We start from the raw sequence: 144,179 nt of genomic DNA, 5'->3' as shown, positions 1-144,179 counted from the left end.
AAAACAAAATCATGGCTTTGAAATCGTGCACATCGGATCCAACATAAATAATGATACGTTCAGTGAATGGCTGTTCATGTTATGAAACGATCCCAAAGAACTAACTGAGATACGACAAATCAGCACATGATTGATCATGATGGAAGCTATACAATGTAGTTCTGTGTCTTTTCAGTTTAAAGATAATTTAGCAGTGGTTCAACAGTTAGTCGAACTAATGGATTTAATTAGTAGTAACTTAAAGCAACTAAAATATTAATCAATAATTTATGACTTAATAAATAATATCGATAATTTATCTCTATATGTCATACTAGACTAAAATCTTAGCCAATCTACAAGTTCACAAAGCATACAGGCATACAGACTACTTTAACATTTGGTACTTTAACTTCATCTTATTGCCAATACCTTTGTAGTTTTACACAAGTAGCCTACATTTAGAATTTGCAGTATTGATACTTTTACTTATTATTATTTTTTCCACCACTGTCCTCCACACAGGAGGAGCAGAGAACACCTAGTATTATCATCCATGCTTTGCTTGTGATTGCATCACTTTAGTTTTTTTGGATTTTGCAACACTTGGTATTCCCGGCACGTACCGTACCATCCAAAAGCGACATTCCTAACCTCATCCTGACTGGGTTTTTTTCCTTCCCCACCTGTCAGCTCCATGCGGGGAGAATGTCCAATGGCTCTGTATGTATTCCCACATGGCTTAGAACACGAGTCAAGTTCAGAACCTTAAAGGGCTGCAGTGTCGAGAAAAGAGTGCATTGCTTGTTGTAGCGCTCGGGGAAAGTGCTCTGTTGCATGACCGAGTTGTCCCTCCCTTTATCTAGCCACACCAAGGCGCATTTAAGCAACATCGGGCCTACAAATGTACAGATACCCACACGATAATGAAAGATGTAGCCTAGAAGATAAATAATGCACGCAAAAACTGTAACCTCTGGCCTTAAAAGAACACATAGGCCTAGGGGTTGGGACCCGGAACCCGTTCTTTTTCAGATGCGGTTCCAAGATTGAAGAACCGGAATCATATTTTGAACCGTTTCTGGAACCAGTTTTGATCACACTGTCAGAGCTGGTATGTGGACTTGACGTCTGCTATACACTTACAATAAAAGTGGTTCACTTAAGTTTTAACTTCACCCTGAGAGACAAATGTACATGTGTACTCTCTCAGAGTTAGTCATGTAAGAGTCTACTGTATTTACAAACCCCTATAGGAATGGTTAAAGGGAACCGTCAGAGCGTCGCATCCCTTCAGGCGATGGGACGTGCATGGAGTGCGTTTGATTACAAGTCAGATAGTCGGCCAGCTATACCAGTTTACTGCTATGTGGCTTATTTCTACCCTATAATGTACCAGTTTACTGCTATGTGGCTTATTTCTACCCTATAATGTACCAGTTTACTGCTATGTGGCTTATTTCTACCCTATAATGTTTTATAAATATTTTAGCGTGATGATTAAGTTGAAACTGATTTCTGTAATCAGTAGCAGCTGTGTTGGACAGTGTTGGACGGACGCGCAGATATGGGGAATCAAACGGGTGAGCTTCATTTTATTGGCTTTTATCGATGTGGGCCTCGACACATCATCATGCAGTACGTTTTCGTTTTCAGGAAGTAATTAAAATTCTATTTTATGGACTTTTGATATAAAAATACACAAAAATGTTAGGTATGCTCATGATGACCACGGATGTGGTCTAAAATATTTTTCATTTCACTACACCTTTAAGAGGAAATCGTTAAGAAGAAAGGTTCCCAACCCTACATAGGCCTAAACTCAATTTTATACAAAAATAAATCTATTAAAGCCTTGTGAACTTGTAGATCGGCTAATTTCACAGCCTAACATTGTCTATAATGTTCGCCTATAATGACATGCTCAAGACATAGACGACAGGTTGAAAGTGGTTCTCAAAGTGGGGTCTGGGGGACCACCAGGGATCCAAATGGACCCTTACGCATGTTACAGTGGAGATTAGGGTCCCAGATTACATGTTACAGTGGAGATTAGGGTCCCAGATTACATGTTACAGTGGAGATTAGGGTCCCAGATCACAGGTGTGATCCCAAAATCACACCTGTGTAAAGTGAAAGGCGTTCTTACCATTGTACATCATCATGATGTAACATGTCTATTTGCTCAGACACTATGATGTAAAATTGTCCATTCAATGTCAGTGGGAATTTAATTCCCATTGAGGGGTTAGCACCGCTCAAAATAAATCACAAAAAAAACCATGAAAAATCCCATAGACTTGGCTGCCATAACGTAATATTCAAAAGACATGCATTGGTGGGGCCAGTGCCCCTCAAAAATATATCAAATGGTGGGGGGTCTTTCAAATTCAAAAGGCTCAGAATCACTGTTTTTGAGCACCCCCCCCCCCCTGCCCCCCCCCCCCCCCCACCACCACCTCTGTCTCTCTCTGCGAAAGTGAATAATTCGGGTCACATCAGCAAGGTGACAGGCTCGGACTGACGGACTTGAGCTGGCAGAAACGGAGAGCTGACAGGTTTGTCCCCGTAGCTGTGACACATATTGCCGGTGACAGAGGTCGCGGGGTCAGACAGGAAGGTCTGTTGTTATGAAGAGGAAAGGAGCTGCATTGTCCCCTCTCAGACCTCGCTCTCTCTCTCTCTGTCTCTCTCTCTCTCTCTCTCTCCGTCTCTGTCTCTCCCTCCATGTCTTGACTGTCTGCAGCCTAATCAGCCTTTGTTGCAGCCTCACAACGCAGACACAGAAAAGAGGAAGCTCCATTCATGTCCTTCTCTCGGGGTTCTTCCTTGGGGCCATTGTGCGCGTCTCTGTCCGTCTCCTGTCCCCTCTGCTCGGCTAAGCCTAATTTATTACCTTGTGAATTGTGACGCAACGCATTGAGAATCGGTTCCCCCACCCCGTAATCTTTTCTTCTGTCCAAATCTTTTTGTCGTACGCGACGTGACATCTCACTCACTCTCACTTCCAGTCGCTTTCCTTTTTCCACCCTCCTGTTCCCTCTTCCGCCGTCTATTCTCTTGGCTTATAGGCCGTCGGTGCTCAAAGTGGGGTGCGCAGACCCCCAGGGGTCCTTGGAGGGCCCCAGGGGTCCTTGGAGGAGCTTCCAGGTCAAGTGTTTTAAACTGTATATCGTTCAAACACTTGAGCGTAGCTTTTTCCCCCCCTGGCTAGTCGGCGGAAAAAATCAACGAGCTCGATGTGCAAATTGTCTCCCTGCCCTGGCACAAAATATTTTCAAACGGGAGTCTGTGGCCAACTACATACTGAATCAACCTGGGGGTCCTTGACGTGAAAATGTTTGAGAGACACTGGCTTAAGAGACAGCACCCCTGACTTAGCAGCACGTGTGTGTGTGTGTGTGTGTGTGTGTGTGTGTGTGTGCGCGCGCACACACGTGTGTAATGTGTATGTGTGCCTCCGGCGGTCCCTTGGGAGCCTTCAGAGGCTTTAGAGGCCAAATGAGGTGGAAGTCTATTAAAAAAGGCAGATTCCCGGCCCAGCGGGGGAGGGGATGGGGGGTGGTTGGTTGGGGGTCCTGGCTGGTCATTCAGGTGCACTTCATTCTCTCAACCAGGGTGAGAGGCACACAGAACCAGGATGAGAGGCGGACAGAACCAGGGTGAGAGAGGCAGACAGAACCAGGGTGAGAGGCAGACAGAACCAGGGTGAGAGGCGGACAGAACCAGGGTGAGAGGCAGACAGAACCAGGGTGAGAGGCAGACAGAACCAGGGTGAGAGGCGGACAGAACCAGGGTGAGAGTCAGACAGAACCAGGATGAGAGGCAGACAGAACCAGGGTGAGAGGGGCGGACAGAACCAGGGTGAGAGGCAGACAGAACCAGGGTGAGAGGCGGACAGAACCAGGGTGAGAGGCAGACAGAACCAGGGTGAGAGGGGCGGACAGAACCAGGGTGAGAGTCAGACAGAACCAGGATGAGAGGCAGACAGAACCAGGGTGAGAGGGGCGGACAGAACCAGGGTGAGAGGCAGACAGAACCAGGGTGAGAGGTGGACAGAACCAGGGTGAGAGGCAGACAGAACCAGGGTGAGAGGCAGACAGAAGCAGGGTGAGAGTCAGACAGAAGCAGGGTGAGAGGCAGACAGAACCAGGGTGAGAGGCGGACAGAACCAGGGTGAGAGGCAGACAGAAGCAGGGTGAGAGGCAGACAGAACCAGGGTGAGAGAGGCAGACAGAACCAGGGTGAGAGGCGGACAGAACCAGGGTGAGAGGCAGACAGAACCAGGGTGAGAGAGGCACATAAAAGTGCGTAAATAAAACTGAGTGCGATTCTGATTCTGATAGCCTATACAAGTTTGAGGTCGATCGGTCGGACTGTTCTGGACAAGCAGAGATTTTCTGCTTTTATAGATGTCGTCACGACATCCAGCCTCACAAAGCGTGTGCGCATGCGAACGCACACACACACACACACACACACACAGGCTCCCGATAATTCATTAAACCCTGTCAGCGTTTCTGTATGAACTCACAACCTGACGGATGGTGGTCGCATGCGTTCCCGGCCGCGCAGGTCATTTGCAATGGAGATTCTGCTGATAACCATTCAATGGAAAAAAGAGGACAAAAAAAAAACAAGCATGTTTGTAGGCTATGTTTATCCCACTGGTAGCATATGTATGTATGCCTCCTAAACGCAAGGAGGGACAGATAGACTAAATAGGCCCGTTTATTCATATGAACATGATAAATGAAGCAGGGCCGGCAAAGCAAAAGGTTTGGAGGACAGACAGAATGCTATTCATTATAGAGGCGTTGATGCCCGTGGGTCATCATGTCTTTTTCTTTAATCTAAATCAGGTCCCTAGCTCACTGCCAGGCTGAGGCCGTGTGCTTCTGTTTAACCTACTTGGGCGAACAACATCTTGGAGACCTGAGAGTTTGTCTCTGCATGTACTTGGCCTTGATGACGAGGATGCGGCCGGGGGAAAAACACAAGAATCACAACCAACATCACAGGTTTGGGACGGTGGGTGAAAGCCGTTTTTGTGCAAACTCCATTGTCTTGTTAGAGAAGAAGGGGTGGGGGGGGGGGCAATGGGAAGAGAGAGAGAGAGAGAGTTCAACCAAAAAAGAACACTGTAACTACAATGTAGTGTCAAACTCCTATAGCCTATACTTTACTGTATTGGTTGCCGACGGCCAAGGATTAAAGTTCAGTCGTGTGCTCAATACAAACTGCCGTCCAAAAAATGTGTCCGTTGAGTTCAACATAAGATATATTCATCATCTGTCACTTGTCTGTCATGTCAGCATACAAATAAATAGATAAGGCGAAACTGGCAACACCAACAAGGATTGTTGAGATTTCGGGGGTTTAATAAAACCTACAGAGAGTCACATTCGGGTAAGAAAAGCAACACATCAAGTCTATTCATTACTCCATCTTTTTTCCCATTTATTCAGGTTCAGTTTTGTTAACGAGGTACTCGGCAGCCCTGAGACCCGTAACAAGTACTGCACTTATATACTTTGCACCACTACAAACTAGGGTGGCCAGTGAAGTCGTTTTTTGATAATTGATGATAATTGAAATATTACAATTTAATTAAAACTCAATCAAAGCTTTTTTATTGAGACAATGAGCTGCAGGGGTGCGGGAGCGGAGAGCGGAGCGGAGAGCGGAGCGGGCCCGGTGCGTACGTACAGGTGACAGGAGGCTAATGCAGGCAGATTCTGTCAAGGCTGATTACAGGTGATCGTGAGTGGGGCTAGCGCTGCTGAAAAATCTAATTTGCTATTGATTTGCTACTTAAATGGGCCACGTCCGTTCCTATCATTATTACATGGATGCAGGCCTGCCAATACACAGGGAGCACTGACTCCTCTGCACTCACCGACAGGCCTGCTCCAGGTCTGCTCATCATGAGGGCCACGGGATGCGTATAGCATGAAAATAAAAAAGCTCACCACGATCCATGTCTAGTCGCCCCCCGCAGGCGGCGTGTGCAGGAAACGACTATGCCGTGCGACAATTTCACGGGACCGCGCCCATGAAAATAGACTTGCGTAAATCGCCCCCTCAACCTCTACGCGCACGTCCAAAATAAACGCATGCCTCTCATTGAAAATGAGGCACGTCAGGCACTCCCCATTTGAAAATTAAGGCCTTAATAATCGTGTAAACGTGACGATACACGCGATTCTAAGAAAGAGAAGAATGACACAGCAGAGAAGGAGGAGGCATGCTGAGAGAACAAGGACACACACACAGAAACAGACTATTTCACCATGTCTGTCTGTCTGCCTGCCTGTCTGTCTGTCTGTCTGTCTGTCTGTCTGTCTGCCTGCCTGCCTGCCTGCCTGCCTGCCTGCCTGTCTGCCTGCGGTGGTGGTGGTAGCTGAAGGGTGGGGGGACTGAGGTCACACACCCAGGCTCTGACCTCTCCGGGCCCATTTCTCTGACAGACATTTGTCACTCCGCGGAGGGCCGTGTGCGGTAATAGATTATTGACCACCTCCATGGTCCCATCACTCCAGCCATTCTACCTCCACTACCACCTTTATATCAACGGAGAGAGAAAGAGAGATTCTACCTCCACTGCCACCTTTATCAACAGCCGAGAGAGAGAGAGAGAGATTCTACCTCCACTACCAGCTTTATCAACAGAGAGAGAGAGAGAGAGAGAGAGAGAGAGAGAGACGGGACCAATTTGTGGGTCACGGACACATTTTTTATGGCTCACGAGACTCACGAGTAAATAAATACCCTCTGCCTTTATGTTTTGTTTCCTACGTTTTGTTAATTGTTACGGACCTTACGGGTCAATTTGGTTCCATTTGTACACTCTCAGAGTTATGGGGGTCCTTCATTTTTAATCACACAATTCCAGATGGCAGATTCGTCGCACCATGGGAGCCAAACTACACCCGGAAGTTGGGTGGAATGCATTTGAGTCAAAGAGAGCTCAGTGACCAGCTCATGAACCAACAATATTTCTGAATGACTGAGACCACTTTGTAAAGTAATCACTTCTGGAAAATAACAGAAGTCATGTAACACATTATTGTCTGTTGCTTTTCGATGTGTACACCGTGTAATTTTATAGAGGTATCTAAAGAGCACAAAGTATGTTTCTGAACGTGCCGATTATCACAAGGCTGTCCACCATTTCCTGTCTGGCATCCAAATCTCACGAGAACTCCCGAGACAGAAACGATGCCTGCCGCTGTTTAGATGCCTCAATGTAGTGAGCACATCGAAAAAGCAAGTGATTTAGAAAACAACCTGTGATATGTCTTCTTTTATATTCCTCAACCAATTATATGACAAAGGTCGCATTTAATTGTTCCGAAATTCAGTTTGTTCACGAGCTGGTCCAGCCGGCTCCATCCACTGCCATGCATGTCGTGGGACTTCCAGTGCGAGGTTTGCCACCCATGAAAGCGTCCATGAAAGTGTCATGGCGCATCCATGACGTCAACAGCGACTCTTCCTTCTGTAAATAAATTCATATTCACTTTGCATAATTTTGGGTAGAACCCGGAGGAAGCAGGCGGGTCACCGTCCCCTCCGGCCTGTTTTCCTCGAGGACGACTTGAATGTAAACGGCGCTGCTGGATTAGACGTCCCTGATGAATTAGGGGGGAAAGTAGGGCGATTTCTTCCATATTGTGTGTTTTGGGTTTTTTGGCACAGTCTGGGGGTTTTAATTGTATGATAATTCATCTCGGAGCGCTAATTTACCTCCTGCTGGCCGCTTTAAGTGTTGGAACATTTTGTGAACCAGCCCTCGGAATTCTAAATGAGTCCATCGGTTAAAAAAGTGTGTCTTCCTGCTAAGGAGCACATTCATTCATGTCCATAGTTCTTCCTGATAATTAATAGGCTGTTTTTTATTTTGTTAAAATCTTTCACACACACACACACAAAATGTTTTTTTATGTTATATTTTTATGTTTATGTTAAAAATGTAAAGATTGTTTTTTTTTAAAGATTAGTTTTAGGCTTTTCTGCCTTTATTGATAGATACAATTGAAGATTGACAGTAAAGATATGCAGCAAAGGTCGACATGAACGGGACTCGAACACGTGACACGCTGTCGGGCCAGAGCCTATATGTGGCATGTGCCTGGACCACTAGGCACCCCATGTAAAGATTTAAATACATATATATATTTTTTAAATAGTACAAGCACAACACATTGCAACATGTTGTGAGCTTGTAGATCTGCCTTTTGCTATTCGTCTTAAAACTAATCTATGTGTAGGGCTAAAGTGGCCAAGGCTTAACACTTTGACCTCTATTAAAACAATCAGTGCCGGGATTTCTTTCAAAATAGCAGCTCGGGGTGCTGCGCAGATATGGCAGCTTTTACTCTGAAAGCCCCGCCTCTTTCCGTTCCGTACAAAAACCGGGAGAAATGATGTTGCTTGCTTACATCGCTATATGATTATGATAAAGTCGCTCGATAATCCCTCGTGTTCATATTTTAAACGAGAAGCATGTTGTCAGAAATGAAGAGCTTAGTATATCCATCTGGTCAAAACCACGGAGAGCTCCCTAGATTAGGAGCCTTTCTTTCTGAGGGGAAAACAGGGAAGTGAACGGCTGCACGCATGCGCCAACAGCAAGGAGTATGGTGCACTGCAGAACACTTTCCCTGCAATTCGCGAGTTTCCTGAGTTATGTTTTCATTGATTAATCCACGTTTTTAATCAGTTTGAAGTCATACGGGCAATCTACCGGACAGAATGGGATATGAGACGAGTTTTGATGACATCATCGCAAAAAGGTCTGTCGCGCCGGCGTGAAAAGGATTCTGGGAAATTGAGTCCCATTGTTTACAATTTGCCGGAGGAACAAGCCGTGTGCTGTGCGGGCTGTTGTGATCGCCGCTATGGAATATTTTTCAACACTACAACAAGCGATTACACTGTTTTAACGTGGAGTTTCATGACAAGCAATTCATCGGTCTGTGCAGTGGCTGTTCAAAGGTAACTCTATACTTAGGTAGTCTAGACTATTAGACCGCCGTACATGTCCGGCATTGATCCTGTTCATGAACACACTACAGTGTTGTTTCACATCACTATGCCACTACAGCAGTGGTTTTCAATTATATTTATACCAAGGTCGATTATTTATTCAGCATTTGAGCTACGGACCACTATTTGATTAGATTTAGCCTCTCAGACCCAAACCTAAAGGATATTTTGTTATCGTTGGATAATAATTTGTCCACATTTCTATGCTGTATTGATGTGGTACCATTAGGAGAGATAACAGGTAAACGTTGATCAAAATAACAATTATTCTACATTATCCAATTGTGTAGACTTCTTGTAAATTAAGTATTGCGGACGTTTAACAATAATTTAACTCTTGAAAGTGTAAAATGAAACCAAATGGACCTGTGTTTAAAGATCTATTTGGTTACCAAGTACCAACTCTCTGTCATTTAACTGTGGGGACCACCTGGATCCCCCTCAAGGACCATTGTTGGTCCCCGGACCACTGCTTGAAAACCCCCTGGCTCGGGGCTACAAGTAATAAATACACCAAAACATGAGACGGCAAATGAGAGAAAGCATATCTTCTGGTGGGAACAGCGCACGCACGCACGCGCGCACACGCGCACACGCACACACAAATGATCTAAACCCACCACAGTGTGATGTGTTCTGATTTGGCATGTCGGGCCTGCAATATGTCCCTTTCCGGCAATTCATATAATAACTACCTGCTGTTGGGATTCTTGGGCCCTGTCTGTCAGACGATCGGGGGGACATTTAGGCTTATTTTACCATTGCTTATTTAGCCACAGGAGGCCTATTAATTTCAGCAGGGCCTGTCCCTCTCCAGGGGCCATCCACTACCAGCCACACACACATACACGCAGCGTCCCATTGTTTAGAGCCATTTACATCTGTGGTCAATGAATGATGACAGCACTGCAGCCCTGACTCCGACACAACAGTAACGCGTGTGCGGCATGCGCGCACACACACACGCACACACACACGCACGCACACACACACGCACGCACGGAGACATAAGAGCTGGAAAATAAAGCAAATCAACCTAACAATGAATCACAAGAAAATAAGTCTACTGAGATTTTTTGCACAGTAAAACCCTCTGTGTTAATTTTAACGCAGAGAGTGTAAATAATATTGACCCAAATGTGTTCGTGAGGTTAAACTGACACCGAGGACTTTGCGGCATTGACGTAGTTTATCTGACAAGCGGCTCAAAAGGTGTTAAAATGCCACACGGCCCCAGAGCAGCGTTCCTTTCCGTCGATCCGCGGCAGCTCGACTAAAAAGCCCCATTTCTGCTGGGACGGCTGTTATTTTGGCAACTTCCCAATCGTACTTGACCCATTAAATTAGCCTACGTTGGGTTGATATGGTGCCATGCTAATGTTTGAGGGTTTATTCTCCAATCGGGTGCACAGACTCCTGGCACCCGGTTGATTCACTTTGGCGATGAAAAAAAAAAAGGGAAAAAAAGGCTTCCACCGCTACCTCACATCATAGAATATTAACCAACCTAGACCCGAGTACTGATTCTACAAATGTCTTCTAAATCATGACGGTTTTCCGAAAAACCTATGATTCTATATCAGTGACTCTCAAACTATTTCATGTCAAGGACCCCCAGAATGATATATATTAGAGACCTCCATATAGACGCTCCATTTCTAAATATGTTGTTCCAGAGACCCCTCCGGAAGCAAAGATTTGAGTTAAAAGCGTCCACTGGGAAAGAATATATATATTCAAATAATTCAAAGATTTGGACACATTTTCAAGATTCTTCAAAAATAGCAGATCTACAAGCTCGTAGCGCTTGGTGCCACACTATGAGCTTGTAGGATCTGCTATTTTGTTTTCAACTGCAAGTTGAAAATGATAGTTGAAAGTGATTAAAACGCAAAAAAGCGACACAGATATGTCCCCGTCCTAGATGGGTTAACCCTTTTCCCGTTCCCTGGCAGAGGCAGCAGATGGCACGGCACGGCGGCAGCACCACAACAGCTGTCAATTTCAAGGCAGTGCCTCCGTCGGTGGATTACTCCTCTTCCCCTTTCGCTCCCTGGGACAGTACTGGGAGGGCTTTTTTCTTAACCCATTTCGACCGGGACCGATTCTACAAATGTCTTCTGAATCGTGACAGTGTTCTGAAAAACCTATTCTATGTCAGTGCTTCTCAAACTATTTCACGTCAAGGACCCCCAGAATGATATGTAATTGGCCACAGACCCCCATCTGAAAATATGTTGTTCCAGGGACAACCCCCCCCCAGAAGCTAAGATTTGAGTTAAAAGCTGAAAGAATACATATTCAAAGATTTGTGCCACATTTTCACAATTTTTCAAAAATAGCAGACCTACAAGTTCAGAGCTTGTAGATCTGCTATTTTTCATTAGCTAAAGTATAACATCATGCTTCGAACACCAAAAGGGGTTCCCGCCCAGAACGGGTTAAGTCATAATAAGTGAACTGATGTGCTGCTTCAGATCTTAATGAATCAGACGTTTTACGGCCGAGCAAAGAAGCGTGTTTCCTCGGCGGGGAAAAGCCGCGGCAGCTTTCGCGCGGTGTCACGGAGCATGGGAACAGCACTGCTGTTGGATGTAAATGTACAGTATATGCATGTACGCATTTTACAACTATATACTTGTGAGGACGTCAACGTTTTAGGACTGCGATTCTTTTATGAAGGACTTTTTTTTTGTTGCTTTTTGGTGGATCGGCTATTTTTGGTTCACGACGACACCGGCTCCAAGTAAATAAAGTATAACTCCAACCTAAAACTTACTGACTGCAGGGGACAATAAGGCCCTATTTAGACTGCAGTCACATCAAGTCAAATCTGATTCAAATCTGATCTTAGTTATTTCTCAAATCTGATCTTTTGGCCCGACCGCTCAGTGCATTTGCAAGTGACCAGATCAGATCTGTCACAGATCTGTGTGTTCAGACTGGCAGCGAAATCCATGCCTGAATCAGATCTGTGTAACATCCAGATTGGAATTTGATTTGTTTAAATAAGTCTAAACGCAAACAAGTCACATGGAATCTGATTTAGATCAGGTTGTTGCATTCAGACTGAGACAGATCTCCTGAAATCAGATTTGAAACTACCTCTGAATGTGACTCAAGTCACATTTGAAAACAAATCTGATTCAATGTGACCCGTCTGCATTTAGACTTATTTAAACCAATCAGATTTCAATCTGGATGTGGCACAGATCTGATTCAGGTTCGATTTGGCTGCCAGTGTAAATGGGGCTTAATTGGCCCTCACAAGTGACACACACACACACACACACACACACACACACACACACGTGGAAGTGACGCTGCGGTGGCGGTGGGTTGACGGTTCCCCTCCCTCCAGCCAAGCGAGTGTGGCAGCCATGAGACCCGAGTCCCCCCCGGTGCCACCACCACCACCACTTTGCTGCCACTCCGGTTCAATTAAAACTGAGTGAGGACGACTCCAAATACATTCCTCATTGTGTGTGTGGTGAAAAAAGTTAAGTTGCATGTGGCCAAGAGGTGGCCGGGGAATTGTCCCCCCACCACTGCCATTCCTCCTTATTTACATGAGAAAAGCCACAGTCAGAGAGAGAGAGAGAGAGAGAGAGAGAGAGAGAGAGAGACAGACACACACACAGGCCCAGAGCCCCCCCTTCATTTATTCATTTCTTTACAAACATAACTTATCTTCTATCTATATCAGAGGCACGGTTGAGGAAATCATATAGGAGCAATTTAAATGCAGTTTAACATGCTGCCGGGGAGAGGACAGGGAATTGCCTCTGTGTCTGAGTCGTCTGACTCCACATTTCCACCGCTCCTCTCCTCGCTCGGCGCAGACAGCATATATAGAGCGACTGTCACTGCCAGAGAGCGGCAGAAAGCTGCTTTACATCCTTCTAGCTTGTTGACCGGAGTCCCACAGGGCTCTATACTAGGCCCCCAGCAGTTTTGGCTCCTCACTAACTATCTTCGTCGTAAATAGCCTATGTAAAAAGCCAGTGTTGATTTTGACAGACATTTATTTATTTTAGTGCATTGTGAGCTTGTAGATCTATTTTCAAAATACTTTTTATACATTTGAAAACTTGAAATGGCACATTCTGCATGTGAGGTACTTTTTACTTTTGGTTTGATTTCCGGACTTTCTACGTACAGTATCATATACTGTCTTAGGGTTGACGAGTACAGCATCTTGCAATGGGTCTGGTCCACAAGATTCGATACACCACCAAGACCCATGTACCTGTCTAAATACTTCCTCAATGTCAACGAAGACCACACCCACAACACCAGAAGGAGTTCAACAAACCTTGTACAACCCAGATTCGGCACAAACAAGGGGCAAAATTAATTTAGCTATATACAACGCCCTCCCAACAGCCATTAAGACCTGTGAATCCCTTGACTCCTTCAAAACCACTCTCAAAGGGCATGTGCACCTACGGACGGCTGCAATTCGAAACTGGCCCCGTAAAATCTGTTCAATCAATCAATCAATACGTAAGTAAAGCAGGCGAGTACTTTTTTCGGATACCGGAGAACTCGCCAGTTTACCGACTTGCCGTGATTTTGTGCATTTTTGTTTTACTTCACCTTCATTTAAATTGCATTGAATTGAGAGAGAGAGAGAGAGAGAGAGGATAGTTGTTTAGAGTTTACACTAGATGAAGTGGGAATGCTAAAGTTTAAACACCAAAGTACCGAAACAATGTAATTCATTGTTAAACAATATCCTGAATTGGTGGGCCTATACTATCATTGGTATTCACATACTCAACCACGTTATTTGATCACTTTGGAAATGAACTATAACATCTGTGGGTTTGACATACCATACTACACTGATGAAGACAGCATGTTAGCATAACGATGAAGACATTGATGAAGGATGTTCGCTGCATGCGGGGAGTTGGTAAACTGGCGAGTTCTCCAGATACCCTTTCTTCCACCACTGCACACACGGCGGGTGCTTCTTTGTGCTGCAACTCAATTTCCCCACCTGAGACTTCAGCTGAGTGTGACAACACAGAAGTCAATTCCAACGGCAGCCTCTCCTCAAAGTGCAGCAGCGCCCAATCCAGAACCCTGCACTTTAACCCATTTAGGACGAGGACGGATCTGTGTCACTTTGGCTTTCAACTACTTTTAACTATCATTTTAAACTTTAGCTGTTGAAAATTAGCAGATCTACAAGCTCATAGCGCGGCACCGAGTGCCGCGCTACGAGCTTGTAGGTCTGCTATTTTTGAAAAATCGTGAAAACGTGGCGCAAATCTTTGAATATATATTCTTTCCCAGTGAACGCTTTTAACTCAAATCTTTGCTTCTGGAGGGATCTCTGGAACAACATATTTAGAAATGGGGGTCTGAGGCCATCATTCTGGGGGTCCTTGACTTGAAACACACTGTAGGTTTTTCTGAAAACTGTCATGATTTAGAAGACATTAGAATCAGTTCTCAGGTCTACATGGGTTAACCTGAATGGACATCATCAATCGGTCGAGCTGCAGGCAAATCAATTCCACATTGACCCGCGCTCCGCCCGCCATCGCAGGTGACACTTCATTGTCTATAAGATCCACCAGCCGTCTGCCTCACACCCCTAAACTAATGTGACTTAAAGACACTGCATAGCACCTCAGCTCACTATACTGTAGCAGCAGCACATATAGACCACTGCTTCCCAAACAATGGGTCGGGACCATAGACTGTAAAAGATATGGACAAAGCGTTCCCCGGGTCTAACATGAACGTAAAATGAAGCCTGAAATTCCTTGCACTCTAATGCACTGTAAGTCGCCATCTTTCTTGATCCGTTCTGGTCCAGCTGGCCATTGGCTGGCCCAGACAACGAGGCGGGACTTCCCCCCTTCTTCTCCGTTGGTTTTTATTTTGACTCGAGTGGGTGGGGGATCCCGATCATAGACTGTAACGGTAGCCACGCCCCTCAGAATATACGCGACTTTATGGTCATTTATTTTATAAATGGGACCATAATTTTCCAAAAAGAATATTATGACATTAGAAATGAGACTTTAAACTAGTGACTGGAAGCAGAAAGTATTCATGACCATGTTTATTAAGGTAATACAGTCTAGGTGAAGTTGGGCCCAAATACATGGGCCTCTATGGAGCTATGGGGCTTTTTGGGTCCAGTCCAGCGCCACAACAGGCCATTATATGAACTTTCAGGAAGTCCCGATTTCAAAAGAGGCTTCACGAAATATCTGGCTGACTGCCACCCTGGTCGGGACCCTTGTGTGGGTCGCAGACACATTTTTGTGGGGTCCCTTCATTCTTTTGTTCCCCACATTTTTTGTTTGAATTATTATGATTTTCAAAAAACTTTTCATTCATTGAAAACAAATCCAATGATTTCAGTCAAAAGAAAGTTTAAAGAAATCAAAGAAAAACCTAAGAAATTCCATGAATTATTAGTCTGGAACTTCGGTGTGGAAGATTTATTTCCAAAGGGGCGGGGTTACAAACAGATTCCAATAAGCACAGCAAAAAAAAGTCTTACTTTGGTCACCCACAACTCTGGGTTGAGCTAAACTGAGGCAGATTTGTCTGGTTTCCAGGCTAACATATGTACAGTAGGCTACTAAAAGCAATACTTATAATACACATATGCACCAGTCAATGTCCTAGTATACATGTACTGTCAATGTCCTAGTATACTAGGACATTGACAGTACAAATTTAGGCATTTAGCAGACGCTCAAATCCAGAGCGATTTACAGGACATTGACAGTACGTACAAAGTATAGGAGCATGTAGCGTATGACTACGATCTGTATAAGAGAATTGTTACACTGCGGGTCTGTGGCCTGAGGTAAAGAGACAAGTGTCCATATGTCCTAGGCTAGTATGTACTGTCAATGTCCTGGTATACATATTAAGGACACTGACCGTTTTTTTGGACGACATTGACAGTACGTACTGTACACACAGTGAGTACAGGAGCATGTAGCATATACAATCTCTCTAACAGAGCCGTTACGCTACAGGTCTGTGGCCCGAGGCAAGAGACAAGAGACAAGTGCAGTCAGCAAGAGGTCAAATCCATACACATCTCCCGAGATCTCATCACACTCGTCAATGCAAGAACTCATAGAATGCTGCTAATGTGTGCGCACACAACGTGCATGTGCATGTGCGTGCACGTGTGTGTGTGTGTGTGTGTGTGAGAGAGTGTGAGAGAGAGAGAGAGATAGGCCATAAGAAAGATAATGCCATGATAGAGTCGTAGTTAGAAGAAAGGAACAATAGAGCGCTTACACATCATTGCATTTGCATGAGTAGATAGTCTATCTATTTGTAATTTTCATAATTAGCAGTATGCCTTTCATATCCACCACTAACGCCTTCTTCATATCCCCCCCCCCCCCCCCCCCTGCCATTTCTACTGAATGGTATCCTCCCCCTTAAAGATTAATTGAAGTTGGGATAAAACAAAATGGCTCCCAGGGGGGTGGCCCGCTGTTTGTTATTCATGTGAGTCTGAAAACGGCAACAGTAAATCCTCTAAGTTGTTGTTAAGCCGGCGCTATTACCATATGTGTGCCATTTCCATAGACTGACAGCTCCCCCTGGATCAACTGGGGACTATTGATCTCGCAGCACTCCATTTCAAGTTAATTGTGCTTGAAATGAGGTCCACACACTCCCAGGCATACCTTTGTTCTGAAAGGTGGATATTCATTTTTTATCAGGATGGCAGGCTGTTGATATCAAAGACAACGGGATACGTTCCATATTTAGTTCATGTTTATCCTGCGAGAAGCACTTTCTCTTTGCTGTGATTTGGTTCAAACGTCTCGCCGATAATAATCGGTAAAACGTACTGGTTTTAGATGGTCAATTTCCTCTATTTTGATTGGACGAAAAGGATCGAAAAAGAATTATCATGTTACAGCCAGTTTGAAAGAAATTGCAGATTGAGGCTTTTATGGAATATCCGAGATCGTCAGGGTTTCTGGAAGATTGAACATGTATTCTATTCCTAGACAGTACAGGCACTCCCCTGAGCAGCCCACTGCCGCCCGTTTGGGTCATGGTATGGCATGTCATGTGTGTGACTGTGCGTGCACGACGTGTGTGTGTGGACGAATGTGTATGTTTGCAAGTAATGCTGCATTTTTATTAATGGAGTTTTCATGCAGGAATATAGGCTGTGTAATCTGCTGTGTAATGTCGTGTTGCCCTGTCCTGTGCTGTGCTGTGCTGCAGTCCTGTGTTTAGTCGAGGGATATTAATAAAATCTTACCAATACGTTTCCTCACCAGTGTGTTTGTAAAGGTGTCTAGTAACACATCTCAATGCGTTTGTAAAGGTGTCTAGTAGTAGTAATGTCTCACATTGGTTGAAATTCAGTTTCCCTAGGAGAATCTGACGGCTGCTGAAGATTGGGGTACCATTAAAACAAGGCGCTTTTACATTCACCCATTCACACACACACACACACACACACACACGTTCATACACTGATTGCGGCGGAAGCCATGCAAGGTACCAACCAGCACATCGGGAGCAATTTGGGGTTCAGTGTCTTGCCCAAGGACACTTCGACACAATATGTCGAAGTGTCTATATTATAGACAGGAGGAGCCGGGATTCGAATTCATTGGACAACCTGCTCTACCTCATGAGCCACAGTCGCTCCCGCTTAACAACATACGTATACTGTATGTACTGTACTTAACATAGGTATACTGTATGTACTTAACAACATACGTATACTTTATGCAGGCTAAATGTACAAAATGTCATGATGACCTCATCACATGTGTGATGACGGCTATGGTCGCTTTCAGCCCAAGGAGTGTTTCTCAGGAAAAACAAATGCTTCCATTGGATTCAGAATCATGATGAAAACCCCCTAGTTTGACCCATGCTACTTAAAGCAAAATGAAAGCTTCTACATTTCCGAGCTTGGACATAGTTCTGATAATATTCCTTGACTAGTTGTGCTGTGTTCTCATCTGTAACTCAGCTGGTATAGGTACAGTAGGTACAACAAATGCTGGACTCAATGGAAGTGTAAATGAGCTAATACAGAAATCAGAGTTTCCCACCACTGGCCTGAATTCACTTCCCACACACACAAACAAACATAAAGCTCAAATGGTGTTTCGATCCACTCATTTGTGGCGATTATAAACTAAAAGCCTATAATCCGGGCACTTTGAAAGTTAGTGTTATGTAAGTGTTCTGGGGAATTTTTCCTTTCTAGCCTCATTTAGCTTCAATTCCTCATCAATAAGAAACCCCCCAACCCCAGCCCCCCCCCCCCCCACACCCAAAGAACAAGAGTCAGAGTTGTTGCTACTGTACGTATAACATAATCCTCGTCATGATTAGCTGCAAATCGGATTAGCATGTGTGACATGTGTGTGTTTGTGTCTGTGTCTGTGTCTGTGTCTGACCTGTGTGTGTGCATGTGTGCGTGTGTGTGCGTGCGTGTGTGCGTGCATGCATGTGTGCGTGCGTGCGTGCGCAGCTGCTTTTGACAGCCAGACACTTTGAGACACACATTTCCCAAGGAACAAATCAAAGTACGACCTCGTTAAGGACGAAAGGAAAAAAAGGCGATGTAAGCTCTGTTACAGCCCAAATACTGCCACTCTCTTGGGATTAAAACTCAAAACACACTAATAGTCCCCACGTGAAATCCTGACAGATTGTTGGAGGTGTGTGTGTGTGTGGTGGGGGCGTAGGGGGGGCAAAAAGGAAACAAAAATGAGTGTCACTCGCAATCTCACGTCTTATCTCGGCGATATTCCTCGGGTGGCCCGGGGGGCATTTTGCAGGGATGAGCTGGGACACACAAAAAAAAACCTCTCCGCGCAAAACAAATTCCATCTCCGCCGTGCAGTAATCAGTCCCCCACCATTACGTGGTGCTTGACTGTTGGCGACCCATATCTTTGACAATATCAAATCGTGACAAATAAAAGGTGTGTAATGGGGGACATCAGCAGGAGCGGCACACGCAGAGAGAGAGAGAGAGAGGCAGGATTTAATTTGCATGGCAGATTAGCCTATACTGGTGTTGCAGACGCCTCCGCCACAGCCTCGGGGACGAAGCCGCGGCCGCCTTTCTCCTCTGCCTTTCCTTTTCCTATTTGGCTCCTTTATTAATAGGATCTTCCAGTCGCTTCAAATCCATTAGGTCAATTGAGCACGCACACCACCCGTACATAATCAGATTTTCAAATCCAGCATGAAAATGCTTCAGCAATGGCCCAGGCTCCATTCTTCTCCCCCCCCCCCCCCCCATGCAAGCTGGGAGGGTGAGAGAACGAGGGTGTGTGTGTGTGTGTGTGTGTGTGTGGGGGGGGGGGGTAATAGTAGTATGAATTAGTCATAGAACTAGACATTGAGGACCATTTTCCTCCAGGACCTCCCTCACGAGAGAAATGTTTTAAGGTAAGGTCCAGCTTCATGGGGTCGGAGCTGCCTGGGATTAGACGTTAAGGGGCTAATAAAATGGTAAATATATATACAATTGTATATATAATTATATATATACATACACAGTATATACTCATTTATATAGCGCCTTTATCCAAGGCGCTTTACAAATTATTGTGCATTACATTCACCCACACATTCATACACCAATGGCGGCGGAAACCATGCAAGGCACCAACCTGCACATCAGGAGCAATTCGGGGTTCAGTGTCTTGCTCAAAGACACTTGGACACCAACTCTGGGGAAGCCCGGGTTTGACCCATGCTACTTAAAGCAGAATTAAATCTTCTACATTTCTGAGCTTGGACATGGTTCTGATAATATTCCTTGACTAGTTGTGCTGTGTTCTCATCTGTAACTCAGCTGGTATAGGTAGGTACAACAAATGATAATATTCCTTGACTAGTTGTGCTGTGTTCTCATCTGTAACTCAGCTGGTATAGGGTACAGTAGGTACAACAAATGCTGGACTCAATGGAAGTGTAAATGAGCCAATACAGAAATCAGAGTTTCCCACCACTGGCCTAATTCACTTCCCACACACAGACAAACAAACATAAAGCTCAAATGGGGAAGCCCGGGTTCGAGCTGGCAACCTTGCGGTTACCATCCAGCCACTCATATACGCTCACAAGGCGTTGCAGTGCGGCACGTACAGTAGCCTATAGTGAGATTGTGGATGTCGATAGGCTGGTTTCAGGGTCAGGGCTAAACAAAAACTGCTTTATAAATGTTGACGTCCTCACAAGTATATATTAATTATTAATACATTAGAAACGTGTGTATTTTGGGTGGTGTGTGTGTGTGGTGGGGGACGCAGTGAGAACATACGGACGGATGTTGCCCTGGTATCTGCCCCGGGGCAATGCGATGCGAGGGGAGAACATCAAATAAAAGACACCTCCCGAGACGCTTAGGAAGGTTTGTTAAGGGGCAACTTCACTCCTTTTGCAACCAGATCTTATTGATGTTTGGGAGACAAGAAACACTTCCCTGGGGTTTGTATGTTACGTGTTTTTTAGGTATTTTTGTATTTCAAAGTACCAGTGATGTCATGGACACCACTTCCTTCCTGGACTACAAGTTGTCTCAGTAAGACAGCCCTCTACCTCTCCCCAAGGTGGGGTGAGTGCAGCAAAGCACTATGGTCATTGTAGTAAATCCAGCAGTGAGACCAGTCACCAGTGTCCATGACATCACAGAAACTTTGAAATACAAAAAAAATATCTCAAAACACAAATTACCCGCACATAAAAACCCCAGGAAAGTGTTTCTTGTCTCCCAAACATCGTTAAAAAAAGGCAAAAAGGGTGAAGTGGCCCTTTAAGGTGAGGAGGGTAATGTGGAACCCCCAGAGAGGATGTTGACTCTCACATCCTCCACCATACGGAGTATACGGACACATTCACAGCATGTGTGCCTGCATGGTGTAACATGAAGGGGCCAAAGAGGCAAGCGTATGTGTAGTATACAAAATAAATACATGTTACACGTCTCAGCTACCTATTTCAAATCCCTGTGGAAGAGATGGAGAGAGAGAGAGAGAGAGACGGAGAGAGAGAGAACACTGCTGGAGGCTTTTTGGTTTCTGCCCTCTGTGCACTGGCTCGACTGGGGCCAAGTTACGCCTCAGTGCTCTGACTAGCCTAAGCTTTACACACACACATGCACGCGCACACACACATGCGCGCGCACACACACACACACACACACACACACACACACACACACACACACACACACACACACACACACACACACACACACACACACACACACACACAGTTAGGGTGACCAGTTATTAGACAGCAAGAGAGATCCTGGTAGTACACACTCGCTACAAAAATCATGCATTCATAAATACATTTCCCCAGCCTGAACATTGGCCGTCTGTCTGTCTGTCTGTCTGACACACACATACAGTTATAAGTGACATGGATGCGTATGTGCATGGCTTGATGTCTGCCAAAGCTGCACGGAAGCTTCCTTCATTACAAAAACGGAGAGCTTGCAATGTACTGTATGACCCCAATTGTTTTTTTCAGTATTGGCTGTATTGAAACACACGTGTACATTTTTTATTGCATTCAAATTTAAAGGAGAATTAGCCGGATCAGCAGTTTTCTTTCCTTAATCTGATGTTATTAATATCCAATATTAACGAGTGGTACAGGTGGATAAATTACATAATACAGCCGTAGCGCAAACGCAGCTCAGAGCATAGGCTCGTTCGCCTTCTTATGGAAGCCCATTTGGTACAAAACACTGCGTACAGTATGTAGGGAAAAAAGGGTAGAGTGATCAAAATAAGCGATTTAGCTGAGCATATTAACCGCGCGTGCTCGGTCAGAGCTGCAGTTAAATTATTGTTAAACATCTGAATTACTTAATTTACAAAAAGTCTACACAGTACACAACTATAGACTGCTATCTCTCTCTCCTATGGTACCAACATCAATACAGCATGGAATTGTGGACAAAATCTTATCCAAGGACAACATGATAATATTCAACGTTTTGTGTCCGAGAGGAAAAACCTCATCAAATGGTGGTCCGTGGCTCAAATGCTGAATAAATGGAGCTTGATATGAAAAGGGTTGAAAACCACTGCTTTAAACATGTACATTACATGTTGTGAACATCTCCAGTCTGATTTTGAAATGCCTCGTCATCGCACGGCTGTAGTGAGATACTCATCAGACACTGTCCTGAGTGTTAAAAAAACTATTTTGGTTGTCTGTATGCTAAATGTATAGGCAATTTGACCAAATTGTTCCGTTGTAAGCTTGTAGATCAGCTATTTTCGAGATAAAAAGTTAAGTCCTACACTGTGCAATAACAAGAAGACTTTAAGAATACTTTGTGGCAACGCCTCTGGTGATGTCATTTCACCAAGTCTCCAGAACCGGGAAGGGAAATTGAAGCGCCTCCCTCCTCGCGTTGTGGTAGACTGTGGTAGTGCAGCTTACCACAGCTGGGGCCAATTACATGAACGAGTGAAAACGGTTGCGACCAATTGACTCGACTCACAAGCTTATACTGTACGCACATGCTTGCACACGGAGGTGGACACTGCTCCTAAGAGAAGGGGCCTGTGGACACCACTGCCCATGCGACGGGGCCTGTGGACACTACTGCCCATGCGACGGGGCCTGTGGACACTACTGCCCATGCGACTGGGCCTGTGGACACTACTGCCCATGCGACTGGGCCTGTGGACACCACTGCCCATGCGACTGGGCCTGTGGACACTACTGCCCATGCGACGGGGCCTGTGGACACCACTGCCCATGCGACTGGGCCTGTGGACACTACTGCCCATGCGACAGGGCCTGTGGACACTACTGCCCATGCGACAGGGCCTGTGGACAGTACTGCCCATGCGACTGGGCCTGTGGACACTACTGCCCATGCGACAGGGCCTGTGGACAGTACTGCCCATGCGACTGGGCCTGTGGACACTACTGCCCATGCGACGGGGCCTGTGGACACTACTGCCCATGCGACAGGGCCTGTGGACACCACTGCCCATGCGACTGGGCCTGTGGACACTACTGCCCATGCGACTGGGCCTGTGGACAGTACTGCCCATGCGACTGGGCCTGTGGACAGTACTGCCCATGCGACGGGGCCTGTGGACAGTACTGCCCATGCGACGGGGCCTGTGGACACCACTGCAAGGTCCAAGCAGCACCTCACAATATTTTGGAATGGTGTTCATAATTAACCGGAAAAACATGAATAAATATATATTTCCGTGCGTAGGTTAGTACGTGAATTTGGTGCCATCTCATAATTGACACTCCTGTTTAATGATGTTGAGATGGTTATAGTGCAAAAAAAAGCCACTGAAAGATTATATCAGAACACTTTGTTTAACTGAAAACATTACACAGGTATGGCTTCAAGAAACAATGAACACAGAGGATTATATTATTGCACATTTAGTTAGATACGCAGGCCGTTTGTTACTGACCTGGATGGCATAATGCAACGTGTTTGTCGCCAGTCCGCCAAACGCGCCGCAACGCAGCAGCCCATTCTGTAGGCGGCCGGGTATTATTATTATTATGAAACGTGTGTGTTGTCAACCCTGAATTACATCTGTGTCTCCCCCCCAATTCCCTTCGCTTTACACATCTTATTAACATAGAAGGTAACAACGGCAAGCACAATGTTTTCCTAACACTTCATGCATTACTACTCCGGGGAGGGTTACAGCACCATGCATCCCTGCTTTTCAAACACACAGACACACACACACACACACACACACACACATACACACACACACACGTGCGCGCAGTGCCGCGCACACATACATACACGCACACACACACACACACTTGCTCCCCAGTGTGGCTGGAAGGAGGGGGTGGGGTGGGTGTAGAACGTTGCCGATCAGAGCTGTTCATCCCGGCCGCTCTGCACTTGCGCAGCCCCTGACAGGCGCGGTGCAGTTTAAGAAGAGAGAGAGAGAGGCAGACAGAGAGAGAGAGAGAGAGAGCCCAGAGTTTGTCCATCACTGATTAGTAAAAACTCCTCGGCGCTCTCCCTGCCCGGGCCGCCACAACTGATATGCTTGTCTGTGGGATCTTGACAACATCAGCGCCAGAGCATTTAGGGAGCGCGAGTTGAAGTGCTGGAGCTTGAATATACAAGCAGAGACATAGGGGTTGTACACACGCACACGCGCACTCACATGGACAAACACGCGCACGTGCACGCATACGTTTTCCACACCGTGCTCTGCAGCAGCGGTGGTGGCAGTGTTGTTTAATTTGTAAAACAGCGCTTAAAAAAAAAAAAGCATGCGTGAAGCAGGCAATTAGAGCCTCTTCTTTCCTGACTACTTGACTGTTTTCCTCTAACCTTTTTTTTACACAATGATTTCTGTCAAAGGGATTTGTCACACCTGCGCAGAAGGGCCTTTTTTAAAAGAAGAGAAAAGAAAAGAAAAAAAAACATATACAATAGGGGGAAAAGCACAAGGAACAAAAACAAACCTTCAATCCTCCTGTGAGGATTGGGGAGAACTTATATAACTCCCCAATTATCAAAACTTCTCCTTGCAGAGCCTTTTCTTGCTAGCTAGGGCTCTCGAATGTCTCCCCTTCTGTTTGTGTGAGACCGCTGCACACACAAATATCTACAGTGGCACACTGAACAGTGCATAATGCCTCTGTGTGTGTGTGTGTGTGTGTGTGTGTGTGCGTGTGTGTGTGCCCACATGACTGGCCAAAACACTCCTTGCTCTTTCTGCCCCGTTGAGTCCTGCTGCATAATGGGGGTCTTGAAGGCTCCGGGCTCAGCGCTGGGCCCGCCTAACCCGTCAGCACCGGGAAGGCATCCGTGTTCATTGTATACATTTAAAATTTAATTAACATTATTATACTTAGGTTACGTCAAATCTTTGGTGCTGGGGGGGGGGGGGGGGGGGGGTTAGTCTAGTTTTAGTCGACTAAATAACCTAAGATTTTAGTCTTAGTACAAAATGTATTTTGGTGGGCCTTGATGCCGTCGTAATGACTGATTTTTCACTTGCTGAAAATAGCTGATCTACAAGCTCACAACGTGTCGCGCTGCGACTAATTGTAAAATGACTTACAGTGGATGTCTTGTCCACTATAGTCCCTGACTAACATTTTTGTCTAGTTTTAATTTGTTGACGAAGTTGTCAGTATATTATAGGCCTACTATATATTTAGTCTTAGTTTTAGTCATCATAGCTTAGTTTTTATTTAGTTTCCATTTAGTTTTAGTAAGTGAAAAAAGGTAGTCGACGAAAACCACACTGGTTGTGGGCCTCCTCAGGTCTGAAGGGGCTAACAAAGCCTCGGCGGCTTGCTAGCAGACAGGAGAGTGCATTTGTGAGCCACTTGCCAAAAACTAATTTTCAGGAGTTTTTTTCCACTCTTTTCTGAGGGATGCGATGGAAGCAGCAGCAGCATGACAGCCTTATATACGGTTTAGACATCATCCGCCCGCTGTCGTGGGTGGAAACCTTGTATGTCCAAAAACAACAACAAACGGTTATAAGGAAAATATAGGGAGGAGGGGGAAGAACCTTCCCAAACAGCTCCAATGTAGTCGTTTAGTAAAAAACTCAGCTTAATTATTTTTATTGGTTAAAGATGGAGTGCCAATTTTGTGTCTATGAGGTGACAGTACTTCATTAGACACCCTGGAGTCGTTTTTATGTGCAATGATGCATTCCCTTTGTATTTAGGGTTTCTTCCTGGAGGCTGAACCCTTGACAGTCAAACGGGCCAATGAAATAAACAGTAATATAGTGACATCACACTATCAGCCCCTCCTCTAACCCCTCCCCCTTTATCATACAACTACAGCTGTGGGTGTGGCTTCAGTTCAGGTGGATCACCACCCATCACCACCCACCAGGCAAACCAGGCATACTTAATGAACTTGTGGGCGTGTCCACATAAAAGCATGATTTTAACAAATACTGTACACTTTTTGGAAAAGGTTCTTCCTCCTTATATTATAATAATACCTGATGATTATGTTTTAGGATGGGAAAAAATCATGGCACTCCATCTTTAAATGTTCAGAAAACTCAGACACGCTTAACCGCTTTCACTATAATACTTAGAACATTTTCAAAAAGTGAAAACAGGCTTAGCTCACAATGTGTCGCGATGCAATGCGTTGTGAGATTAAAGATTGGCTATTTTTTTGCTATACTTTCAGGTGACACTGTTGTATATACGGCAAAGTGGGGCATTAATTTATGAAAAGGTTGAAATGTGAAGATGCAAGGTTTCTGACATGCAGACAATATGTTGACAAGTGAGTGTGTGGGAGGTGGGGTGGGTGGGGTGCTTGGGATGGGGTGAGTGCAAGCCCCCAGCAAGGCTATCCAACATTGAACCTACTGGCGAAATGTGGAATTGCAGCACTTTCATGGAGGTGGACGGACGTTCATGACGTCACGTGCGTAAGCCCGGCCCTCAAATTTGAGGTCCGGGCGAGGCTAAACTTCCGCTCGCTTGAGCCATTGAGTTATAATTGTACTATTGAAATGAATGGGGGGGGGGGGTCTAACGCTCCGGTTCGGTCTCTATCCTTTTATTACTCTATGGGTGGGTGAGGTGCTTGGGATGGGGTGGGTGGAGGGTAAGGCTGTACCCTACCCCTGTATTTAGGACTCGACCTTCGGCAGGAATTTTCGAGCTATTTGTTTCTAATGAATTCATTACTCTGAGTGCTTTTAAACAGGCTGCAATTCAACACAAGATATCCGCCTTGAACATGATTAGCGCAGCGCTGAAGAGAGCGCAGCACCCTCTCTTTATCAATCTCTCTCGTCTCTCCGCACGCACGCGCACACACACACACACACACACACACACACACACACACACACACACACACACACACACACACAGTGTCAAGTGGCTCTGACATGTGATCCGTGAAAACAGTTGAAACAGCTGATCTGCGAGCTCATCATTCCATAAAAATTTGCCATGAGTTCTCAAGCAGCCCCCAAAACATGGTAATTGTGAGTACCTGTACGACTGTACATATCTTTTACTCTCAGAAGCGCATTGAGAGTGTGTGTGTGTGTGTGTGTGTGTGTGTGTGTGTGTGTGTGTGTGTGTGTGTGTCACTGTGTTTGTCTCTTCTGCTGTCATGCAGGACTTTCAAATGATTGTAAACACAACATAACATAGTACTCTTATTATGCATATCGCATATTTTCGGAGGGAGGGCAGAATCCATTTGTACCGTTTCGTTACATATCGTTTGATATGTCGGCCGGTCCGTGGATAGGTTGGCCGGCTGGTGCGATAGGTCGGCCGGTCCGTGGGTAGGTCGGCCGGTCGTTTGATATGTCGGCCGGTCCGTGGATATGTCGGCCATTCGGCCATTTCTCAACCGTTTTGGATGGGGGTGGGCTCGTTGGAATCGTGTCGCCCCCCGGGGGCGTCTTTGGGGGTCTCAAGGTTCGGGGACCCCCAGGGACCCCTAAATGGTAACTGTCATTTCTCGTCTTTGGGGGTCTCAAGATTTGGGGACCCTCAAGGACCTCCAGGGACCCCCAAATGGTAACTCTGTCATTCCTCTACCGTTTTGGACGGGGGTGGGCTCATTTGAATCGTGTGAATCGGGAAATAGCTTGGTTAAATCTCCATATCAAGTGATATCTGAAAAGTGTGTGTGAGAGAGAGCTATAGTAAGAAGAATATGCAGATCAATATAAATGGTTCTCTGTCTCCCTCCCATCAATAAAGATCTATCATGTCAAGAGTTACCATGTGGGGGTCCCCGAACCTCCTAAACCCCGATAATGCGCCCAGAGAGGCAACACGATTCCAACCAACCCCTGTCCAAAACGGTTGAGAATTGATAGTTACCATGGGGGGGTCCCTGGGGGTCCCCGAACCTTGAGACCCCCAAAGACGCCCCCAGGTGGGCAACACGATTTAAATGAGCCCACCCCCGTCCAAAACGGTAGAGAGATGACAGAGTTACCATTTGGGGGTCCCTGGAGGTCCTTGAGGGTCCCTGAATCTTGAGACCCCCAAAGACACCCCCAGGGGGGCGACACGATTCAAATGAGCCCACCCCCGTCCAAAACGGTAGAGGAATGACAGAGTTACCATTTGGGGGTCCCTGGAGGTCCTTGAGTGTCCCTGAATCTTGAGACCCCCAAAGACGCCCCCAGGGGGGCGACACGATTCAAATGAGCCCACCCCCGTCCAAAACGGTAGAGGAATGACAGAGTTACCATTTGGGGGTCCCTGGAGGTCCTTGAGGGTCCCTGAATCTTGAGCCCCCAAAGACGCCCCCAGGGGGGCGACACGATTCAAATGAGCCCACCCCCGTCCAAAATGGTAGAGAAATGACAGTTACCATTTGGGGGTCCCTGGGGGTCCCCGAACCTTGAGACCCCAAAGACGCCCCCGGGGGGGCGACACGATTCCAACGAGCCCACCCCCATCCAAAACGGTTGAGAAATGGCCGAATGGCCGACATATCCACGGACCGGCCAACATATCAAACGACCGGCCGACCTATCCACGGACAAATGGATTCTGCCCTTGCTGGATTTTCGAGTAAAATTATAATAATACATTATTTAATATAAAAAAAAAAAAAAAAAAACGAATGGTTCAAACCCATTAATTAAGATTTGAGTGCCAACCCTAACGAGCGAACCCCGAATGTTCTGGGACAGCCTTAGTGGAGGAAGGGTGGGCGTGATGGGGGACATTTTGTCAATGTCCCCCGTCAGAGTTGAAGGAGGAGGATGTTCCGATGCTGGCAAATAGGAATTTAAAATGTTGTTGTTCTCGCACGCACGCACGCGCACACACACACACACACACACACACACACACACACACACACACACACACATTTTGATTGTATGCTTTTTTTTATTCATTTTTGCATCATCATGCTTTTTTTTTTTTTTTTTTTGAATGTATGTTGAGCACATGGTCACACTGTAAGACATATACAGTATACCGTTACCACCAGTCTTGCTTTTGTATATTTCTCCCAATGGCTTTTTTCCCCCTCCTCCTCCTCCTCCTCCCCTCCTCCTCCTCCAGCTCCTCCTCCCCTCCTCCTCCTCCAGCTCCTCCTCCCCTCCTCCTCCTCCTCCTCCAGCTCCTCCTCCCCTCCTCCTCCTCCAGCTCCTCCTCCCCTCCTCCTCCTCCTCCTCCTCCTCCTCCAGCTCCTCCTCCCCCCCCCCCCCCTATCCTTGGCAAAGCACATGCTCTCCATCCCTCGTCCCCTCACCATTCACTGTGCTCCTGCTCGCTCCCCTGGCTGTAATATACCTGTGTACCTGTTGGGTGGTCTTGAGCCAGGCTAAACTTAAGCCCCAGTCCCTGCAATCTAAGTGTAGAGTAGCTGCTAATCCGATTTCAGGAAACAGCCAACCCCTACAGTACATCCATCCACCCAACCACCCACCCTCCCCAAGTCTTCCCAGTCTCTCCCCCTGTTGTTCACCCCGGTAACTCCACACAGAGAGAGAGAGAGAAAGGGAAAAGCGGGAGAGACGCCGTATAGCAGAAGTTTAAAGGATTTTCCGGGGAGGAATTAATCTGGAGGTTTTGGGGTTGGTTTAGACGACCAGAGGCGGGCATGCAACTCCGTATACTGTATATATATATATCCACCCAGGTGCTCTACTCTGGTGACGGGACTTCGGGACCAACGTAACCCGGGACCCCTCATACATATCTGGCCCTTTAATGAGGCATATATACAAAGTGGGAAACAGGGAGAGGGGGAGGATATATTACCTGCGTCCCAGTGACTGCACTCTTTTCTCTGAGTCCACTCTGCCCTCTCCGGGACGTTACGGGGTCCAAAGACATAAAGCGGTGTTTCATGGCACCGGGGCTTATCTGGCCTCTGAAAGTATGTGAGACATGCCGGCGAACAAAGGAACGTCTCTGAGCCCACTAGCAGGGGTTGAGCGTATCCCTTTCACATGGAGGCCACACATCAGCCTAGTGGCTTTACTTATTTGACAGACTTGGGGTTGTTTTCAACGAAGGTGGGCGTCTACACCTGCGCGAGAGAGAGAGACGGACGGGGCTGACCGTTGTGGAACACATGGCGACCGCTATACAGAAGTGGGTTTTCAACCTTTTTCATATCAAGGCCTACTACTACTGCATGTATGCTGCATTTAAGCCACGGACCACCATTTGAGAACCAAAACGTTGAGCTATATATTTAGTTGTCTTTGTATTTTTCTATAACTCCATGCTGCATTCAGGCAAACGTTATTAAAATAACAATTCTTCTTCTACATTCTCAAATTGTGTAGACTTCTTGTAAATGTAATAATGCAGGCGTTTTACTCTTGAGAACGTAAAGTTCATTTTACGCTCTCAAGAGGGTCCATTTGGTTACCACCTCTCCATCATTTAGCTGGGGACCACCTGGAATACCTTCAAGGGCGACCGGTGATCCCCGGGCCACTGGTTGAAAACCACTGTGCTATAGGATTATGCTCTACCATGTGTTATTCTTGATTACTGTAAATCTGCTAAATGCCTAAATTGTAAATTGTACAAAATGTTTAAACTCTGTGTAAAAAAAAAAATGGTTTTTCCACATGAACCCTATAGCTTTTCTATTCTGGGCATGTCATAGGAGAACATTTTGGCTAATATATTGGTGAAAATAGACAAAGGATTGGCAGAAATAGCATACTTTTGTCCAGACACAACATGCAACGATACAGCTACCCTCTTCTAGTTTTTTACTCCACCAAATATCAAGGATTTTTTAATTTTGCATAATGTCTATGATGTGTGTGAGTGCATGCATGCATGCGTGCGCACCAGATTGCCTTGCATTTGTATGGAAGTCACTGTACATTTCATTTACTGCACATAAAAAAGCAGTTTAAGACCTAAATATTTAATCGTACAGATGACCGTGATGACTGTGAACTGTGAAGTGACAATTTAAGGAATTTTAAGACCCTTTTAATACCTCAAAGAAAGCAATACCTATACTTCAAATGTAATAAACAAAACACTGGTCAAACCTAAAACAGAGTCAAACTAAATTGAATGCCTCAACTCCTATACATTCCAAGTCAGGGTGCATGGGGGTGGCGTTCCCCAGTTCAAATATGATTATTTGGGGGGGGGGGGGGGGGGGTCCCCAGGGGGTCCCCAGCTAAATGATAGTTTGTAACCAAATGGACCCTTATGGGTCTAACTCTTAGAGTGTACAAATGGAAGTTCCATTTGTACACTCGAGTTAAATTAACATTGATTTTACAATGGGCGGCTGTGGCTCAGGAGGTAGAGCAGGTCGTCCAATGATCCCTGGGTCAGCGGTTCGAATCCCGGCTCCTCCTGTCCACATGTCGAAGTGTCCTTGGGCAAGACACTGAACCCTACGTTAGCTCCAATGAGTCGGTCGGTGTGAGCCATTGGTGTATGAATGTGGGAAGTGAGGACTCTGGCGTCGACTGTTCGCCGCTTCACCTCCCAACGTACAGTATTAATGAATGAATGAACCATTGTAAAGCGCTTTGAGCACTTGGAAAAGCGCATTTTTTTAAATAAAATGCAATTCATTACAATATAAATTGAGGGTCCCAGAGATAGAAATTAAATGGGGTGTCCGTAGACTAATGCATGTCAAACTGGGGGTCCTTGAAATTAAAACGGCTTGAGAATCACTGCTAGAGCCGTAAAAATCTTCTCTTATGGGGGTTACTGGCATATCTTTTTAAATGGGGGTCCGCAGGGCTAATTAGTTAGTCAATTTGGGGGTCCTTGACATGAGAAAGTTTGAGAACCAGTGTAATAAAGAATACACTGTGACTGCTGACTGCTGTATAGGAGAGAGCATGTCTGCCCACCCTGAGGAAAGCATGGCCTCCACTGGACAAAGCAGAGCAGTACAACACAGTTAACAACATGCAGCTCCAACCAGTGTTGTTTTTGGCAGCAAATGTTCATTTTAGTTTTAGTCGTATAGTCTCTTCGATAGTTTTCATTTAGTTTCAGTCACATTCTTTGTCACCTGGAATGTTTAGTGAGTTTTAGTCGACTAAATATCATAACATTTTAGTCGACTAAATCTTCAGTTGATTTAGTCGAACAAAATGTATTTTGGCGGAGCCTTGATGCCGTCGTAATGACAGATCTTTTCACTTGCTAAAAATAGCTGATCTACAAGCCCACAATGCGTCACAGCGCGACGTGTCGTGAGCTTGTAGATCAGCTATTTACCCATATGACCCAAAAGAAGAAATGTGATGTCTGCCCGCGGGACACAAACTAGTGACAAACAGCAGATCAAGCGATGAGTTTGTAGATCGTCTATTTATTTATTTTTACTACAACTACTACTATTTGTTACTAATCTTACTATGATATTTCGTAGATCTTTTCTGTTGTTTCTTCATGGAATGTTTTGAAACAACAATAATAATTAACAACAAAACATATAAAAGGGACCCAGGGAACCAGTACCCCAGACAGAAGCCTGTTAACCCATTTTGGGCGGGAACCCCTTTGTGTTTTAAGCATTATGTTATACTTTAGCTATTGAAAAATAGCAGATCTAGATGCTACGAGCTTGTAGGTCTGCTATTTCTGAAAAATCGTAAAAATGTGCCTCAAATCTTTGAATATTGTTATTCTAGTAGAGTCAACGTTTTTAACTAAAATCTTTGCTTCTGGGGGGTCCCTGACTCCCTGGAACAACATATTTTCAGATGGGGGTCGGCGGCCAATTACATATATGTTTGGGGTCCTTGACATGAAATATTGAGCACCACTGATGTAAAAACATTATATTTAGAAAACTGTCATGATTTAGAAGACAGTTTTTAAATTTCGATGTCAAGCCTAAATGGGTGAGATGCACAACCACGTTCAACCTGGACTGCCTATTTTGGGCATCTCCATTACAGGTGAAAGAAATGCATAACAAAAATGTAAGCAGAGCCTTGTCAAAAATAGCAAAAACTACCCAATCCATACATGCTCACAAGTTGTTAATATGCAAGCTTGGGAGATCTGCCATTTTGTCACGCCACGAAATATACAGAGTGTAATCGGTTAAAACCGATTACGGTTTACTTTACCATTTTCACTGTACGTTCGGCTATTAATACACGCCCAGTCTGTAGCGTCCATGTGGTTAAACTAAAGCAAAGACATTCTATTCACCTTGTGATTTTTGAGCAACGATAAAACTGAAGACATGTAGAGACAGAGACACACACAGAGAGAGATAAAGAGAGAGAGTAATATTGCGTGACATATTTTTGTCATGTCGTACACAGGTGTAGGGCACAAGAAAAGGCACAGCGATTACATGCCATGAATAAATACGTATACCATAGCATGTGTGACATGATCGCACTCCATACACGCGCAGTCGCACACACACACACACACACACACACACACACACCCTCACACACACACACACACACACACACACACACACACACACACACACACACACAGGACAGCAGTGAGTGTGACATAGGGGACGGGTGTCACGGGGAGTCCCAGCTGATCCCTGGTGTACTGTCAGACAGCAGAAACCCTGAGGGCTGCCTTTACTGCGGGGAATACAAGCGCCCATACGGCATCTGTCCTACTCACTGAGACATGAGTGCACACGTCTGTGTGTCTCTGCGTGTGTCTCTGTGTGTCTCTGTGTATCTCTGTGTGTGTGCGTGCGTGCGTGCGTGCGTGTGTTGCTTGCTGTACTGTAAATGTATGAGTGTGCCACCATGTGCCTAGATCATCTTCTTGCCGGTGGTGGAATAAGTACTCAGATTTATTTCACTAAAAGTAAAAGTAGCAATGCCACTGTGTAGAAATGTTCTGTTTCAAGGCCTGTATTAAAAAATATACTTACAGTATCAAAGTAAAAGTACTACAATGTTGTAGCCTATATCATTTGTCTCTTTGAAAATTGCATGTCAAGTTAATGTTCACTCTGAAAGAATATATATTCAAAGATTTGCGCCACATTTTCACGATTTTTCAAAAATAGCAGACCTACAAGCTCGCGCTATGAACGCTATGCTCCGTCGTGCACTGGAAACGCCTGATCTACAAGTTCACAACACAGCCAACAACGCAGTGATACTCAAGAACAATTTTGTATATATTAGTTATTTGCGAGAACGATAATATTACAATAGTATTTTGTTTTTAATTGTCTTATATCTGTAATTACGTTACCATTACATGAATAATCATCCAGGACAAACTGCCATGTGTGTATTCAATTCAATGCAACTTTTTAGAGTCCAAATGGACCCTTAAAGGTCCATGGTCTCATGTTACACTCTCAGGAGGAATTTACAAGAAGTCTACATAATTAGAGAATGTAATTGTGGACAAAATCCTATCCAACGATGTAGTAAAGTATTCAGTTTTGGGTCGGCAAGTCTAAATCTCATCAAATGGTGGTCCGTGGCTCAGATGATGCTGGGCCTTGATAAGATATGAAAAGGGTTGAAAAGCACTGATGTAGCAGAACGTCAAGTCACCTGGGACTCAGCCACCTGACCCCGTTCAGAGCTACAGCAAAGACCAACCTCAGCACGCGCAAGGATGATGCAGAGAACCCTCACTAGAACGCAAAATGAACGGATCATGTTTTCGCTTTCATTTTACCATCTCATGCAAATTCAATACCACTATTTTTCCATTTGCCAGAAAACTGTGTCAGTTGTTAATATATACGGGTGCCAGTGAAAGACAAAAGTTAGCAAATTATTTTGTCATTTTATCAACTGGCCCCTGGCCCCTTGACATTTTTGTCTCCACCAGGCCGAAGGCATGGGGAGAGAGTATGTTTTGTACTCCGCCCGTCCGTCCTTCCGTTCGTCCGTTACCAGCTAATCTCCGGCACCGATCCATGCCAAACTTTGCACACACACTCCCTGGATGCCAACGACGAACCTCTGCCACTAGGCCGAGGACGACATGCCACTTTTTCCAAATCAGCCTCATGGTAGTGCTATAACGGGGCAATTCCTGTTTTTACCTATAACTGCATCGATATGTATACAACTCATGCACAGTATGCGCACTCCTTAGAGGCCATGGAAAAACATTGGAACCAAAATTTGTTCACTCTCAAGAGTTAAATTAACAGTGGTTTTACAATATAAATTGGGGTACCAGAGGTAGAAATGCCATTAAATCGGAGGTCCGTAGCCTAATGCGTGTGAAAATCACTGCTATAGAGCCGTAAAAATCCTCCCTTATCGGGGTCACTGGCACATGTTTTCAAATGGGGGGTCCGTCGCCTAATAAATGTTGATTTGGGGGTCCTTGACAAGAAAAGGTTTGGGAACCACTGGCATAGAGCACTCGCCTTTGGGTTTTGTGGGTGCATCAAGTCGTGCGGCAAGCATTGGGAAACGATGAAATATCTCCCATGGGGTTTAGCCAATTGAAAACGGGGACAGACGTTCTCACGTTCTCAGGCCGATACCAACAATATTAAGCCTCTCCGACCACACTTACTTACGTACAAGCTCACGACGCGTCGGCGACGTGTTGTGAGCTTAGTAGCTGATGTGCGACAAAGCATAAAATAAACAAGACTTAATTGACTACGGCGGGAGCCCCATCATCCTGTCTGCACAACCGGCATAAAAATATAAAGCGCCTCGTCCCTGAAGTCGACCGCCAGTGCCTTCCATCCCCAAACCCACTTCCACCGAACCCACCCACCCACCCCAACCCCCAGACTCGGCTACCTGCAATTGAGTCAGTCTATAGTATACCTATACCTGATTATCATCCCCCATTCTCTTAAAAGCTCCACTTGAGTTTATCATCAGGTCCCTGTCTTTAACAACAGGTCAGACACCGTTGACCTTGCCCTGCCACTCCTGCCACAGTGGGATGGCTCCATAAACGCTCCGTAAAGAATGGGTGTCTGGGGGGGGGGGGGGGGGGGGGGGTTAAAAGCCCACCAATGCCGCTAACAAAGGTAAATAAAGCTGACTGGGTTGGGGAATGGGGGGAGGGCTGTGGTTTGTGTGTGTGTGTGTGTGTGTGTGTGTGTGTGTGTGTGTGTGTGTGTGTGTGTGTGTGTGTGTGTGTGTGTGTGTGTGTGTGTGTGTGTGTGTGTGTGTGTGTGTGTGTGTGTGTGTGTGGATTGTGGTGGTCTTTCTGGAACAACAATGTTGTCAGGTTCCTTCCAGGGAGAGAGAGTGAGGGGTTTATTGCACGAGTCTGAGAATTAACTGGAGAAAATTGGCATCAGCTGTGCATTGGATCAATAATTATCCATCTTGAGTAAGGGTTGAACACTGTGGTGGTGCGGGGGGGTGGGGGCGAATTTGTTTGGTTTTCCACAGAGTTTGTTCTGTGACAACCTGGCATTTTGTTAAAGAAGTTGCTTTAATGATTAAGTTATTTGAAGCAGACTGGATTTGGACCACCAGATGTGCCTTCTGCATCGTTGTTCGAGTGTGGACATTATTGCAATTAGCTCCCTCAGCTGGTACAGACATAACATTAACCCATTTAGACCTGAGGACGATTGTAAAAAAATTCTTCTGAATCATAAAAGTTTCTATGTCAGTGGTACTCAGCCCACAAGTACCCCCAGAATTATACTGTTTTTGGCCCCCTCTTATCTGAAATTATGTAGTTCCAGGGACCTCCCAGAAGCAAAGATTTGAGTTAAAAACGTTCACTCTGATATATTCAAAGATTTGCGCCACATTTTCACGATTTTTCAAAAATAGCAGACCTATAAGTTCATAGTGAGGCACTCGTGCCACGCTATGAGCTTGTAGATCTGCTATTTTTCAACAGCTAAAGCATAACATGATGCTTAAAACACCAAAAGGGGTGTCTAAAAATAAATGTGTAACTTTAGAGTATATGCTTTGTTTCATTAAAGTAGAAAAATAAATACATGAAACTATTCACATCAGAAATACACGGTGTCATGCAGTACATTGACTATTGTATAGGACAGGGGTCCTCAACTAGAAATGATGAAGGTCCACAAATATTTTTTTGAATAAGACCGAGGTCCGGTCCCATGCGCGGCATCCATCGGAGAGCGGGGCTCTATGCCCGTTTAGTATGGTCAAGCCAAGCTTATACAAATCAGATCGCCTTCCACCCAACCAATAATGGGGTGCAGAGTACATTCCCGGAGTGGAACTCCAAATCAGGCCGGGAGTTATACGCCCTGGCAGGCCGCATAGCGCGCGCCAGAATTTTGGGGGCCCTTGGGGGACATTTTGGGGGCCTTTGCAGCAATTTCACATGAGAAATGTACCATCTGATGTTATTTCTATAATTAACAAAATTTTTTTTTTTTTTTTTTTGGGTGGTCCGCAAAGAGGTGGTCCGCGGTCCGGTCGCGGACCGCGGTCCGCCAGTTGAGTACCCCTGGTATAGGATATGCTTTCTTACACTAGACTACTTACACTAGACTTTCTTACACTAGACTATTCTCAAGTGGGAGCTGAACATCATGGCCCTCCTGAAGAAGGCCCAGCAGAGGCTGTACTTCCTCCGACAGCTGAAAAAATTCAGGCTGCCGAGGCTCATGATGGCATTGTGGAGTCCATCCTCACTCACTCCATCCTCACCTGGTTCCCCGCTGCAGCTGCTAAAGACCTCACCAAGCTGCAGCGGGTGATTCGCTCTGCAGAGAGGGTGATTGGCCACCCTCTGCCCTCCCTCAAGTCCCTGCACGACTCCAGGGCGCTGAAGAGAGCAAGGAAAATGATGGCCGACCCCTCCCACCCTGGCCACGGCCTCCTCACCATGCTCCCCTCTGGGAGAAGACTGCGGCTGCCGAAGGCTACGAAAGCCCGCCACAGACAAAGTTTTTTCCCCTCAGCTGCCAGGCTGCTCAATGACTCTGGCTTCCCTTCCACCCCTGCCTCCTAGTGACACCGGCACTTTAATCACCGGCAACATTTGATGCACTATGTACTACTACTGTATAAACCTGCACTTTATATTTATTTCCCTGCACGGTGTTGTCTTATGTTGTCTCTATTTGTGAAAAAAGAATTGAATGCACTCATGTTATGTCAAAACAAATTCCTATGTGTGTATACACAAATGGCTAATAAAGGTATCTGAATCTGAATCTGAATCTGAATGTAATCAGTTGAAGGAAAAGAAAAGCCTTTCAACTGATGACAAAAGGCCAATCACAGAAACATATCATATGTAGAGAGAATTACTGTAACAAAACCATTTACAATTTACACATTTATAGCAGACACTCATAATAATCCAGAGCGAAAAGCATAGAGACCATGAGTAGGATCATGAGTGAACCAAGACCCCATCATCAGTCTAACAGTAGAATGTCCAAAGAAAATCAGTTATCTGTACATTGAAACACTATAGGATGACAGGGAAATAAACTATAATAATGACCTCCTCATCTGTCTACATAACATGCTGTAGATCTACATTTTTAGCCTTTGCCTAAGCCTGCAAGGTCGTCGAGGCTAGGGCAAGTGCTATACGGCAAGTGCTACGTGCTAAGGTGGTGTCTGAAGAGGTGGTAAATGGTAAAATAAATGGTGTATTCATATAGCGCCTTTTTATCCAAGGCGCTTTACATAGATTGTGCATTACATTCACCCATTCACGCACACATTCACACACCGATGGCGGAAGAAACCATGCAAGGCACCAACCAGCACATCGGGAGCAATTAGGGGTTCAGTGTCTTGATCAAGGACACTTTGACGCCAACTCTGGGGGAGCCCGGGTTCGAAATGGCAACCTAGCGGTTACCAAAACTTACCATCCAGCCACACTACCCCTGAGCCACCGCCACCACCTCTTCGTAGTCTGAAGAGGTGAGTCTTCAGCCATCAAGCTCCATAAACACTGAACAAAAACAAAAAAAAGAAGGCTAACTGGTTAACCATTATTATTAGAAAAGTCCTGATTCAGGATGTTGTGTAAGAGAAACCTCTTGACACACACACACACACACACACACACACACACACACACACACACACACACACACACACACACACACACACACACACACACACACACACACACACACACACACACACACACACACACACACACACACACACACACACACACACACACACACACACACACACACACACACAGGTTTTCTTAGCATCTCCTCTCCTGGCTAAATGTCTTTCAGGGCTCTTGAGAGGCCCAACATGCCTACTGAGAGACTCACTCCCCATTAGTGGAGCTGAGTGGCTCTTCTGTGAGCAGCCGGTTAAATCGGACCGGGATGAAGAGACCTCTCCACCGTCTCCACCGTCTCAGATCAGAGTGGTGACTCTCGTCTCGAGGACATCCAATGTTTAGCCCATTCTGACCTGAGATCAGATTCTAAAAATGTTTGTTTGAAAATGACAGTTTTCTGAAAAAGCTATGTTTCTATGTCAGTCGTTCTTCGATTTTTCAAAAATAGCAGACCTGCTACAAGCTCGTAGCTCGCTATGAGCTTGTAGATCTGCTATTTTTAAATAGCTAAAGAATAACGTAATGCTAACACTAAAACGGATCCCCGCCTAAGAATGGGTTAGACGACACACAGACGAGACCAGGAGCATTTCTACCAGAAGAACGTCATCAAACATGCAGGAATTTGGCAGCAACAAGACTTCAGCAGCTCCTCCTGCACGAGTCTCTCTAGAAGTCTGTTGTGAAGCGTTCATATTTTACATTTCATTAAAAAAAACATTACATGGAGACGAAAAAGGGTGAACATGGACCAAATCTCTTTGCCGACACACTGTGTGATCTGCCATTTCCATCCAAATGTACATACTACATATTTTCACTGAATGTTTGCCGACTGTTATGACATAGGGATGTAGGAAAGTACAATTTTCAGGTATTTGTACTTGAGTATTTGCAATTTCCAATACCTTTACTTCTACTCCACTACATCTCGGATCCAAATATTTTAATATTTGAAAAATGTAGTTACTTTGTAGATTTTGATTATTATTAGCCTACAAAACATACACACTAACCACTACATTTTGGCCATTCGAAAATCTATACAAGCTCACAATGCGTCGCTTTTTCCGACGCATTGTGAGCTTTTACTTTTGGTACATTAAGTAAATTTGGATTCCGGACTTTAACTTTAAAGTATTTCTATATTGCAGTATTGATCCTTTTACTTAAGTAAAGCATGCGAGTACTTTTACCACCACTGATTTCCGACCTGCATTGTCCCCGAGTAGGTCGGTAAAAATATGAACTTCCAAAAAAGTCTATAGACTTGGCTGCCATATGATATGGAAAACCGTCATACAACCAACATGCGAACATTCGAAGACACAAAAATAATCCCAACCTGAAATATTTTATCCAAGAACCACGGAGAGACCACGGTTATCGGAAATATTATCGGAATATTGAGCTATTTAACACAATATGACATATGGCACCTTTTTAGGTAGGTTCTTCTCAAACCAATCGTATGCTCTCACCCACCCCACTTCTTCAACTCTAGGGGGGGGTGGGGGGGTGAAGGGGGGTAAGGAGGGGCGGGGGTATCGCGCCGTCCACCTAATCGCAGGCTCATTGCTTCCTAGCCAGCCAGCAGCCCCTGATTGTATTTCAAGCGTGAAGTAAATAGTACATGCTCAGTTACCAGGTGAAACCAAGCAGGCAGATGTGTCTTCAGCCCCAGTAGACACTCCGTTGGAGCCTGCTGTTCTAGAGGCAGGCTGGCTGGCTGGCTGCTGCCGAGTAAGGTTCTGTACCGGTGTGTCACACAACAACTGCTCTAATAGCTCAGTCAGCTCCCGTTGATACATTCTGCTGACTGCGTGCGGACGTGAGGAGGCACTTTTTTTTTCCTTTTTAGCTCGGTGCCACCATGCGCTGTACAGTATGTGTCCCGAATGTGGAATAATAATAATACAGCCGGCACTCTGAAATGAGAAAAAATATAAAATAAATACAAAATGAAGGGTTCATCCAAGTTATGTCATTTTAATGAAGGATAAAATAACGTCAAGCCATGCCATTCTGCTATACGTTCGCTGTGTTCTTCCACGCGTGCGTGCGTGCGTGCGTGCGTGAGTGCGTTAGTGCGTGAGTGTGTGAGTGCGTACGTGCGTGCGTGTCCCCACAAGTATACTGTACAGTCGAATTGTGAGGCCAATTTTCCTGGACCTCGCCAGAGCAATGTTGTATGCTTCGGTGTCGTCATTGAACATTTAAAAATGGCATTCATAAAACCATGTTCTCATGTATGTATAGCAGCAATAAAAAAAATACCAACCGAAAAAATACAAAACACAAGTGTGTGTAACTGTGTATGCGTTGCTCGCGCATGCAAAACAGCACGCATGTGCGTGAGTGCGTGCGTCTGGCCTGTTTGTGTGAATTGCGTATACAAAAGGCAGGGACCGGAGGAGGTTTGTTTGCCAGTGGAGGGGTGAGAATACAATGGGCCTCCTTCCAAAGCTTCTGTAACCGTAGACTCTAATAAAGTCACCGCCTGAAAATAAAGAGCCGCACTGCTCAGCTCCGGTTACAAACAACAACAAGGGCAGCATTATACACCACCACAGGTTGATACCGCCGTGATGCTATAGCACAGGCTGAACAACACCCATGACATCACCACAACAACGCAGGTCCATACCGCCATAGACATCAAAAAGGTAGACGCCTCTTCCGGCTCTGGGGCGCGTGTCAAAATTGAAGGCACGGTCCAGGCACCTTGGCTGGTAATCCAGTCTGGCGGTGTGCCGTGGGTTCGACTCCCGATCCCGACGGCCTTTACTGCATGTCTTCCCCCCCATCTCTCTCCCCATGTTCCTGTACTATCTGTCCCTCCATAAAAAATATAAAATAAAAAGGTGAAAGCCACAAAAAAACATGAAAAAAAAGAAGATTGAAGGCACAATTTTACCGAAGCGTGAGCGGAAGCTTGTCAAGCTTCCGAGTGCGTAACAGAAGTCCCGGAAAAGACACGCTGTGATTGGCCAGTGGTCGGCCGGTCACATGAGTGACATCACTTGGGCAGTAGCCTGGGGTCCAACTATACTTTCTATGGCATTATAGGCAGCTCCCGGCAGGATCGTGTGCGCGCGTGTGTGAGTCAATTTAACAAAGGTGCAGACGATCAGAAATCAGCACAGAGTGATCGACGTTTGCGCTACTCTATGCCGAATTGAAGTGGACTCGATCCCAGACATTTTCTTTCTCCCTGGAAATAAAGACGTCTGTGTTTCCGAGGCTACAATGCGTCACGATGTGAAGCATTGTGTTCTTGTATATGTAGATCGACTACTTTTACTTACGTGAAACCGTTTTGAGTACTTTTTCCACCACTGCCTGCCAGGAACACCTGTCCACCAGTCCCTCCCAGAGCTACAGAAATGCGTCCAGGTCAAAGTTGGAGGCCGGGAGCTTCTCTGCGCAAACCGCACGGACGGGGGGGCCTCCTTCCCCATTGCTATAAGGTCGCGACCCCGCTCTTTATTTTTCCTGGGGCTGTTGGGTTAATGAAGTAACAACAAACTGGCCCTTGCGGCTAATTTGGAGTGGCACTTCCTCCTCCCGGCCCCTCCTGTCTCCACGGAGACGTATTTCATTTTGTCTTATCTCTGGCCTCGGTCATGTGGCTTTCCGCATGAACGCCCATGTCTCCCCCCATCGCACGACTAATGGAAACTTCGTTAATGTCATTAATCTGCAGACCAGAGGCATGGACGACGTGGACTAAATACACACACACACTCATTTTAACCTGTTTGGGCCAGGCCGCATGCCGCTAAAAGGTGTAAGGAATCAGGAATGTCCACCACACGTTTAAAAAAAAAAAAAAAACAGTCCGCCACTCTGACAGAGCTCAATTCCAGAATAACATACTTCTGATAAATTAGTCCTCTGATGCACACACACACACACACACACACACACACACACACAGTACCTGTATAGATCAAGAACAAGAGACATGACAATATGAGTTATCCGTGTTGCCACATAATTACGTTTGTTTGTGAACAAAACTAATTAATTACGTGTACTCATGTACACATATACTGATACTGTATATTGTATGCACACTCAAAATAATTATATATATATATATATATATATATATATATGGCCTGCTTTTCCAAGAAACACCAAATCCACCAAAGTCTTTGCCGTGCGCATGAAGTTTAAAATCAGTGTCAGGGAACTGAATGAGAGGTCGAGGACAAAAGGGATTCCCCGGGCGGGGCTAAGGCCCACCACCACCACCACTTCCACCCAGCACGTCAAACACACTGCTTAATGACTCCTCATCAGGTGACTGCGATTCCTGCCCTAATTAAAGGCCCTTCTATTCACACATTCCCCGTCCCGGGCTCCATGAATGGCCACTCTCAGAAGAACCCCCCCCCCAAAAGAAAACACACACACGCACACACAGACACACACACACAAACACACACACACACACACGCGCACTTCCATTCATAAAGACAGCAACGCTGAGGAGAAAGGGAGCCATGTTTTGGAGAAGGGGAAAAAAAGACGCTCTGGTAGGATGGGCAAAGCCCCCTCCCCCTATTTACACTTCGTCGTAAGATGGTGTCACTCGGCCCCGAAAAATAGCCGATCCACAACCTCACGAAGCATCGCGGGCGCGATGCGTTGTGAGCTTGTGGGTCGGCTATTTTTGGGCGGCTAGTGACACCGCCGTACGGCGAAGTATAAATCGTGCTTATCCCAGGGGACATTTTCCCTTTGTGTGGCGCTCAGCTTATGGGGCCAAATGCCAGCAGGCTTACATCCACTGTCTGTCTGGGCGTGCATGCATATGTGTGTGCGTATGTCTGTGTGTGTGTGTGTGTATGTGTGCGTGCGTGCGCATGTCCTTTTCCTTTGCACACAGTAATTAGGAGGATCTTAATGGTGAGGGGGCTTTATTAGTGTCTGAGGGAAGCTTTAAACGTCACTTTAATTAAGGGGGATTCGGCAGACAGCTTGTGTGGCGATGTCACCCGTTTTATAAAATCCTTGTTTGGACACAACGGGAAAATAGAAGTGGCTCTTTAAAGGGGGCAGCGCAGAGGAAGGAGCGGCTAGACCTCCGGTCAGAGGCTGACCCCCATGGCTCAGCTAGGATGACATGTCATTCCATGTGTGCATGCAGAGAGAGAGAGAGAGAGAGAGAGAGAGAGAGAGAGAGAGATTGGAAGAAAAAAAGCACTTATTTTCTGTGATTGTTGTGAGTAGGACTTGATGTGCAAGAGATGATGTTCAAAACTATACCATACATAACTTAATATCTAAAGCAACTTTAGGGATGCACCGAAAGGGAAATTCTTGGCCGAAACTGAATATCGAATATAATAATAATAATAATAAATAATATTTATAAATAAATATTTATTATTTTTTCCTACAATTGCTGTCATGGCATGGCTTAAAGCTACCTGATTTATGGCAAAATAAATGGTTATGGCAAAACTTAACTTATATAATAATCACTATTATGGGTCCATAAAACATTTATTCAGCTCTTTTGAATACTTCTTACTTGCATACACTATTCGGTGATATATTTTCTTGCAAAAATGCATTTTTTGCCATTTTCTGCCAAATATTTTCTGCGGCCGAATATTCGGTGCATCACTAAAAGCAACCCATTACTGTATGGTTAGACCAGTCAGACCATACTGTCGCCTTATCATTCATCTGATCCTGTATGGTTAGACCAGTCAAACCATACAGGATCAGATGAATTATAAGACGACAAGAACAGATAAACCTACAGTAGGATTGTCACTATACACCGAGATCAAATATATACGAGGATATACGAACACAAGAGATTAGAGTAAGCCAAACAAAGTGTGTGTGTATATTTTTTACTGCTGCTATAGAGTGAGGGGACAGACAGACAGACAGACAGACAGACAGACAGACAGACAGACAGACAGACAGACAGACAGTATATCAGCCAAAGAAGCTCAGCCCTACAAGAAATTGGCCCATTCAAAAAGAACCGACCTCTCCTCAAAAAAATTGGGGAGGATTAATTTATTCCGGGCCATATCCGATGGCCACTCATGCAGGATATAAAATCCTAGATTATTTCCTGCTTGGTTAACCAGCATCCGGCCAGGCTCTACTCACACAAAGCCATTCTAATGTTGCCATTAGTTATGCTCCCGCGGTGGTCAAAGGATTGATCCTGGAGACTTGGGGATCCAATAAGTGTAGACATGAATGGTGGCAGGAGATAACATGTTCCTCACAGATTGGGACTGATCAGTGCAGAAACGTGATTTGGGGGGAAGGGGGGGATATTTTTTTAATCTGAATATATATATGAAAATGACGCACGCTTGCATTTTATCCAGCAGCTCTGCTAGATGGGCTTTGTCAGCCTTTTTGACCATTTGCATATGAACATTTTGGAATTATTGTACTTAAAACCCATCTCTTCTCCCTGGCTTTCAATGACGTTTGACCTAATTAACCTGTGTAATATTTGTGTTGCTTTGATGTTGTTTTACAATGCTATTTGTGTTGATTGCATGCTTGTTTTAGGATCTTGTACAGCACTTTGGTTGACCTTCTGGTCTTTGTAAATGTGCTCTAGAAATAAAGTTTGATTTGATGTATGTATGTATCTATGTATGCACACACACACACACACACACACACACACACACACACACACACACACACACACACACACACACACACACACACACACACACACACACACACACACACACACACACACACACACACACACACACACACACACACACACACACACACACACTTGTTTTTATATATTCATAATTATGTGCAATTGTATGGGCAATGTCAATGTGAAAAAGACATAATACTAATTTCGAATAAAGACTTTGTATTTGTAAAATAAAAGCTTTGATATATTCCATGTGCTACTTAATTTTTTTTTTTTTTTTTTAAATACATTTGTATAAGCTTAAGATTTTGTAATGGACCGTGTTCACTAGATGTTCATACTGTAGCTTTTTGAAGCAGTAGAAAGAACAAGGAAAAAAGGAACCCCGGGCCAGAAGATGCCAATGACCGCAACACGTGTTTGTCAGCATCGTTGTCGTCTTTTAGACCCATGTATACAACGTTTTCTTCCCTTTTTTTTCTCCACGTGCAGACCGCCTATTTCTGGCGTGCGGCACCTCCATACAACTAAGCATACATCCGGCGTTTAAGAGAGTAGCTGCAGCTGCCGACGAGAGGCTACATAACAGAGAGGGGATCTGATAATGGACCTGGAGAGGGTTGAATGACAATGAGCTCGCTCAGGGTGACCTGGGATTGTCCGCGAGGCAGATAAGACACAGGAACAGGTTATCAGGCCAGTTTATGAGGTCACTGTGCTGCTGCCTACCTGTTCTTTACAGGAGGATCACACACATCCTCTTTACTGCACCCTGGGATCCTGTTGTAACCACTGACCGTGTTTACACTGGACAATTGGATTCTTTTGTAGTGCCATTAGAAGTATAGCTCCAGTGGTGGAGAAAGTTTTTTTTTGTTTTTTTTACTTAAGTGAATTATCAATACTGCGATGTACTGTAGGAACACTCTGTTACAAGAAAAAGTCCGGTGTTCAAAATGATTTACTCGAGTAAAAAAGTACAAAATTGAAATACAATACTTCAAGTAGCAAAAGTAAATGTACTTAATATGCAGAATGTCCAATTTCAAGTTTTCAAATGTATAAAAAATAAAAATTTAAATAGCGATGATGCATTGTGAGCTTGCTTGCTATTTTCAAATGGCAGAAGAATGCGAGTACTTTTTCCACCACTGACTGGGGAATTGAACCTTTTTTTCTTTATTTATTTTTGTTAATATAGAAGTGTGAACGATACAGTAGCTTGGTGTGTGTGCGCGCGTGCGTGCTAACCTTTCCTGTGTACACAACTCACACAACATGGATGCCAGGCCCACTTTGAACCGGGTATCAGCTGGTATCAGTGTTTCTTTGAAACACTTATTAGGCTATACCGTACATCGTTCTCTCTGCTGCCCTCTACGTGTGTGACCGTACATTGTTCTCTCTGCTGACCTCTACTTGTCGTTTGTTGCCCAGGGTTCGTGCCATGATTAAACTATGCTTTCACACTCTTAAGTCACTCTGGATAAGACTCGTATGCTAAATGCTCTGCACTATTCCCTTAGTACAAGCTCACAGTGGGTCGGGAAGCGACGCATTCTGAGCTTGTAGATCTGCTATTTTCAAAAACTTTGAACACTTGAAATGGGACATTCTGCACAACGAGCACTTTTACTTTTGTAAGTACATTTTGATGCCAATACTACAATACAATACAATACTTTTACTCAAAGTACATTTTGAATTCCGGACTTTTTACTTGTAACAGAGCATTTATATATATATATATATATATATATATATATATATATATATATGACCAGTATTGGTATTCTTTCCACTTCCTCTGTGGAATTAAGAAGCCGTTTGACTAAGACAAATGGCAGATGACCCGGTGGACACTGTAGCTGTGGAGACAGCAGGCCCTGCGGGCTGGGCTGAGAGGTATACCATCAGAACACTTCCTGTGCTGCTGTGTGTGTGTGTGTGTGTGTGTGTGTGTGTGTGTGTGTGTGTGTGTGTGTGTGTGTGTGTGTGTGTGTGTGTGTGTGTGTGTGTGTGTGTGTGTGTGTGTGCACGCTATATGCTGGGAGGGCAGGCATCAGCGCACCTTGGGCACTTATATAACAAACACACCCGTCCAGTGTTGTTTTTGGCATCAACTTTCTATTTTAGTTTTAGTCAAATTTTAGTCACCTGGAATGTTTTAGTGTTAGTCTAGTTTTTAGTGTTAGTCTAGTTTTAGTCGACTAAATATCATTACATTTTAGTCGACTAAATCTACAGTTGAGTGTAAAATGACTTATTTTTTATCAATTCCACAATGTAGAAAGTGAAAGTCCGGAATTAATGATGTACTTGAGTAAGAGTACAATTTTTTTTATTGGTGTAAAAAAAACATATTTAAAGTGCCAAAAGCAGAATGTACTCATTATGCAGAATGTCCCATTTCATAATTTTCAAATCTATACTATAAATTGTATAAACATGAGCAGATGCACAACCTCACAATGTGTCGCATTAAGGCGCATTGTGAGCTTGTAGATTGGCTATTTTCGAGTAAAAGCATTTGCCTATGAGATGTAGTGGAGTAGAAGTAAAAGTACTGAAAATTGGAAATACTCAAAAATGTACTTAACTACAGTACTTGAGTAATAAATGTACACCACCACCAAGATGTTCCTCTGTTGTACTTACATACTCATACAAAATACAATAAAAAGATGTGGACTCAAACATTTAGCCTAATGACAGGCTCAAAATAAGGGCAGCGGGTTGAGAGTGCTTAAAGGGAAGGTGTTTTAACAAAACACGGGCTGCGTCACTCACTCGTCAAAACATGCTTTGAGTAGCCAGCATGAAAAACTAGAGGAAACACAAACCAGTATTCTTGTATATGTTCACAATTCTCTTGCAACGTATTCACCAAAGAAACAACGTAATGCAACGCTAAATCATCTTTCCCACTGAATCACAAAAGATGAAATAACAATGATCTGGTTATGGAATATGACACCACCCGTCCATTAAGTCAAGTCAGTCAACATACAGTGACATGCTACTTCACACTTGTGTTGAATAACATACGGTTAACAGTAACTTTTATGCTCGAGTAAGATACAACAATAAACAGATATATGCCTCAATAAATATGCTGAGCACGGTGGCCCCTAAATCACTGCAGAAATCGTTCCTTTCTCTAAAACCCCCCCCCCTATAACTATATCTGAGCCACAGACTACTCGACTGGATGGGTGATGCGTTCTCTCTATAGAAATGTTCATCATTATTCTTTCACCCACATAAAATGATCAACAACGCAGATGACAATCTCTGTGCAAAGAGACGGCAGAGAGCCCAACAAAAAGGGGAAGTCTGACAGCCATTTCCACAACAGATGTTTTTACCGAGGGGTGTCTTCTCTCCACTGAGCAGTCTCACACATGAGAGACCCCCAAAAGCTTCAGAGAAACGTCCACAGAAAAAAACACAAACATGTAAATTTATAACTGCCACGATGTCTCAGACGGATAGGCCTGCACCTTTTGTTTCCCCATCTTCTCATGTCTTCTTTACCTTTTAATAAAGACGCAAAATAAAATATATATATATATATATATTAATTTTTTTGTCTAAAAATATATATATATCAGCACATATGCTGCTTCATTTTTAAACGCGTGGCAGGATTCAATTAGAGTTGCAATTTTCGGGGTGTAAAGAGGAAAGGAGGGGGGGCAACATCGTTACATGTTATCATAAAAACATAAGTCCATATCGATCCGGGTTGTGGGGTAAAGGCTCTGCTATTGACAGGAAGACTGAATATGTCGGGAGGGGAAATATTTCACATATTTGGCCTGTTCACTCCATCACTGTGAGGGGGGTGTTTTCCTGGGCTGTATATAATAAACACGTGTGTTCTTTATTTCCCCCTCAGATCAATGGTAATGCATGGGGGGGGGCACACAAGATGGATGCCATGGGCAGGTTATCCTATCCACTGCTGAACACAGACACACAGAGTAGAGTTCAGTAGACCCACCGTACCAATATGAACCTATGGGTCAGTTGTGTTGTGTTCATATTAGAGCTGGGTATAGGGATGAAATCAAATATGCCTATATGTGTTTTACCAAAAACCTCAATATTTATATATTTTTCTGGCTTCAGATCGGCTATTTACTATTTTTTGAAAACAATATTTGATATCTACACTCATATTACAATATTAATAAATATATAACATCCATATTCCATATATTGCCCGGTCCTACGTCTCCCTACTTACTTACAGTATTGATTGTTTCTTTGTATCCCATAAAAACTTTATGCGATTTAAATGTCTAACATCTAAAGTGATTAATTCACTTCAGCCGTACTCAGGTATACTCAAGGCACGACTCACCAGAGGTTATAAATGAATTGATTATGTTGTACTGCCAATATAACAATTAACGATGATCTTTCTTTTCCTTCTATTTATCCAATTGTTCCCCTTCTTCAGTATTGCTTGTCTAGGGGGGAAATGGGGCCAAAATGTTAAAGTAGTGGTACGGCCGGAGGGTCTGTGTATCCCGTCTGGCCCTGTCATCTCACGTGAGGGAAGGGGAGGGGGTGAGTAGCAGTGGGGCAGCCTGTTGTCCACTTCCTGGGGACTGGTCTGGGACAGGAGGCAGACGGGAGGGCAGGCTCGCCCCCCACACAGGTGGCCCGGATCCGGATCAGATCAGCCTCGCCCTCCAAAACAAGAAGCCAGCTCGCTCCAGCTCAAGTTCCAAGTTCCCCCACAATTCACTATAACCCCTTTCCCCTTTTTCCTCCCTAAAAAAGAAAATCCACGCTTGCATGTGGAATTAAACTATAGCGCCACGACTCTAGACAATTTACTATTAGTGAATTAACACAAATTAAATGTATATTTAATCAATGCGTGTCAGCCTTAACTGGATGAGTAACAGTATCAGGCATTTTTTAAACCTACACAAAAAGGCAGAGAATTACAAAGGCTCCAAAACCAAATGTACGAGTTGAGAGACAGAAAAATGATTACTTGAAAATCTTACCTCCACTTAAAACCTGCCGCACTGTATGATTGTTAGGGAGACTTAGTATTATGAAAAAGTTTCAATTAATTAAACTCTACTGTGCATGATTTCACTCTCTAAATGCACCTTTTGTAATGCTTTGGAGCAGATGTGTAAAGTATTTAAAGATTTTAACGAATTCTCTCTTTGGTGTTGAGAAACCAAATAATGCACTGATTCCATCTTTGCTGCACAGGTAATTTAATTGAAAAATGTCTAATGATTCCCCGCCTTTCTATTGTGGATGCAATGCTACACATTCACTAAGAAAATATAATAAAGAAAATAATCAAAATATGAAGTCACTCTGGCTGAACTGCAAATCGAACATTAATAGAATAATTACAGAACTGTTCCGTTAGACGGCTCATTATTGTCTAAAGTTGGGTAAAGGGTAATTAATCTGGTAGTAAATCATTCAAACAGTGTTTGGTAACTCTGATGAGAATGTTGGAATTATAATTTCCTTCTCTTCTTTTTTTTTGCCTTTTTTTGCTTCGACAGTCACCCCTGCACCTCCGCCCCCACCCCCCCCACACACACACCTCCCCATCCCCATTGTCTGTGTGAAAATGGAAATGTTTGCCTGCAGTACAATATCCACATTATGTACCCAGAATCCACATTGTTGCTTATTCTACTGCAGTACAAGTAAGGAAATATATTTACACACTGCATAATGTGCATATTATATATATATATATATACACATCTAATAAAGATATACATGAGACTTAACCCTAACATCGCAATTTTGCGGCATGTTCATAGGCGAAACATTTACGAATTTCACCATGTTGTCGCAATACATTGTTACTACTTTCAGTAAATGAAGTTCAGTGTTTTTGACTTTATAATATAATAGATAGCCCAAATCCATTCCAAAGCAACATATGGTGCGTTCAATTATGTCTTGAATTAGGATTTATTGTTCAGAAAACATTTTTTATTCCCCTTTAGTATTTCATTTTCATTTGAATTGCCTTGATTTACACCGTAAACTTTGTTTACTAACATATTTCTGAAATACCTTTTCTGCATCTAACAATATGTTTACTGAAATGCAGAAGTTGTCAGGCACATACATACAACAGCAGCCTTTCCCAGGTCTATGCCACAAACTGTACTATATTATAGACATGCGTCCACGCATACTGTAGTGTATGTACACTACAGCACAATATCACACACACACACACACACACACACACACACACACACACACACACACACACACACCACCCCCCCCCCCCATCTGATGGAAAATATATAACTTGTGGCAAACCAAAATGCCAAACCAGACAAGCTGAATGGCTTATGGAAGACTATAGGACACAAGGTACTAACTAATGTCCTTCAGATATTTAAGTTAAAGAAAATCTAATTTAAGAAAGCCCATCTTTTTCTATACTCAAATTTGCTCTGTCCAAAGTAAAGTAAGTAAAGCACAAGTTTATTTTGAAAGAAACTTGATGGTAAGTTTTTTAGTGAAGTACGGTATACGGTTTGTTAACAACTCAAAACAACTTTCATAAAAGGCCTTATGCGGCAAAAATATGAACAGAATGTATTATAATAACAACAAAATAGGAGTTCACAAAGACACACAAAGCTATGTGGGGTCCTGAGGTCCTTGGAAGGCGGCCCACAGGGGGGTCCCCAGCAGTGTTTTTTTCGTCGACTAAAACTATGACGAAAAATGTTCGTCAGTTAGATGTTAGACAAGAGATCCAGTATAAGTCATTTTACACTTGGTTGCATGTTGAAAATAGCCGATATACAAGCTCACAACGCGTCGTGACTGTGAGCTTGTAGATCGGCTATTTTCAGCAAGTGTAAAAACAGTCATTACGACGGCATCAAGGCCCGCCAAAATACTAAATTTAGACTAACACTAAAGCATTCCAGGTGACTAAAATGTGACTGAAACTAAATGAAAACTATTGATGAGACTAGGACTAAAACTAAAATCCAACAACACTGGTCCCCAGCTAAACGATGGATGGTGGTGAACCAAGTGGACCCTTACAAGTCTGTAACTAGTGTACAAATGGGACTTCTGGTTCCATTTATACACTCTCTGAGTTATGGCGGTCTGTGGCCTTAATGCCATATCAAACTGGGGCTCCTTGAAATTAAAAAAAATTGAGAAGCGAATGGGTAAAGTGTTTAGGATGTGATTCTGTGTATTTAGGCTGTCAATCCACTCTGTCATTCACTGGCAGTTCCCAAGAGGAAAACAGCCTCTCTCTGAGAGGAACTAGTGGGAGCAGTGGATTAGACTGATGTCACCCGTGACTCAATGCTGCCATCTAGTGTTTGAATGCTTTTCTATGGAAACAAAAAGTGAGGGACAAAAGAAGAATTTCAACTTTAAACTAGAATCCCTACATATATATACGGTATGTGTAGAGACAAATATTAAAAGCACAAGAGACCAGTTCATGTCTCAGGGTTAATGGAGCAGTTTGAAGCTCCTTAGATTCTTTGGAGAATAAAAAAGGATATTTGCCTTGACAGATGTGGATTTGATAGTTTGAAGCCACCACAACAAACCAAGGATGTTAAGCCACTCTCTTAACATCCTTGCAGACTGCTGCCATTTTTTTCATGATTTGATTAAATTATTAATAATCACAACACGCAAAGTAACTAACAGCAAGGAATTGACCAAAGTGCTGTATAAGGTGAAACAAAATCATCAACAAGAAAATAATGCAACTTTAGTCAATTAGTGGTGTAAAGAAGTACAACATTCGCCTCTGAGATGTCGTGGAGTAGAAGTAGAAAGTATACTTCACTCAAGTAAATTGTACTTTATATTGAAATTGTAGGCCTACTTTAAGTACAGTACTTGAGGAAATGTACTTTTAACACCCCTGCTGTTCACCTGTGTCTAGCCATGACAGCAGAAAGTTGAAACAGAGTTCATCCAGCCAGCAACTGTTCTCTTACTCATGTTATCAGTAGCATAGCATCATTCTGTCCTGATGAAATATTACAGCTAGACAGGATAAATACGGCCAAGTTGAGCCAACTGAGCCGAGCGGGGCAGCCAGGAACACCATAGAGTTGGGCATTCATTATTTATAGTCACATATTTTCTTTAATACCAAAACACAGACAGAGGAGGTAACAGAGAGCAGGATCTGATGACATCACTGATGTTGCCTCAGATAACACCTCGATCATCAACTATGTATGTCTCTCTGACAAAACATAAGAGCTCGTGTTCAATGGGGGCGACAGTGGCTCAGGGGTAGAGTAGGCCGGTAGAGCGGCCGGATGGGAAACGTCCGCAAGGTTCCTGGTTTGAACCCGGGCTATACCCCAGAGTTAATGTCGAAGTGTCTTTGAGCAAGACGCTGAACCCCCTAATTGTTCACGAGGTTGGCGGTGCCTTGCATGGTTTCCTCCGCCATCGGTGTGTGTGTGTGTTGCACAGACCATGTAAAGCCCTTTGGATAAAAGCACTAAATGCACCACTTCAATGCAGGTCGACGTTAAATGAGTCTAACAACAGTTAAGACGCGTATATACCTCAATCATCACCGCCATATAGTTCAAAGTGAACAGTTTATTTCATTTTGTTTATTTAAATTCAAAGTTTAAGAAATCACTTAAAGCGAACCACACAGTTGCAATGGTGGATAATTATCTCATCATCAGTTTGAAGTCCGCTTTCCAGGCACCACCAGTGGGTTGGACGGGATTCTCGCTATGGCTTTCTTCCACCGGGAACGCCAGTCCACGGTCGATGCCGAGTCCTTTCAGGTCAGCCAACATGTACTGTCCTCTGCCAGGTCTTTTTTTTTACTTCGGCCAGTGGGGTTAATCGACATTACTTTCTTCACCCAATCCTTCTATTCCTTCCTTACTACGCGTCACCGCAGTCTGCCTCTCATCGCCACATCCACTATGGCCTCCACTCGCATCTTCTGTCTCAGCTCTGCACTGGTCTTTCTCTCCCTCAGTGACACACAGCAAATCCATTTTTTTCCTTACATTATACTGTAACGGTTTGGTCTTTTGTACTTGTTTTGAATTGATAGTAATTATAGACCACAGATTTAAACGACCTGCTCAGGGACTACTGATTAAAATGAGCTTCTTTCTAGCTAACTCTGGCACATTTATGACCTGCATGTGTAAACTGAAATGTTGATTGTTTCTGGTAAAAAAAATAAAAACGTATATTCCAAACGACTAACGAGGAAACTGAAGATGAAGCTCATGAAGATTAATATCAACCCTAAAACGATTGGCATACAAATGTACGGTCTGTTCTTGCAAGAGCTATAACAAACGATGTAAACAAGGACAGATTTTGGAATAGACTGGCAACTGGGCTTCTACACGCACGCACGCATGCATGCACGCAGCACACTGCAGTGCTCATTGCTATAATCAATACAGTATCATATGGATGTTAAAATTTAATCGAAAATGTATAATCATTAATCACAGAAAGAAAACGTAAACTTAACAGTTAACAAGTTAACGAATTGAAAGTTCTACAGTTCTATCATAGGTAGAAAACTTAAAAAAAGTCCCCCCCCCATGGTACTATAGCCACAGAAACGTCTCTCTTTTGCATGTGATACTGATGTGACAGACAGGACAAGTGCACTTTTCATTTAATATTAGGCTATTCCTCATAAAAGATGCCATTGCCTGGCCCTGTATCTCAAAAGGTCAAATACATAATGTATTAAGGAATATAATATTCCTTTTGTATTCTTTCTGTATATCATCAAAAAGTAGATTTTTATAGACATTATTGAGAGAAATTAATACTCTCAGATTCAAACTCCGCTTATCAACTAACCGGTTAATCGCCATCCATCCATAAGTATATTAATTATCAAGTAATGCATGAATCAATAATTTGCTTACTATACTATACTATACTATACTATACTATACTATACTATACTATACTATACTATACTATAATGATAATGCATTACTTGATAATCTGACATATGATGATATGATTCATATCATGTGAGATCTAAAAAAAACTCCAGCTTGAACAGCATGTACGTGTCAGAAAATAGCAAGTAACCATGATTCATGAAGGAGTTCATCAAAAGTAGATATATCTTGAGAGAGAGGAACATTGACAAGCCACCCAGAACCAGTATAGCACCTAGCCCTCCAAGCAGAACCCAATGGTGACATTTTTGACGACCCAGACCATGGGGTCCTGTTCCAGCAGTACCCTGCCACCTGGTACGCGGACATAAATAAAACAAACACCGTGGATAACACCTGTCTGCGCTCTTTGACGACTTTTTTTCCTTTGAGGGCTTCTGAAACTGTGAACTATAATTACCTATACATGCCGCTGCGAATATCTCCTATGGCGCGGAAGCCGTTAAGTATTTTTAATCTTTGTTTGACCGATTTGGTCGCTTTGATTCTTCTCTTCCTTCCTTGTTTATTGACACCTCATTGTACCGCCTATCTGGCTAGCTAGTGGCGCAATAGCTATGACAGAGCAGATCAGAGGCAGGGGCATAGCCGCACAAGCTAACCGCACACCGGGAGGCGGTACAATAAACGGTAAACAAACAAGAAGAAATAAAGCGACCAAATCGGTCAAACAAAGATTAAAAATACTTAACGGCTTCCGCGCCACAGGAGATATTCGCAGCGGTATGTATAGGTACTTATAGTTCACAAATTCAAAATAACTCAAACTAAAAAAGGCCGTCAAACACTGCAGATACGATGTTAGCGAACTTAGCGAGCATATTTATGTCCGCGTTCCAAAATCCCCATGCGAAAATATAGATATGGACAGGGACCCTACACAAAGCGACATCCAAATTTCAGAAAAGCTTTATGGAGGGTTCCGAGAGGGGCTATATAGCACCATACCATATAGCCCCTTTCGGGACCCTACATAAAGCTTTTCTGAAATTTTGATGAGTTTTATGTTGGGTCCCTGGTCATGACTATATTTTCGTATGGGAATTCCGGAACGCGGAAGTAAACATGCTCTCTAAGATCCTATCTGCGGCGTGTGACGGGCTTTTTTTGCTTGAGTTATTCTGAATTCGGGAACTTTAAGTACCTATACATCCCGCTGCGAATATCTCCTGTGGCGCGGAAGCCGTTAAGTATTTTTAATCTTTGTTTGACCGATTTGGTCGCTTTATTTCTTCTTGTTTGTTTACCGTTTATTGTACCGCCTCCCGGTGTGTGGTTGGCTTGTGCGGCTACGTCCCTGCCTCTGATCTGCTCTGTCATAGCTATAGCGCCACTAGCTAGCCAGATAGGCGGTACAATGAGGTGTCAATAAACAAGGAAGGAAGAGAAGAATCAAAGCGACCAAATTGGTCAAACAAAGATTAAAAATACTTAACGGCTTCCGCGCCACAGGAGATATTCGCAGCGGCATGTATGGGTACTTATACTTCACATATTCAGAAACGCTCACACGAAAAAATGTCGTCAAAGAGCGCAGACAGGCGCTAAACATGTTGTTTATGTTTTATGAATGGCGCGTACCAGGTGGCATGGTAGTGATGCAACAGGACCCAATGCAATTCAATTCAATTCAAAGGGCTTTATTGGCATGAGAAAACATACGTTTACATTGCCAAAGCAGAAAGAACAGTACAACAATACAGCAATACAATCAAAACAAAAACAAAAATTATGTACTTTGTCAGATTCTTCAATAGATCAACTTCTATGTTCAAGATCACTCGATGCAGGTATAGTGCAGGCATATACACAATGATTAGTCTTTACGGTGGTTGTGTTCCATTTGATATCCTTCTCCTATCACAGCAACTCACAAATCTTGCTGCTGTGTTTGCACATTGTTGTACTTCGCCCAGCAGATATGGGAGTTTTTTGTCATTGGTCATGTTTTCAAAATCTCCGTGTGTGGTTGTAATCTGTGGGAAGTATGTGTCTCTGATGTCTTGGTACAATGGACAGATGGTTAGGAAGTGTAGCTTGGTTTCCACTTCATTTAGTGTGCAGTGGGTGCATAGTCTGTCTTCTCTCGGGATACAGGTCTGCCTATGACGGCCTTTCTCGATCGCGAGACTGTGCTCACTGAGTCTGTACCTAGTTAAGATTTTTCTTTGTTTTGGGTCGGTCACAGTGCTCAGGTATTCTGCCACTGTGTATTCTCTGTTTAGGGCCAGATAGCATTCTAGTTTACTCTGCTTTTGTGTTGCCACTTTCCAGTGTGTCAGATAGTTTTCCTTTTGCTGTTTTATAATTTGGTTTAGTCCAATGGGTTTTCTATCTCGTGGCTCTGTTTGTGTTTGTGCCCGGAGTTCCAGGGCCAGCTGGCTGAGGGGGCATCTCTCTAGAGTTTCACTGTGTGTGAGTGCCTTGTTATGGAGTGCATCTAGGTCACTTTCTTTTAGGTGGTTGTAGAACTTAAGTGCTCTCTTTTTTATTTTGATGCACTGGGTCGAACAAATGTCCGAAACTTCAGTAGCATTGGGTTCTGCTTGGAGGGCTACATACCATAGTAACCACAAGGTTCTCAAGTATACCTTCATGTCAATGAACTATAGGCCTATTGGCCATGGGTGGGTCAGGGTAAAACCAGGGGGGCAGTCAGCCAGATATTTCGTGAAGCCTCATTTGAAATCGGTAGTTCATAATAATGGCCTGTTGTGGCGCTGGACTGGACCCAAAAAGCCCCATAGCTCCATAGAGGCCCATGTATTTTGGCCCAACTTCACCTAGACTGTATTACCTTAATAAACATGGTCATGAATACTTTCTTCTTCCAGTCACTAGTTTAAAGTCTCATTTCTAATGTCATAATATTCTTTTTGGAAAATGATGGTCCCATTAATTAAAAAAATGACCATAAAGAAAAAAAAACATCGCGTATGTTCTGAGGGGCGTGGCTACCGTTACAGTCTATGATCGGGATTCCCCTCCCACTCGAGTCAAAATAAAAACCAACGGAGAAGAAGGGGGGAAGTCCCGCCTCGTTGTCTGGGCAGCCAATGGCCAGCTGGTCCAAAACGGAGCCAGCCAATGGCCAGCTGGTACCAAACGGATCTAGAAAGATGGCGACTTACAGTGCAGGAATAACAGGCTTCATTTTACGTCCATGTTAGACCCGGCGAACGCTTTGTCCATATTTTTTACAGTCTATGGGTAAAACACATGTAATACCGGTAATTTAGATACAAATAACACACAAATGATCTTCTCCTATGGGGGCCACGACCACAAAATATTTTCAAATGGGCGTCTGCCGGCAAAATACATATTTTGGGGACATTTTAATAACACAAAGGGTCATTCAAATGCTATAGGCCTATAGCCTACATGAATTTGGGGGTGTTCACAATTCACATCAAATTGTTTGAGAACGACTGCATTAGAGATAGGGAATGCATGCTAAACACACACACACACACACACACACACACACACACACACCTGACTTGACAGTTAAAATGTAGCCTACTGACTTTTGCTGGTTTCTTCTCTCCGGGGTCCATAAGGGGTTTATGGCATCATCTGAACAGCCGTCTTCATCCAAGTCGCCCCCCATTCCAGGATAACCTCGCGTCACCATGGCTTATTTCCACCTGAATTCCAGGATAAAGTTCCACAGTTGCATTGTTTTTGCAGAAGGTTGTTCGGTGTGTTTACAGTACAGTCAGATGAATGTCTGCTTCTTTATACGTCTTTAACACGCTGGAGAAAAGTCACCACATTCCATTTCAGTCCCGTTTTTTCATAATAAAATAATGGCGCCTAATTGGCTTGCGTAAGGAGTCGGGACATAGTAGCCGTCAAATATGAGTTTATTAGACAGGAAGTCGTCTTAATGTTGGCGCTGTTTGTAGCCTAGCCTGCTAGTGGTCCAGCCTTTGGCCTAGGCCCTATAGTTATTTTCCAGGTTGTTTTCATGCAGCATACAACTTTATCACAAATCGCTGTCTTCACGTTCATCAACATTGCATCATGTAGCCTACATACATACACACATTCTCCGTTTTGGTGATTTACCAAGTGCCCACAATATTCAGCTGCCCGGTCACTCCACTTTTCATTTATCCTCCACTTACAGGTCACAGGTGTAGTATTGTTGGTTGTAATAATTAACTGCAATTGCACATTCTGACCACAAGATGGAAACCAAAACACTTCTCAGGTGCACTGCCCACACTTAATTCTTGTTACTTTTTACACTGAAGTGCTTCTCCTGTTTGTTTGTTTTTATGTTCAGTATAAATTAACTTTAATTACGTATCATCATTAAAAGGAAAACATTAACCGTCACATCGAATGAAGCTATGACACCATCGTGTTTTTCATAAAAAAAAAAAAGAAAAGTACACATGCTTCTCTTTTCTTTTTTTGTACATACAATTACATACAGACATAAAACAAACAAAAAAAAGACGGTTTTGCTAGTATATCGACAAAGTTAGGTAAATGAGTTGAATTAATGCAGACAAAACAAAACACCCTCCCACCTGGAACTTTGACACCTTCTCATTTCACCATACAGGTATAAAAATTAATAAAAATGAAAATAGCAATAGCCACTTTGGTAATAAAGATTTAAGAAAGGGGAAGAAAGGTATGAAAAAGAGAAAAGAATAGACAAGAGCAATGATGACATAAGGCTATGACACCATCCTGCCTCGGTCGTATACACCGGCCCATTAGTGTGTAGTAATGCCACAGAGCTGGGTCTATAAGCAGAGAGTGTTGGAGAGGCAGGGGCTGAAATCCCATAAGAGGTCACTTTTGGACAAAAATAGCGAAAATAGCAGATTTCGCACTGCGACGTGTTGAGAGCTTGTAGTTCAGCTATTTTCGGGGCTCAACCCTGCACTCTTTAGATTTCTAAACAAATTAGTTCAACGCAAAATGCTGCGTTCAAGTTCAGGAGACTTCAGAAAAAAAGCAATTCTCCTGAATGCTGCTTTCCAGTATGCCATGGAAAGGGGAGGATGGCATTTGCATTTCTTCTTTCACCATAGTAAATGCTGCATTCATGGTCTGGAGAGGGCAGTTGTTTTACAGACGGGTAAAAAGGGCAGGGGCTGATGCCCCCTTTGACATCTATGAGTGCACGTCCCTGATTTGTGGGCAGTAATGGTATCACTACTAAAAGTAGTGATACCTTGATGTAGTTTAGTTTTAGTTTAGTTTAGTTTATTTCTATCATATAGTCAACAGTGTAACATAAATCATTACATTTCATATTACATCCAACATTTCTTTTAGGTTGATCGAAAAGGCATAGGCCGAAGCTCAAAGCTTTAATGCCTATCCTTTGTACATGTCAGTTTATTCTCTAACATTTTTAAATGATGATAATCAATATAATTATATATAATATAATATAACTATATAATTATGAAATGTATATATTCAACACTCCTAACACTCTGTTACAAGTAACAGGGCTAATTGGTTAATATACCGTATGTTTTCTAGTAGTAATCTAAATCTACAAAGTAACTTGCAACTGAAGTTTTCAAATAATTGCAGTTTAGTAAAAAATCTTAATAGTCAAGTGAAGTAAAAGTACCTCAAAGTTGCATTTGAGGTAGTACAGTACAGTACAGCTGCAGTACACAGTATTTGAGTATAAAGGTACTCAGTTCCTTTCCGCCACGGGGCATGGCAGAGTGGAACCACCTTGGGAGGAGGGGTCTCTCTCTCTCACACACATAGTCACACACACACAGTCACACACAGTCACTGTCTCTCACACACACACACACACACACACACACACACACACACACACACACACACACACACACACACAAGGCCCCTTTGAGCAGCTTCAGAGGGGCATGAGGCCACGCTGTGTTCCACCCCAACCCAACCACAGCAGTTATTTACCTTACCCTGCCTGCAGCCAGTCAGGAGAGAGGGGGGGGGGGGGGTAGAAAGAGAGCAAGAGAGCAAGGGGGAATGGAGAGAGAGAAATAGGGGGTGGAGAGAGTATGAGAGAAACAAGGTGGGGGAGATGGATGGAGAGGCATGACGAAGATGTAGTGCGTGCGTGCGTGCGTGCGTGCGTGCGTGCGTGCGTGTGTGTGTGCGAGAGAGGGAGAGAAAGGAGAGATAGGGAGAGAGATGGAGAGAGTGTGTGAGATGGCAAAAGAGAGAGAGAGAGAGAGAGAGAGAGACAGAGACTTGAAACAGATGGATACTCTAAACATTGGGGACAGTTTTTTCTTTCTTCTTTTTTTCTTCTTTTTTTCATGACACCCATGTGCAGGCCATTAAGTCACACAGCAGCAAAACAAATAAACGCACAGTAGTACACAACGTATAGATAACCGCCCGTGCCATTCATGAAACGTAGCTTGGTTTTGTTGATCTTTCCAAAAACGACAAAACACCAGTGGACTGGAAACCTCCCACTGCAGGGAGTCAGGGTGGCACTGGTTCCCAAACACTGGATCGGGGGCCATTTGTGGGTCACAGACCAATTTTTATGGGTCACGATTATAGAGTAAAAATCCCATTTTTCTTTTCCTATACATTTAAACATACTAGACCTGTGCCCGTCAGCCACCGGCCTACTTAAGAACGATGCCAAGTTGGGAACCAAGTTTAATACCCGTTGTCATAGCACCCGTTGTAACTGTCTGTCTGTGTCCCTTTGTGCCCATTATATGGAGATCGATCTGTCCGTATGCCTGTGTCTGAAGAGTGCAACTGACTGTGAAAAGTGGACTGGTTATGGCTGACTAACAGCTGGACCTAACTTAAACTTAATGCACTGAAGCTAAACCTCAGTGCATTGCTAAGCAGGATACATCCTAACCTATCTTCTGTTTCAGGTGTCACAGTCCATCTAATTTGTAAATGTATGTTTCTTTTTCTTTTATCTCTACTATTACTTGAAATTATTGTGCATTGAATGCTGTATCCTTTTACTATTGCATACCCCCCTGATGTGTGTTATGTACCCATTGTTTCTTGTGTAAGCCTACACATACATATATAGGCACATGCACACATTCGCACTCACACGTAAAACACACACAATAATAATAACATAATCATTATTAATTTATTATATAACAAATCCCTAAAACACTCACATGGACACGCTCACTCATACACTATACACATTCATTGTTGTGTTTTTAATAACGGACTGCAATGGAAATAAGCCGTTGGCTTTCTTGCATTAATCCTTTTGATGGTGATGTATAACTATGTGCATTTTTCTGTACATGTAAACATTGTCAATAAACATATCAATCAATCAATAAGAAAGTAATCAAATGGCAGGTGTGGGGTTGCTATGGCAATCAATGGGCTGAGGCAGAGGCTAGGAGCCTAGGAATTATTTTCACTATAGTTTGGGTCCCGGGCAAACGTCTAATCTCTCTTTTGGGTCTCTTAACGGAAAGGTTTGGGAAGCACTGGCATAAAGGATGTTTTAGAGAGGCGAGGGCAGGGGGCCATGCAGGGAGGAGGACAGATAAGGGAGGGGTTGGTTTCCTGTTTCCCCTGTGGCACCCCTCCCTCCCTCCCCTCCCCCTCGCAGGGCACACAGCGGGGCCATTCAACACCCCTGTGCACACGCACATGGCTGTAGTGTTGTAGTGGTGGGAAAAGTACTCACATTTCTTATCTACAAGCTCACAATGTGTCGCTTCACGACGGATTGTGAGCTTGTAGATCTGTTATTTTCAAATGGCCAAAATGTATATAAGTTTAGTTGTTACCGGTATAATAATCCAAATCTACAAAGTAACTAAAGTTTTCAAATGTAGTGGAGTAAAAGTACAATATTTGGATCCGAGTAGTAGTGGAGTGGAGTAGAAGTAAAAGTATTGGAAATACCTCAAAATTTACAGTACTTAGGTAAATGTACTTAGTTACTTTCCACCACTGGTACAGTGTGTATGACTCAATTTAAAAAGATACTCCGTGAATCAGCTCCTTGCTCGAAGAAAACAAAAAACAAATGTCCATCCATTGTGTCTGTGGCAGACACAGAATGTCCTTCAATCCCCGATAGAGGGTATGTGCGTGACATCATCATCATACCAGGAAGTTATGCAGGAAAGCATACTACTTTCTGGCCTTGACAGCCCATACATCCAAACAGAAAAGTCCAATTTAATTTGATTGGATGGAATACATTAAATTCCCTTTGTCACTCACTTTGCCACTCGATCTGCCATTTACTTTATGCATGCGCATAACCTCTATAGAGCCTGCTTCATGTCCCTAGAATCAGAACTAAACGTGCAGAAGCAGTGTTCAGCTATTTTTATGTATGCCCTACATTTCTGGAACAAACCAAAACACTGCATCTGTGCTACAACTCAGTTCTTAAAATAAAATAAATCACAGCTAAACGTTTGTTATTCTTCTATAATATTACTCTTATTTGTTTGTTTTATTTCTACTTTTGTCGTTATTGTTGTCAATATCAGTCAGTTGTTTTGTTCTGTCCTACTAACTTTTTCTCATTTTCTCCTTCGTTTTCCCATAATTCATTAAAATGTTCTCTTATAATGGGTTTTCCTTTGCCGAATGTTTTATGTAAAGCACACTGAATTGCCTTGTGCTTGAAATGTACTATTCAAGTAAACTTGCCTTGCTTTTAGATACATAGACATTTTCATGTACCCTGATAATCATAGCATTTTCTCTGGGTGTGTTTTGACCGAAGGGAAAGAGGATGCCAGGACTTACTGTAAAGTCTGCCAATCTATGCATCTGACCCCAGGGGGAAAAGTATTAAACTATATAATAACAATGCGTCTAGTCATCTTCATGCTGTATGCGTACATCATAATATGTCTTACTGCATAGCCACCATATATCTTTGTTTTGATAGTTTACTTTATTAGTTAAGCATACAGTACTTGGCTTGAGCTCCATCTCTGTTTGTACATCAGTGTGTGTGTGTAGGTACTGTACACTATGTTAATCCACACATGTTTATTTTACTTTATTGCCGTTCACTACATAAAGAAATACTGGTCGGTACTCAGTATAAATGATTTCTTCATCATTCCGTACCGTCTGTTTAAGAAGCTGAATCAGAGTGAGAGAGGGTTGACGCCATGTTGCTCCATGGTGCTCGATCCATGGAAGGAAATAAACATGCGCAGTTGAGAGCAGGAAGTTGTACATGCACAAATTTGGGCATGTACAACTTCCTGCTCTCAACTGCGCATGTTTCTTTCCTTCCATGGATCGAGCACCATGGAGCAACATGGCGTCGCCCATACGGTCTTCGCGTCTCATCCTCTTTAGACAGTCCTTGGGGGCATAAAGGAAATGTGTTTGGTGTGTGGCAGGAAGACAGCGGAGACTGGACTACTTTAGTGTGATTGAATTTGTCATTGGGTGTGTATAGTGATCCATAGTTTCCATTCAAGGCTAAATGGTGAGGGTCAGTGAGACCAGACAGGTATTAGGGCATGGACAAGCTGCCATCTGGCACGCCTAACCTAATGAGCTCCATGTAGGCCTACACATGCCATTTTGGAAAGAACTTGGGCCCCTTCCCTACTTCCTTCACAGGTGTTACCGATGATACCAATGAAGGCTCTGTTCCATTCTGGTCCAACAGAATCAGGGTGCTGCTATTGTGCGTGTTGGCTGACTGTAGGGCCTCGGAGAGTGTACAAATGGAACCAAATGGACCAGTAAGAGTAAAGGTTTGAGAACACTGCACACTAAATGCAACAGAGCCTTAATTAGTATCATCGGTAACACTTGTGAAGGAAGTAGGGAAGCAGACCAGAAGTAGGAATAGTTTTTCTGTGTGCATAAAGCCTATTAACTCCAGTTTCCATGTATGCAATCTGGGAACCCATCAGCAAAAAAAAGGATAAACAGTGCCCTCTGCTGTTTGTTTCTTTGGATTTGCCTCTTGAGGACAGGCCCCAATAGAATGTGTATAACAGGATGTTGGCCCGTTTGACCCGCCCGAGCTCAGCCCTCCACTTCCTGTGGTGCGCCTATGTTTTCATTCCCACTAATAGGCCACTATCAACAATGTATATATACACGTTCTGAATGGCTCTGCTTTGCAGCTACAGTAGAATCATTCAGTAGTGCTGTACGCGGCCGAGACACGCTCACAGACTTACAGCAGGAAAAGACCCTGTATGGATGGCATCTATTCAAGAATGCTGCGAACTACACTTATTGCACATGATGGGAGGACCACATGAGAAACCTGGACCTCTACGGGGGGCCTCTCACAGGAAGAGTACTTGAATCATTGATGATTTGTGGCAGCAGCAGTGATACTGGAGACAAATAAAAGTAGAAAATGAAGGAAAAATGTGTGGATGAATGAGTAAATAATAGAAATGAAAAGACATTTTGATAAAGCATTATAATATTTGACAGTAACATAATGGTGATGACAATAGAAGCTATTTCTTTTTGCAGTGCGTGTGCGCATGCGTGCGTGCATGTGCGCGTGCGTGTGCACGCTTCTATTTGCTTATGTAGTGAATGTGAATGAATGTTATGCTTCCGTTTGTTGTTGTGGCACTAGCTCCCCAGCAAGTTTTGTTCTAGTGTTAATTAGTACCTGTTCTGTTAAAAAATAATGTATCCACTGTGAGCTGTTTGGTGTGGGATTACTTCACTGCGTGAACACTATTTTAATGATGTAGTACGCGCTCACGCACAGCAGTACTGCGTCGCAGTCCCTTTTTAAGCAGTAGTTTTTTTAAGTTGTTTTTAAGTGATGCAACCACTTCATTAAGGAGCTTTGTGTGTCTGTGGGTGGGTGGCTTGCTGGGTCTGTCCGAGCACGTTAATAGCGTTTGGTTGGTTTTCACAACCAAGTGTCACTGTTGCGCACTGTTGAGCCTCGAACAAAGCCAACTCGGATCGTGACAATTCATGACAACAAATTAAAAAAAATAATAATAATAATTTAGAAAAAACTAAAAATATTGTGTTTGTTGTCATGATTTGTCACAATCCGAGTTGGCTGTGTCCGCGGCGTAAACGTCTTTAAATAAATACTTTTTGAAAGGTCTATGAGAAATAGAATGGGGAATTATTTCCTGGGCCTGTCGTCATGAAAGGGGGCGACGCTCTATACATCCTGATTTCTGACTATCTGGGAAGGAAACAACAATATAGGACTTTTAAAATACTGATGATATCACGTAACCCTGTTTCATATAGCCTGGCTAAAGACGAAAATGTGGCTACTTGGTTTAGATTACTGAAGCAAGAAGACGGTTTAGTTATCAAGATGTTTGACAACATGACAACAGAATCAATATATTAACTGATAACACACACACACACACACACACACACACACACACACACACACACACACACACACACACACACACACACACACACACACACACACACACACACACACACACACACACACACACACACACACACACACACACACACACACACACACACACACACACACACAGATGGCGTTCATTCTCTGGTCCTTGGTTAATCACAAGTCTGTGTGATTCATGCTTTTGTTGGATAGCATGAATGGTTCTTTTTGAGGTTTTAAGTGGGGAAACGCACACCTCCACATGTGTCTGCATGTGTGGGGAAGTTTCCCCCAGTGGAACTGCTGCCTCTGAGATCGATGTAGTGATGTAAAAAGTATTGGAAAAAGTAACTGTTTGAGGTGTACTTAAGTACAGTAGTGATTAAAGTACTTAGTTACTTTCCACCACTGCAGGAGACATTCTCATTTAAACGTTGCCATGGTGATATGCAGCATCCCTAAAAAAAAAAGAAAAGAAAAATGAAACTCGTCTTGCGGGGGGACGGGCGAGTCATTTTGCCCCAACAGCTGTGAACTTTGAACCACTTTCCCTGCACTGGGGCGTTGTTGCTCCATAGGGGGAAAAGAATTCCGGCCGTGAATGGGCTCCCTGTTATACCGCCTGCCTCTGCTCTGCTCTGCTCATTCCCGGAGCAGCTTTTGGGGATTCCTAGCAACAGGATGCATCGGAACATGTCTGGAGGAGGGAGCCACAGTCACTCCTCTAGTCCAGTGGTTTTCAACCGGTGGTCCGGGGACCACCAGTGGTCCCTGAGGGGGTTCCAGGTGGTCCCCAGCTAAAATGGTACATTTATATAGCGCCTTTATCCAAGGCGCTTTACATAGATTGTGCATTACATTCACCCATTCATAGACCGATGGCGGCGGAAACCATGCAAGGCACCAACCAGCACATCAGGAGCAATAAGGTGTTCAGTGTCTTGCTCATGGACACTTCGTCACTAACTCTGGGATCGAACTGGCAACCTTGCAGTTACCATCAGCCACTCTACCCCTGAGCCAACGCCGCCTAGCAAAATGATGGAGAGTTGGTAACCAAATGGACCCTCATAGATCTTTAACTCTTGAGTATCAAATTAAACCAAATGGACGCTTGGTTTAATTGTACGTTCTCAAGAGTTAAATTATTGTTCAACATCTGCATTACTAAATTTACAAGAAGTCTACACAATTAGAGAATGTAGAAGAATTGTTATTTTGATCAACCTTTGCCTGTCCTATCTAACACAATAGAGCATGGGAATTGTGGACAAAAGCTTATCAAATAACAACAAAATATTCTAAGTTCTGTGGCTAAATCTCACCAAATGGTGGTCCAAACGGTGAATATATAATGGGCCTTGATATGAACATATGAACTGCTCGAGTCTGGTCGAAAGCAGTGCTTCTCCACCGCTCTGGGCGATTAGCATATTTCAATCATTATTCCTCACACGGACCACAGACCCCCCCCACCAACAATATGTACAGTACATAAGAAGGCATAACAGAGTAATTTCTATGACTACGGCATCTCATATCTATATGACTACATGCAATTTAAGTAAGTATAGTACTATATAAGTATACAGTTCAGATATTGTTTTACTTTTACTTTATTATGACAAAAAATACACATGATGTATCTGCAAGCTTGCAATTTGTCGCGATGCGACGCATTGAGAGCTTGTAGATCAGCTATTTTCAAAAGATTTCAATACATTTTTAACTTTAATCTCTGTACTTTAAATATATGTTGACGCCAATACTTTTGTACTATACATTTTTAATACTGGAGTATTTCTGCTTTGCAGTGTTGAGCCTATAAGTAGGCAGTAGCCTAAGTCATTTTGCACTTTGTTGCATGCTGAAAATAGCAGATCTACAAGCGCACAACTGTGAGTTGTAGATCGGCTAAGTGTAAATCAGCCATTAAGGCCCGCCAAAATACACTTTAGTTGACTAAATCAACTGTAGATTTAGTAGACATTTAGTCGACTAAAACTAGACTAACACTAAAACATTCCAGGTGACTAAAATGTGACAAACTAAATGAAGTTTCATTCCAAAGACTATGACTAAGCTAAAATAGAAATTTGCTGCCAAAAACAACACTGATCACATCTCTCTGGTCTCTCTGTGCCCCATGGTTTCCCATTTCTCTGCACTGACCTGATCTGAAAATGAAGCATTTAAACGAAATGCCCCACAAAAAAGGACAGTGTTTGAACAAGAAGCAGAGAGGAGGTGGAAGGGAGGAAGGGATACTGTAATTGCTCACTTCCAGAGATAACAGCTTTATACTTCTGCTCGGAATCACACAGGGAGATAGATAGGGCTTACTGTTGACATGAGACATGACTGCCTTAGGCTTGAAACTTAGACAGACATCCACATCCAACACATTACACACACACACACACACACACACACACACACACACACACACACACACACACACACACACACACACACTTACAAAGGTAAAAATCATACAAACAAAATAATATAACTTCAACATGAAAAACAGAAATGCTGATGCTGAAGTGTAGCAGGGCTGTGTGTCCGAACATGCTGATTAAGAGTTGCCGTTTCCACTGCACTATGTCTTTCTGTTCTCTGAACTTGTAGATCTGCTTTTAGCTTCTGTGGCCCTAATACATGGAATGACCTGCAAACAACATTCAAATTGACCACATTGGTACCCTTGAGTCGTTTTAAAACCCCCCACAATAATGATGTAACAAGTTTTAGATCGTTTTGAAATGTGTCTTAGCTTTTTATTGGTAAACCTATGTAATTCACATTTAAAATTTTGTCCTCATCTTTTGATGTGATTTTTTTTCTGATATTGTATTACTCGACGACACTGAAAATGAGTTTAATTACTCAGTGTAATTCCAAGAATAAACAAAACTTGAATGAATGTTGCCTTGTTTTATGTATTGTTGTTTTTTCCCTTGGTATTTTACTATCGTTTGTGTACAGCACTTTGTTTCAACTCCGTTGTTTTAAATGTGCTTCTGATTCTGTGCAGGTGAATATTTTTCTTATAGTGTTGGGAGTTTGGAAGAGCTCATTGAAGTCACTGAACGGCCCTGCATACCACCATCGAATTTGCACCAAATGTAGGAGGCAGCAGCTCGACCCGTTTATGTCCTTCCAAACTCCAACACTATTACGGCACAGAATTTCTTAGCAGAAAGTAGCTCATAACATGTGTACATCGGATTTTTATGAAACGAACGCTTTGCAGATTGAAAGGGGTAGGCTAATTCAAGCCATTATTGATTTTTTTCTTGGATTTTAAATGTTTTATCTTTTTGTTTTTCTTTATTCGTTCTGTAAAGCACTTTCGCTGCATTTTTACGTCATGAAAGGTGCTATATAAATAAAATGTATTATTATTAATAATACAAATTCATTACATTATACAAAAATGAAGTGACATGGCCACGTGACAGTGCTGCGCCATGACACTTTCATGGGAGCCAAATCAAGCTGGATCAGTTCATAACAAACATTATTTATGAACCATTGAGTTCCTGTGTCCACCATTGACCTGTGTCATATAATCGGTTCAGGCATATAAAAAAAGACATATCACATGCAGGTTGTTTTCTAATCACTTGCTTTTCGATGTGCACAGAGTGCACAGTACATCATTTTATTTGAGGATTTAAACAGCAGCAGGTATCGTTTAGACTAAATACGGTTGTATCGCGAGATTTGGCTGCCAGACAGGAAACAGTGGACAGTCTCGCAACACTTGACACGTTCAGAAACGTACTTTTTGCTCTTTAGATACCTCTATAAAATTACACAGTGTACACATCGAAACGCAACACAGGAGACAATAATGTGTTACATGTCTTCTGTTATTTGCCAGGAGCGATTGCTTTACAAAAGATAATTCAGGAAATAGTGTTCATGAGCTGGTCACTGAGCTCTCACTAACTAAGCTCTCATTGACTCCAGTGCATTCTGCCGAACTTCCGGGTGCAGTTTGGCTCCCATGGTGTGACGAATCTGCCGTCTGGAATTGCGTGATAGCGAAAATGATGTTGGTTACTTTACCTCCATTTAATATACCTTGGGTTAACCCAGGAAAGGACCTGGAAGCTCTGGAAGTACAGAGGATACAGTACATTAGGCTAACAGTTGACTAACATTGTCCCCCAAAATCAAAAACCCTATTAAAACCCATTCCCCTACCCTTTACTGACTCTGGCAGTGTCCCAGCTCCCCCTCACAACTATAAGAATATAAAATTTCACAAATTAAATATCCCCATATAATGAATTATCAAAGCATCAACATTTGTTTGAGGTTTTCTTAGCAAGTACTATAGGCTGTACACCTCATGCCTCCATGCATGGTCCCCAACAAACACTCAAATCAGGCTTCTGGCCAAACATGAGGCCTCAAACCTGGTCACCCCTTTTATGCACTACCCTTAAAGGGGCACTGCTGCTAGCCTGCTACACAAGTTTAGCATGATGTATTGCAATGGCAGAATGTGTGTGTGTGTGTGTGTGTGTGTGTGTGTGTGTGTGTGTGTGTGTGTGTGTGTGTGTGTGTGTGTGTGCTCTTTTCACTTTTAACCATGTCCCAAAATTTGGACGCCAATTTGAAATTGGTCAAACTATTGACAATACTTGCAATCTAATTACCAGCTTAGTGGCCTTGTGGTTAGAGTGTCCGCCCTGGGACTGGGAGGTCGGGGTTTGATCCCCGGCCGGGTCATACCAAAGACTCTGAAAAAGACGACCCAATGTCTCACTCAGCATCAAGGGTTGTGAGTGTGACATAATAGCGTCATGTATAGGGGGTGTACTTGTACATCATGCTGCCTCAAGCTAAGGAAACAGGAGATAGGCTCCAGCCCCTCTGGGCCTCATGGCTCGGCAAGGCATACTTGCAATCTAATTAGCAGTCTGTCTAATATAGGACGTAAAAGCGCGGTTGTTCACAGTCTTTAAGAAACAAAAGGGTTTGCAACTCCCTTCTGTATATTGCTCCACTTTATTAACAGCAAATAATGGAGCGATGCAGAAGTGAGTACGGAGCCGTTTCCTTCTAAATGAATGTAGGCTACTGTTTTCGCTGTTTGGATCAGCGCCAAAGAAGGGGGGGGGGGAGTGGACTGAGCTTTATCACTGTCAATGTCACACCAGCACTGGAAAACAGCTGAAGTGATCATGTGCCTGAAAATGTTGTCCGCCCCTGCATTAGAGATTCACCTTAGCTCTGCTTCCACTGACCCCTATCATCAGTGCATCTCTGCGCCGGCCTCTCATTGGCTATTTATAGATGGCTGGCATGCTTCGTTCTGTGCTCGTTTTCCCAGTAGTGAGCATATGCTTGGTCTTATCGTGCTCCTTCACTCCTCCACTACCCTCGTGTTGTTTGGCAAATGCTCATTGGCTGATAAACACTAATTATAGATTTAGCTGTCCACGAGACTATAAGGCTGAAATGCCCGTGTTCTGCCTATGAGATAAGCTATGTATATTATTTCACTTTTATTTTATGATTTTATTTCCTTTTTATTTTATTCCACGTATGTTTCTCTATATGGGCCTGAGTCCGCTAAAAAAAGTTTGAATTTTATTAATTACACACCACTTTAAACCTGGCATCCGTACATTATTATTATGTCATGCATTATGAGCTTGTAGATCTGCCTTTTCTACAGGGCTTAAGTGGCTAAATAAAAGATTCATTTTTGATTGATCAAAATGTAATTTGGGTTTGGTTTTATTGATCATTAGTATTTGACTATTATTTTTGCTTATACGTAATTTCTTTCTTTCTTTTCAAATATCAGTCATCAGTGGTTATAAGGACACTCTCCCACAAGGAGTTTGGCATTTGAACAGACTGTAGGATTTGAACCCACAAATCTGGCATCGCATCGATCGGCTCTGCTTTGTAAGTGGATCTGGAGAAGAGCACCCTGCTGAACCAACGTCTAAACATGAAAACTGATCTGCTGTTGGAAAAAGGTTTGGGATCTTTTTGTAACATCTGTTGTAGGTTCCCATGGCTTTGTACAATCGTAAAAATGTGGCGCAAATCTTTGACTTAAATTCTTTTACTGGGAATGTTTTTAACTCAAATCCCTGCTACCGGGGGGGTGGGGGTGGGGGGGTCGCAGTTGAGCCTGCCTCAACACTTCTTCTTCAGCTGTTCCTGGGGCGACCTTGTTTCCTTTTTCCTTGGGGGATTTCATTTCAGGGCTTGCCGAGTGATGTTTGTAGCAGGTTTTCTGAGTGTGGCCAATCCAACTCCACGTTCCCTTTCGGATTTGTAAGTCAGTGGGATGCTGGCTTGTTTGTTTTACACAGGTCTACATATAATATTGTTTACTTTGTCTCTCCAGTGACCAGATGTGTATGATTCTCCAGATGTGTAGGAGGCAGGTCTTGATAGATGATTGCAGCCTGTCTGTGTGTTGAGAGTTCTTGTCCTCCTGAAGTCTCGGCCCCATACAGCATCAACACCTGTTTCACTCTGGAGTTAAAGACACGCATGTTGGTGTTGACGGAGATGTTCAGATGGCGGGATCAGCTCCAGATCTTCATGGGCATGTTAAACACCACTCTTTGGTTCTGCTTAGGGGGAGAGAGAGGTTTGTTTGTCCAGGCCTGCAGGCCAGGCCAACCTGGCCGCAAGCTGCATGAGCGGAGCAACGTCTGTGGAGGGAAAACATGATGGATGCCCTATGACACTGGTTCCCAAAAAACACTGGGTCACTCGGGACCCATTTGTGGGTCACAGACCAAACTGTAAGGGGTCATGACTGGAGTAAAAATCCCATTTCTTTTTCAGCAACAAAACATTTTGAAATAAAAAATATATATAATTTTACAAATGTTAAAACTAACAAACAAATCTAAGAAATTTCATAAATACAAAAGAATAATAATTAAGTAGTGAAAATAGAAAATATCTACAAGCTCACAACACGGCACGAAGCGACGCATTGTACGCTTGTAGATCTGCCATTTTCACTAGTTTGGGTCCCGGGAAAACATCAAGTTTCTGTTTAAGGGTGGTCACAGGCTAAAAAGTTTGGGAACCACTGCTTCTATGAAACAAAAGCTAACTGCACATAAGAAATAAGTTGACCTGTGGCTGTTACTCACATAGTTACACCCACAGTACAAACCTGACTTTCCGAGCCGGGAATAGCTGATCTACCACTGTTCTATCTTTGAAATGTCTGACCGTGTTGGTCCCATTCATTTTCCCAGACGTTTCAGAAAGTATTTATTTGAAGACCTTTATGCCGCGGACAAAGCCAACTCGGCTCCTGACAAATCATGACAATAAACACATTTTGGGACCGAACAAATAATTAGAAGAAGAAAAGGGCAGGATACAACATGTTTTTAAGAGTTTTTCTTAAAAATTATATGTTCGACCCAATTATTTTTTATTGTCATTTCTCAGGAGCCGAGTTGGCTTTGGCTTTAATACAGGTCTTTAAATAAATACTTTCTGAAAAATGTATGCTCTATTAAGTGAAGGTTCTACTACCAAAGCACTGCATTATATACTGCGGTATAGCTCACCTGCAGGTAAAGAGTACACATACAGCACAAGGCTCGGTCGTTGGCTGCCACAGTCTGCCCGGCCCAGGTTCTAATCCCACCGCATACCCCATGCATGTTGCTGCATTTTCCTTCCCCATCTCTCACTCCTGCCATGTCCTGTTTCTCTCCACTGTAGCCAAACCTAAACATTGATGAAATCCAATGTTTCTCCAACTGGGAGGCACTGAATTGTATAATGATGTATAAATACATAAGCATGTATGCTATAAAATACATACCTGTGGTACCAAAGTAGCAAAATTAATTATATTGTATGACTTCAATACTACAAAATAAAGGATTGTGCTAAATGGGATATAGTCCTAGGATTTCCTATAGGATTCAAGTGGATAATTCTACATGCTACTGTACCACGTTCATTAACCAGACAGCAAATGACTCTGGACAACTCACGACTTGCCACCTCCAATTTATTCTCACATACGGTGGACGGTTTTCAACAAGGCAGTTAAAGCAGACTGCATAATCTACCTCCTACTACGGTAAGAACTCATATTTCCATGACCAGCACTGACGGCACTGTCAGCGGTCCCTACTGCCTAGCTGAGCCACACAGGGAATATAATGCCGCCATTGAGCCAGATCCACAGTGCGTACCTTTATGTGTGAGTTCAACGGCGTGAGTGTAGGGCTGCTCCCAGGGGTCAATGGAGCTTTATAGGAGCTCCGGTTTTACATGTCGTCGCTGTCGCGGGTGGAAACCTTGCATGTCCAAAACCGTTTACTTTTCATGAAATGGAAAAATGAAGCTGTGTTTTCCAAATCGTTCCAATGCAGTTCATATTTAGTCACAAAGCTCTTGTATACTTTGCGTTGGTTCAATGACATTCGATGCACTTCACTTTTACCTGTTTTACATTAAAAAGAAATAGCTGATCTACAAGCTCAAAACGCATCACATCGCAATGCATTGTGAGCTTATAGATTCCATATTTCTTTGCTACTTTTGTGTGACACCGTAGTAGTACGATGAAGTAGGGCATTCATTTACCAAACAAAATATGAAATCTGGAGCTACAAGGTTTCTACTAGGCAGGGGCGACATATATATTCTGTAAACTGTAAAGCCACAGTACCTGCATTTTATGGAAGGTTACGGTAGCAACACACTTGATTTCATATAAGCATTGAATATCTTTAATGCATCCTTACTCAACCTTTTTCTTTCCTATTGGGAACGGATGGCCCAAGAACGATGATTAAGAATAATACATGGCATTTGTCTGATGACATCCAGAACATGATTTTGGCACAGTAAAGCCGCGAGGCAGACCAAAGACACACAGACAGAATAGCACAGACGTCACAAAATACAAATTTCACATTACTGAAACTTCACCTGAGTCAAATATTTAAAGCCCTATATCGTCAAAGAGATCCGTTCTACAATAAACAGGTTGTCTTGTGTATTCTAATAAAGGCTTTGTCTACTGCATATTTATCCACAGTATTAGCGGACGGTTTGATCTGGCCAGGGTGTTTTTAGAACTCATTTTAAGAACCTATAGAATAGAAACACTCGCCTGTGCTTTCTGTCTCTGACGGTAAAATCCTCAGTAATAATATAACATTGAGACTTGGACCCCAACCACCAATGATTCGCCATGGCAACTCCATGCAACCAATGCGTGAAACCATCATCCCCAATAGAAGTGGCAAGGAGTTGCATTGGTGTGACATGTCCTTAAAACTGTTTTGTTGCAAGGGGTTGCATTGGTGTGAGAAGACCTTAAAACTGTTTTGTTGCAAGGAGTTGCATTGGTGTGACCGCACTCACACGCACACACACACACACACACACACACACACACACACACTTACAGTACTATGGTTCAGCCCTGAAGGGGAGGGACTAGCAATATAGTTGTACACTCCAATAGAATAATGATACGCTATAAGCTCGCTTCAATACAATTCCACTCTATAGCCATTTAAAAAACAAGCGCACACAATTTGCCTTATAAATAAATAATGTTTTTCAAGTGATAGTTTTGATACAAAAATGTTCAGATTCCTGGCACAACGAATGTTTTATCCCTTATATTTCCTGAAAGCGTTTCATTGAGGCACATAAGTGTGGATAATTTGACATAATTCTACGCAGATCCAATGTCCGATCACTGGTAAAAAAAGCAGCGGGATAATTCTCATCTTGTCTCGTGTCCCCCTTTAGTTTGGGTGCGGGAAAAAAACGGTTACCGTGGCTTTCGCCCACCAATCCACGGGCGAAAAATTCAAAGAAAAACGCAATCTTGTGCTACGACAAGTAAAACAGCTTGTCCTCCAGCAGGCTGACGGACCTGTTGACCAGCGTCTTCTCGTCGTCCACGAACCTGTACCCAAACAGCTCCATGGTGGGCCCGCACACCCTCTGGACCACCTGGGCCAGCTTGTACGGCATGCTGAACCGCCACTTCTCCGCCTGCTCCGACGAGTTCTTCTGGGTGGAGTAGACCCCGCTGGCCGACTGTGTGGTCTGCGTGTTCCTCAGGATCCAGTCCCGGGCCTGCGGGGTGAACGGTATGCCTGTGAAGCGGTACATCTCCTCGGCCTTCTGCATGGGGTAGCGCGCGATGTCCTCGTAGCGCACCAGCATGTAGCGCCGCCGCAGCCAGCGGGGGCGGCTCAGCCCGACCTCGGCCGACATGCGGATGTGGTCGCAGTTGCCCTTGAGCCGCTTCACCTCCTCGTCGTCCTCGGGCACATAGCCGTCCTGCGCCCACGCCTTCCACGTCTGGTACTTGGAGGAGAAGGCCACCATGCGCGACGCCAGGATGGCGCGCGGGTCTCGCACCAGCTGGATGACCCGCACGTCCAGGCGAGGGTCCTCCACCAGGGGGCGCAGGCTGTCCAGCTGGCGCACGCGGACCGTCTTGATGGTGCGGTGCTCTTTGGCGAGGCAGGACTCGGACGCCAGGGTCAGGTTGAGAGGCCCGCAGCGGCGCGTTTTACAGTGGTACCTGGGATGGGTGAGGAGATGGACACAGCTGTAAGTCATTAGTGTCTTACAGTGGTACCTGGGTGAGGTGAGGGACACATAGCGGTAAGTCCTCAGTGTGGTGTCAAAACAAGACTCAGTGCTACGTGTATATCTTGTTCCACCCTTACGTTTTATCCCTAAATGTATTTGCCTTTTTTTTTACTATTTTGAAAAACCCTTTAAAATAGCTGATCTACAAGCTCACAACGTGCAGCTAGTTGAACTGTTTTAAAATGTTGTTTTAGTAGAAAATTGCAGTTTTCTACCTCTGGTCTGCTTTGAGGCAGGATTGCAGAGAAGGAAAGATATAACCTCATTGTCAGCTCTGTAGCAGTGGCCGGAAAACTGTTCTTTTGGATCGGACAAGTGAAGAAACAAGGGGAAGGCTGCCGTATATTAGAGAAGTCGATGGGTGGCTCTTCCATTTTGCGCTCTCATTAGAAGGCGGGTGTAAGTGCCATCCAATCATTTCTTTGAAAGTGTCCATGTCTCGGAGCCATAGAGTAGAATCGGCTTGACGGTCGTCCTAAGTATTTTTACTTTGAACATCTTACTAAGCTGGGGTGACCAGATCTTATGCATGTCATTGCAGGCTGACCAGGCCATACCCTTCCTAGTTCCATCAATGAAGTTATAGCAGCCACCAAACAATTGAAGTCAGCTAAAGCTTTTGGTCCGGATAATATTCTAGCATTGATCTGGAAAGATAAGCAATTATAATATCTATTGCTCAATCTCTACAACTATATGGCATAAAAACCAGAGGTCTAGTGTTTTCCTTCATCCAGTTTTTCTCTGGTTCTTATCAGTTATCTGATTCTTCAGGGAAAGAAGCTTTTTTGCAGTCTGTTTCCAGTGGCTTTGAGACTGCGAAAACGTTCGCACAACCGCATTGCTTTGCGGAGGCACTTTCTGCAAGACACTTTCTGGAAACCCCGGGAGTAAACGTATGCACAGAGCCTACTGTAAAACGGTGTGGCTTCCCTGTGCGACTGAAAAGACTTTTCAGACCGCTGAATTAATTAGCCTGGCTGTCTGGCTTGAACCCCCCCTACGTATAATAGCCTACATCTTACAGATTTCTTCAGTCTTACTGTAGTAGAAGAGAAGAATTACGTTCCCACTTCCCATATACTGTATGCTTTTACATTGGGCTACAGTGATATGGATACAGTATAGACTGAACACCGCCCACACATCACCAATGATGTGCTTAACATGCTAATGTGAGTTTTGTGTGTTAATGTTACTGAGCTGTGACTGCTGATTTGGCCTAGCAGTGACAGCTGTGTGCTCTGCTGAATGTATATGCGGCAGGGCAGGCAGCCTGAGCCGCGCTGTGGTTGGTCTACTTTTGTGAGGACGTACAATTTAGACATACATATAGACCATCAGTGTTACTTTCGGTCGACTACCTTTTTTCACTGACAAAAACAAAGAAATAAAAACTAAGCTATGATTGACTAAAACTATGACTAAATATACTCACTGACAATTTCGTCAACAGATAAAAACTAGACTAAAAGTTCAGGGAGGGACTAGTGGAGCGGAGATCCAGTAGAACTAAAAGACAAGTCATTTTATGTTTGGTTGTGTGCAGGTGTCACTATCCGAAAATAGACGATCTACAAGCTCACAACATGTCGGAGTGTGACACGTTGTGAGCTGGTAGATCTGCTATTTTATCAGGCATTTCAACGCCATCACAACCCGCCAAAATACATTTTAGTTGACTGAATCACTGTAGATTTAGTCGACTAAACTCTTATGGGATTTAGGCGACTTACACTAAACTAAAACATTTCAGATGACTAAAATGTGAAATATGAATATGAAAACTAAATGGAATTTTGTTCAAAAAGACCATGACTAAAACTAAGTTATACCGCAGGTCGTTTTGAGGAAGCAATCTGATTGGTTGAAACAGCCTTCTAGCCGTGGATTAAACCAGCACCATTCACCTCCTAATCAAAACAAAGAATTCAGCTGCTGCAGCTGTTCTCCCAGAGTGCTAGCAAACTTGCTTGCGGAACTCGACTGCGTCTCGTTCCTGACCGCATCACTGTCGTGTCAATCATGTTAACCCACACCCTCTTGTGTAATATTGCTTAAATCTAAATCTGCCGTCAAAATCAACGCTAATACAGACCAAGCCTGTTCTACACAGCTGGCCCACACTGGCTCTACTTGAAAGCTAAAGTCATCACTTGAGCAGTGGTTTTCAACCAGTGGTCCGGGGAACGCCAGTGGTCCTTGAGTGGGTTCCAGGTGGTCCCCAGCTATGGACAGTTGTTAACCAAATGGATCTTTAACTCTTGAGAGCTTAACCCATTTTAGGCGGGAACCCCTTTTGGTGTTTTAAGCATTATGTTATACTTTAGCTATTGAAAAATAGCAGATCTACAAGCTCATAGATCTAAGAGCTTGTAGGTCTGCTATTTTAGAAATGTGTGAAAATGTAGTGCAAATCTTTGAATATATTCTTTCAGAGCCAACGTTTTTTTTTTTTTTTTTTTTTTTAAGATTTTTTTTTTGCGGCTTACGCCTTTTATTGATTTTTGAAGGGACAGACAGTAGGCTGACAGGAAACGGGAGAGAGATGGGGGGATGACATGCAGTAAAGGCCGTGTCGGGTCCGGGAGTCGAACCTGCGGCACACTGCGACTGGATTACCAGTCCGGTGCCCAGACCGTTACGCTACGGCCTGGGCCAGAGCCAACGTTTTTAACTCAAATCTTTGCTTCTGGGGTGTCCCTGGAACAACATATTTTTAGATGGGGGTCTGCGGCCAATTACATATAATCTTGGGGGTCCTTGACATGAAAATGTTTGAGAACAACTGACATAGAAACATGGGTATTTCAGAAAACTATCAGGTTAGAGTATATATCCAGGAAATCTGAAACACCTCTCAAATACGTCCTTGACCACCGGCGTGCAGACGGGCTCCTCGCAGAGCGACACGCTGGACTCCCGGCGGAAGAGCGCGGGCGTCACGTGGTCCTGTGGCGACGGCGAGATGAACCGCTCCAGCGGGGCGAAGTCGCACAGCAGCAGGCCCTGGAGCACGTCCTTGTAGACGCCCGCCGACACCGAGCCGTTGGTGCCGCCGGTGGCCAGCGTCAGCATGCGCTCCACGTGCCACAGCGGCTCGAACAGGTAGAACATGTTGTCGCCGTGCTGGTTGAAGAACTCGCCCACGAACGACGAGCCCGTCCGCGTCGTGGCCAGGAGCAGGATGTGCTTGTGGCCTCCTCTGCTGTAGCTGTATATAGCAAGGTTAGAATAAAATTAGTTTGGGATTTCATTATAGTTTTAGTTAGTTAGTTAGTTCGTTTTTTTCTAATTCAGTTATTTTTAATTCTTTTTTAGAGCTGGTTTGCTCTTTTTTTCTTTTTTTAAATTTATAACAACGCTTAGTTTTAGTTTAGTTTTTATTAGTTTCAGTGTTAGTTTTAGTTTTTTTCATACTATGGGTCAGGTGCAGGATTCAAAAAGCTCAAAGAAGGCCTATTATAACAAAAACCCAACAAAAGATACCATTTAAAATAATATATACCGGTATTCAGTTACTGTTGGTAACCTGAAAAAACTAAGGGCATTTCTTCTATAATTTTGTTTGTTTTAGTTAGTTTTGTAAACACACAATAAATACAGTTTCAGTTAGTTATCGTTTATTTATTATTATAGTTTTTATTTACCGTAGTTCAGTTAACAGAAATGTTTTTTTTTCTTCAATTTTATTGAATTAGTTTCAGTTAACTATAATACAACCTTGAGCCGTAGGCGTCCTCGTCGTCCTCTGGCTCCTCGGAGGAAGGCACGGAGAAGTTGAGCTTCATGTTGGTGAGTCTGTACAGAAGCAGCTTGAGCATGGCCAGGGAGCCGTTCTGTGTGTTGTTGTTGCTGAAGTCCATCAGCGGGGTCTGTGGAGTCTGCTGTGGACTCTGTCTCTGGATCAGCTTATCGGAGACCCTGATGAGACATGATGGATTGATTAGATCAGGGGTCCCCAACCTTTGCATTACCACGGACCAGCTGACGGCTCATAAAATGTTCGGGGACCAGCATAGTTGGGAGGGGGTGGGTGCAGTGCATCGCGGTCGCACATCATCGTTCCAAAACATGGAAGACAGTTGAGTGGCCTCAAGTAGCCTACCCGCTGCTATATTATTACAACATAATGTTATATCAACAAGGATATTATGATTAAATAAAAGGTTAGGACTTACAGTAGGACCATTACTATACTACTACTAGGACATGTGGAAAATTCTAGTTAAACATGCACAGTGACGCATTACTTTACCCGGGTTACATCATCTTCTGATACTTGAATGTTTTGACATGACTTAATCTTGTAACGTGTATAGTTTCATTAGCGCGAGCTTGACAAAATAGGTTACAGTTTATTGTTGTTCCGCTGCTGCTCGTTGAACACATGGTTCATACCAAGGATTCGACAGTGATGCAACGCCTAAGTAACACAGACTTGAAGCTGTTTATAAAAGAGTCAGTGTCACTGACGAATCCTTGTATATCTTCTTTTATATCATCTTTTAATGTTTTTTTTTGTGGCTTTCGCCTTTATTTTATATTTTTATTATAGAGGGATAGACAGTAGACTTTCAGGAAATGGGGATGCAGTAAAGGCCGTCGGGATCGGGAGTCGAATCCGCGGCACACTGCCAGACTGGATTAACAGCCAAGGTGCCTGGACTCACCAGCAAAATGATCAATAGTTAGAAACAGGAACCAATTGGACATTTATTACAGGTTTATAACTCTGATAGTGTCCAAATGGAACCAAATGGACCCGTACTTTCACTGCATTACAATTATGAAGACCACCTCCCTCACCTTGATAAGATGTTGCTCTCCTTTTCGATGATGACCAGGGCCACGATACAGATGAAGATTATGGCATACTTGGTCTTCATTCTTAACGGTGGACCTTGAAGGCGACGTCTAGACAGAGTGTGTGTTCGCCTGAAATGGCTCCTGCCTTGAAGGAATCTGTTCACTCAGCTCTCCTCCATTCATCGCTGTCGTTCAACGCCAAAGCCTCATTCTGGAGCAAATGGAGGTAAAAGGCCTCGTTTACTAATAAGGTACAGGATCGTATTTCTTTTCACCAATGCAAAACATTAGCCTTCATGCAGAAACATTGTGGACTGGATCATGAATATGGGAAACTAGTATCGAATCCGCTATCATTCCTCTAAGAAGCCTCTAAGAACCATAGTGTATAACTGTATAATGTACAATGATTCGTGAATCTGACTGATACTGGGTTCTTGCATCCAAAACCAACTTTATACAAGCGGAAAACACCGGCCAAGTCATCAGCTTATCACCATATCAGTTTATCGCCTCCCTTCCTGCCCCAGACAATTCCTCTCTCACTGGGTGTGTGAGTCCATGTTTGGGGATAATCCGGGAACAAACCCTCTTGCTCATCTGAACTAAATAGGTTTAAAATGCAAAATCCTCTCAGGGGCACAACAACCCGAATCCATTTAACAGCCCAACAAACACTGCTCTATGATCAATATCCTACTCATGGTGTGGGTGCAGTGAAAGTACATCTGACACATTTTGTGGGAGATGTGTTTGCCCCATAACCAGAGAGAGAGAGAGAGAGAGAGTAGACAGAGGGAGAGAGAGAGAAGAAAAAGAGAGAATGTGTTTTTGTGCCAGCACTGTGGAGCATTTCCATATGTCACAGAAACACAATGCCATCCATGGAGTGTCTGGACATGGGGCACATTCACTACACTTTATGACTCATCACTACTTAGTGCTTGGCTTTAATTACAATTTTGTACGATCATTTCTTATGTTCACTCACTGTTTCTATATATTGTGTACTAGACTGTGTAAGCAGGAATCTTGACATGAAGATGTTGTTTGTCCTAGCAGTCTGTACATTCCACGCTACCACTTACAGTACTTGCTGTATGCTAGGGTGGTATTTAATTTAATTTAATTTAATGTATTGTCATGAGAACAACTTGGCTCTGTGGTATAGGCCTCTCTTATCTCTATGTATATAAATATGGTCCAATCCCTGCTTTAGACAGAGAACTACTTGACCTTCGTGTTAATGTACTTCTCCAGTGAGCTTACGTAATAAAGGTCTGACTCAGAAATACAACGCGTCTCCTTGTATTATATATGTTGTTGGACATTGTTGGCACGTTACAGCAGAGTCTGCCACTCTAACATTTCGCTGCACATATGTGTGACAAATCTTTGAATCTTGACATTTAGCGAGACTTCCGTTCAGCAATTAATTTGTGTTGCTTGTACAGCTGTACAACTGTAACTCCATTAACAATGGGAAAAATAAATGTTTAACTGTAATTGGTACTAATAATTAGTACCGGTAATACTTAAAAGTAAATAAGTCAGAGAGGCTTATTGTCGGTATCAGCCAGGGTGCGGGAGTCTATCCCCGTTTCAATGTGCTAGACTCCTGGGAGATGGATTGCTGAGATGGAGCGCAACACCTACCATCAGCTCCCAGTACTACTGCTTACCGCACAACTTCAAGCCGTGCTCCTCATACGCTGAGTTGGCGGTGCCCGGGATCGAATCCATGACCTTGCGGTCGAAAGGCAAGTGCTCTACCGACTGAGCTACCCAGACACAAAACTGTGTTGATTGTTGAATACTATAGGTGTATATAGCATACGGTGAACTAGGTACAATAACAACAATCTAAACCAAGATGGATGGGAACATGGGTTGTACAATGTTCTGGTTTGTAATGGTGAGGAAAGGAGGAAAGGTCACAAAAGCTGACCAAATAAGCGGTTTGAATTAATTGGCAAGTTTCATGATTACGTCATTGTGAAACGTAATTGAACATCATTCTCAACTTCCAATTCTTTTTGGTTAATAATATTGTACAGTCCTGGCCTGGTGAACTGCTCACCCCACATTCACAAACACACATCCACTGCCCAGAAGAAGGCCTCGGTTTGCCACGATGGTGTCACCTTGCACTCGTCCAAGAGTCCTGAACACAAGCGTTACATTGCCCGTGGGTTCTTATTTCTTGCTAATTCCAACTCAACCACCCTGGAGTGAGCTGTTAAAGATTTGTATTGATAGCAAAGTGAAGTTAGACACGAAAGGCTGTCGGGATCGGAACTCGAACCCGCGACACGCTGTCAGGCTACTTTGGCGCCTAGGTGCCCAGACCACTAGGCCAGCGATTTGGCCGGGCCTGGAGTCCCTACTACTATTTGAAACAAATTCCCCATGTTCACGTTTTTCAAAAACTTGCAGTAATAACTAATAACAGATCTACAAGCTCACAATGTGTCTGGCCACGACACTTTGTGAGCTTGTAGATTGACGATTTCCACCATTCGTCACACAAAAGTATATGACTATACAAGTGGTTCAATGGAACTCAGAGGTGCAGGAAATCTCTCCGTATTATAATTTCTCTCCTTCTGAGGCACAAGGCTGTCCATCAAAGCGAACAGAAATTAAATGTACGCTATGCAAAAACTCAACCCCCCCCAACCATTTGGACGTGCACGTCAAAGCCAGTGGAAATCATCTGTACCGCCGGTACATCATTATGAGAAGAGACAGTCTCTAAGCCATTGTGTGCTCTGTAAATATCAGCCAATTATCTGAGCGCATTACGCCGTGGCTGTCAAACTGTCAGCCTGCACCACTTGGAGTTTGAGTGCTTTTACATATTCAAGACGCAGCCAGGCGTTTGGCAAAATCTGACTATCTGCTCAAGCAGAAACGCATCAGTCTGTTTATCATCTCACTACAAATTACTCTAATGGCTGTCTTCACAGCCTTGAGGCGGCGGCGGCTCATGGATTTATTTATACCGCTGTGGGCTAAACCAGTGCTGCTCAACCTTTTTAATTTAACAAGGACCCACAGTTTGATACGCATTAGGCTACAGACCCCGCCATTTGATATGCATTTTATCCTCAATTTAATCCTCAATGTCAATTTAACTCTGTGATCACTGGAACCAGACTTGTAACTATAGTGTCCATTTGAAATGGACAGTATGGACTATAAGTGTCCATTTCAATCGTTGAGAACCAGTGGGCAAAAGCGGTGGTTCTCAAAAATGTTCACGTCAATGACACCCTAATAATTCATACCTATTAAACCACACGGACCTCCATTCTAATAACTTCCAATGAGAAAGTGCACTGCAAATGACTATTCACAATTTCAGGTCATAGGCATCTCTCTATCCCATCTACAGTACACACAGTTGTATAATTGTGTACTTAATCTAATCATTCTCCTGTACATTCTCATTGGATTACCTTCCACCAACTAGAAACTAGTTGGTGGTAATTTTAGTGAAAGTATCCACTTTCAAACTGTCCCCCATAAAATGTTTGTGCATGATGGCCAAACATTAATAGCCCAGCATTGTGAGCTTGTGAATTGTCTATTTGTTATACTTTTTTTTTGAGTGGTGCAACCACTCCAAAGAACAGCAATGTCCCTATGGGACTATGTTACTATGTTTAGAGTACCAGTAGGGGCAAAAGTGGCGCTGTTGTGCCAGAAACAGAGACAGATAGTGCTGCACTGTTGCCTGCTAATGAGAGGGGGGGGGCAGGGGGAGAGGGGAGTTGCACCACTCAGTTCACACAGGTGTGATTTTTAAATAGGGCACAAGAGGACCCCACTTTGAGGACCACTGGGCTGGCTAAATGCGGGAAGGAAGCTTGTCTGTAGTGTACATTTCCTGCTACTACAACTATTCAGTTTTGGTGATAAGGTGACCACCGACAACTACAACATGAAGTCACGTCGTGGTGATGAACGACCGCTCACCCCAAACACTTCTTTCTGTATACTAACCGCCGTTTCGGTGCTCACCTTATCACCAAAAACTGGAGTATGAATAGGCCTTCAATGTCCTGTATGTATGGGTTGGTTAATGAAAAAGGCCTTATCCATGATGTGCATATAGATTTGATGTTACTGTATAGCCTATAAAGCAGGGACCCTCAGGGAGTTTGAGGCATAGAGTATAAAGAAGGATAGAAACTGAACTGGCGCTATTCATGTCAGTGGAAGTTGCTCAGTGGCGTTTTGAAGCACCCGGAAGAACCGTCACTGAACATCTACTTCCGCATTTGACCACCACATTTTGGTGGTCAAATGCGAGCGCAACCGAGCGCTCAATGTTAAAGCCCAGCTGCATAGGGTTTCTCTTACCACTAGGGCCCAGTGCTTCAACATTGGAGCGCCTAGTGGCCCCTTGGTTTGAGGGGGTCCCAGGGGATCCCCAGCAAAACAAACAGGTGGATATAAAGGCCTGTTTCAAAAAATCACATGTTGTGAGCTTGCTTGTAGATTGGCTATTTTCTATGTGAAACATAAGACAAATCTTCACTTATGGGACCTGGGCTCAACATTATTTTCAGATGGAGATCCACAGCCAAATACATATCAATGGTACATGGAATCAAATCAATGGTCTAAAAGGTTATGATAAACCCAAAACTAACATACACTTAGGAAAACACTTAAGAAGAACAGGGGGGTGTGTGTGTGTGTGTGTGTGTGTGTGTGTGTGTGTGTGTGTGTGTGTGTGTGTGTGTGTGTGTGTGTGTGTGTGTGTGTGTGTGTGTGTGTGTGTGTGTGTGCGCGCGCGCGCGCGTGTGTGTGCGGCGAGCGCATGCATGCATGCGTTTGTGTGGTGGTGAAAGGGGGAGGGGCAGTGATAAGAACATGACAAACACCTACACATGACAGAATTCAAATTACTACATCCTAATGAATGCTTCCGAATGCCGTGCATTTCTGATGAAACTGTCTGATAAAGTATGCGATCGCACGTCTCTCGAACACCCTTATGGAACCGTTCATGTGAAGGATTTGGATCTCATCATCTAGCTTGGACTATAAAACATCATTGATTAGGAGGGTGAGCAGCAAAGCTACTACACAAGACCTCCCCGGTGTTGAAAGTGAACAATTATTTATAAAGCTCATGAAATCGTAAAGAATGGTTTAACCCAAATAGCACCAATTTGCTTTTCAATCTGTGATTTCCACATGCAGCAAATCATTCCTCAATACGAGACGAAATTGGTGCGTCGAGGCGAGCGTGTGGTACGGTAGCTCTAGTAAAAAAAGGCTCCTCTACAGTTCGAGAGAGCTCATAAAATCATGATTAAAAAAGGGATTCCAATCACAGAATGGAACAAACCTTTATCTGTGTCCTCGGCGGCGAATAGCGAAGGGTACCGGCTGCAGCGCATGGTGTTGTGGGAATCGAGTCTCCTCTCTGTGCATCTTGCGGCATTGTCTCTCTTCTTGTGTAAGGATACACACACACTGCTTCATTGTAGCAGCGGACTGACGCGGATCACCCCGCTTCTGCTTCAATCAATGAATTCAACTGATGACGGCCGGCGGGGGGCCATCATCTTCATAATCCGAATGAATGAAGAAACATCCAAATTAAAAGTGCTCAATGTCCATTAAGGCAATGTAGGGAAAAAAGTATAAAGTGTAATTGTCACCCGAGAAGCGTTTAAATAATGAATCACTGTTTTACATGGTCCATTACAAAAAGAAGACACTAAAATCCTAGCCACCCGTGGTAGATTTTGTCTGAAGGAAATTGCGAGCTAGTTTTCGCAACTTTTAAGCCAACTTTGACGACGTTCGGCTCCAGGGAACATGATGTATGTTTTGTTCGCGACTTCTGTGAGCAGACCCAGTGTTGCCAACTCCCCAGTAACGGAAATAGCTAGTGGCTCCTCGAAAAGTAGCTAAAAGTAGCTAGAGGTGGGATATGCGCGCGCGTAGCGCGCGCCGCCCCTAGCGACTTTTTAGCGTCCCTAGCGACTTTTAGACGACCCTAGCAACGAAAATATGTAGCCAGCCCAGAAAAACATTTGTCATTTATGTGCACTTTGTGGTTAATGTGTAGGGGTTTTTCGACACGCCAGCGACAGCGTTAGTTTAGTTTCAGTCAGAGCCCTCTGTGCTGTCTGAACTCGGAAAATTTGCTGCTCGTTTAAACGCATTGTAATTAAAAAAAAACATACCTCAATTCAACTAACGTTTAGAACGCTATTTTGTTCTGATCCATACAGGAGTTAGAAGGTTAATACTTTATGCATTTGCGTGTGTATTTTATTTTTACTAGCAGACTAAAGTGAGCTGCCACTGCCAGTGCTTTGCTTCCTCCTTTCTTGCTCTGGGTGTAAGCACACCATGATGATGATGATCGCATTCATTCCATTGTTACAATGTGAGTCAACGGGACTACGGGAGTGTCATTACTCTCTCTTACTAGATTACTCTGCTGTCACAGCAGAGCTCAGTGGCTTCCTCGACTCGGCTCGGTTATGTGCACATAACCGAGCCGAGACGAGGAAACCACTGAGCCAGACGCGCCGAGTTTTTTTTTCTTTTTTTTTAGGCTGAGAAGGAAAATTAATAAAAATGAGGGTTTTTATCTCTGGCGACTGTCAACACGATTTATCCCCAATTCACCAGAAAAAGTAGCTAAATTTCTCGCCAGAAGCTTTTCACTAATTAAGTCGCTAGGGGGGTCTGGAAAGAAGCTAAATATGGCGACAAATCCGCTAAGTTGGCAACACTGAGCAGACCACCCCACACAGTCACACACACACACACGCGCGTACACTCTCTCTCACACGTCTCACTCTCTCTCTCTCTCTCTCTCTCACACACACACACACACACACACACACCACCAGCCAGCACCAAGTCTTCTAGCGTGGGACATCCTGTGGGCGAGGTCACGTGGTCCCAAAAGCAAAGCACCCTGCAATTATCAGTACACCCATCTCTGAGAGCACTGCAGGACAAAGTGGCAGATTCTTTTTTAGACTATAGTTACTTAAGAATTTAGCTTGACTTTGTAATCAGTGGTGCACGGGGCAGACTGCCAGCAAGCCACGACAAATGCTGATATTGCAGAACACTAATTTGCTGGCTCAGAAAACATTGTATAGCCTATATAATGTATTGGCACTTGAGTGACTAATGTAGTGTAGGCTACTGTATAGCCTTAAGGTTTAAAACCTTAATACCATATCATGTTTTGTTTTAATTTACCATAAAAAAGATGAACTGTAATTTAATCATCGAGTAATAAATTAGGATATAGCGTCTATTAGCGTGAAACCATTGACTGACAATTTTAATTCACACAACCTCATCCCTCCTCTGAGTCTGCACATTGGGTAGACTGTGTTTCTAGTTTCTACCAGTGCTTCTTAAAACGTTTTCATTTCAAGGTCCCGTTTTTACTATGCCTTAAGGTCACGGAATCTCGTAACTCTCAGAGTACCTAAACTATTAATCATTTGGCCAGCATGGGAGTATAGGGACCCTCTGGAAACTCCTCCCTGGAGGACCCCTTGGGGTTGAGTTCCCACTTTGAGAACAACTTAACTAGAATACCAGCATATCGGCAGGTAAAATATGTGCCCTTTGTGACAGTAGCCATCATACTCGGCTCCAATATTGACCTCCACATGAGAACGTTTTTAAGAGCTGCACAGTACTGTAGTGACTTTTTGTTTTTACTATACCGACTCCTGACCTGCATGGATTCTCGTGAGATTGCACATGGACGGACTACTATTCTCCATATGCAGACCGTGGCCATCTTACCATATAAGTTAATGGCAAGGTGCTATAGGTGCAACTTCCCATTGGCAGAAAACAGAAAAGAAAAGTCCTATCGGATTGTATTACACAACGTCAAAATCACCAACATTGCAGCTGTACGGAAAGCTTGAATTATTCTCTTTCTATCCTCAAAGTGTTTGTTTCATAAAAATCCACTGTAGACATGTTATGAGCTACTTTGTGTCCTTGCAGGTGATTATTTTAAGTGCTGGAGTTTGGAAGTGCTCGTTAGATATCACTCAACTGCTCTGCCCTGCGAGTGCTTCCAAACTCTGATAGCAAAATGGCCACGGTCTGCAAAAGGTCAATACTAGGATCAGTAGTGGAAAAAGTAGTTTTACATTCAAGTACTCTGTTACAAGTAAAAGTATGGAATTCTTACTTCCAATACGTTTGTAAAAGTACAAAAGTATTGGCATGAAAATGTACTTAAAGTACTCACTGCTGTGATCTCTAGAAGACCCTCGGTCGGGCTGTACGTGACAAGCTGGTAGTGTGTGCAGGCTGGGTGGTGTCTGTGTGACAATCCAGTTGAAGTATATGACGGCAGGCCCGGGAGAACAATAACGTGACACAGAAGACAGTATAACGCTATAGGTTCACAAAGTTTATTACACAGAGAGGGAATATATATATATATTGGATATATAAGTAACAAGATACAATATATGAGACATAGAAACGTGACATGATAATGACAAGGCTGACCTCACTGGCGACCAGTGTTTTGGCAGAACATTTTGATTTTAGTGATAGTCTCTTGAATAGTTTTCATTTAGTGTTAGTCACATTTTAGTCACCTGGAATGTTTAGTCTAGTTTTAGTCGACTAAATGTCATAAGATTTTAGTCGACTACATCTACAGTTGATTTAGTCAACTAAAATGTATTTTGGCGGGCCTTGATGTTGTCGTAATGACTGATTTTACACTTGCTGATAATAGCCGATCGGCAAAAACAAGTCGACAAAAACAACACTGCTGGCGACATCTAGCAGATGTCTCGTATCTATAAAGTACAATGCAGGTTGTACTATCACATTCACATATCAAGTCATCATGGCTTTGCTTCGCGAATGAAGATCTAGGGAGGCGGATGTCCACGTCTGCTGCAGGCACGTTGGTGCATGATGAGGCCCGCATGTATAAACATTGTATATACACTCAAGTTTAAGTACCGTACACAGACTTCATTAGATGGGACGACTCATAACATGCATGTGCAGAATGTCCCATTTCAAGTTTTCAAATGTATACAAATATTTTGAAAATAGCAGATCTACAGGCTCACAATGCATCACATCCAAACTAAAGTGACACATTGTGAGCTTGTAGATTGGCTATTTTCAAATGGCCGAAATGTATATAGGGCTGAAGTGTTTAATGTATGTTTTGTAATAATAATCAAAGTAGTAACTAAAGTTTTCAAATGTAATGGAGTAAAAGTACAATATTTGCCTGTTAGTCTGTGTATTCTCTCCCCCCCCCCCCTCTCTATAGGCTACTGTTGTTTCCATGGCTCCTGCATTTCCCTCCAGGGATGAATAAAGGTTTATTCTATGTTAATTAAACTGCCGAAACTGTTATATTCTCAGGGTTTTATACAGTGTATTGTGATTGTAATGTAAAATAGCAGCTGTCTAACACACCATACATATGATTTGCATGATTGCTTTTTACACAGCATCCAGCCAGTCAATCAGTATATATGATTGACTGGTCCCAAACGTGCCAAATTTACGTTTAATACTGTTTAAGCATTCATTCGAAAAGCAGTTTGTGATTGTAAACCTGAGCATTGAGAACCTACAGTCATTATATATATACTGTATATGTCACAGCAGGCCTTCTTAAGAGCATTGTATACGAGGAGGGTGGGGAAGTCAGCAGGCGTCCATTCATTTCAATTCAAAGGGGCTTTATTTGGCATGAGGAAACATTACATTTACATTGACGTTGACAAAGTAAATGTAACGCAACCGAGCCCCAACCACTGACCCACACATAGCTTATCACCCAGCCTTCGACAAACACCTCTCCATTCCATCAATTGTGTGTATTAGCCAGTGGTGGGAAGTAACTAATTACTTATGTATAGGCCTACTGTACTTAAGTACAATTTCTAGGCATTTGTAGTTTACTTGAGTATTCCCAATTCCCAATACTTTTACTTCTACTCTGCTACATCTTGGATCCACTTTACTCCACTATATATGTAGTGGAGTAAAAGTTAGTAAAAAGGAGTAAAAGTTACTTTGTAGATTGATTATTATCAATATACTTCAGGCCAATATACATCAGCCAATTTGAAAATAGCCGATCTACAAGTGACACATTGTGAGATTGTAGATCGGTTATTTTCATAAGGTTATTATACATTTGAAAACTTTAAATGGGACATTCTGCTTAATGAGTAGCCTACTTTTACTTTTAGTGAAATAGCTCCACTTTTCCACGAGCTGCACAATATTCTCTCAGGTGGCGGCAAGAGGCCCGGAATGAGTGCAGGACTGAACATAATGCACAAATGTATGGGGCGGTCCAGGCACCTTGGCTGGTAATCCAGTCTGGCAGTGTGCCGTGGGCTCGACTCCCGATCCCGACGGCCTTTCCTGCATGTCCCCCCCCCCCCCCCCCTACATCTCTCTCCCCATTTCCTGTCAGCCTACTGTCTCTGACCCGCTATAAAAAAATAAAGGCGAAAGCCACAAAAAAACATAAAAGTATGGGGCACACAATTGACAGATGTGGTTGCGATTGGTGTGGGGTTAGAGATCACACCAGCTGACAATTGTGTGCCCCATACGTATGTGCTTCCCAAACATTGACTGTTCCAAAAGGAAGTTTTCATATTTTCAGTCCAGAAGACCAGCAGTCATTTCAGAGCGGACTGACCTCATGCGCGTAGAAGGAACACGTTATTCCGACCAGTTCCTTTCCCCTCCATCAGGCACCACGGCTGGCCAGGGGAGGTAGTTTAGAGACCAGGATTACTGCATGTTTCTGTGAGGGGACCGACCTACCCTAGGGGACACGGGGAGAACATGAAAACTCCACACAGAAAGGCCCCTTCGCCAACCCCGCCTTGGGTATGGGCACTGATTTAACACATGTTTTCTGCCAGAACTTTCAAATGGATATGAAACTAGAGAACAATATCTGACTCCAAGTCTTAACGGAATTCATTATTGGGTACACACACGGTTCTACAAATTTAAATTGCAGACGAGGTCAGTCTGCTAACCGTGCGCGGATAGGACCGATCTATGGCTGTGTATTTGGAATACATGAAATGTATGTAAAATCACAGACATTCTAGTTCATCGATGCATACTTTCTCAATAGACCAGGGCCGTGTATTTGCTGAATAGTGTATCGTTTTTTATTCATATTCTTTTTTTTTTGTCATCAAAGTGTTGACAGTGTTATTTTCTTGTATTCATATTTTTGGGGGCATGAATAAGACAAACATTAAAAGTCCATAGATAGACTTGGCTGCCACATGACGTCACAATGCAAAGCCAGGCGTTGTTGGGGATTGGTAAAAATTCTGGCAGTGATGGATGAATTACTTAATTTAATTCCCATCAGTGATTGTGTTAAGAGCAGGACTACACTAAAATATTAGACAGTTTCTTGAATGTTGTGTTTTAATATATCAGCTGTATCCACTCAGAACTTAAATTTAACTACAAAAGACTGGAAATGTTTTTCTCAAGTCTGCACTGGTGTCTCTTCAAGCCACTTGAGTCATTGAAACTCTTTTCACAATGTTTACAGTAGTATGGTTTTTCACCAGTGTGGAGACGCAGGTGTGTCTTCAGAATTTCTAACCTACTGAAATTCTTGTCACACTTTTTACATTGGTAAGGTTTTTCCCCAGTGTGGATAAACTGGTGTCTCTTCAAGGCACCCAACACACCGAAACTCTTGTCACACTGTTGACAGTGGTATGGTTTTTCTCCTGAGTGGATACGCTGGTGTGTCTGTAGATTGATTGATTGATTGAAACTCTTGTCACACTCTTTACAGTAGTATGGTTTTTCTCCAGTGTGGATACGCAGGTGTGTCTTCAGATTACCTAAAATACTGAAAGTCTTGTCACACCTTTTACATTGGTAAGGCTTTTCCCCAGTGTGGATACGCTGGTGGTTCTTCAGATGACTTGAATCAAAGAAACTCTTGTCACAATATTGACAGCAGTATGGTTTTTCCCCAGTGTGGATACGCTGGTGTGCCTTTAGATTACCTAACAAACTGAAATTCTTGTCACACTTTTTACATTGGTAAGGCTTTTCCCCAGTGTGGATATGCTGGTGGTTCTTCAGATGACTTGACTCAAAGAAACTCTTGTCACACGGTTTACAGCGGTATGGTTTTTCCCCAGTGTGGATACGCTGGTGGTTCTTCAGATGACTTGACTCAAAGAAACTCTTGTCACAATATTGACAGTGGTATGGCTTTTCCCCAGTGTGGATACGCTGGTTCTCTTCAGATTACCTGAGTTAGTGAAACTCTTGTCACACTGTTGACAGTGGTATGTTTTTTCTCCTGAGTGGAGACGCCGGTGTGCCCTCAGATTACTTGACATATTGAAACTCTTGTCACACTGTTGAGAGGTGAAGGTTTTTCCTGTGTAACTCGGCTGATTGGGTTCATCTGTGTCTCTTTGTTTCTGGCTGATTACAGAGCAGTTCATTTGCAGACAGGCTGCTGAGGCAGTTTGGCTTCATGTGTTCATGGAGGAAGGTGAGGCACAGACATACAGTATGGACACTCACTCAGAACAGGAGACCTGAGTCTGGAAATATAAATGAATTGTGATGGGAATGAGACTTCTAGGTTCCTCCGTTGGGTTTGGACAATATATTAATACTATATCACTCTCTCCCGCTTCTCTCTGTCTCTCTTCACTCACTCTCGCTGTCCGTCAGAGGCCAAAAACAAACATCTATACATCACTAAGACAAAGTGAAAGTCTAAAGACAAGTTGCATCTTATGTAGGCTGGCCAGGAACTGAGGTCTGACATCACACACAACATAAACTGTTGCAGTGCAAGTCTAGAAATGAAGATTTGTGCAGGCTGTCCATTTTTGAGCAAATTATCGACACTATGACATCATCACGATGAGATCATCATTATGACATCACCATGACGACAGTGATGGATCATAATCCCCATACATGGGGAAAGCCACCATATATTGTGCCCAGGTCTCATGACTATCACTATGACATCATCATGGATGAATGTAAATCAGGGATCATAGTAAATGCGACCTGATGTCGCAATTAAGCCCGCCCATATGGAGATCCCTTGTCATCAATATTAGTATATGGGTATATGTCAGAACCTGTTCTGACATTCCATATGTTGATCCTTCCCCATCCATCCTTCCTCTTCGATGTCTCCGTTTTGACTGATACCTGTCCATTTAAACTCTAGACGGACCTGCCCCAAAGTTTTTCTGCAGCCCTGCCTGGCAGACAGTGTATATTCATACTGTTTCACCTCAGACATACGTGTCTCAGATCCACACTTTCTTCCCTTCCATGTTGAATATGAGGAAACAAGTCTCAAAGTGCTTCTCAAAGTTCTCACTTTGAGAAGCACTGCCATAGTCTAGACTCTAGAGCAACATAGTGATGGACATTTAAATTAGTATGGCCTATACTGCGCATTGTAGTGTACTGTACTGTAACTGTTCATAAACTCCTGTACATCTCATTTTGGAGGGGCGATGGCCCCTCCTATGTCCAGCCTTTGGTGTATGTGCCAACACAATTAAACTTTGTCCTACACAAACATGAAATGCCATTGACAATGAATGGACAATTTTCAGTGTTTGTGTAAACACAAACATTGCGTAACACAAACATGATGATGTACGATGATAAGAGCGCCCCTCACTTCACACGGGTGTGATTTTTATACTACATTCTAACTTAATGTACTGTACCCTAACCACACAGTCACTTTAGTGTATGCCCCACATGTTGACTATTAATTACCGGTATGTGAAAATGACTACTTGAATGATTGAATCTTACCAAATTAGTTTTATAAATATTAGGCCTATTTTTATATTCTTATTATGTGGCATCTATGCTATATCATTCTACGCAGTTGTATGTTGTCTGAACACCTAGTGAAACATAAATAAATCAATTAAACAAATTATGAGTTTATGTACAGTACCAATACATTTAAACACATTTGTGGAACATAAATGTGCAATACTTACTTGTTTTAAAATCTCTCCAGTCCAACTCATTTGTAAACACATTTCAGTTGGGAGTGGGACACCAACTTTATCCAATCAGGAGAGGGAATTCATGCAAGATACATGGTAATGAACGAGTGAAATTAGAAATGACTAGACCTGTACGTGCCTGTCGGCCACCGGCCTACTTGGGAACGATGCAACTTTGGAACCTAATAATACCTGTTGTCAACTTGTCATAGCACCTGTTTTAACTGTCTGTCTGTGTCCCACATGGATATCTCTGTTGTATCTGCCTGTGTCTGAAGAGGGCAAACTGACTGACTGTGAAAAGTGGACTGGTTAAGTAATCAATTGTCAGGTGTGGGGTTGCCATGCCAATCAATTGGCTGAGGCAGAGGCTGGAAATTTCACAGGAGATGGGGATTTAGGCTGATTAGGCCCACTGGCAGAGCCTGAGCAGAACCTTTTGTGGTGGTTGTGGAGAACCGTGGGTCCGACCGACTCGATACCAGGCACTGGGGGTGTGGAACGCGTGTGTCGAATTAGAAGTCGGTGGGGCAAATTGGCAACCCACCTGAAAATGTATTGATTTGTTTTATTAAAAGAGCTGGAGAGACATGGGGGAGCTGGGGGGAGACCCCTGTCACCGAACAAGCAAGATACCTTGATTATTTAAGTCAGCCACTACTAATGTATACCACTTGGGGGCAGCAGTTTAGCACATTCCAGTGCAGTGTACTGAGCTTTGTTGGCATGAGCTACACTGGGCCCCAGTGTAGCTCATGCCAACAAAGCTCATTTGAATTGAATTGAAAATGTAATGAGCTTCTGTAGATGGAGGGCTCTGCTCTCCGAGTGTAGCCTACATTTACCGTAGTACTACTACTAGTACACAATATAGGCCTTTATAAGTGCTTTGTCCAACCACTGCAGGATTGTACTGCATTTCATGTACACTTTAAGTCATTCATAATCTTAAATGATTCACATGATCTTAAAATCTTAAATGTCCAATCACTATTTGCCATTTTAAGTCAACAGGCACTCAGGCAGATATATGAAGCCAATATTAATTTAAAATGCTAAAAGATTTATATGCTGCATAATTTGTAAATAATCTAATGTCATGATTGATAATAAATACATCTTTGATTCATGTAAAGTTAAAAGTGAAAAAGTGAAAAAGGGGGGGCAGTATGAGTCTCCAGAAAAAAAAAAAGACGCTCAGGGTTCATCGAAGGGGTTAGGGGACTTAAGCGAGAGTGTATAAATGGATTAACCAAATGGACTGTACAAAAACATAATTTTTACATGCAGTTTCAGATGGGGGGGGGGTCCATGTTTTAGAACCACTATAATTTAAATTAAAACAGGCTTCGGTTTCAGGAGTTGTTAAAGCCTTCTTGTTTCTCTTCCCTTCAAAGAAGACTGTTCTTTCATGTGGTTGTCATTCCAGTATACCACGCAGGGTTTCAATCATCACATGATGACAACATGATCCAGTGATTGGAGGCTACCTGTTGCCATGCACTGTTGCCATGGTCACTCCTGTATAGGCATGCAGTGGTGGGAAACGTGCTCAAATGTTTTACTTAGAAGGACAACTTCACCACCTTTGAGCCTACCTTCATATAATTGGTCCTGTCATAAAATTCCACCATTATTTTTGTTCTACTCAGTCTGTGTCTCATGGGAGGGCTGTGGCAGTGGTGGAAAAAGTACTCAATTGTTTTAATTACGTAAGTAAAAGTACCAATACTGCAATTTAGAACTACTTTGTTACAAGTAAAAGTACGGAATTGAAAATGTACTTGAGTAAAAGTACAAAAGTATTGGCATCAACATGTACTTAAAGTATTAAAAGTAAAAGTGTGAATGTGTGAAGTTCAAAATGTGTACAAAATCTATTGAAAATAGCAGATATACAAGCTCACAATGCGTTGCAATGCGACACATTGTGAGCTTGTAGATCGGCTATTTTCAAATGGCCAAAATGTATAGGGTTGAAGTGGTTAATGTATGTTTTCTAATCAAAATTAAAATCTCCAAAGTAACTAAAGTTTTCAAATAATCGTAGTGGAGTAAAAGTACAAATACCTCAAAATTAAGTACAGTAAGTACTAAGTACTTAGTTACTTTCCACCACTGGGCTGTGAGCAGTTCAGAAACCCGTCCAAAAGTGACATCGTCGATGGGGAATCCAATTAAGCTAATAGAAACGTCAGGCTTTCTATATTCCTGATAAGTTGCAATGCGATAATGGAAGCAATCGTTCTCACGATAATACAAATTGAAATATATTTTTTAAATCTTGTTAACTGAACTATAGTTCCATTTTAAATTTGTGAACAGAACTAGTTCAATTCAATTCAATGGAGCTTTGTTGGCATGAGAAAACAAACGTTTGCATTGCCAAAGCAAGTACAATACAATGTCATGTAGAAAGTGAACGTTCCCAACACTGGAATTTTGGCTGGTTGAAGACCAAGTGTGCTGTGGCATTCTGAATCAATTGGAGAGGCTTAAGTAAGTACACATGCCGGGAGGACAGTAAGGAAAGAGTTACAATAACCATGTTTTTTTTGACTGATGACTGGATAAGGAGCTGCAGGGCTAACTCCTGGGTGCAAGAAAGGGTCTAATAATCCTTCGAATGTTATAGTGTGAACCTACAGGATGGCAGGATGGAGTGACCGCTGTAATGTGTGTGTGTTTGAACGAGAGCTGACTGTCCAGGACAACACCAATGGTTCGTGGCTGTTGTTGGAACCGAAGTCACCAAGGCGTTGTCTATATGGAAATAGTTAGCTCCTGCATGGGGCAGGACTTAGCTGGGAAGAAGAGAAGCTCAGTCTTGTCTTGGTTCAGCTTGATGTGGTTAGAAGACATCCACTGTGAGATGTCTGCCAGGCATGCAGTGATGCGCTCTTCCACCTAAGCAGAGGGCGGGGGGGGTGGGGGTGGGGGTGGGGGAGGATAGAAACAGTTGTGTGTCATCGGCATAGCAGTGGTAAGGTAGATTGTGAGCAGAGATGACAGTGCCAAGAGATTTAGCCCTATATCTTGCGCCACTCCTTACCCCTTATCACTAAACTTATTTGCCATTTTTTACTATTTTAAAACATTTTAAAATAGTACAAATAGCCGATCTACAAGCTAACAACGTGTTGATGTAGATTGGCTAGTTGAACTATTTTTAAATGTTTTAAAATAGTAAAAAATGGCAAATAAGTTTAGGGATAAGGGGCAAGGGGTGGCACAAGATGGAGCCCTTAGGGAGAAAAGGAGGGGGCCAAGTACAGATCCCTGAGCCCATTTAGGAGGGTTCGGGGGGACTCAGTCATTATGCAGAATGTCTCATTTCAAGTTTTCAAATGTATCATTTCATCAAGCTTACAGCTTGCAGATCGGCTATTTTCAAATTACCTAAATGTGTATAGGGCTGAAGTGGTTAATGCATGTTTTGTAATAATAATCCAAATCTACAAAGTATAACTAGTAACTAAAGTTTTCATAATTATAAATGTATAGTAGAGTAAAAAAAAAATATATTTTTTCTTCTGAGATGTAGTGAAGTAAATGACTGGAAATCGAAAACACTCAAGTAAAGTACAAATACCTCAAAATTGTACTTAAGTACCGTACTTAAGAAAATGTACTTAGTTCATTTCCACCACTGGCGGTTGGTTTGGACAGTTTGTGCCATATCTGCCTCATGCATCTCTCATGCAGAGGTATTTCATAACTGAAATGCAAATGAAAGATCCCTTTAATGGGAGCTATCATTTGGTGTGTGGATCTTTCTGCTTTAGGGGTGGACCAGGTACAAATAAAATCCAAGCTCAACCCCTAGCTGGCAAAGCCCACCAACATTGAATTTAGAAGCTCGAGTGCATCTGTTACAGGCTCTATAGTATACTACCGTGCGTATACTCCTATTTTCTTTCACACAAGAGCCCCTCCTTTTTACCCCCTCACAACCAAATCTCTTTGCTGACAGTTGCCCATTCACAAGCTCACAATGTGCTGCATTGTTGTGAGCTTGTAGATCGACTATTTTCACCAAATGTTTACCACAGTCAGAATAGGCATGGTATAGTGTTGCAAAGTGGCTAAGCTTTTAAGTTTTCATTTTAAACATTCTCTGAATGTGTTCGCTGTTTTCATATAAACCGTAACATTGCTTTTTCACATATCCAGATAGATATCTGTGGCCGTGCACCATGGGCATGCACGTGGCAGACAGTAGGCTACCTGTGGCTGTGCATGTGACCGCGCAGCACTGTACATGCCAGTGTTGATTTCGTCGACTAAAACGACAAACAAAGTTATTAGACTACCTTTTTTCACAGACGAAAACTAAATAAATTGACAATTCCAATATTGACAATTCCATCAACAGATAAAAACTAGACTAAAATGTTATAGGGAGGGACTAGTGGAGAAGAGATATAGAACTAAAAGATAAATAATTTTTTGTTTGGTTGGGCTCTGAAAATAGCTCACAACTTGAATAGATCGGCTATTTTCAGCATGAAACCGTGTGCGCAAAAAAACACAATCAACTGTAGATTTAAAACTATAGACCAAAACTGAAAGTTTTCAGATGACTAAATATTATGACTAAAACTAAATAAAAATGTTGCTGTCAAAATCAACAACACCGTGCACCAAGGGATGCACCGTGGCCGTGCACAGTGCATGTCGATGTGTGTGTGTGCGCGTGCGTGCGTGCGTGTGCGTGTGTCTCCTCATGCACAAACAGGCCCTGTGCATTACAAGATGAGCAGGGATTACAGCACAGTGGGTTAATCTGGAGGCCTGCTGCCATCTGCCAGCGGCACAAGAATTAAACGTGAAACCACCACTGCCTTGACACACACACACACACACACACACACACACACACACACACACACACACACACAGATCATCTGAGTCCCCGATTTGTTTCGGGCCTATATTCCAAATAGCTGGATCGACCCCATGGGCGCTCCGGGATGTTTTGAAACTATAGCTGATTTACAAGCTGAACAACGAGTCCCATATCTCAACACATTATTGTGAGCTTGTAGATCGGCCATCTTCAAATAGCCTATATGTAATTTATATAGGTGTTTCACTATCAAGGACAACACCACCAAATGAGGACATTTAACAGATTGTATTATTAATGAAAAGAAGAATGCATGAAACGATGAAGGAAACGAATAATGAACAGAACGAAGATGAGCCACGACGGGTCATCTGGCCATCCAGCTGGTCATTGTGTCATTTAAGCTGAGGTCAGCTCCCATGCACCACAAACCCCCCTTAGGGACATGTAAAAAGGAGAGGTTAGAGAGGGAGTATAGGATAATTAGGCTTGGGGGATGACGAAAGTGAGGACAGAGGGAGAACCGTGCGTGGGCTTTCATATACAGGTGGAGGTGACACCGATTGGAGGTGGCTTGATAGGAGGTGGAGGTAGCTGCGTTGGAGGTGTGGTCCTGCTCCTGAACTTCAGCTATGAGCTCCATAAAGTATAGTGGTTAAAATGATTTTGATGCTATTAACACATTTTGCTGGGGACCCCCCCTAGCTGGAACCTGCCCAATGACCCCACTTTGAGAACCATTGGACTAGGGCAGTGGTTTTCAACCAGTGGTCCGGGGACCACCAGTTCCAGGTGCATGGTCCCCATAATAGATGGAGTTGGTAACCCTTATATATCTAAGTCGAACGTTAAACAACACCTGCCGCTTGATAACTGGTTGCTTGAAGCCTACCAACATGAACAAACTACATCTCCTCACTGGCATTGCCACTGCAGGCTGCAGATGTGAGACGGGAAGCCACCAGCCGAGTAGAGATGACAAAAGCTACCAGCAATGAACGCCACCTCCTTCATGGACAGGAACCCTCGGCCCAATGACTGAAGTCAAGGAGAAGCTTCCTCAGCCATGTCCAGCCCCTTACAACATCTCGGGAAGAAACCAGACTCCAGCTATGGACAACTTGAGAATGACCCCCCTCCTATTGACATGGGAATCCCCCCCTCTGAAGACCTCCCTTCTGGCTCAGAAGCACCATGGGTCCAGTGGAAGACTGGGGATACAAACCGGCCCAACCATCTGTGAATGTGCATGGAGAAGAGGACCATACGATGCAGCACTACCTTGTCTGCCCTCTACTACCCAAACCGTGCAGCTTTTTATTTTATTGCTGCGGGCAGCTCTTGAATCTTTACTGGCTCATGGAGGTCAGTCATATATACGTTTGACTAATACCACTGGGATTATGAATTAGATTTTGTTTTGAATATGAAAAACAATGTTATGTGTGTAAATCCTCTTGCACGCGACATTGTAGAGCTTCAAAGTGTTGTCTTGTGCAGATTTCTTTTTTGCATAATACTGTATGCGTGAGTTCAGTTTTTTGTTCAGATGACAACGCACGCACGCACGTGCACACACACACCCCCCCTCTCTGGTAAATCTGCATCTGGTGGTAGGCCTACCTCTCATGACAATACAATATTAAGTCGCCATCAACTGTAGTTTAGTGTTAGACTTTGTCGCACAATTATGTGGTGCTAAAAAGCTCACAATGCATGCTTAGACCTTATAGTTTTCGACTATAATAAAATGAGTTATCAATCAATTATTATTATCTTATCCAATTATTTCTATAATAATAGATTAATTTGATTAATCAGTGCACCACACTATACAGCCAGCTCCTGTGGATTGGTGGAAGGAGCTCCCATGCAGTTGGACTGATAAGTGAGTCTCCTTCCACAGCTAAGAGGTGTCATATTGGATTAGCTTGTCTAAGCATCTGCCTCAAGCAGCCGTTCCTTGTTTTCTCCCCACCAGAAGGTGAACCTCATGAGCGGTGACGAGCCTCCACTCCGCGGTGGAGCCCTAGAGTCTTCATGGTGCCATTCATTCATTCATTCATTCCATGACCAACGTTCTTTAGGATGAAGAATGTCAAGAAATTACATTATTCATTGCTTTTCATTCTAGTGCACGTCTGCTTTGGTAAGTGGTCATCACCTCTTAAAATTCTTATAATGGCTATCGTTGCTGTGATGGGATTGAGAGAGTGCCGTGCACTTAAATATCAAAGAGCATTACTACGATTGTATAACATTTGATGTTTTATGACTTTTCGTTTTTGTCTTTCCTTGCTTCCTTTCGTCCGTCATGCATGTCCTCCGCTCTGCAATGCTTCCCATATCCCACAGTCACATGTGAGTTTATGCCTCGCTTGAAATTCCCAATGGCTTTCATTTAATATATTAATTTAATGGGCCTTCAGCATTTTATGTAGGCCAATTACGTCATAGCAAAGGCATACAGTATACAATGGTATAAGGACGATTATAATGATGTATTATTTCTAAGAGGAAATGTCATCCTGATTTCTACCATTGAATATAGATCTCTGACCTATGTATAGAGTAGATATTTTTGGACTGTGACGTAACCCAACTTGTAATCCTGATCTGGGAAGCACGGGTGTTATAAGTGCAATAGCCAGCTTTGTGTATAGCCACTATGAAAGGTTCAAATGCAATTGGAATGTGCAATTTCATATGAGATAAGATAATGTCATGTTGTGATGCATGGGCATTAAGATGTCATACTTGTTAAGTAACTACGTATACATACATTTAATTAAGTACTTTAGGCTACTTAAGTAAAATCAGTTGAGGTATTTGTACTTGAGTACAGTATTTCCAATTTCCAATACTTTTACTTCTACTTTAATTGTGATTTTGATAGAAATAGAAAACATACATGTCAGCCCTATATACATTTCAGCCATTTGAATATTCCAGATCTACAAGCTCTGAGCTTGACAATTTTCAAAATACTTTTTACACATTTCGAACTTGTGAAATGGGTCATTCTACAATTTACAATTTACAATTTACAATTTAGGCATTTAGCAGACGCTCTTAATCCAGAGCGACTTACATTTAAGCAAGAACAAAAGCATGGGAATACATCACATAAAAGCATTTATCAATATCATGAAACATGCGTAAGCTAAGAAAGTAACAGTGGAATATCTATATAATGAAACTATACATACACTATACATATAAACTATACATATTTACTACTATGCTATACATATGTACTATGGCGTGCTATAACTATATACAATACAATTATAGTGCTGTCTACATAACATGCTCTGTGTCTGTGTCAAAATGCTATCTAAGCCAACAGAAATGCTATCAATGCTACAATAAGAGTACTTTTACTTTTAGTAGGCTACTTTAAGTAATTTTTTATGCCAATACTTTCGTACTTGTAGTCGAGTACATTTTGAATATGGGACTTCTACTTGTAACAGAGTACACATACATGCATTGCAGTATTTACTTAAGTAAATCTTTTTACACCACTGATACTAATTTAGCTTTGTTGCGTCTGTCCACAGTACAGGCAGACTTTGCCCCCTATTTCTTTGACAATGGACCCTACAGCCACCACGGGAACCTAGCGCTGTTCAGCCTGTCTGAGGACACGCCTGTCGGTGAGAACCAACCAATCAACAACCTTATTGATTGACTGACGTTTCTATTGATATTATATTTGTATCAATACCTGTATCAACAGAATAATTGTCTAGAGTTTATTCCCATTGAAGGCCTTTGAGTGCAAATATCAATACACACTTTGATACAATTTCCAACTTACAAGACAACAGAACAGAAAAAAAAACAACTCAACTAATTGTTGGTTGTAATAAGTCCAGCTGGCATTCAGCCAGCTCTTTTTGGGGGGGCTTTAACAATAGTTAATCGACTTATTAAAGGCCTTCCCCTTTTTACTCATTATGTTTGTATTTTTTGTTATTGAGCACACACAGGATGTCAAATTGTCTAGACTGGCAGGTGGTAGGCTAGGTCCTGTATGGTGCGCTTCCAGATGCTCATTAGCATGTTGGTCTGGAGGTCACAACTGACAATGTGTGGTGTGAGGCTGTCAGTGCAGGTGAGGTGCAGCTGTCCGTCAGACAGGGTTAAAAGGCCACCATCTGTTTACGTTGTGGATCTTTTCCCACCTGAAACCTTCTAGAACAGTTGTTTTGAACCACCAGTGGTCCTTGTGGTTCCAGGTGGTCCCTATGGTAAATGATGGAAAGTTGGTAGCTAACTGCATGGACCCTAACTCCTGAGAGTGTAAGAGTAAAATTATTGTTAAACTTACTTAATTTACAAGAATCCACACAATTAGAGAATGTAGAAGTTTGCCTGTTGTGAGTCCTAATGGTATATAGTAACATCAATACAGCATGGAATTGTGGACAAAATCGTATCCAACAATAACAAAATATTCTTTAATTTTGAGTCTGAGAGGCTAAATGTCATCAAATTGTGGTCCGTGGCTCAAATGCCAAATAAATAATGGGCCTTGTTTTGTTTGAGTTTACATTATTACCAGAACAACCCCTGAAGGGGAGGTACGTAATGAAAAGAAAACTCATTAAGTGAAAATAGCCGACGGATCTACTGTATACAACGGTACCGTATGTGTTGCTGAGGTGTGTTGTGAGCTTGTAATAGATCTAGGAGCCATTTTAGAAAAACTTTTAAAGTATACGTTCTCATGCCGTTCTGGGTTCCCAGCCAGGACTCGTGGTTAGTAGCCACAATTTAGATTCTGACTTCTGAGAACCATATCTGAAACTTGAGTTGTAGCGTGTGGAAACAAAACTCAGACCCTTGAAGTTCATACGTAAAATGTATTATTATTAAATATTAAAGTGCATTTCCACACGTGGTTCAAGTGGTAAATTTCTGTTAGGTTTGAATAACGTGAATGATGATATTAATAATAATGCTATTCTCCTCCATTAGGCACACACATCTATACTCTCAATGGAACAGACCCTGAAGGAGAGGAGGTGAGGTACGGTGTGGCCCTTGAACCAGGGGCCAAAGAATACTTCAGAGTTGACCCTGAATCTGGAAACATTACCTTGGTGGACAAGCTGGATAGAGAGGTAATTATTACCACTAATTTCTAATTATCACCTATAGGCAACAGAAGATCGTTTCCCAAACAATGGGTCGAGACTCGAGACCCGTTTGTGGGTCGCGGGCACAAACGTATTGGCTCCTTTAATATTTTATTTCCTACATTTTGTTTTGAATTATTTTTATTTCAAAAACATTTTCAAAAAACTTAAAGGTATATTCAGTGATTTCACTCAAAAAACCTTAGGTTTCGTTTTTGGCTGTGGGACCCAGCCTTTCGTCCAATCAGGATAGAGAGTCAAAAACGAAACCTAAGGTTTTTTGACCCCCAGGGGTTAACTGGGGACAGGGAGGAACTCCTTATATGGCCAGCACACTCTATAGTAGGGAGGATTATCACAACAAAACAAAAAAATAAGTGATATTTGAATTAAGTGAAATCACTGAATATACCTTTAATGTTTCATTAATTAAAAACAAAATTAAATTATGTTTGTTTGTGATTTCATTAAGAAATCAAAGAAAATTCCAAAGAAATTCCATAAATTACAAAACGAATGTTTAAGAAGTAGGGAGAATAGCCAATCTACAAGCTACTGTGCGAAGGAACGCGTTATGAGCTGTAGATCTGCTATTTTCACTAGTTTGGTTCCCGGGCAAACATCTAATTTCTCTTTTGGGTCTTGAGCTAAAAGGTTTGTGAACCAGAACCACTGATCTAAGATATGTGGGAGATCACCAATCCTGTATACTGGATGTGCTGGTTCTCAAAGTGGGGTCTAAGTTATTGATAGTTAGGAACCAAAGGGACCCTTACTGGTCTGTAACTCTGCACAAATGGACCAAAATATGTTCCCGTTTGGCTTTTCATTTGAGCTTAGACAATTTAGGTGTATTTGGAATTTGTAGTTTCATAATATATTGTTTATTTAAAAGTGTGGTACTGATGTTCTTATTGCATTGTCAGCAAAGCGATTCAATAGAAAATATACAAATAATGAACAAGAGATGCTCTATTTGGTCCTGCAGAATCGAGTCAACTATGTTTAGGTTGTCTGTTTTTTTAATCTCTTTTGTCATCATCACTTCAGAAAGAGGATTCTATTGAAGTTCTTGTCAGCATCACAGATGGGAAAAGCAAGGTACAGCATGGGATTATACAGAACTCAACTTTTGAAAAATAATAATAAATAGGATATAATAAATCAGACACAGCCCAAATATAGATTCTCTATTGCATTTTGTATGTTAGCCCACTATAGGCTACCAGTTGACTATAGACAACATTTGGCCAATAATAGTTGACTATACAAATCCTTAGTCGGGGACAGCCCTATGAGTATCATCATGTTTGTAATATGTATTCCTCTTTCCAGGTTGTGGAAAGAGTCACAGTGTTTGTAATGGATGCAAACGATGAAAGACCCGAGTTCCAAAACATGCCTGCAATCGTTGACGTCCTTGAAGTAAGTTAGTCCATACAGTAACCTACTGTATGACTATTTAATTTGTCAGTGAAAAAAGGTATACAGTCAAATGTCTTTCGTCATAGCTTTAATGACATGTTTTAGTCTAGTTTTTATTTGCTGACAAAAAAGTTTTAGTCATCATAGCTTAGTTCTTATTTTGTTTGTCAAAAAAGGTAGTCAGCGAACATCTTTCGCCATAGTTTAAGTCTACGATATCAACACTATAGTATAGTGCGTTTGCGCTTGCCGTTCTCACCCAGATGATTTCTTCCGTTGCTCATTCCAGACGGCGGCACCTGGCAGCAGCATCTGTAAGGTGGAGGCCATCGACAGAGACACCGGCTCTGGAGGCTCTGTCACGTACTTCCTCCAGGTACTGTGACTATAGGGATGGGCAGTGGTGGGAAAAAAGGTATCAATACTGCAATGTAGAACAACTCCTTTACACGTTTTGTCCGGAATTCCAAATGCAATTGAGTGAAAGTACAAAAGTGTTGGCATCAAAATGTACTTAAAGTACCAAAAGTAGAAAGTACTCACTATGCAGATTGTCCCGTTTCAAAATATTTTGAAAATAGCCGATCTACAAGCTCACAATGTGTCGCATCGCGGCGTATTGTTAGCTTGTAGATCCGCTAATTTCAAAAGGGGCGAAATGTACAGTAGGGCTGATGTGGGTAGGCCTAATGTATGTTTGGAAATTGGAAATACTCAAGAAAAAGTACAAATACCTCAAAATTACAGTAGTGTACTTAGTTAAATGTACTTAGTTACTGTACACCACTAGGGACGGGACCATAATTATTGTTACCGTATTATCACTTATCATGCTAAAAATGAAAGAGAAAAGCTCACAATAATTGTATTGTGAAATTGTCCCTTGTCATTACATGATGAATTAGCTTTTGTTGCGCTGTGAACTCAGTACCACTTAAACCCGTCTTGATAAAAGACCTGTAAAGAGCGCATTTGGTAAGCCCTAATTTCACTGGGCAAGATAAAAACAAATTAAAAAAACAAACAAAAACAACAAAGGTAATGATAATGAGACAAGCATCAATTTAGCCCATGTGTGTGCGGCATTTGCATGTATAATCGACATGAGGCGCCCGGGGGATTAAACTCACAATTACATTTGTGTTGATGTATTGAGAGGCTTAGCGTGCCGCTTTTGCGAGGGTGACAGGGAGCCGTAGTTTTGCACTTTGGGCTATTAGGACCAAATAACAGCTGGGATGGAGAGTGACTGTGACGCACGCCACATCTGGCCTGCGACGGCTTTCACCTGCCCGCACTGTCCTTGGGCATTCTGTACATATGGGCTCTTTGCATTCCAAACAACAGAGAGGGTTATGGCCTATATGGGACTTACAGTATATATACTGTATACAGGATGTGGCCTATAATTCATCTGGCTCTTGAGTGCATGTTTTGTCGAATTGTACGACCATCTGACCACTTTTCATTATGGCTCACGTGAGTGACAAGGACAGGCTTTCCCCCCCCCCCCCCCCCCTTTTCTTGTTTTTTACCCTCTGACCCCTGTTGTGTTCATCTGTGTTTTGAGCTTTTAAACAGTGGTGGAAAGTAACATTTACAATACTTTTACTTCTACTCCACTACATCTCAGAGGCAAATATTGTGAGTAGGCCTACTTTTCCTTTGGTACCTTAAGACCATTTTGATGCCACAGTGCCACTACTTTTGTACTTAAAACAAATGTGCATACTTTTCCCACCACTGCTTTTGAAATGCCTTGTTTTGTTTTGTTTGGCCTCTGTTCTCCCAGAGTTCGCAGTCCGGCGTGTTCGCCATGGACAGACACAGCGGCGTCCTTCGCATCAAACCCGGGGAGATGCTGGACTACGAGAAATCCAAGACACACTTTGTCACTGTGATTGCCAAGGTAATGGTTGTATGATTGTATCACATCACGTCATATAGAGACCATATATAGACCGACAACCTACCTCAAACTCAAAAGTCCTCAATCCTCCCAATCTTCAAGTCAGGAGGCCACAGCAGGTTAGTTCCCCTTAGTCCAAAAGCAAAAGCTAATTAAATCCTCAGAAATGTTCCTTGACCAAACTTTTCTTCTTCAGATCTCAAAGTTTTCCATTGTGGTTTATCAATTCCTGATTCTGGTTTAGTATTGGCCTTAAAAGAGTCTCTTTGACAAACCACCATCAAACATTTGATAACTAAAATGGAACCCCAGGTTGCCTCACTTCCTGTACTTTTATAGCTGTTCATGGTAGCCTACCTCACTTCCTGGAGCTATTGCTAACATTCCTTTTCCCCACAGCTCCCCCTATGAGCAAACCTTGGCAACAGAAAATGAATGACCATATTCAACTAAACAAAACAAAACATTTTCCCCCCATACAGTACATGACATTTCAGGGTTAAATATTCACCCATATTTTAACCAATCTAACGAATTTAACCAATATATTACCTTGTTATCACCCAGTAGCCTATGTTATGTTTAATTTTCTTTCAATACTCATACCAGGACAGGAAATGCATTTCTTCACACATTTATGTGGCACAAATAATTCTTCTAAACAAAGTCCCACCTTCATAATTATACATCACTCCATGTCACACAACTGTTCTCAAAGAGCACTTATGGGTGGGCGGCTGCAACGAGAAATTGGCCAGTATAAAAGTCAGAGTCCCCCCTTACTGTTCTTATTTTTTCTCTTGATTTCTAACCGGTTTTTGTTTTGCATAGTACTGTATATTTGTATGTCATTATGTTCTGATGAATTGAATATGAAGGACCCCAATGGAAACAAGCCATTAGTAGTGCTTTCTTGTTTTTTTTATTTTTTATCCTCTTAGCAGATCTATTGAACTGTGCTTTCCTGTGCATATTCGACAAACTGTTAATAAAGATTTCAATCAATCATCACTATCCAAACACACAAACACACTATCCAAATAAAGGTTAGAAACTAAACATCAGGTCAAGAAGAACCAAAGTTCTAAATGCACTATTGTTTCCAACAGGATGGCGGTGGCAGTTTTAATGGCAAGGTACAGATTCTGTCGTCCACGGCTACCTTGACCATCAATGTGATCGATGAACAGGACACGCCCCCTTCTTTCATCGGGACGCCGTACTTTGGCTACGTTTACGAAGTCTCGGTGCCAGTGAGTACAACAACAATACCCTTTCATGCATTCCATTACATATACAAATTTCATGAAAAGATCATATTCAGGAATAGTTGGTTTTCTTTGTAACTGACATACCGGTACAACTTCTAACTACAACTCTTTCTTTCTTTCCAGGGATCTGAAATATACATGGTTTTTGCCAAAGATGGAGATGTTGGGAGTCCAAATCCAATCAGTTATTCTTTTGACAGCGGTAAGCGTGTCCTCTCTTTCTTCCTTCAAGGCTTTCACACTACTGAGTTTTCTCACTGCAGCATCAAGTCTTTTTGACAGTTACAGGATATTATGTTTGCTGTTTTGTACCAAATAACGTTAACAATACCGTGACTATAATATTTGATCTAAGAGGTAAGAGGGTCAGGGTTGACTTTGGGGATGGAATCCAGGCCTCTGCGTTTGATATGCTCTACCTAGCTGTCATGCATTTTTTATCTCTGTGCATGGGGATATGTTGAATACCTGCTTCTAGTCACAACTACAAGGTTCCCAGTTCCGCAGTTCTATCCCAGGCTCCCCCAGAGTCAGTGTCGAAGTGTCCTTGAGCAAGCCTCTGAACCCCTAATTGCTCCCGATGTGCAGGTTGGTGCCTTGCATGGTTTCCTATGCCATCGGTGTATGAATGTGTGTATAAATGGGTGAATGTAATGCACAATCTCTGTAAAGCGGCGTTACCATTTACCATCTGTGTGTGAATGGGTGAATGTAAATGAATGCACAATCTACATTATGTAAGGTACCTTGGTTAAAAGTAGAGAAGTCCCGATACTGTATCGGTATCGGGAAAAGTATCGGATCGGCCCTTATTTGTCATATCCGGTCATATCGGTATCGGTGAATATGCCAGTTTGACCACCGATCTGACACAGGGGTAAGGGGGACACTATGGCAGGTAAATACAATTTTGGGACATGTGGAGTTTGCTTTGGAGTTGCCCAAACTGCAAGTGCACATTTGAGTGAGGAGTCAGCTATAAACACAGCACGAGATATATAGCTAGATAGCTATAAACACAACATGAAATCAGGACACTGGTATCGGTATTCGGTATCGGTATCGGTATCGGCTAACACAGAAATTGAGGTATCGTGATCGGAAGCAAAAAAAGTGTATCGGGACATCCCTAGTTAAAAGCGCTATATAAATGCACCATTTTAAATGTAGGTGGTCTGATATGTTTGATGATATCACAAGAATGAAACATGATGAATGTTAATGATTTGCTGTCTTGGCTGTAGGCCATGACAGCGTTTTCAGCATCAATCAAAGCACTGGCCTCATCACTCTGTTGACTCATCCCATCAACCTGAAGAGAGAGATCTACAACATTCAAGTCAGGGTAGGACTCACTAATTAAACTTGTGTCACCAGGCTTTCCACCTCAGAGGAAAGCCTGGTCTGTGTTACAACATTGCTGTGTGAGCTGTTGTCATCAGGCAGGAAGAATCATCCGGAACTTCCTTTTCCCTCAAGCCGGAAGAATAACAATCTCCCGTAGCCTGTGGCTTTTATTGAGAAAAATCGGTTTGAGGGAAAAGGAAGTTCCGGAAGATTGATGACTACAAAACAATACTAGAACATGACGTAACGATATCATCAACATGACGTAGCGATATCATCCGATCCCGACCGGATCATAAACCCGAAAAGGAATGCTGTCCAGGCTAACTCACTATGCACAAACAAGCATTGGAAAGATTCTTCACTGCACGTAATCTTCTTATTTATAGCACAGTATACTACTACTAATAATAATAACGAATTTATTATAATTTTTTGCAAGGATCATAATATATTATAATCCTAATAGATTATAATAAATCTTTATAATCACTGTTATATAAATATAAAGTGCAGAGTGACACTCACTAGATGGCGGGGTTGGGAGGGAAGCCAGAGTCATTTAGCAGCCTGGCGGGCTTTTGTAGCCTTGGGCAGCCGCAACCTTCTCCCAGAGGGGAGCAGGGTGAGGAGACCGTTGCCACTTGCCAGTACCTTTGTATTTTACTGTGTTAGTAATTTCTACATTACAGTTTTGATACTTTTACTTTAGTTAAACATCTGAGTACTTTTCCCACCACTCGTCAAAACCATCTGTGTCATCATCATGACCCTGTGTGTGTGTGACTGTGTGTGTGTGTGTGTGTGTGTTTGTGTGTGTGTGTGTGTGTGTGTGTGTGTGTGTGTGTGTGTGTGTGTGTGTGTGTGTGTGTGTGTGTGTGTGTGTGTGTGTGTGTGTGTGTGTGTGTGTGTGTGTGTGTGTGTGTGTGTGTGTGTGTGTGTGTGTGTGCGTGTGTGTGTGCGTGCCTGCATGCCTGTGTGCGTGCCTGTGTCCAGGCTTCTGAGGTGGGCCCAGATGGCGACCTCATGGACTATGGCGTGACAACGGTGGTGGTCCGCGTGGTCGACCTCAACAATAATCCTCCCACCTTCTATGGGGAGAATGGCAGAGTGCAGAGCGTGTTCGAGCTGACCATGTACGAGCACCCGCCAGAGGGGGAGATACTGAGGGGCCTGAAGATCACCGTCAAGGACTCTGATCAGGTGATCACTGCAGTGTTATTCGTCGACTAAATAGTAATACTATGAGGACAAACGGTCATCGACTATCCTTTTTTCTTCGCTGACGAAAACGAAATAAAAACAAAATAAATAAATAAACCGGAGACTAAATACATTGACAGATTTGTCAACAAATGAAATGTATAGACTAAAATGTTATAGGGAGGGAGAAGGGATCCAGTAGAACTAAATGATAAGTCATTTTATGTTTGGTTGGCGATGAGCAGATCGGGGATTTAAACATTCACCGTTTGTCTGAAAAGTGCAGGCTGAGCATCTGTCTGGCTCACAGCCCACGTATGGTGGACTGAAGTGACATTAAAAGCCCTCTCCCGTTGTCACAATAATGCAACATTTGAAATTACATAAGTTTGTAAACGAGCCAGCCCAAATAGAAAGGTGCTTACTCATGCCACGTGGTGGCTTACGCAATTCCCTGAATTTCCCTCTGACTGTTGTCCAAAAAGCACTCCAAACGCTTCCTCCCAAACAGAACCTCCGTTAATATTAATATAAAATGTTGTCAAATCACAGCTTCTCTCATGTCGTATCATTCTGACATGGAGAATATTTTAATGGATATCAATGCATTCTCCTCATCCGTTTGGAATATAATTACTGTGACAAAGACAGTAGCCTAGATAATGTTTTGGTTTTTTTGCCACTCTGATGTCCATCTATATTATGCAGCATAAAAATATACAAGGACTGCATGTGCATGGAAGATGACGATACACAGCTTTTACAGTGATTGCATCCACAGACAACAATAAAAGGATTATTTGGGAACCTCTGTATTGTTGTGGCATGAGATAATGTGTCATGAGCGAAAGGTGATCTATACAGGGACAATGTCTGGGAAACAACTTCAGCTTATACACAGTACAGTCACCAGTGTTCATTTATCAATGTGTAACTCAGAGAGTATAGAAATGTAACTTACATTTGTATACTCTACTCTCGGAGTTGAATTAACTCTTAATTGATGTAACTTTCCTTAAACTGCATGTGCATTATGTCATTGTTTTTACATGTGCTCATATTTTGACTGCCTCATTCATCTGCTATTTCTTTTTACCACGTACCACGTACGTATAATTATTTCACACTGCCATGTTGATATTGGATCTGTTTAACGCCTTCTTGGGAAACGGCAATGATGCATCACCCACTTTTCTTTTTACTCCTGTGATGTGTCAAGAAAGTAGGGTTGAGTGTAAAGGTTTAGTTTTGGTTAATTGTTAACAGTGTTTGTATTATACACATTGTGAACTTGCAGGGTGCCAATGCTAAGTTCAACCTGAGGCTGATTGGTCCTGAGCGGATGCTCAGAGTGGTCCCTCAGACGGTACTGAACGAGGCAGACGTCACCGTCTTGGTGGAGGATTCTGCAGCCATGGACTATGAGAAGTACCAGGTTCTCAGATATAAGGTCAGCCTGTTTGACTCCCAGTTCTTCTGTCATCTTTCCTCGTAATGATGCACCACTTTTATGGGGTGAAAAAAAGACATGTTACCGAAAATGGCAGATCTACTACCTCACAATGCATCAAAGCGTGACGTTTTGCGAGATTGCAGATCGGTTATATACATTCGGCGAAGAGATTTGATGTCGAGGGAATATAATAGCGGACCTAGCGTGAAGCCCTGTTGGACTCCAGTCAACAAAGTATATTGTCTCTGTCGGGTGGAAACCCTCACATTTATGTCCAAAACTTCGGTTACTCAAATAAAAGAAAACAAACTCAAAAGGCGCTGCACCACATTTCAAGCTCGCACATTAAGCTACCTTTGGACGCTTTTTGTAACGCGGTAGTTTACGATGAGCCACATTAATTTACAGAAAAACCCACAAAAAGTTTGATTATGGAGATAGGAGGTTTCTGGCCGACAGCAACGATGTAGGGTTTAAGAGGTTAACATTAAAATACTGAATATATGCATGCTATTCTGAAGGCAGTTTTCTCAGTGAAATTGCAATAATTCATATTGCAAAGGAACTAAAATGAAATTAAAAAGATGTGTCATCCTCCTCCTCTGGCCTGGCCCGTAGCTGCTGGCGGTGGAGGTGGACACCCCCGAGAGGTTCAGTGCCACGGCGGACATCGTCATCCACCTCCTGGACACCAACGACAACGCTCCCAGGTTCTCCTCAGATTACTACATCGCCAAAATCCCTGAAAACTCACCCGGTGGCTCCAACGTGGTGTCCGTGACGGTGAGTAGGCTATTATTATAAGAACTAAGAAGCGTTTGAATCCTGCATGGCTAAAAATACTGTTTGCCTTGCCCTCTTTAGCCCAAAGCATGTCATGCACTCTTTTAAGCCAGTGCCGTGTGTGTTCTCAACTTTTTATGGATCTGTGCCCCCACTGGAAAATAAAAAAAACACCCATCTGACCACTTCACCGAAAGGCTGCCATTTTTATTTTAATGACTGATTGATTGATTGATTGATTGATTGATCAGGGGCGCTTGCAGTGGGCTCCGACCCACACGTTGGGAACCGCAGCTCTAAGCTTAAAAGGAATAATGTCTGATTTGAACAAGATGGTGAAGAGAGCCGTTAATTCCCTAAATGTAGACTTTCGGGTTGGGGTTATATAACAATACAGTGAAAATGATAATAATACAGTGAAAAGAGATAAAATAAGCTAGGGTGGGCGGTAAGCTGCCAGATGGCTATCACTTTCATTTTGTTGTGTAATACCAAATTCCCTGCTTCCCTCCTCTCCCTTATATTAGTGCTTAGCTGCACGTGCAGCCGCAGCATATTGTGCATCGTTTATGTCTATTTGATTCTGTTGCCGCCGTCGGGGCAGAAGCCTCTTTATCTCCATATTTTAGCTTTTTGTGTTCTTTTTTTCTGTCAATTAACACCCTACTTGATGAAAGTCAACTCAAAAGCATACAAAAGTAGCAGATCCACAAGTGTTTGAGCTTCAAGTTCGAGCCACCCCCAGTTCAAAATCAAGTGTGCGCTGTCTGTCTGTCTGTCTGTCTGTCTGTCTGTGCAAGTGAGTACGCTGTATGTGGGTAAGTTTGCAACAAGTGACTATTGCAGACTCTTGCGACATCATATGAACAATTAGAAATCTAAAATAATAACACATACAGTAAACAGTTCAGGGGGGAGAGGGGGTGGTAAGCTTTGACTTTTTTTTTACTGGGGCCTGTTTCGAATGGCAGCCACCCGTTAGTTTGAGAGGTGGAGCTCCAAACAAGCTGGTGCTGTTGTGCATTAGGGCTAGAGCTGACAGCCAGATAGCTGCCACGGTTAAAAGTATTTAAAACTTCTGACGTATATTTTCTAGAAACTTAAGAGAGAAGAGTCTGACGACGGACAGGCCAATGAAAGTTTCCAAGTCCATTTTATTGCAGAGAGTACAAAGACAGCAGATCACAGCCATGGGGCCAGGCCCCATGGATCCTCCTTCAGCCTGCCGGCTTCCCAGAGACTAACACACAGTTACAGACATTTCAGTAGGCTCTTATACAAATCAAGACAAAGACAACAAAGAGAAAAGGTGGTCTCAGGTTCCCCACCCCCCTGAAGTCTAAAGTGGTCCATGCATGTCCAAATAAGGTATGGTCACCAGGGAGCACAGTAGGTGTCCTACCTGCAGCTGCTATCAGCAAGCTAGATCCACTTAGCATACAGGGACCCCTGTTGCTGTCCAGGCATCCTGTAAAAACATGTTTGTTCTCTCATTTGAACAGAGACAACTTAGAATGTTCGCCAACCTTAATGCATGTTTGCCAACCTTAATGCATGGTCGAACTAACTTTGTGGCATAGGAGGAGTGCATTTTTTGCGTACAGAGATAACATCTTCAGAATATGTTCTTTATACATTAGGAGGTGACCTGTGAACTATACAACCCAACGCTGAGCCTAAATCGAGTTCAGGCCAGACAGTCGCTTCCTGTACACACGACACTGAATGCATGCAGATGCAACTCGCTTTTCACTTCATGAATTAGTTGCGGTTCTTATGGTATTACTGCTCTCTCTGTCACACACAGACACAGCACAGTAGCGCACAGGGAGGACACACACACACACACACACACACACAGATTACTGTAGTGTAGGTCATTCATATAAGCCTAGGCTTAAACGCTCATTTATGAGCACATGGCGACGCGTGCGTGCACCACAGCTTGCACACATCAGTGCTGGTCCAAAGATTACAATCAAAACGATGTTAACCTAGACTCTCCTTTTCTCTGTCCGTGCCTATAGGCGTCTGATCCAGACTCTGGACTCTGGGGTCACGTGAAGTACTCCATCTATGGTTCTGGGGCTGACCTGTGAGTATACTCTGTTGGATCAGTGGTTCCCAAACTTTTCAGGACGAGACCCAAAAGAGAGATTAGACGTTTGCCCACGAAACGAGTGAAAATATAAGATCTACAAGCGCATAACACGCATCTTAATTATTATTATTTATTTATTTTATTTATGGAATTTATTAGATTTGTTTGTTTTAAAAATTTAAAGAATTACAAATAAACGTTTTAAATATATTTTACGAAAAGAAAATGGGTTTTTACTCGAGTGGGCATCTTACAAGCCTCGGCTACTGCAAGAATTGGCACGGTGGCCAAACAGTTCAAAGTACAAGCACTATTTAAGGGCATCAATTTAGGCTACTGTATACTATTAGCCTACCTGTTAATGTTTTTTGGGGCAGCTGCTGTTGTTGATGATTTTACCAGTCTAAGACTTACACAATGAAGTATACTCACCTAATGCCGCAGAGGTTCCTTGTTTAATGTACCTCCAAAGCGTGTACATTGTTTAAGTCACAGATGCATGGTTTTTATATTGTAAATCTATGAAGTTTGGCTAAAAGCTTGTGTTTAATCCATGTGGGTTCTTGTTTACTACTTGGTTAGACGCTTGCCGGCATCATAACAACTTGTCATGGCAGCTTGGCTATAACCGAAACAGACTTTCCTCTTCCTCTTCAAAATAAGAGCGACTTGTAATGATTAGTCAACACTAGTTTTATTTCTAAGAGTACTTACAGGACGTATATAGACATGTGTAGCACCCTGAGATAATGCTTTGAATGGACCTGCTGCTTGGCAGGGCTTGAAAAAAGTCAAGGTGCCTGATTGTATTCCATGTCCGAGCATAGACATGGTAACGTCCCACGTGCCTCTGATTGGCCTATACCGACACTGGCAGTGTCGACAGTGTCAACAGGCACGACAGTGGCGTGCAGTGCACAGACATTTAGAGGGGCAGGTGCTCAAGTGAAAAAAGAGCGCCTTGTGCAGCGCGTGGAACCGGCCGGTTGCCTTAATAGTGTGAGATTTATAGATTTTGGGGCATAGGCCTGAATAATTTATTTTAAGCTGTTTTATCAAGAATTGATCAATGTCACCATGGTCCACATACTGTACAAGTGTAAAATGGCACATTGCTGTCCAGAGGGCAAAGGGCTATCTGTGCATGCCACTGACTGCCGGCCTTACCAGACTTTCCTCCGAGGTGGATAGCTAGCTATATGCTGGATAGTCTGCCGCAAAGTTACTAAGCTACAGCCGATTTGATATACGTAGAGGGAAAGGGGAGCATGCCTAGTATAGATCCTAGGGAGACCCTCAAAGTATTAGAGGGTATATAATAATTCGTCAACCCCCCTTTTCTCCCTTGTTCCATACTATACTTCCATACTATACTGTACTAAACTCTCTCTGCTCATTGGTCCACATTATAATGCAGAGTTTTATTAGGGGTAACAGGCTAACAGCTGGTGTCGTATTGTAGGCTATACAGTGCTGCGTTGCTCTTTAGCCGACTGTTAACGTACGCGCCTCAGGATTGAATCGTCCTGGCTTCGCCTCCCGGCCATGGCCAGAGCCATCTAATAGAAGAGTCGCGATATTGAGGGGGCAGAAAACAGCATGGTCATGTGGTTCATGTACTCGCGCGAGCCCATAGACTCCAATGCATTCCGTAAACTTCCAGTTGTCCCCATTCAATACTTCTGTTTGTCCCCATTCAATAGAAGTCTATGTAGAAGTGCCGACATTGGACTGCATGGCCCCATGAAGTGACTTACTCTATGGCTCTGCTGGCCATGGCCCGTGGCTACAGTATCAGCACACTAAACAACCTATATAATCTCTTATGTAACATTACGCATGTTTTGATGACAAGAGGTACTAACCCCTCACGACCTGAGGATGGAATAATTGTTAGCATTGGGAATTATCTTTATGTAGACGGAATTCAGCATATATAATACCTTTTTCATTTGGTAGCACAGCACAGTACAGTACATCCCACTGTTAAAGCCTGTCGGATAACATATCTGACATAACTGAAGCCGTAAGCTGGCAAAACATACAGTATCTCACTATTATCTAGAGAAAATTTTGATGTACGTTTTGTCTTTTTATATTTATATTGGAACTTTGTTCTGTATATTTCATAAAGCGCTGAGGCCTTCAGGGGGTATGAAAGTACCTTTCCTTATTATTGTTTAGCAGTAACCACACAATATTCCACACAACAATATAGTGTTATCTTAACCTGTATAGCATATTACAGTAACATTCCAGTCACACACTTTCATCAGGATTAATCATTTATTGCAATGACATTGCATTCAGTTTGGCGGTGTGACTGTGGCGATACTACAGATTATCTGCAAGCAAGATATGAAATCGGATTGAATCCTTTAAGGGCATACGTTCAGGTACACAGATATAACATCTTACAATCCACAGAATCATACATTTAACTTAGATGTCACAGGAGGATTCTGGGGAGAAGGAGGGAGTTTGATCAAAGACAGCTGCAGGAACTATAGAGCTGAGCCGTGTTTGTTGAGTGAGCTGAATGTGGCTGTCGTGGGAGAATGTATGAATTAACTTGTTAGTGGATGAACATGAAGGGAGATGGAGTGAGGTGAGCGCAGGGACCCTGATTGCCACGCCTGCCCAAACTATCGCAAACCGATGCTCGATTCAACATGTCACAGGTCCAGTTTTACACTTTCAGAGGAACATGCACTGTTGATTTTTCTGTAGGAGAAATCTATCAGTTAACCACTGAAAGCAGGGGTCTTCAACAGGGGTCCGTCTTATTCTTACATTAACCACTTGAACCCTCTCGTGTCCCTATTGTGGGGAAAACATTAGCCGAAGAGGATTGGTGTACAGGGAAAAAAGAAAAGACCAAGTACCGAGCCAAAGGTCAAGTTTACAAAGTATTGAGGGTTTAAGTGATTAAATGTCAGTAACGTGAAGCCAATATGTGTAGTGTCTGTGTGTGTGGGCCATGGGGTGGGCTGTCCCTGCTTCATCTTTCTCTCAGCTAAGGGGTCCTTAACCTGAAAAACATTGAAGACCTCTGACTTAAAGCCACATATCCCCCGGAGCTCTGTGCTTGGTCCGCTTTTTCCCCCGCTACAACAAATCCCTCTGCTGAAAATAGCAATTCTACAGTACCAGTTCCAAATGTATTTTGTGTGCTGTACATGTATGTCTTGGTTCTGCTATTCTTCTCTCCTTTTTCCCCCCCGCAAATCCATTCTCTTTTGACTGACAGAACCACAATACTTCACCGTACATTTGCTTCCAGTTTCTCTGTCTCTGCTAATCCTGTAATGAGATTGAGGGAGAAAATAGACGGTTCTTAATTAGCTTCCAATTACCGTACGGTAGCATGCGATGTGACACAGTCACAGCAAGATGGTAGATGAGACACTGAACACACATACAGCGGATCTACAGGCTCATAGCATATGGCACGAGGTGACATGCTATGGGCTTGTGTAATACCCAGAATTCGAACTTCATGGGTCTCCTGTGTGAAAGTTCAATATCTTAACCACTAGACCAAAGGGATATCCCTATGGACCAGTGGAGATAATTAGACGTTTAAGTCATCAGGCTGAGGCAGTGAGTCACTGCTACACTCACTCCCCTTTTGACCTGCCACGGGAAAACCCGATCCGGGTCACGGCACCAATGTAAATATGCCCGGGATTTGAACTCGGGTCTCCCGCGTAAAAGTCCAAGATCTATATACTGTATATACATACACCTACCGGGGAAGATATCAGACTTTTGAGGGCACCACACTGAGGCTCTGAGCCACTCTGCTACGAAATATTTTAGGTTAAAGTGGTTAAAATCTATAAATGGTACAGATGCTTTCCTTGTTTTAATGGGTTAAGACGGAAGGAAGAAAGATAGATTTTTTTGGGGGGGGAAAAAATGATAATTATTGATGATTTCAGGTTCTTGATCCAGCCTACATCTGGAATCATCTACACGCAGCCGTGGGCCAGCCTGGATGCGGAGGTCAAGTCCAAGTACAACTTCTACGTGAAGGCCGAGGACACGGAGGGCAAGTACAGCCTGGCCGAGGTGTTCGTCACGGTGCAGGACCTGAACGACCACTCGCCCGAGTTCAACGACAACTTCCTGGAGAAGACCATGGTCATCGGAGCGCCTGTGAAGATAGAGGCATGTTCTTCTGTTCCTGTTGGCATTGCAGTGTCTGCCTGGAGGGGGGAGGTCAGGGTTCAATCTTCATAGCACATGGAGATTGAAACCACATGAAAAATGGGACCCGATAATGCCCGTCTGCCTGTCTGCTTGGCACTCAGCATCAAGGGTTGGGGATAAGTCCCTGCAAAGTGTCCAGGCAGGGGCTGTACTTGCACATAAAGCTCTTGATTGCCAAGGTTATTTACATACCTCTAACTGTACCATCTATACAAAATAAAGTGTGTTGGCACTCGGGAATTGCACTCATTCCTGTATAGATTGCTCAATCCAACATTGCACATGTCTGCATCGGTACACATGGCAGATATGGCCATGCTTTGGGGGGCTTTTTATGTTTGTTACTGCTGCTGCTATGTACCGTGTATATAATACAACTGGTACCTGTTGTTATTGCTGCTTCTAAAGCACAAGGTAGCTTATCTGCACATAATGTTTATGACTTATTTGTACATTATTTATACATATTTTTCTGTCTTTGAAATGATGATGTTGATACTGCTGTTATAGAAACTCTTCACGTGGCTTTTTCTTTTCTTAGTTTTTTATTGTTATTCTTCTTATTGTTGTTGTTGCACAGCATGTTGCAGACCTCACACACACACGAGCAGTGACAAATAAATAAACCTTGATTCTTTGATTCTCTTCGCACCAACAGGCCGTGGACGAGGATGCTGAGGAACCAAACAACGTCATTGAGTACTCCATCATGAAGGCCGAGCCGGACAACATCTTCGACATCGACGCAGACACCGGAGAGATCGTGCTGAAGTCCTACATCAAGTCCATGGACATCGTCCAGAACATCACCAACCAGAGGGACTGCACGTGGTCCCTGGTGGTCCAGGCCCGAGACCGCGGACAGCCCTCCTTCAGCACCACCACCGTGGTCAAGATCGACATCACCGAGGCGGTAAGATAGAGTCGCTGTATTTCAATGGGCTCTATATGCACACAGAATAACTCTCCTGGGCCACTTCCCTACTTCCTTCACAGGTATTACCAATGATACTAATTAAGGCTCGGTTCCATTTAGTGTGCACTGTGCAATGGTTCTCAAACTTTTACATTTCAAGGAACCCCATAACTCTGATAGCGTACAATTAATTTGGTTCCATTTGTACACTCTCAAAGTTACAGACCCGTACAGGCCCATTTGGAACCCACTCAAGGACACTTTGAGAGCCACTGGTGTAGCAAAGTGTTTCCAGTGAGCCAACATGCACAATAGCAGCACCCTGACTGTTTGACCAGAATGGAACAGAGCCTTCATTATCATCGGTAATACACCTGTGAAGAAGGTAGGGAAGGGGTCATGTTCTTTCACCCTGACCCTGTTTGACCAGAATGGAACAGAGCCTTCATTATCATTGGTAATACACCTGTGAAGAAAGTAGGGAAGGGGCCATGTTCTTTCCAAAATGGCATGTATACTGTATGCATAGAGCCCATTCAAACCGTGTCTGTTGATAATGAAGATAATCAGTCAGCGACAGAATCCTAATCAAGAATGACCATACAGTAGCCCATGTAGCAGAGTAGCCCTGTTGAAGACTAGAAGCCGAAAATCTCAGATGGCGTGTTGCGTGCAAGAGAGCCTGCAGTGTTTGGGGATCGTCTTTCGTTGGTGTGTGGTGTTTCACTAATATGTTTAAATTGAAACTTTGCAGCCACTGCAGGGCAACCATGCACCGGTAAATCTCACATGCGTATATACCGCTGTTATGTTTTCAGATCAAGTGGAGATTTACCACTTACATCGAGGGCCTGAGGAGACGGCGGGGGGCTGTTTTTGGGATCTGTTTCACCCTTGTCACCCTGGCGGTCACAGTGACCGTCTTCATTTCAACACTGATATACTGGAGCTCTGTGAAAAAGTCCCGGGTCAAGCCTCAGGGCAAGATCAGAAAGATTTCCAAGAGGCCTTCTCATTCTCATCCATAGAGGAAGCTTGACTTGAGATCATCCTTCTGTTTGTTTTTTTACTCTGCAAGAATGGAGCCTGAGTTTTACTTGGTTGCACGCGGGTGCCGCGGACACCAACAATAGCAGACCTACAAGCTGACGACGTGTGGCGCTGCAACGAGTTGTGAGCTTGTAGACCGGCTATTGTTTTTGGTGCGCAACACAGGTGTGTAACTTAAGCATGACAGGGCTTTAAGTAAGCTAGTTTTTCATTTTTTCTTTGGGAAATGTTATTTGATTAGGACAAAGTTGTGTCTGTAAAAGAGAACAGGAGCACAATGTGTAGCTTATTTTTTTCGCAATTTGAATTAGTCATAGAAATGGAAAAAATATATAAAATCATTAAACCACAGCAAGTTTACATAACCCTGTAAACGAATCTCCTCTGCTTTGCAAGAGAATGTGACGCTGAATGGTCTCCGCTATGGGTGCCCCGGACAACCCTTCTGATCTTGTCTTGACAGAATGTCCAAAAAAGAAAATAATTTATCAAAGATATCATGACTTTTAGCGGTGAATTCAAACCGTGTTCTATGGCCAATCAATCAACCAACCAACCAATCAATCACTGTGATTTCAGTCCCATGTAGACATGACTTCTCCATGTGCTCTCTTTACAGACCCAACTTGGGGGTGGGCTGTTGGCGTCATTTTTTATGCAGAGTAGAGACAAGCCATTGCACATCCTAGGCTTGCTCGCCGGTGGCATTTGTGTCATGGTTGTGGTGACAGTTCTCGTCTCCACGGCCATGTTCATGCGCAACAACAAAAAGTCCAACCGAATCCTGCCGCACCGCCACCTGAAGAGGAGGCAGAGACGGAGGCAGTCGTGGCCCTTCAAGAACCCCTTAAAGAGGACAGAGTGCCCCAGCGACAAGTTCCGCTTAGAGGAGGAGCCGCAGCCCGAGCCCAAACAGGAGCCGGAGGTTGTGGTCGTCCCGCCGGAGAACGTGAACTATAACAACAACGTCCCCAAGACCGTCGTCAGGAGCTGGGCCCCACCTCCGCCTTGTTGCTCTCTGCCCCCCCCACCCCCCTCCTACGTGCCCTCGGGGGACCGGCAGTGGCGGGTGCCCACCGTGTCCACGACGGTGTCGCAGATCAAGCCGAAAAAGAAAGTGGACAAGCAGAGAGACGATCCTGTGAACCAAGCGCTGGTGTCAGAGCTCAAATTCATACTGGCACAGAAGAAACTGCAGAATCCATAATACAAACTGTCAAATTCCCTGGGTGTTCAATTAACTCGGAGAGTGGTGCAAATGGAACCAAACGGAGCCATTAGGAGTCCATTCGGTTCCATTTGTACAATCGTCAAGTTATATTAAAACATGAACATTCCAGATTTTTCTGTGTGTGTGTGTGTGTGTCAGTGTGTGTGTGTGCGACTCTGTGTGTGTGTGTGTTTGGATTTTTATCTCGCTGTGAATGTTGGCACATTAATGATGAATATTATCCATTTTAAATACTAGTTGACCGATGTTCCCAAGGGTCTACTTTTTTACTTTTCTATGCTATACTGTAACTCTTCAAGCATCTACAAGCTCACAACGCATTGTTAGCTTGTAAGATTTTCACAGGAAGAAAATGTAGTCCGACGTCCCAATAATCCGACACCCATAAATAATAAACCCTGACCGCACGTGGAAGCCACGGGCGAGTCTTAACTGGCCACGTAGGACTAACGGAATGTTGGACTAACGCGTGCACCACAAAAACAAATCCCCAGGATAAGGATGCTAGGGTTCAAGTACGGAGTAGTTCCTTCTGACAGCCTTCCCATCATATGGGAATGGTTTACCGCATTATCGCTAACGTGTACAACATGTCAACATATATATATATATGTATACTGTATGCATTTGACCTTTGACATCACGCAATACAGGAAAACAAAAAACATCTCCATTTGTATGCATCATTCAATACAATGTTTGTGGTTCAGATTTTGTTTCGGTGTGGTTTTGGATGCATGGCATTTGTTGTTTACTCCAGTGGTTCCCAAAGTGGGGTCCGGGGACCCCCAGGGGTCCTTGAGGTAGTTCCAGGGGGTCCCCAGCTAAATGATAGTTTGGAACCAAATGGGCCCTTATTGGTCTGTAGTGTAGAAATGAGTGTACATTTGTACACTCTCAGAGTTAAATTAACATTGATTTTACAATATAAATTAGGGTCTTATTGGGGGTCCTTGTATGTCCTTGTCCTTGCATGTATTTCCAAATGGGAGGTCCGCAGGCTAATGAGTATCATTTTGGGGGTCCTTGACATGAAAATGTTTGGGAACCACTGGTTTACTCCACATCTCTGGCAGTGCAGGAAGAGACACAAGGCTGTTTACTTGCTATCCGCCTGGCCAAGCTCCTTACAAGAGATTTCCTGACACCTGTGCTCACTCGCTGACCAAAGAGATCAGTCCCTAAGGATGATTTACGCTTAACTTCCGCGCCGGCGTCTCGCGCCAAAAATAGGCAATCTACAAGCTCACAATGTGCTGCAGCGCCAGCATGTTGTGAGCTTGTAGATCGGCAATTTTTGGTTGTGAGACACACCGATGCGCCACCTGAGTATACTGTAAATGAGGATTAACCTCATCCCATGCAGAGGAGCTGTAATCCTTCTGCCTGGGTGCACAAACAAGATTTGGGGCAATTCTCACGATCCATTTCAATCACGTAAATGTAAAAGTTTACCGTAATCCATGAACACATTTTGTTCAGCTATTTATGTGATCCATCATGCCTCTTTTCGTCATTTGTTTTCTTAAAAACAATTATAATGGCCATAATCAACTAAATCTATGTCTGTTTCAAGAACAATAAAACGGGGAAAAAAGTGAATATAAATCATCTATATCAATAAAAAGCTTATTTGGATTATAAAGAATTGTAATCATTTGTTTTTATTTATTTTTCCCTAACACAGTCTTCAGATTCATCTGTCAATGGAAATTGATCAAACTCCCAACCTAAACAACTGTAAGCATTCTCACAAGAATTAAGAAAGGACCAGGAAGACAGGCTATTTGTATAGCTCTGGTCCATAGCTCTAATGCCTTCATTTAGAGCTATGGACCAGAGCTATTTGTAGGTTAAGAGATTGCCAGGTAAAACTGTCTGTTTTGCGCTTTAAAACTGTGGATATATTTTTTTATAATATCCTGATGAACTGAAATAAATGAGTGTTGGTTTTTCCCATGTGTTTGCCCAGTCTAAGCAGCTCAGCAAATCTACGAGCGCTTGACAGATTGTGCTTGTCCTTGGAGTGACCTTGTTGCTTTCAGCTCAAGGCTAAAGATTGACACTTTGCTAATGATGCTCAATGTGCACTCTGCTGCCCCCTGCAGTTAGCTAATAGTCTTCACTACCTGTGAGCACCACAAGAACTTCTATGTTCAATCAAAAAGCCTGGTGGTGTTGACTGGTCACGGCATGATACTGACACGATACCGACATGATACTGACCATAATACTGACCATTATACTGACCTGATACTGACCATGATACTGACCATAATACTGACCATTATACTGACCTGATACTGACCTGATACTGACCATAATACTGACCATTATACTGACCTGATACTGACCATGATACCGCCATGAATGATACTGACCATGATGCCGACCATGATATTGACCAGTAGGCTATACTGACCATGATACCGACACGATACTGACATATTAACCATGCATGATACTGACACGATAACGACATGATACTGACCATTATACTGACCTGATACTGACCTGATACTGACCATGATACCGACCATGATACCGACCATGATACCTACCATGATACCGCAATGATACTGTCACGACCATGATACTGACCAGTATACTGACCTGATGATACCGACCATGATACCGACACGATACTGACATATTGACCATGATACTGGCCATGATACTGACATACTGACCAGATACTGACATGATACCGAACATGATATCGACCATGATACCGACCATGATACCAACCCGACGTATAAATACCGGTAATCATTGTAAATATCTAGCATTCAAATTTGAAAACCAAATAAATTACTTGCTTGCTGCTTGAATTGAAATGTTTTGTTGACATTTTTTAAGTATGCAGTGCAACAATAAAAACAAACAAAGCCATAATGGATAAAAACACACAATAAAACATAGGATTGTTTCCATTGTGGTTTACTTAAAACAACACTCAAAACAACTAGTGAGCGCAATACTCTCTCTCTCTCGTGTTGTAGGCTTTTAACGCTGTGGTGCAATGCAGTATGAAGAGCATTCCAAATGATCGTGTATTATATGACTGAGACGGGCAAGATTACTGCTCTGTGTCGACAGAGGATTACCAAGTTGCAAAGAGCATTGATGCAGCAGGATGGAAAGAAAGCCATGCAACAACATACAAACAAATACAAAATAAAGAAAACATGCTACACCATGCTACAGCATTTGTTTTCCTGGTATGTGTGAGACAATTAAGGCTACAGAAGACCTATATGGCTAGCCTATGCTCTTGTAATTTCTCAGAAACAGTACACTTTCATTGGTAGCTGCATGGTAACATGCCCTGTATGGCAAAAACAGCCAATGTCTAACGTCACAACGCAGATCGTGTGCTTGTAGAATGATGTGTAAATGTACGCCTAATAATGACATACAGTCCATTCAAGTCAGGTTAATTGAGCAACATCCTATGTATACAACATGCCATTAAGTAGGCCTACGGCTCACAAGAAACAATCATTCCTCGACCACCAGATACTGAGTAGTATAGGGTCTAATCTGAAAGGGAAAAAAGAGAGCTGTCCAGATACTTGAATGAATGACAGCTGTCATTCAAGGGATGGGGAATTGATCTCCAAGTTGCGTATAATACTCACAGCGGACAGAAACCCGTTGAGTTGGGGGAGGAGGGAGGAGGATTGTGTGTGAGACTTAATAAAAAAGGACGCTGGTGTTGTTTGGGTATTAAGTCAAATGAACAATGCCATTGGTCAACAATGCAGCCAGATGGCATGTCAGAGAGGGCTGTGCGGAGGATATCCGATATGCCATCTGTCTGATTGTATGTGACGTACATTAAAGGGATCGAGGCGGGGTCCGGGTCAGAGACATAATGTATCGTACTGTACAAGCACACGCCGAAAGACAGACAGTGACTGAAAAACTCCATTCATGCAAATTCTAATGTACACTTTGTTTCTGGAGATTCGAAAATGGAGGACCCGAATGATGTAAACAAGCCATAGTGCTTGAATGGGTATTGCAATCCTATTAGCAGTCCTTGTATTGAACTGTGCTTTCCTCAAACTAGCATATTCTACAAACTGTTAATACAAATTTCAATAATCCATCAACACAAATGTGTCTTGAAAAATGTGTTTAAGCCTAAATATCTAATTTGGCTGAAAGCCACCACTTACACGTCCTTACACCATTCATATACTAGCTGTTTATACATGGTTGGTTGTACATTTTAAGCATGAATTAAATGATTTCATCACTCAGTCATGGATATAATCCTATTAATTGTAAAGGATTATATGAGGCATTGCCAAGGCCAAATATCAACTAAATGAACGGTATAACACCAGATTGACACAAACAAATGTGTGTATACACACACACACACACACACACACACACACACACACACAATGTTGGCTAGTATGGCTACAGTACACTACAGCACAATATTATAATGTTGCATTTTAATAAGAGACGAAAACATAAACTCCACCAATATTTGATCATTTTACCAATTATGTATCTATACTGTATAAGTTATATGGATTAAACAGCAAGGCATTAACCACGTGCACCGACAAACTTCACAATTGTTTCACTAACGTAACTGGAGTATTTGACCACATTAACATTGCTTTTAAGGAGATATATTTCTATATCCTGCGGTGGGATTAAATGCAACCAATAATTGAAAATTACAAACATACTGCGAACTAAGAAAAGAGAAAACATTTGAAAAAAGAAAATTAAAGTGCTGAACAAGAATTTAAGGATAGAAGTACATCTGCCAAGACGCTCTTATCGCCAAATATCTATTAGCTCATGCGATCAGCTTGAGTGTCCTGTCCTTTGGCTTGGCATAGAAATCAGAATGTATAAAAGATGAAGATAATTATTGACACTGAAATATATCATGTGAATAACCTTACTTACTACCAACAGCAGTAGGACTGTTAGCACAGTGTATTCTTATTTTGTGTATTTATATTTTATGTCAATAACGCCACACCTTAGCAACTAACCGCTAAGCTGAGACCAGGGGCTTATATTAACCATTTACTACTACTATAATAATAATAATAATAATAATACAAATATTTATAATTATAATAATGCTGCACAAACATTCACAAAATGCACAATTAAAAGATGACGTTATAAGGGTGACTATTAAATGCAGATTGAGCAAATATTATTATCAGCAGAACAGGGAAAGCAAGGCAGAACATATCTTTTTTTTACCCCTTCTGAACACACTCTTTGAGTGTGTATGAAGAGGTTGTTATTGTTCATGCTTTGTCCTGACAGCATCGGAGCCAGGGACGGATTAACCCCCACAAGGGCCCCTGGGCTGGTAATTTTTTGGGGAACCATATAGTTTTGTCGTGTTTTTATCAACTTTATGACCTAAATTTAACAAAATCAATGGCCAATGAAGGTCCTCAGGACCTTTTTTTCAGGGCCTCAAACCCAGTACAGAGCGGTCCGATTTCCCCGAAGGGTCCCAGAGAGCCAAGGGCCCCTGGGACACGGCCCCATTGACCCAATGGCTAATTTGGCCCTGATCAGAGCAGACACTTCAGTCCAGCATCAAAACAACCTGATTTACTCTCGAGTAAATCACAGAATCGTGCAGTGATACGGATAACAGAATCATGCAGTGATACAGGTCAGGATACAAGAGCGGTTTCATGTCTTCGCCTCATCGTTGTCCGTCCTCGGTCTCACGTGGTCTGACCCATATCATCTTGCGTCATCAACTCCAGCCACGGAGGTCACAAGTCAACATGTTCTAACAAGCGTCATGCTTGGTCTGTGACGCATTTCCTTTTTCTTTTCTTTGGGGGGGGGTTAGGCGGTCATATTTCATAACCACTTTCCAGTAGTCGTGCCCCAGATGTTAAACATTTAATCATCCGGCTACCGCCAGCCTATGGCCGTCACTGATTCATTCATTGTAGATTCATTCAGTAGAGCTCTGCAGCTCTTTGCTCTGCCTTGCCCTTCGGCGCCCTGCTGTCGTCAGACGCAGACCTCCTCCTCACCTTCCAGTCCTGACTGGACTCTGTGTTGACCAGGCCGTCTTCGCTGCCGGCCTGCAGGCTGTCGAACGTGCCCTGCCTCTCCCTCTCCGACGTGCCGCCGCCCCCCCGCCGGTACCTCTTCCAGGACGCCGTGATGCAGTCGCAGTTGAGCCTGCGGTCGGTGGTGCAGGCCCACATGCCGACCGGCACGGCCAGCACCATGGCCAGAACGATCACCACGATGTGGATGAGCTTCTGCCGCTGCTCCATCTCCGTGATGTCACTGCCCGTCACAAAGACGATGCACTGGCCGGGCCGCGGCGCCTGGTTCTTGAGGGTGACGCAGATCTCGTACTTGGTGGCGGGCATCAGATCGGAGACGGAGTAGGAGTTGGTGCCGGGGCCGACGTAGGTCGCCTCCTTCTTGGCCGAGTCCACGCGGCCAAAGTGGACGGTGAACCAGGTCTCGGACGGCCGGTCCAAGACGGCGTACCACTCGATGCTGATGCCCCTGACCATCTGCCTGGCGATGCGGAGGTCGATGTAGACGTTTTCTTCGGCGGTGACGGGCGGAGCGCGGAATCCGGGCGGGAGCTGGGGCGCCTGGGAGGCGCCGGCGGCAGAGTGGACATCCAGGAGGATGCTGACGGAGGAGTTACCCATGAAGTTGATGGCGGAGCAGGTGTAGATGCCTCGGTCGGTCCCGTGGAGAGATGGGATCACCAGGCGCGACCTGACCGTGTCCTCGTCCACTCTCTCCTGAGACTCTAGGAGCAAAACACACCAGGTGTGTGGAATAAAATGTCTCCAAGACAAATTTCTCCCAAGGGAGACAAATAAAGATAACCTTGAACCTTGAACCACGTGAATCCTAGGGTCCCTAACGGCATTTTTTAGACAAAATATTTGCCTAACTTTTGCAAAATGGACAAAACGAAAGCTAAAGACATATCACTCAATACAATACATGGCAAAACCCAAACCAAAGAACAAGTACAACAACACACGCTATTGTTGCTTGTGGTCTTCAGGAAACAAGTGCACAAACACTGAGGTTTTTCAGCGTAGGTGGGTCCCATGCAGAGATCTTTAACACATGGTAACAAACGGGGGTCTGTGGCCTAATGCATATCAAACCGGGCATCCTTGTGATGCAAAAGGTTGTGTAAAGAAGGGCCAGTTGCTCTCTATAAAGAAATGCCATGATCTGCTCTATATGCGTTGTGCAGTAGGAGGCTAAGTCGAATGACGCATGGGGTTTAATTACATCATATTAGGTATAGGCGGCAGAATCCTACGGTTTAATCTCCAAAATCTCTTAATCAACAAACCAGACTGAGATTATCAGTGGGGGGTGATTATATTGCGACAGGCCGACAGATTATAACTCTTCCATGATTTGATTTATAGTATAGGCCAAACTATGCATAGAAGGAAAGGCCTTCTAGCTGCGAGCCTGCAACCAGTGTGTGTATAAGTATCTAATTTACAACAAGATATTACCGGGTGGGGGGGGGGCTAAGTGTCTGGATGAACGTGTGTTGATGATGATAGACATAACTCTTACCATGGAATCCTCTGATTATCTTCAGACCATATGTCCACCATACAGCGGGCTCAGGCCTGGCCTTGGCCAGGCAGTGCAGAGTGACGTTCCGTCCCAGAGGCATGCTGATGTTGACCGAGGGAGTGGCGACCGCGGGCTTCTTGCATTCCTGCAGCTCCACCTATACAATTACAATTATTTATAGGCGTTTTATAGCACTCAAAGTGCATGGGGTATCCAGGGACCCTCACGGTTCCTTCAGATTGACCCTTATGGGGCTGTGACTCATGGGGTATCCAGGGACCCTCACGGTTCCTTCAGATTGACCCTTATGGGGCTGTGACTCATGGGGTATCCAGGGACCCTCACGGTTCCTTCAAATGGACCCTTATGTGGCTGTGACTCATGGTGTAGCGTACAAATGGAACCCTAAGCCTATAACCACCACCCTCTCAGTTATGGGTGTCCTTGAACTTAAAAAAAGGTTTGAGAACCATTGATTTATCCAGAGCTACTTACAATAAGCCAGGGAATCACATAGTAATGCCTCAAGAAGCTATAGGATCCCAGTTAACCAAGAAGCATCAGTCTAAACAACATACTATCGAAATAAATGTGTACATTGAAACTACAGGATAGCCCATAGGTAAACAATGAACCTATCAACTGTTTAAAAGACATATGCTATCTAAATTACCTTCTTAACAAGACTGGGTTCAAGAAAATGAGCCTAGGTAACAAAAACATGAGAGCGAGTGACCCAGAAACAGTATGTCTGCATATTATTAGGTATACTGCATGTCTGCATATTATTAGCCTACCTCGTGGAAGAACTTTCCTGACCTAAAGTCCGGCCCTGAGCAGGTCAAGTATGAGTTCATCAGTATCACGGGGGGGCTGATAGCCCTGACAAAGGCCACAAAGCCCCTCAGGCGACAGTCGCAGAGCCATGGGTTGTCGTGGAGCGCCAGCACCACGTTGGACGGGAGGCCGGTCACCCCCACACCACCACCACCACCACGCTCGCTGGCGCTCTGTATATTTTGATAGAGGGGCCAGTTTAGGAAGACCTCCCTCGAAATGACCGTGAGACGATTGAAAGACAAGTCTAAGTACGTCAGACTTGGCAAGAATTTTAACGCGTGCTCCGGCAAGACGTCCAGCTGGTTGTGCTTTAGGTCCAGGATCTTCAGAGCGGGGGTGTCTTCGAAGGCCGTCCATGGCAAAGAGCGCAGGTTGTTGCCTTCAAGGCGCAGCTCCGTCAGATTACCTAAACCTTCGAGTCCCTTCGAGTTGATCAAAGTGATGTCGTTGAAATTCAGCCACAGGTTTTCCAAAGCAGATATTTTTCTGAACGCTCCTCTGGGGATTTCGGTGAAGTGAGATTTTTCGATTCGTATTTTGGTTATATCAGCTGGAATGTCTGGTATGACCCCAAATGCGTTCTCCTCCATACATATGAGTGACCTAAAATAGAAGGAAAGTGTTTCAAAATGGCCTATTTATGAAACATCCCAATATAAAACCTTACAAATACATATGGCCATAATAACACTAATTGCAATAAACTACCGCAAACAAATAAGCAGTAGCAGTCACAGTAGCAAAAAAAACAGCTTAAAAACATTAGCCATGACACAGATTATAGCACATTCTTACCTCCCGTGACGGTCTGTTGTACAGCTGCATCCATTTAAACATTGAGAAACACTTTTATATGCTTGGATAATTAACAAAACAACAACTAAAAGACTACGGAATGTGTCCATAGTCCAATAAAATCCCCAAACTCCGAAGCCTACATTCGTGCTCAAGGCATATCCACCTGTGACAGGCAGACAGCAGAAGCCTATTAAGTCTAATCCTTGCCGCGCTGCGTAAAGAACAAGCGTGCATGGGACCTAATTCTGACATGCATGTTTAACACTTGGTGGTGTCAGTAGGTCTGGCCTACTAGCTGCATAGCTCTGTTAGCTACCTGGCAGGTAGCCTTTAACCCTCCTCACCACGTGGTCGTGGGTTAAAGGTATAGGGCAACAGGTGAGGGACAACTTCCGATACTGGTCCAAATCTAAACAACAATATCAGGGTCTTTTCTTTTTCCATATACTGTACACATGAGCTTTTCCAAAAGGAGGCAGAATAGAATTGCACATTAATGACATGGATGGAGGTACCGGTTGTACATACCGTGATGCCAGACATCACAAAACTGCTCAACTTTATGATTACTGAATGTTGGGGGTGGGGTAGATTTTGCTGTTCAAAATTATTATTTATAAATCGTATTTATTGTTTATGAGATTGCCAAATGATAACATAAGTACTGTTTTTTTCCCCCACATTATTTGAATATCCACCAAAAGTTTTGAAATCTGTTAGGGTTTAGTTTTTCTTTTGTGTTTGACAAACACAAAAACATTTCATCACAAAAAGGTTTATAAATGGCTAATCATTTGGGACATGCAGAATCTGGGCATTGTCCCGATATTAAACCTGCACTCATTGGCCCATTTGGCCAAAGACCAAATATGACTTGAGCGTCTCAACTCCTTTGCCGGTTCATCCCAGTAAGCTACTATACGAACATTACAACAGGATACAGTATATATATATATAAAAGTTTATTTCCATTCATTCAAATAATACAACTGGGTTAAATATAATATACATTCAATTAGTTAATGATGCATGATGGCATGTCACTATCTCAGTGGTTCTTATGTCAAACACTGCAGGAGGATGCTGTACGCACACCAGTCTTAATATTGGTGCCAGCTCATGGCAGAAATATCTAAAAATATAAGTCTTAAAAAGACAAAAGAGTGGCCGCACACACTGATAGCCAAAGTGCTGATTATTTAATAGGACGCAGAGTGAGTTCTCATGTCAAGGACCACCAAATTCATATGTATTTGGCAGCGGACCGCCATCTGAAAGTGTTTTGAGCCAGGGACAGGTTTTGTATCCTATACAATCTACTGGATTGGCTATTTTCAAATAGTCAATGAATATAGGGTTAAGAAGATCGAGGTTGCAAATAAGCAATGGTTTTCAGTGGAGTGCTAGACCCAAACTCCAGTAAACATCAAAAAGTAGGAATAAAAACGTTCTAAAAACGTTTAATTTGAATACATGGAGGACAAAGTATACTCATGCACATTTCCACTTCTTTATTGTCACACACCAAACGTAAATACTCACGCGTTTCGGCTATGATCATGAGCCTTCAGCAGAGCTCTGATAAAGGCTCATAGTTGAAAACATGTTAGCGTTTACTTTGGGTGAGTGCCAATGAAAAAATGAAAATGTGAGGACTTTGTTCTCGGGTTATACTGATGCTATATTAACTAATTTCATTGTGGACCCAAACTTCAAGGACCCCTGAGGGTCCCTGGACCCATCTTTGAGAACCACTGACCTAATTGGAATGTATGCATGCAGGTGCCACAAAACAAGTACATATTGATAGTTGATGTGACATTATGCATCTCTTTGCTGGGAATATAAAATAATAGTTTTTTTCCCCTCCATAATCTTCTCCAACCATATTTACATTGTCATAGTTCAGTCTTTTCTGTTGTGTCCAGCTCCAGCTGGTTGTGACGTTGCACCATGCCTGTGTATTTATCGTCTCGGAGAACGTACGACAGATAAGTACAGAGGCGTAGAATGTACATGATGGAAGAAAGACCTCACAGATCTGGTCAGTTTAGCACCACAGGGCGTGTGAGAGGTCATAGTTCCTGTTTGCGTTCCGAATAAGTATTCATCTCATTACAGCCTTGGTCATGTTCCTTTTGACAGTTTTAGTGAAATGAACACTGGGGCATGAAACAAGAAGAGTTTGAATATAATGCTACAGTTTGTAGTTCTAAAACACAGAAGTGACAACCAGATTTCCCATGTTTTTTGTTTAGTTTTTTTGGTCTTGTTTTTCCATTTACCCCAGGGTTTTAAATGTGTGCAGACAATACGCTCTGTGGTTAACAGAAACCTAAGAGTTTTCAAGTATTGAAAGCCTATACTAATTACCTGTGTGGTTAATCAATTCAAAAAAGTGTGTTGATTTGTGAATCTTGCTGGACAAAGATTGTGAATAATATTCACAAGCGTTTGTTTTGAACAGAGCTTATTTTCTTTCATTAGAAATTGTACAATCCCTGTAGCACTATATTCCGTCTGAATGTTGCAAACTTTTCTTATTATGGTCCAGTGAGGATGACTTACAGTATTCATATTCACTCCTAGATGTATCTAGAAAAGAACTGTGCTGAAATGACAGAATAGTCTAAACTGATATTTCCATGATGGTGCAGCGTGCAAATGTCCTCTGACAGAAGCCGGGCCTCTGAGGCGGTGGTGTTGGAGGTGCGGTGTACCGGGGAGGCGGAGGTGGAGGAGGGGAGTCCCATGGGTGCGGCGAGTGCGGGCGTGTGGGCGGAGGGCTGACCACAGGATGCTGGTGAGGATGCTGCGTATGCGAGCGCATGGGCGGAGGGCTGACCTCGGGATGCTGGTGATGATGCCGCGTATGCGAGCGCATGGGCGGAGGGCTGACCTCGGGATGCTGATGATGAGGATGCGGATTGTGCGAGCGCATGGGCGAGCACGGGGACGAGTGTGTTGGTGGAGGGCTGGCCTCTGGATACTGGTGAGGACGAGGCGTGTACGGACGCATGTGAGGAGGACTAACCTCGGGATGCTGGTGAGGATTCGACGTGTGCGAACGCATGCGAGGAGGACTGACCTCGGGATGTTGGCGAGGATGAGGCGTGTGTGAACGCGTGCGAGGAGGACTGACCTCGGGATGCTGGTGAGGACGCGGGTGCACGTGGTGGTGAGGGTAAGGATGCGGGTGCGGATGCGGATGGGGGTGGTGATTAGGCACGAGACCGTCGGGGGCGTGATGATGAGGAGGAACAGAGTACGGGTGGGTACGGGGGAGGAGGTGGTGCGCAGCTGGAGCTGGAGCTTGACGTCAGCAGAAGTACTCGTTGGGCTGTCCCTCGATCTTGGCCGTGGGCTCGGAGTCCAGGCTGGAGCGGGCCGACAGCAGTCTGTTGAACTCCTCCGGGTTCAGCTTGGTGAGATACTCGTCCTCTTTGGCCTTCGTTCCGCCAGGGGAAAGCGCCTCAAAGGTCACATAGGAGTCCTGGATGTTCTTGGACTTCTTGCCCCAGTACTTCTGGATGCGCCTCTTCAGCCAGCCGCAGCACACGATGACGGTGAGCGGCACGGCGATGACGCAGGCGACCGTGATCACGATGACGTTGATGAGCCTTTGCATGCTGGCGGCGCTGGCCGCCACGTCGGTGGAGAAGATGACGCACTGCTCCTTCTTGGGGATCAGCCCCCGGACGCACACGCAGGCGATGTACTTGGTCTGCGGCACCAGCCCGTTGATGGTGACGCGCATCAGCCCCGCGCCCACATTGATCTTCCTCATGTCCCTCTCCCCAAACACGGCGTAAAGCACACTGAACGCGGTGGTGTTCTTGGCCTGTGGGGCCCTCCAGTTAAGAGCGATGGTGTTGTCCGAGTCCCCGACCACCTTCACAGACCGGACCATCCTGTCGGTATACTGCTGGAGCAACGAGGCATTGGCTCCCAGGTTGCTGAGGTTGGTCTTCTCCAATTCCAGCAGTGCATCAGGACTGGCAGTAGGCACGGGGCCACGAGTGTCATTTCTGTCAGCCAGGCTATAGCTGGCTAACCCAGGGATGGGTCCGGAGCCAGGGGGAGGGACAGGCTCCATGGCCAAGCTAGCTAACCCAGGTCCGGGCCCGGAACTGGTTGGAGATGAAGGCTCCTTTGCCAAGTTGGCTAACCCAGGTCCGGGCCCTTCCGAGCCAGATGACGGGCCAGGCTCCAAGGCCAAGTTAGCTAACCCAGGTCCGGGTCCTCCCGAGTCAGGTGAAGGGCCCTGCTCCAAGGCCAAGTTAGCTAACCCAGGTCCGGGCCCTCCCAAGCCTGGCGAAGGGCCAGGCTCCAAGGCCAAGATAGCTAACCCAGGTCTGGAGGCAAATAGAGGGCCAGGCTCCAAGGCCAATTTCACTAACCCAGGTCCAGGGCTGGAGACCGATAGCGGGTCAGGCTCCAAGGCCAAGCTAGCTAACCCAGGTCCAGGGCCGGAGACAGATATAGGGCCAGGCTCCAAGGCCAAGCTAGCTAACCTAGGTCCCGGCCCAGAGCTTTCCGGGTGGCCAGACTCCAGGGGCAAGCTGGCCTTTCTAGGTCCAGGGCCAAGCGGAGGGCCAGGGGTGGAGGTAGGAGCCACATATCTGGCCACCATTCTCTCCTGGTAGGCGGCCTGCTGGTTCGATTTCTTGGCTTTGGGTTTCCTATCAGGGCTGGTCAGGTTTCCGACTGGTTTCGACGTGTTGGAGACCATCAGAGAGATGACAGCCTCGGCATTCCCTGCATAGTTGGCGGCCATGCAGACGTACCTCCCGGAGTCACGGAGGGACACGGCGGGGACACGCAGGATGGACCAGGTGATTCCTTCCTTTGAGGTCTCCTGCTGGACTGTGTGGACGGAAAGGAGATCATACACCGTGTTAACAGGAAGGATGTGCAGGCCACATCACAATTTAAATATCTTGACCATAATTGATTTTTAGATACATTTCGGGGCAGTAACAGTAATAAAACATATGTACACTTGCTGATCTATATGTGTTTTTTGAAGTGATATCGGTCAAGAAAACAAAATGTAATATGGAGTGTTGAATTTGTGGCACCAATGTAGAAACAACAGATCAAGTTACGCCTATTCTCGCGTGGCCCAACTGTTGCCTCACACAATGTTCAAATGCTTCCGGTCGTACGTTCAGAGATTGTGGAATAGTGTCTGTCTGGCTATGCGAGACTAGGTCACAGCTGACAGTGCAAATGTACAACTTTTAACTGTTAGCTCTTTAGAAATGTCACGATGAAAGTGCAGACACAGCTTTGGGGAAGGTACTTTTAAAGCATAGCTTTACAAGTTACCAATTACTTCCAAGTACAGTACTTGTAGTAAATGTACTTAGTTATACTTTCCACCACTGACAATGCAATTCAGTCAGACACATGTCTTACAGAACCAAGAATTTGGTGATATTGCACCAAACAGGATTACTCAATATTATCAGGTAACTTCTAAAATAGCATGCAACAACTGAACATTCATTCACTATGTCAAGTCACTATGCAACTAGCAAGCACAATGTATTTAAACTTCTTGTTAAATGTATTACTATTTACTACGCCACAACACTGGCCCCATAACACGAACATTGAGAGTGAGAAAGAAAGAAAGAAAGAAGGTTGAATTAGTGGTCGCTGTCCATGGTGCTTAAAACACCTGAACGCTGCATGGCCAGACAGTGGCCTTGTGGTTAGAGTGTCCGCCCTGAATCTGGGAGGTCGGGGTTTCGATCCCCGGCCGGGTCATACCGAAGACCGTAAAAATGCTTTCACCGCTCCAAGAGATGGGTCAAATGCGGAGAACAAATTTCACTGCAGTAACGTGTGTGTGACTTTGACTTTAGCTCACCTGTTCCGTTCAGGGCTCTGCCGTCCGCCCTGCGCCACGTCATGTCGGGGACGGGCACGCCGATGGTCCCGCAGCGCAGCAGCACGTTGTTCCCCGCGGCGCTGCGCACGCGGGCCACCGCCGTGTGTACGCGGGGCAGCTGGCACCGGCGCAGCTCCGCATCGCTGAACAGCACCCCCGACAGGCACTCCGGAGCCGAGCAGCGCAGCCGCGTGTCGATGAACGCCACCGAGAGCGTCGGGGAGCGCTGGAACTGGACCAGCTCGTAAAGCCGACAGTCACACACCCATGGGTTGTCGTGGAGACCTGTGGGGGCGTCGCGAAAACATATACAATATAGGGTCAATATCAATCATAAAACTGAAAGGCACGCTATACGCACAGTTGGAATATGGGTGTGGGTGGGGCAGCCCCACTGGGGCAGGCGGGTGGGCAGACAGACACACACACACACACGACTGTGTACAATGTAAATACATTGCATACATAGGCTATACCGCTACGCTACATACATACGATAATGGTGGCTGTGGTGATGATGATGATGATGATGGGCCTATTATTCTGTTGTGGAAAAATAAAAAAACACATAGGCCAATTATAGATTAATTGACCTCCAGGACAACTCCTACCTATATGTAAATGTATGCTACTGGCTTACATTTTAGTGCCTTTAGCTAAAGAGAGACAGTGAAATGTTGAGTGAAACATTAGTCCTGCTGTCCGCTTCCTTACCGAGGATCATTTTGGAGCTCTCCGCAGGCCCTGATGCAGCCTGCAGTGTGGGTTTCACCGCCAGCCAGCCAGAGAGCACCTCGGCGGGCAGAGTCAACAGGCTGTTGCTGGACAGATCCAGGTAGGTGAGGTTTCTGACGTGAGCGTTGACGTCGGCGGGCAGCGAGCTCAGCCGGTTGTTGTGCAGGTCCAGCAGCCGGAGGCCCGGCATGTCGGCCAGGCAGTCCCACGGGAAGGACGGCAGGTCGTTCCCGTCCAGGCGCAGCTCCACCAGGCTGACGAGGCCGCGGAAGCTGTCCGGGTGGAGCGAGGACAGCGCGTTGAAGGACATCCACAGGAACTCCAGGCCGGACAGGTAGCCGAAGGCCTCGCTCGGGATGCCCTGGACGGCCGTCTTCTCGATTCGCAGCTTGGACGTGTCGACGGGAAAGCCGACGGGCACGAGGGACGTGTCCGGGTCGTTGCAGATCACACTCCTAAAAAAAAAGACGACGGAAGTGTTTGTTATTTCAGTGGTGTCAGTGGTGCTCAAACCCCAAAATGTATGTGGCCGTGGATCCCCATCTAAAAAGATTTTGTTCCATGGGACCCCCCGCAAGCAAAGATTTTAGTTTTTGGTCGCTTTAAAAATATATATAGTCAAAGATTTGCACACATTTTCATGATTTATCAAAAATAGCAGATCTACAAGCTCATAGCCGTGCTATAATCTTGTTTATCTGCTATTTTTGAAAAGCCAAAGTATAAAATAATGGTTAAATAGGAAGTCTAAAGTGACACATGTTTTCCAAGTTTAAATATAGGCTATACAATTCAAATGAACTACAATTTGCAATGCAGTTGAGCTGGCCACCGAAAGATGGCGACTTGCTCATAATTAAGAAAGGTGATGTAGCCTATTTACAAATATGTCTAGGCCTAATTGTCGGAAAATGGTCACTTTGCAGGCTTGCATGATAAAATGCAGATGGAGAGGTTCAAAGTGCCTTTGTGAGATAATCCAGGTTTAAGTCAAATCGGGCAGGCATGATGCACTATAGCTGAATTATCTTTTGCACACGTGTTCACCTCTGTCTGTGCAAACATCTGTAGACTAATCGTGTGGGGAGGACAGACAGACCTGCCCATCACTAAGGCGCGCGCTTGCAAAAGCGTACAAAACATAGGCAACTGAATTATTATGAAAGATTGTGCCTTTATTAGGGGCCAAGCCCGAAGGGGCGAAAATAGACCCCTATTGTTTGTACCGTTTTTTCTTCTTCAGCAACTTTTTGCAGAACAGTTTTCGCTTTTCACGAAATTCGGCAATATGGTAGAGGGTCGTGGGAAACGGTCAATAACTGAAGTTCAGAGTCATTCATCAAAGGACCTCTGACCATTGTTGCTTTCACACGGGCAGATGCAAAGACACAACAAGTCTACCATTCATTGTAAATGGAAGCCAGAGACATGACGATGCAAAGACGCAATGATGCATGTAGCTGTTCCAAATGATACTCCCATTCGTCTTTGTGTCTGGCGGTGTGAACGCACCATTAGATCTGCCAATTACATCATTGTATGATCCTGGACCATTCTATCCACATCCAAAAAGTGATGTCAAAAGGTTGGACAAAACGTGATGTATAATCCAGTCCATGCTTTTATTGCTTGGCCCCGTCTTATCACTGCTTGCAGCTATATTTCTTTTTGATGTGGCGTGGGTGTGTGGGTGTTGATCATCACTCACCTGGCTTTGGATCCGTCGCTGAGGTTGTGATAAAAACAGCTGCACTGCGTCGGGCACGCGCTGATGGCCGTGGAGAGAAGCGCACCTGTGACCAGGTAGACACCCAGGAGCGGGGCAGCGAACATCATTTTTTGGCCCACTTTAACACACACACACACACACCCACCACCCAGACCCACGCACAGCTTGCCTACATGCGGCCCAGTCAGTCAGTGTCGCGCCCTGCACTCGCAGTGAGTGAGTCAAACAGACCTGGCTTTTCTCATCATATGTGTCGCATGGCTGTGTCTGTGCCTCCGCTCTGCTGTCCCATTGTGATCACACTGCTGCGGTCCACAGATAAAAAGGATAGGCGAGGATTAACGAACAGACTGCCTGCCGTTCCGTTTCATTTCAATGCGTGTTGGTGTGTCCCGGAATCCGATAGGCTGCGCAGCCAGAGACGTCCTTTATTTATTATCAGAGAGCTGGGAGGAGGAGGAGGGGAAAACTTCCTAAATGGTCATAATCCTCTCTGTGATGTTTGTTTTCCCTTTCCCTCCAAATGCATGTTCATTTGAGCCCTGACTGCTAATCTGTTAGGACTGCGCTGTGTTTTGCCACAAGGACAGACAAGGTGGACCCTAAACCAAAATGTTGTCCATTACTCATTACTGTTTCCATGACAGTCCAATTTATAGATTACACTTTTTTTTTTTTATCCTCAAAATAATTTAATAATATATGGGCCTATACATTTAATTCAGAAAAGCCAATACCCAAATTGTTTATTCTATATTCAATAAAGCTGAACTTTCTGGAGAATAATAAAATCATAACTCAATGCTGAGAATTAGGTTGATACATCAAAAATAATGTTCTAGTGAAACAAAATTGTGTCTTAACGTTTTTTCTATCCATATGTATCCTATGTCTGTATACTTTTATCCTTATCAATGTTATGCTAGTAACTGTTCCTTAAAGGCTATAATAAGTGATATGTTTTGGTTAAAACAGTATTTTGTTAAAAGGTTCAAACATATAGGCCTATTCTTTTTATATATATATATATATATTTTATCCCACGATTTTGTAACCCATTTTTCACCCCTGTGTCAATCATCTAATGTGATCCTG

The 144,179-nt window shown here is 43.5% G+C and overlaps 4 protein-coding genes across 4 annotated transcripts; 1 reads left to right on the top strand and 3 right to left on the bottom strand.

The window, feature by feature from the left end:
* Positions 1 to 47,539: 47,539 nt before the first annotated feature.
* cdhr1a (cadherin-related family member 1a) lies at positions 47,540 to 125,457 on the top strand (the record flags this gene model as incomplete). Its single annotated transcript, XM_083774959.1, has 17 exons — positions 47,540 to 47,710; positions 104,999 to 105,089; positions 106,417 to 106,562; positions 107,628 to 107,678; positions 107,913 to 108,002; positions 108,292 to 108,378; positions 109,795 to 109,911; positions 111,021 to 111,164; positions 111,306 to 111,384; positions 112,427 to 112,527; positions 113,526 to 113,732; positions 115,030 to 115,182; positions 115,804 to 115,968; positions 117,996 to 118,063; positions 122,014 to 122,242; positions 122,943 to 123,197; positions 124,870 to 125,457. 17 exons carry the CDS (start codon positions 47,540 to 47,542, stop codon positions 125,455 to 125,457), a joined length of 2,742 nt encoding a protein of 913 aa, XP_083631085.1.
* chst3a (carbohydrate (chondroitin 6) sulfotransferase 3a) lies at positions 75,093 to 88,349 on the bottom strand. The gene is made up of 5 exons (XM_083775619.1): positions 87,863 to 88,349; positions 82,498 to 82,708; positions 81,412 to 81,612; positions 80,546 to 80,902; positions 75,093 to 77,617 (listed from the first exon to the last, which is right to left on the bottom strand). The coding sequence occupies exons 2-5, from the start codon at positions 82,575 to 82,577 to the stop codon at positions 76,915 to 76,917; spliced, it is 1,341 nt and encodes a 446-aa protein (XP_083631745.1). The 5' UTR covers positions 82,578 to 82,708; positions 87,863 to 88,349; the 3' UTR covers positions 75,093 to 76,914.
* Positions 125,458 to 131,456: 5,999 nt separating the features above from the next.
* On the bottom strand, positions 131,457 to 134,828 carry lrit2 (leucine-rich repeat, immunoglobulin-like and transmembrane domains 2; the record flags this gene model as incomplete). Its single annotated transcript, XM_083774958.1, has 4 exons — positions 131,457 to 132,280; positions 133,081 to 133,240; positions 133,881 to 134,526; positions 134,719 to 134,828. The coding sequence occupies 4 exons, from the start codon at positions 134,826 to 134,828 to the stop codon at positions 131,457 to 131,459; spliced, it is 1,740 nt and encodes a 579-aa protein (XP_083631084.1).
* A 3,212-nt stretch (positions 134,829 to 138,040) lies between these two features.
* Positions 138,041 to 143,188, bottom strand: lrit1a (leucine-rich repeat, immunoglobulin-like and transmembrane domains 1a; the record flags this gene model as incomplete). Its single annotated transcript, XM_083775588.1, has 5 exons — positions 138,041 to 138,828; positions 139,306 to 139,587; positions 140,600 to 140,905; positions 141,335 to 141,810; positions 143,064 to 143,188. The coding sequence occupies 5 exons, from the start codon at positions 143,186 to 143,188 to the stop codon at positions 138,041 to 138,043; spliced, it is 1,977 nt and encodes a 658-aa protein (XP_083631714.1).
* Between the last annotated feature and the right edge of the window lie 991 nt (positions 143,189 to 144,179).

This window comes from Protomyctophum parallelum (genome assembly GCF_964188405.1).
Source record: "Protomyctophum parallelum genome assembly, chromosome: 10".
In the NCBI taxonomy this organism is placed as follows: domain Eukaryota; kingdom Metazoa; phylum Chordata; class Actinopteri; order Myctophiformes; family Myctophidae; genus Protomyctophum; species Protomyctophum parallelum.
The sequence above is the reverse complement of the archived record's forward strand: the minus strand, read 5'-3'. Positions and strand labels throughout refer to the sequence as shown.

Coding starts and splice junctions, on each gene's coding strand:
- chst3a (XM_083775619.1), bottom strand. CDS start 82,577: ATGAAGACCAAGTATGCCATAATCTTCATCTGTATCGTGGCCCTGGTC. Junction 81,613..82,497: donor GAGAGCAACATCTTATCAAG/GTGAGGGAGGTG, acceptor ATGTCTCATCAG/GGTCTCCGATAAGCTGATCC. Junction 77,618..80,545: donor GTCAAGGACGTATTTGAGAG/GTGTTTCAGATT, acceptor CACCCATCCCAG/GTACCACTGTAAAACGCGCC.